The sequence below is a fragment of the Brachyistius frenatus genome, unplaced genomic scaffold, assembly GCF_029030835.1.
Source record: "Brachyistius frenatus isolate BFR_SWC_R1_liver_20210118 unplaced genomic scaffold, ASM2903083v1 Contig_5, whole genome shotgun sequence".
NCBI classification, from domain to species: Eukaryota; Metazoa; Chordata; class Actinopteri; family Embiotocidae; genus Brachyistius; species Brachyistius frenatus.
Window position 1 is genome coordinate 3935754 of NW_027210604.1, and position 144179 is coordinate 4079932.

Here is a 144179-nt window from a genome sequence, read left to right on the forward strand (position 1 = left end):
TCACCTTAATAACAGTTAACCATTATTTATATATTAATGCTGATTTCAAAACTACTTAACTACTTAGTGCTCACTTAATACTGAGTCTGAAAGAAAGAACGATAGTAGTAATTTGCAAGTTTTTAATTTGTAGAATGTAAACACACTACTTAAAACTTCCAGAAAATTCCCAGACAGTACTGTAAACAGTAAAAAACAGTAAAACAGTAAAACTGTCACAAGTTTTGTTTTCTTTCTTCTTGTTAAATGTTTTTTTTTTTGCCATCAAATGAAAATGTCACCAAAAGCAAACATCTTAAATTGTCAATATCAGTAAATCTTAGGCAGTCAAAAATATTGTTCGTTTTCCAAAAGAAACCAACAACAAACAACTGGAGTAAATTTAAAGCTACAATTTAAAAGGCTTTTTGAGGATTTATAATGACTCCAAATTACTATTGTTCTTGATTATTGAAACATTTTAAGGGTGCTTCAATGGTAGTATTGAAATGCTGCTGTGGTTAAACACCTGCGCAAACTATCTGCAGCTGTTGCTGCCATTAATAACACGATAAAGTATATATATATAAAAAAAAAAACAACAACCAGTATGATAGACAAATATGAAAACAACTTTATTATGAATTATGTTGTGGTTCTAAAAAACATGGACAGTTGCAGGACATGATACACATCATTAAATGACAGGTGCCTTAAATTAGATGTTAGGGAAGTTGTCATTTGATTTTTTTTTAATTTTTTTTAAGTAACATAAAAACGACTATTTATGGCAGTCTAAGCTCCGGCTATGATGTTTGCACATGCATGATCATTAGGAAACGAAAAGGGTACTCAACAAATTAATCATTAACTAATCAAACTGAGGTAAGGTTGATGCTAAGCTACTGTAACATTGGATACGACAGCTTTGTTCAGTTTACGATGTCTTGTGATTTTCCTTCGAGTATAAAGTCCTATAAAAAATATCTAGTCAACAACAGTCAAGTAAACACAAATAGAAAGAAATTCTGTATTAATTCTTAAACAATAAAAATAAATCTCATGAAGATATATATCTATAGACTGTATGTTTGGCAAACTCGATTGTACAAACTGGAAAAAACAAGAAGCAGTGAAACGGTGTATCAGCACAGAATGCAGACTTCATTTTTAGCGTATGTCGATATATATTGGCAGAATATCTGTATACTTCCCGACTGTCTTTACACACAGACGACCATTACACTCCGTTCTTCTTTCTTCTTCTGCAGACAAAGAGATAAAGGACCACCAGGACTGATTTCAATCCTTTGTAGATTGGTATCCTTAAAAAAAGAAAGAAAGAGGAAAAACAGGTTAAGACCGAACATATTCCTGACTCATCATATATCAATAGCAAAGTCCCAAATTTGTTGAACACACTTCCACTTTCATTGAAACCAAATAAACAAAAAAAAGCTTTCAAATATTTTTGTGTTAGATCTGAGGAAGTGCACTGTCTGTAAATCTGACAAAGACAAAAGTCTGGGGAAAGTTGCAGGGAAGTAAAAACCTTTTTTTTTTTTTTTGCAAAACCAACAAGGAAAGGAAAAGGAGAAAATTTGACCCGTGCTTATTCAAAATGAAATTGAAGTAGAAGAAATATTGTTGCATTTAGTTTTTGAATAAAGTAATAAGTGAAGCACGTGAGGAATTAACTAAATCAAAATAATTTTATTTAACAGCGATTCATTTTGTTTAAACCTGCAGTACAGAACTTTTGTCTCCTAATTCTGCCAGTGGGCGTGACTCCAAAAACACTACACATAATACGTTTCGCAGTAGCTTTTTCTGTTGCGGCTCTCAGAACTTGATCCATTCGATCTGATAACATTTGGAAAGTTTAGAAAAGCGTCACGACTGAATTATTTTATCCCCACTCCAGTTAGCATTGGGCAAAAGCGGAAGTTAGCTACCAAAAATCTGTAGTGCTCATGTTCTGCTTATAAGGCGAGGCCTGTATGCATTAATCCGGCCAGTGAGGTGAAGTCTCACCAGACACCAGATTTAAAATCTCTGCATACTGCAAGTACAGAGAGACTTGTCTGGTGATAGTTTTGGTGACAGGTTAAATTAGCATTGTGTTCTCATTTGACAAGGGCTTGAATGTAATGGACGTTCATTCATATTTAAATGTTCAACTTGATAGTTTGAACAGAGATGACAAAATTTGTCAATTCTAACAGATCAGGCTGGCAGATGGAGCAGGTTCCAGACTAGCAAAAAGGTCAATAGCTTTTGTGTGTGTACAGAGCATGTGTTTGTGCTAAGTGTTTTAAGTCTATTGTGTTTCATGAGGTATGAGATTTTTGAACCGCAGTTCCCTTAAAATTGCTTGAATTAGTTAAAACTGTACTATTACATCCTCTGGAAGTGAAAAAAAAAAATAATACGTTGTAGTAAGACAACTTTTCTCAGTAGAATTGTTGTTGTAAAATCATTGGATGTGTTGTTAGCAAGAAAAATACAGTTGCAGCCCGCCTTATTCTTCAAATTGGTCTATTCAAATTTTGTTTTAATATGACGGTTCGCACGGCAGGAGTTCACCCTCAGGAAAAAGGGTGTGGTACTCGGCCAGTCCACAACTTGCCATCCCTGCACAAAGAAATGGCAGAAAGAAACACCAGATATGTAAAACCCACAAGAGAGGATGGCGGAGTAAGAGAGCATGGGAGGGGGTGGGGTGGGGTGGGAACTGTATGAGGATGTGTTGGTGATAGGTAAAACAAGGGCGATATCTCAGCTACTTTCCATCTGGCAAATTTAATTATTTCAATTGGCTCCTCACACTCACAGTCACTTTATCAGTGTTTGCATGCGTGTTAGTGTCTTCACAGTGTGTTCACACAAGGGGTTTTTGATTTAATACTTAAGTTAATTTTACTTCACACTTGTTTATATTCATAATTTAGGACAGGCTTTCTCTTTGTCGTTGGGGTTGAGGTATTGTTTTAATTTTGGCCGTGAAGTGCCACAAACTGCAAAAACAGGTCCTATTAGCTCTGTAGATACTTTTGTCAAGTCTGTAAAAACGACTGTCGCCATCCAAGTCTGTTGTCTTCAACTACCAATCTTTTAGAGAGACTTTGAGATATAAAGTTGGGCTAAGAGGAGCTACAACCGAGTTGCTGTTAACTTATCATATAAGATGAAAAATGTAAGATCCTGCGATAGTAGAGTTTGACACAAACGATGTGAGACTAATATCGAGTATTTTATATAGTAATCTAACAGGGTGCGATGTGATCAATCCAGCCCACTGAAAAGTCTCAAAGATCATTGCTTGTCTAATTTAATCAGAAGGTCTGATACTGAATTCTCTCTCACGTTTTTCTTTTTTTTTTTTCGGCTCTCTTTCTTTGTAGCAAAAAATATCTGAAGAGAAGGAAATCGTTCATCTACATCCAAAGCCTTAACTAGATCCCACTGTTGAGCGTTTGTGTTTTGGGTGACCGTCTTCTCACAAGAATTCTTGTAAAAATTGTAAGAAAAAAAAATAAAATTCAAATACCTTTGGGGGCTAACGAGCACAATTACTTCAAGTTCATAAATGTAATATAGAATCAGACTGCGTGGGTGGGGAGGTTGGCTTTGTTATCGATAGTTATTTCTTTTCTTTACAGTCCATATACAGGATACCTGTCGGTCAGTGTCTTTCTTCGCAAACACACCTGAGCTTGTTTGTCTTGGTATGATAAAATCATATCTAGGAAACAAGACTGGCCCCGGATCAGATCATTAAAATCTATTCCATCTGATTCTATGCATACATGATATTATATGGGAAACGCAAAACATAACACAACTTGTTGAATATAACTTAGTCAAAACTGTGTTTTTTATTTACCATATTTAATATCTTTGGTTTTACAAACATTTAAAAACTACTATGCCACTGGATGTGCCAGGGACCGCTGCCGAGGCTGACTGAAACACACTGCAGCTGTGATCATGACTGAAGCCGTGGAGTTACAAACACATTACACATGAAACTTTTCTGTTTCCTGCTTTACTGTTTGCTTCGTACACAGATCGCACCTTTTTGTCTTCACTTAAAATGGAAGATTATCTCAAGCACATTTTCAAATGCAATGTTTTGTACTACAGTCTGGTTTAATGGAGGACAAAGAGCTGCCATTGAAGTTTCAAAATATACACTCTGTTTGACAGCCATGCAAATACATGGCTGGCTGTGAGACAAAGTTTGATGCAATGTTGGTAAGGTAAGCGGAACATGAAATAAATTTGAACTCAGGAACAGTTGCAGTATTTGAGCTCAGTTGTCTTGCTTGTTTTTATTGTGTCACTTATTTTCAGTGATTAACAAATGCAACCATACAAACAAAAGGTCACCAGTTTGTTGACGCTTTTGTCGTTCTATCCGCCAAGTGGGAGAAATTAAAGACATTTGCAATTCCCAATATCCAACAGTCTCAATATCCAACTCGCGGATCCAACAAGAAGAAGAAACGCCAGAACAGTTTTCTACGCTGCTTGTAACCATGATAGATGATAAGCGAGACCCCGAGGATCATCGTGGGGATTTCTTCTGGATGACTTTTGCAATAGCTGGCAATAAGTCCTGCATTTCTTCTGACCCGTAGAGAAAGACTCCCCCAGGGAGGCAGGTCAAGTCTGCACTACCGAACTAAGGAAGAGAACCAGAGAAGCGGGATCACTGGATGTGCCAGGGACCGCTGCCGAGGCTGACTGAAACACACTGCAGCTGTGATCATGACTGAAGCCGTGGAGTTACAAAGCTCTCACTGTACATCGATACATTAGCAACACAAAGTTTATGCAGTGGTTGTGTGCGTGATGACTGTGCTTGGCTGAGCCATGTATGGAAGCCACTTTTGGTCTGACCTGTGGCGCATTGGCAGGACATTTGTGACAGAAGCACTGCCGATTCAAGTAGCTACAGTACAGCTGGACATATCCACAGCACCGTAGCAGCAGGCAAATTCAAACAACAACCACATTCAGCCCCAGCTTCACCCGCAACAGTCAGACAGAGCAGCTGCAGCTGTGCTCCCAACCAGCAGCTGTCTACGGTCAAAGATATTGCTTCTTCAAACTGAATGATAAGCACTGACCGCACCATGTACAGATTCACATCATCTCTTCTTTGTGTTGTCTTGTCTGGCAGTACATCATAACAACAACTGAACCAACTGTTCATATGAATCAGTAGGAATGCAAAACTAACCGCAAAGGAATGCAAAATTAGTCCAGAATTAAATTCCCCACATTGATGTTTCAGGGGCTTCATAGAATGATATGACATAGAAACTGACTTCATTTGACTGACAGTGCAGTTTCATCTATTTTATGATGTTGCCTTTTTACTGCACAGCATTTCCCTTTCACAGTGACTCTAGTGATAAAAAAAACATCATATAAAACTGATAGATAGACAGAGAGACAGACAGAGACAAGAGCAACACCCTTAAATGACATAAAGAAAAAATATTTCCCACCATGAGACCACTCCCCACTATAAGCCTTAATTGGATATAGTACAGTATAGTACAATATAATACTGTAGCAGAGGAGTAGAGAGATGCCTAATTAAATTGTAGATGATTATATCAACATTATAACCACAGCAGGTGAAGTACTGTACGGTTCTGCAGCTTATGACGCTCTACAGTAATCAGCAGGTGAAATGTCAATTGAATTTCATAAACTCAACAAACACTAAACACACACCAGCAGTTATCAAATAGGAGTTTGCCCTCCATTTGACACATTCTGAGAGGTAATGACATAATTCAGTAATTCAAAAGAGGAAAATTAGAATTCACATAATCAGACAACCTTTGCTTCAGTTTGTGACGATCAGTTTGGTTACTATCACCATTGAGGAAGTCAAACATTAACACACTATGTATCATAGATTTCATGTTCTACAGTGCAGATGAAGGCCAGCTTTTGAAAGTTACCGCTTTGGTGCTCTCACTTAGGCACAATAAAACGATTGCTGGGAAGGGAAAGTACTCTTATTTACCGAAGAGAGTTTGATTTCATTCTTCCATTGTGAGATTTTCTTACATAAAAACAAATCCAATACTTACATTAAAAAAAGATGGCTTTCAAGTTTTACGGGTTTTACCTTTAAGGTAAAAACAGCAATTTCATCTCCATATCGGACATTATTTTCCTCATTGAAATCAAACAAGTTGTGAACGTCTGTTTTCAAAAATACAATACATGTGGATTTTATACTAATTAAGCTGTCGATAGACATTGATCACTTATCTTTTTCATAAAATTCTGCATTACTATAATCGTCACCAATTCCTCAATTACGTATTCAAAATCCCACTAAAAAGTAAAAACTGTACTACTATTGTGTCCATGCCTCAAAGACACTGGACAGCATTCCTGGTGTAATTAGGTGCTTGGTGGGAATGCTGTAGAATGAGCCACACAACAGCAGACAATTAGCCTCAGAAGGTGGATTGTTCAGGTTTGGGGAGGTCAGCTTGTGTGACTTAATGACAGCATTAAGCTCTAATGTCTGCTGATGGACGCATTCGGTACATATTGCTAACACACGCTTGGAGATGTTATGCGTAGACGGTGGCAGAAAGTTGCGAGCACAGCGTCGTGCTAGCACAAATGCAGCTCTGACTCACACTTATGCAAGTAGTAATTCTTTTCATTTACTCTCTTAACCCTTTAAGCCCTAGAGGCCCCCAATTGGGGGCCATGGAGAAGACTTAGCAAAACTATTATTAAAATATGGACATATATACTGATATTTACACATCGAACAAATCTCACAAGTGTTCCCTTTATTAGTAAAAAAAAAATTATAATTTTTTTTTGTGGTTGCAGAGATATATAGTCTTTTTATTATGGGTACGCACATTTCCAGCAGAGGCCTAAAAAATAGGTTTGTTTTTAAAGGGTTAACCAGCATCTTTACAGCCTTCTGTTTTGTTTTGACGAGAAAAAATAAAGGGAGTCAAGAGGAGGAACAGTGATGAAGGAGAAGTGTAAGGTCCCTTGAAGTCTGCAGTTTTTCTCGATGGCAAAACACCTTTAACGTGTGTAAAAAATTGCATTATCCTGCTTCCTGTTGCTTTAAATCATATTGTTCCCTTTCACTCCAAGTGTGGTTTCCACTATAAAAACGTATGTAAAACATAAAAATCTGCCAACATCAATCGGCTGCTCCTCGGTTAAGTCATTTGATTTAATATCTGGATGCTGTGTAACGAGACTGTCAGCTTTCACTGCCAGTGTTTTTCTCATTTATGACTCAACTAATTATTCTGCTACATTTAAAAAACACAGATACTTTTCAAAAGTTATGTAAGAGTTTCACAGTGACTCGTACTGACTCATTTTCCCATGAATCCCGAGATTATAAACACTCACATCTGGAGTCTGCTCCATGAATTAACTTCCTGTCAAAGTTTGTGCAAAGCGAAGTGAAAGAAAGGAATGCAGAACAGAAATAGGTTTTGGAATTAATTTATCAGAATGTGTGATTTTATCATCTATGTCATTTTAACCTGATTTGACAGCAGTATATGCTCATAATACATGGGCTGTTTGGAGGAACTTTAGCCTCATATTGGCAGTTCCTCTCGGCTCGTGTGTGGTAGAAAACAATGGCAGGAAGCAGAATACAATAATTGGCCAGTTTGAGGGCTTATCTCAGTGATCCAGTCTATGATTTCCACATCAACCACTAAAAAGAAAAGAATATGCTCTGAATTAAGCATACCTTAAAAATATTTTTACACGGTCTAACAGTCTAAGTAGAGTTATTATTTAATTAGAGAAATCACGTTATAAATAATTCATGGTAAAGGAAGTGGGGAAACTGCTCTAACAACATTTAACCAACACTCCAATATCCACCATGTTTGTATCTCTGCATTATCCTGCTTCCTGTTGCTTTAAATCATATTGTTCCCTTTCACTCCAAGTGTGGTTTCCACTATAAAAACGTATGTAAAACATACGTATCTCTCTAGAGATACAAACATGGTGGATATTGGGGTTAAACCAGCTAGCTTCAACCAGTGTGGGTGGTGACTGACTGAAATATGTTTTCTTGCACATGCTAAACCACAGTCTTTATGCCAAAGAATAACGGACCGCTAAGAAGCTTTAGGGTTCGTTAAAGAACACGTAATGCTTTTTAAACTGTTGGGCTTATTAACTTGTGAATTTTACTCTTTTTTTTAATATTTCCAATTCATTTTTTTTTTTCCCCCCGCCACTGTCATCAATTAGTTAATAGATAACAAGTTGCCAATAATTTTTCTTTAATGGCTGGAACAAAAGCCATCAACACAATCATAGCTTTATCAGTTTACTCGCTGAAGCCCTCAGCTAATGTTTTGAAAGTTTCACCATGAAAGAAATCCTCAGATTTGGTCCACAACAGCTGAAAAACTATATACTGAAGGATCAAAATGAACAATCTTAGGGATCTATGGATTTACAGACACATTTTTTTTAAACACATTAAGTCTCCTGTACAATCAAAACTGGCAATCAGAGCGTAAACAACAGCCTTATGTAACTGACCTGGTTTTTCCTAGACTCTACCAAATGATATGCAGCAGGATTGAATCACTATCACCATCATAGTTGTAATAGTACCTGGCCGCCCTGTTCAGTAAATGTGCCATTGGCAAGCTATTTTTTTTTTGCTGGTGTGTTTTTTTTTAACCAGATGGTCTGAGTTACAGTTACAGACACCTGCAGCGTGGAAGTGGAGAGGAGAATAGTTTTGCTTCCACTCAACAGAATTACATTATGAAGTGTGCTGTCAAATTATCGAAATGCATTGACATGTTTGAACCCAAACCTCGACACTTGGTGATTAAATCTCAAAGTGGAAACTTGACTCAGCGTCTCACTGAAAACACTGATACTAACAGATGTAGAATAATGGTGAGTCACTCATTTACAAATTGGACTGTTATCGCATCAATAGTCTGGTATTTGGTTGCATGTAATAACTTGAATTTTGAGCTGAGAAGAAGCAAAAGCACTTAGATTGAGACTGATTAAGTTTAAACAATTTGTCAACATGCTGGTGTCTATGTGAGCGTTTGTGTGTGTGTGTCAAACAGAAATAGGGGTGGGAGAGAGTGAAACACACTGTGGTAATAATTAATCTTCTGATTTACAGGAAACGTCAGCGATTACTTGAGTTTGCTGCACACAAAAGAAGGATGCTGTACACTTGCAGGACAGGAAGTGCTTCTCTTTTGTGCACAGTCCTAAAATGATTTTAACCGCAGTCATGATCTTGTTATAATACGTTTATTCTTCTTGTAATCTACAACTCGGGTAATAAACACTGTAATTCTGACTCATTTTTTTTTTCTGACTCTATTACATTCATTTGACACCTGTGGCTGGAAAAAAAAATTCAGAATACAATTTTACACACGAAACAAATAAAGCTTGTTAATATTAATGTTACATCTTATTAGTATGACATCTTATATATTCATTAAACGTACCTCCAACTTGACCAACCAAAGCAGTAAAATCCTATTTACACATCAATGTTTGAATAATAATTATCCAATATTATATTTAAAACTGCAACACTCCCTGGGCCAATTATTTGTAGTATAATAGTTACTGATATTTTTCAAATAATAAATACATACATTTACTGAACATTAACTTGCAATTAAGAATTTTGACATTGTTGTATTGTTATTTTTTGCCAAAGTGAAGGATCTGAATACTGAGCTGGACAAAGGCATAATTCATGCAAACGTTAATGTTTAATGTAATCAAATCATGCTTGGCTGTGACACGTCTGTAAACAGGATTTAGGCGTTTGCCAAAAAGCAAACGATGTGCGAGTGCATCCGGGAGTACACGAGGGTTGGAGAGATCAAATGATACAGGCAGGGAGAGGGAAGGGGTGGGGTGTGTGTCTGTGTGGGGGGGGGGGGGGGATAAGAGAGAGAGAGAGAGAGAAGTAGTGACAGTAAGTCAGCTGACTTTCTGAAAAGACCAAAGCCGTTCCTCTGGCTGTCTTGAGGAACAAGGTTTCATATGGGTGAAATATTCTTATTGGCTAGTGTTTCGATGTGTTTCTGGAGATGTGGAGGCCCTTATGAGTGAGTGAAAAGACGTTTTACTGGAAAGACCAGAAGCCTTTCTGTTGCTCGCTCTGTTTAAAACACACACACACACACACACACACACACACACACACACACACACACACACACACACACACACACACACACACACACACACACAGAAGGGGTGGATGCCATCCACTGGCACGGTGCCCACCGAGCAGCAAAGCAAACACAGGTCAAACCAGGCAGCAGGTGGACAGAAACCAGGCACAAACCACATTGTCAATTAGGTGAATAACAGCCTTTAGACACAACACATAAAAAAAATAATACACGTGAGAGTTGTGTTAAAAATAACAACGTGGGCTTTGGATAATGTCGTGACACAAATGGATCATCTCATTTAGACTTTTCTTCCCAGGACTTCAGATAAAACCACATAATGGCATGTGAACATCTGAATGCAAGGGTCAATACAGCGTAAGTGTATATTTCTCCGATAAGAAAATGTGCACATTGCTAAACACAGTTTCTCGCATTTGCCAAAGCAACCAATGCTCAGAACTGCATACGGTTTGCTGATGAACTTACTGCAATAAAGCCAAGTAACTGTGACAGCATATTATCATGAATGCGGTGTGCCCTCATGATGTCGTAATGTGGCTGTTCTAAAGAATGACACCAGCCCACAGCATCACTACACCTTTTGTGTTGAGTTTTTTTTTTCAGGTTTTTTAAATGCAAACATCTCTCCATCACACACACAAATAGTTTGTCTATATTTCCCTCTCCAAAACCATCACTTGACAGCTGACACCCAGGACACATCCACCCAGAATTCCCAGAGAACCTGTATGAACCCACTCGCTTTTTTATTATGACCCCTGAACAGTGTCAAAGTCTAGGAAGTTCAGCCTGCGCAGGAGTAACAACACGCAAGTCAATTAATAAAAGTGACTTATGGGCTGTGTTGAAACCCTGCGTGGGTGTAGCAGGGTGGAAACTGCATTGACTAGCAGGCATTCTCAAGTTTCTGACGTTGACACTCTGAAAGGAATTCATCACCCGCAGGATTAAAAACGTCCTCCTCTACACTCCTAGGAGATCGCCAACCGCTCCAGCTGACAGCCTTTAACAGGGGTTCCGGCCGATATATGATGTCAAGATGTAGATATGTGCGGCACAATGTATCGACGTGCAAAAGGTTATCTGACCAAGCAGGTCTGAGGCACAGCCAGCACAACTGTAAACCTAACACTCAAAGAATGAGCTACGGTCATTCCCAACAATGCGGTGTGCCCGTTATTTGGCACAGTTGACACACCGTTTGACTCATGAGACAGGAAACATTAAACACCACTCCACTGAATGCCAGAATGTCTTTCCCGCTGTTTAAAGTGTTAACGTGTTAAAGCTAATTTACAACATCTGTCTTGTGCCGTTAACAGAACTGAGTCAACACGGGCAGAGATCGAGAATACCTGAACACCCCCAGTGCGGCCTTGCTGCATTCACATTTTGCTGAACAAAGGAATTAGTAACTTTAATGCACAACATGGTTCAGGTCATCCCCGTCCCATTTTGTCCCCAACCCTTCTCTTTACCTAACCGAGCGGTTGTTGTGCCTAAATCTAACGCGGGCACTAATTTAGTAAACACTCCTGTGGCTCCTATTACGTAGGAACAAATGATCGCACGGGCTTGTGGGAGGACTTGTTCAAATGTGCTGCGCGCCACCTGCTGTAGGTGTGGCCACAGGTGAGGAGGGCTTTTGCTGTGTAGTCATAGCAACAACAACAAAGGCGGAAAACAGGACTATAACAAAGAGCAGTCGAGCTAAACACGGGCGGTTGCAAGACCTGTTGTTCAAAAACATGCCACATGTTTTTATTTGTAGAAAAAGACAACATTCATTTGGTTCTTCCTGCTTCAGGAAGTTTTTAGAGTGGCTGCTTATCAAAGCCTCAGGCTAGATGATAAAAGCACACCTGGGAAACAAATGAACCGAACCTCAATAAAAGTATCTAACTAGGGGTCATGCACGCATTATGAAATTTCAAAGCTGAGAGATAAAACCATTCACACACATCCCCCGGAAAGTTGCAAGTCTGCAGATAAGAGATATAAAACGCCACATACATCAGATGCAATAAAAAAAAAAAACAACCCAAAGCTGCTGACTCAGGAGCCTTTCAGTGTCTGTGAGATTGGCTGTGAAGTCACTGTGAGACCTGCTCTAAACTGGAGGCTCGATTTCTTATAAACCACGTGACTTGAGAGAAGCCAGAGCTGAGCAGTTCTGCCATGTGACCAGCAGGGCATGCTGCTCATGCTGGTGGACGCTGAGGCATTTCAAAGAAACCTGCCATGAGCTGGGAAATCCAGCCTTCACAGCCCCCGCCAACCTGATCCTGGCTGAGCTGCATTGGGAATGCTGTGTACAGTAGTTGCTTAAGAGGCCACAGTAACAAAACAAAAAAGATTGAGAGGAAAATGATTTAAAAGTGGAATTGTTTTTCTGAAGGTTTTTTTTTTTCTTTCTTTCTAGGTACTGAATCAGATAGTTTTTAAGGTATTGCTTGTTTTGAAAATACAAACGTGGGAAAGGAGAGGAAATGCCAGACAACATTTGCCTCCCCGCCTTATCAGATTTGGATCAAATTAAACTTGCAAACCATTCCCTGTGTTTATTTTGGACTCCTCACAGTGACAGATGGGTAGATTTCTTGGCATTAAAACGACTTTATTAGTTTAAGAAAAGTTGTCAGTCATACAAAAATTACACAAAAAGTAGGAGGAATTCAAGTTATTTCCTTATTTACCAGGATAATATACAAACAAAAAAAAAAGCGTGTGACATTCACTCGAGGGGCAGAATGATTTTTTTGAAAAGATAAAGGTTTATCTTTCAAAACAAGGAGACATGCATTAGCATGCTCACTGCTGAGACTGTCTTCTAACTGGAAAAAAAAAAAGCCACTAAAATATGTATTTTGTTTCTGCACAGGTTTGTTTAGTTACACTCTTGGCAATTGTGGTATTTAGCATTATTCGTTCCCACATTACCCAAAAATACCAGAAGACACAATCAGAAAGGATCGGTTGTGGTTAAGTCTCTTTTGTCTTGGTACTTCTAGGGGAATGCCACTCATTTACACCCTGCTGTTTGTTTCTCATGCAGTTTTACTGAACAAGTGCAGATCTACAGGTAGATTTATGACTCTATAGGATGTAAACTAACAGCAGACATGAAAGAGAACTTATCATAGTGCAAGTTCATTGTTCAAATTTAAACTTTCCTTTAACTTATTCTTTAATTAACAAAAAACGTTGTTGTTTTTTTTATGAAAAAGAAAACATTTGCTTTCAACAACTTGAAACTTAATCTGTGCAGAACTGCAATGCCTTTGGAGTTTCTGTCTGTAGTGTTTTTCGCCAGCTGTCTGTCCAATCTGTGGCAGTCATCTCTATTTGCTTTGCCTTTGTTATATCTCATCTGTTCACTGATGACAACTGATAAAAAAAAAAAAAATATTCAACTCCAAAACATTCCCTGCGAGACAAACACATACCTAAAGCTCAGGCATTTGTATGCCGTGACAGACACACACACAAACCTAAAGCTCAAGCAGGGTAGAGGTTTTCTCAGGAGAAGTTTGAGAGGGTTATCTAACGCTGATATGTGAAAGGCCGAGCAGGGTGTGCCAAAGTAGTTTAGACAATTTATTTCCTGTTTTTACAGTGGAACTCTTTTCCAACAACTCAGTGCAAAGAGGCTACAGACGCTCTAGAGTCAGTCATTAACACAGAAACTGCCCTACTTCCTTTTTTGCATTTCACTGAAAGAGACTAAAGTTCATGTTGCTCATATTAAGAGCTTTGGTGCCATCTAGTGGTTATTCACAAAGTGATTCTCTGAATCTTGACCAACGGGGACATCTGGTGCTCATTCATGAAATCGAATGTCAGTGGTGGAATAAATACTACACAACAACGTCACAGTAACCGTACATCAAGTATTAGTATCAACATATTCTAAAATGAACAAACTCATTATGCAATTTGGCTATGTCAATACAATGTATATTACTGGATTACAATTATTAATGCAATAATGCATCATGCATATCAATTTAATGTTGCATCTATTAAAGTGTTATATACAGCTGGGTAGCTTTCTTCCCAAGTGGCTCAGTAAGGTGTTGAATAACCTATAATAACAAATATTTAATAATAATGTTTACTTTTCATTAGTTTTTTTTTTTTTTTTTAAAGTTTTAGGTGGTTTATCACTATGAATCAGCAAAGTAACTACTCATTTAAATGAGCAAACACATGAAATTGAGTAAAAAGTTTCCACCACTCAAGATGACAATATGATTTTAAAGTTGTTGCTGGTTGAAATAGCACTAGGTTTGTCTACTTTATTACCGGTGGTGCAATGTTATTAAATAAAAAAAAAACATCAGACATTGTGCTCAACTGTAAATCAAAGGTACTTTGAATTCTGTTCTTTAACCGACTTTGACAAATGTATTAGAGAAAATGTACAAAGTACAGTAAAAGAAAGTCATCAAAATCAAATCAAAAACACGAACAGCTAACCTTACAGCATACCTTCTGAAACACGGACATTAATTAAGAGTATTTAGGAGACATTTCTTTAAAAAAAAAAAAATGTTACCAATGAAAAAGACGTGTTTGGCGACACCCAGTGGCTAATTTGGGGTACAGAATTCATATGCACGTTAACTAACAGTACAACTATATGCTAAATAGGGGAAAGCCCCTAAGCAGCCATCTAAACACATTACAAACTGAACTATTTCCCCATTACTCCCAAGAACTCTTCTTTTCTTTCTTTTTTTTTTAATGAATGAGATAGTAAGTAGAGGCTAATGTTGTAATTGGGATGGTTTTACTTAAAAACTACTCAAGATTACTTGTGTAATTGTATAAGGAAATCCGCCAAGTACTGTAACAGATATTTTCTGTCTCTGACTACGTTATTTATAATGTTGCGATTAAATCACATAACTCACTTCAGAGGTAAATCACTGAAAGTGTGCATAAGGCACACCTGTGTTTACTTTACAAAAAAAACAAAAACATATGGGCCTTGAAGGATCAAAACCATGTGCACAACGTGGACCAAAATATACTGTAGAAATAAAATAAAAGAGCCATTAAAGATGAAGATATAGTATGAACATAAATAGTAAGAAAATGAAACGAAGGATGAGCCAGCAGTACAATATCTGCGGATGTCGTGATATTGTCGTTTCCGTTCACTTTCAGTTTTGGATTTTGCTAGAAATAAATCTAAATAAAGACAAGCTCAACGAATGTACAGAAGGGCTTAGTTACACCAAGAATCCACATCAATTAAGTGTTCTATTTCAAATTCCATCAAGGCTATTAGTCAATAAAAAAACAAAAAAACAATCATAACCTTATGGTGGCAGAATGTGCATGTACAGATTGCAGTCTACATTAAGGAGAGGACTCACCTTAAATTATCCCTCCTTCGTTAATATTCCGTATGGAGGTTATGCTGTGGACGAAAATACATCCATAAACGCGATAAACGTTGGGTAAACCGGACAAAGGAGCAAACTGTCGTCTACTGCGCGAGCATTTACTTTCGCTTTTATTTGAGTCAACCCTCCAGGCGATACGAGCAGCAATGCCAGTAACTCCTTGTCACAGCTGCTGCGCCGAGATCAGTTTACCAGCAGCTCCCTCTATTCACAAATTTACAAATTAATTTACAGACCAACGCACCATCTGCGACTGAATAACATAAACATCACACAAAAACACACACACACTGGACAAAAGAAATCCCCATATTTAGGATATACATTTAAGGCTTCCTGTCGGATCTGAATTGAAAGTAAGATGATGGACTTTCCTCGGAAACCAATGACGCATTTTAAAAAGTGCATTTCCGCAATATTCAAAAATAACTCCGGATATTATGATGAATCTGCTTAACTCCCGGTGGCGTTCATAAAATGATGAAATTCACATCAGTTTGAAGATAAATGCAGAATTAAAAGATGAAAAAATAAGAGTATCTTGCAGCTGCTTTACTATTAACGTCATTTGAAAACACCCAGCTCAAACACATGTGGCTGTGTTTTTGCTTTTTTTTTTGGATCAGAATTATTATTTGTTCACAGAACACTTATGAAAGCATTTTTTTTTTTCCTGGCTATTTTTATGTGCAGTTCCAAACTTTTGGGGGAATAAATATGGTTACAAAAAAAGTTTTTTGGGGTTATTTTGCATATTGGCATATTAGCTGTTTATTTTCCCAATAATTAAAAAACAAAAAACAAAAAAACTGCAGTGAAAGCAAAATTGACTTGCCTACAGTTTTACGCTGCATGCTTTAAATAACCTGGATGGATTAAACAACTCTATACTGTTGAGAAAAAGAATCAGTTTAATGTTGCCGTAAAGCAGCAGGTTTATGTCTGTTACAGACCAACAACAATAATACAACACCAGAGCCTTATTTGAGCAATTATAAAAAAAGAAACATTATTTTTCTGAAGCATTTTCTTTTGTCATAATATTAAAAAAATTATCTTGAAGATTGGCATTTAACAAATAACAGTACGACATAAAAACGACAACAAAGTATTAGCTCCTGAATCAAAGACCATACAGCTACTTTATCTGGACATGACATGATTTCTTCTGCATTTCAATAAACACATTCTGTACTACGTGTCAAAGTTTAAATTTTTAGCACTGTTTTGTTTTGACACTATAAAAGAACAAAACAAAAGTTCAAACACAGGAACAAAACTAATTAACTATAACTTGGATTCTTTACTCTGGAACTCAGATGTGTTCTCTCCAATTTCGACTTCCTTTTCCTTTCTTCCTCTCCTCCTGTTTGAACATGAAGAAAACATTTAGCAACACAATGACAGTAGACAGCAGCATCACAGCTCATCCATCAACTGTACGGTTCTTGAAAACAGTATGAAACAATTTATGAGCAACAAAATAAATGATTCGCTGTTGATGTAGGACCTCTTTCAAACAGTCTACAAACTATTGAGATTTTTATCCTACAGTAATGGAAGGAGACTTGTCACTAAAGCACGTAAAATTGTGATGTTGGACACATCAGCGCAGACAGCGAAACACCGTGGCCAGTAAGCATAACAAAGTCCAAACTTACCTGCATATCGGCTGCATTTGTGATATGGTTTCCGGTAAAGCTTTGCCATAAGTTTCTGGCAGAATGAAACACAAGATGGAACCGGATATGGCTAGAACTCCCATCACTATGTATGGGAGTGCCTTGTAGTATTGTCCTGCAAAGAAGAATCTGGAGATTATTTCCTTCATTCATATTGGCAATGTAAAAATAACTATGAAGTGAAATCCTTGTGACATTTACAATTTCTCAGACGGCACAGATTTATGTCTCCAATTGACTTTTTATGAGCCTAAAAACAGTTTGAAACCATGAAATATTAAATGCACAGTCATAGATGCCAGAGGAGAGGAATGAGTGTCTGTCTAACTAAAATGATTAACCGACTATCAAATATTGCCCCGACTAATTGCTTTAAATGGAAATTCGAATGTACTCACCCAGATAAATGATAAATGGGGAGACGATGGTGCCGACGCGCGCAGCCATGGAGCAACATCCCATCGCCGTATTTCTGATAACGGTTGGGAAGACCTCCGATGTGACGGCATACACCACGCAGAAGGCTGATGTGATGCCAAACTTTCCTACCATCTCAAGAAACACAGCCACACCTGGTAAACCTGAGGGGAAAAAAAAGGGGGGTTGAACATTACAGCACGCAAATAAGTTAGTCATATGAGTTGGATATAAAATATCTGAGGTTTATTTTAAGCTTCCCTCATGTAAAAGTATGCTTTTTTTTTTTTTTTTTTTTTTTTTTACACACTAATCCAGATCAGTTATCTGGGAAAAAAAAAAAAAAAAGATTGCAGATTTACCAGGTGTAAATGGGTTCATTTTTGGGGACAAAATCGGACATTTTGTGTGCATACTCATCTTGATCTTAACTCATTTGTAACGTTTCATTCATTAAGGAGCTGCTTTCGAAGCTTTGGGCGTTACCTATTGGAATGAGGTGAACACAGAGGATCATAACGCCTCCGAGAGCGAGCGTGCAGGACTGGCAGATGTGCCTGGAGCAGTACTGCAGCAGTAACAGTGCAATAATGTAAGCAGGAACCTCTGTCACCGCAGACAAGAAGCAGTTCAAGTACGGGTCGCCGTGCAGGTTTGAAGTGTTGAGGATTAAAGCGTAGTAACTGATGGTGATGATGATCCTGCCAAAGCATTCAGAACAACAATTAATTACATATCAATTTGGAAACACAAAGTGTTGAACCAAACACCACAACAGCAATAGTTATCTTGCATGACCAATACTGCTATTTTGACTGAAACAGGGGTAAATAGTAAACATACCACAGAGATGAACACACTAATGTCAGAGAGAAAATATTGCAGTTTTTCAGGATGACCAAAAACTTGATTTTCTCGTCCTTCTTAGCCAACACATCTTCAACCTGCAAAATAGAATGAGAAGAAAAGAGTTGCTCCAATGACATTTTAAATCATGAATCTGTGAATGGAACACACACACACACACACACACACACACACACACACACACACACACACACACACACACACACACACACACACACACACACGTAGTAAACTATAACATATAATTAGACATCACGCGATATAATTAGTCACCTAACTGACACAGGCTAACTTGAAATGCAAAAGAGTCAAAAGATACCAGGGACAATGCTGTAAATGATCCAAGTTTAGTTAATTGGAAACTAAAACCATCTAGGACCTTTGAGGCAGAGATTACATTGATCATAAATAAAATCATCAACTTATTAATCATCCTACCTCTGCTTGTGTAAAAATAGCCGATGGAGCCTCCACTTTATTCTTCTTGGCAGCGTCCTCCAGTATGGCCTCAGCCTCCTTCACTCTTCCCTGAGAGATCAGCCAGCGAGGAGACTCTGGCACCAACCTGGAAAGACGAACACAGGGATACATTATCTTTGCTGATAAACACAGGTGCATGACGACACACGCACCATTTATAAGCCGTTTGTAGAATTGTAAATTGTTTAAAGCATGTTAATTTAGTCCTCTATAATAACTGAGACTGCAAACGTTCATTGCATGACGACTCTTTCGCAGCCACCTATTTTGTCAGAAAACGCCGATGAACTTTGGTGTGTTGCTTTTTTGTGTAATTAGGCATTACGTCTGTGAAGTTCCATGAAAGTTCCTTGAAAAAGAAAGATTTAACACACCGATAGATGAATGTTCTTACCACCACAGAGGAATGTAGATCAGCCCAGATGCAGCCATAGGAATCAGCAGCAATCGCCATTCACGGAGGAAGTAGGCTACTAGAGGCATTGCCATGTATCCCACGGCTGAGCTCATGAAAACTCCAAGGGAGCAGAAGGCCACTCGTGTTTTCGGGCTTAAGATTTCTGAACCTGTAGGTGTCACAAGTTAAAGGAGAAATTGTCAAAAGAAACCGGAGCCTCTGATTTCCGGTTATTTTATTACCAACATGTGTTTTTGTGGTGTGACAGGGCATCACAACATTGTACTTAAACATATCAGGTATTATCAAATATCATACTCCCTACTGGAAAAACATACCCAGCACAAATGCAATGATGTAGTTGGAGAATCCCCCAGCACCCGCCAAGAAGAAAGTGAAGGTGAAGATTTCCCAGCTCGGGGAAAATATCTGCGCTGTTATTGCCAGATTTTGAAGAACCATCATGAGAAAGAGGGCTGGCTTCCTTCCAAACCTGTGGAAGAAATGCAGTCGAGTGAGCTGCACAACTTTTCTTTATAGCGAAGGGAAAATTGGGCTTTTTGTAAATATTCAGACAATGTTGACACAGTACAGACCTGTCAGACACCTGGCCTGAGACCAGTGCTCCCACCAGCACGCCGACATAATGTATCGAGGTGGTCAGTGGCGTTTTGTATGCATTCTCACAAACCAAGTCCCACTGCAACACCAACACATATTTTCACTCATTTGGTCACACTGTCGAATTTGTAATACACAATGTACAATACATCGGAAACTCGAGCTAAAGAGTGCACATCGTAGTTTGTGCAAAATGTTTGGGGAACAGAAAGACGCTGCAGGAAGCCAGTTCCGGTGAGTCGGGATGGTGGGGAGCAACGGTTGTGTTGTAGTCTGTGCTAAATCCCTCAGACGTCTCAGAAGGTCGCATTATGCAACAAGTAGTTCCGACCCAGCGATCTGATTGGTCAACGTGCTCAAATCAGCATAACAGCACACCCTGCTCATCACTAGAACTATCACTCTGCCTTTTGATGGGAATGCATATTGAACTTCATATAATATGCGTTATAATGTTGTTTTTTACTAGTTACAGGTTGATTAAATGCGACCCATTTCGCTCCGAGCGCCCGTACTGTGACACTACAGACAGTCACGCACTTAAAATCCTCGGGCGGCTCGCTTGGGCGATTATGTTTTATCACGACACGGTGCTAAAATCGTAAAAATACATGACTCCATCGATATCTTTTATCAGCGGATATCTGAAGACTGAGCTAGCTAAGCAGTTTTCTGTTTCTATGTGCTGTACTTATTCAGTTTGAGAAATAATCTGTAGAAAGCAAAAAAAACCACAAAAAAAACCGGACTAGATCTCGTCCCTGTTGCTACGTCGTTGCTAAGGGTCGGCCTACTTCTACGAACAAAAAGTTTTGTATTTTGAGAGAGAATTGCCCCACAATGTGAATACATTTTCATTATATATTTTATTTAGCTGTATAATCGCAATATTACACGAGAGGGTGAGCTTTAAAGTGATTGCTGGCACGACGGTGACGCGGTCAGGACCGAGGCGCTCGCTTAAGTAGAGCTCGGTGTTAACAGTCTGACCCCGAGTGACAAATTCACGGTGCACCACCCTGTGAATGTCAAACTGCGCGTTCCAATACCCGGACCTGCGTGCTATTTAATACACCAGGAAAGAATTTAGAATCTTCAAATCCGCAGTATGTGAAAAGCAGCATGTCAAAAAAATACCAGGATGTCCCACGACATCCGATCGTATTTTCCGGTACGCAGGCCAGCATGCAGATCGGGAGGGTCAAAGTCTGAGATGCATTTTTACGATCACGCAGTGAGTCCCGATTGAATGCCTACTGCGTGACAACAGGACATTTTAAGGATAGCTTCAGTACAAAGCGAAGCTAAAAAGAAAAAGTAGCCTGTATTGACACTAAATTGGATGCGCCCGCTGGTCAACTCGGGTGCTCATTCTCATCAAGCAACGAAACACAGTCATGAAGGTTATGGATTCAATAGACAAGTTAATAGTGTTCACGCATTTAGAGTGAGAAAACTGTTTATGCTGATCAGGCTGATGTTGCTTGGTGTAGATGATATAATTTTCAAAATGCAGTCTAAAGTCTTCTCACTGTCCGTCATGTTTAATCAAGTGTTACGTTGGATGTTCCCACTTTTCCTCATCTCTATAAATGGGTAGTAGTACTATATTAGCAGGCTAACTTTGGCTTTGCCAGTTGGATCAGTTAGATTTGTAAGATTTGTAGCTGAAGTGCTGCAATTTGCCAGTCATTTGGTTAGTGTCATTTGGACTTTGCGTGCAAGTGAAGACTGTGTTTGTCTCTGTAAAAAAAAACCCTCTTTTCTTATATTTTTCATTACCACGTCTCCCCCTTTGGGATTATCAGTCATTTAAGTTTTATCTCCCGAAAAATAGTCTACAAAACAACATTTATTTACAAAAATGTGATTATATCATATTAAAATGAATTGATGACTTGTTACTCGCCTCTGAAACAATAGTGGACTGGTAGATATTTTTGCTGTATGTCCATCCGTCCAGACAGCTCTCCCAAGGGATTTCACTCACATTCACATCCACATTTGGGATAATTTCCCTTTGAGAATAGGTGCTGACAATTTCCAGGTTCAGCCTCGAACAAGAGCTGTGCTTTGTGATGCCATCGACTGTTTCCAGAGGTATTGTCACATTTCTCCACATCTCACTGATGCTGTAGTTTTCAGGAATAAAGCATTCATGAAGTGGGGTACCACCTACAAATACTATGTAGATACCAATAAATCCGTTTGGGATGATGCTGATGGCCAGTGAGAAAAAAATCCTTTGCTGAAAGGGTCCCCAAGACCCAAGAAAGGATGTGATTGTGTCATAGTCTCTGATTTTTGCGCTCTCCATTACGTCACCAAAAGTGAGGAAAGAAAAAGACCAGTCGTCAGTTCCGATAGGCACAAGATAGAGCGAGCTCGACTGCTCAATAACATGTGAACTCAAACGCTGAGGTCAGGTTTTATATCCCAGCTACAGCTGATCTGGGCGGGCACACGCTTCCATAGAGTGCTGGAAAAAAAAAAGGTTTAACACAACTTAAGTTGAAGCACAATTTGTTGTGCTCCACAAAGCTTTCAAACATGCATTATTTAGACTTAGATGTTTTTGACCAAACATAATTAAAGAAAAATAACAAATATTCATAACAGGTGATACAATAAAAGCTTCCTCATGGAATTCCTCAAAAGGAAGTTAATCATTTTCAAGCAGAAGTAAAACAGTAATAAAGCCTGCCATTGTCATTTGCACTAATCTCTGAGCTGTTTATTGTTATGCAACCAGACGGTATAAAAGTCAAGATGTTACGACTCTTCTGCTGTACCGGCTCGTCTGTGACCTTTCATAAACCATCAGGACTAAAGTCCTGTACAGTAACCTGTGAGGAATTTAATTCAGTACTACACAGTTTTGACAAAAATAATGAATCGGGCTTGAAATCCATCAGCATTTAGACAGATGCCTTCATAGCACGTGTGCATGTTCCAACTCCTGTCCTTATCTGGTTTGTTCATCACATTTTATATTCTAGCGAGTTCAGAGTTATATAGTATATTACTAGATACATTAATGATTTCTTAATCTGAACACATTATGGACATAATAAAAAAATTAAAAAAAATGCTGTAATGTGATCACAGTTTGTACTCTGTCCATATTACTCTAAAACGTGTCATGTTTTGTCTTTTTTTAAATCCTGGGAGTTGAGGTGACCTCAAGAGTTTTTGCTCCTGCCTTTACTTCAGAGATGCCTCACGTAACATCACGACGTCATTCATTAAACATGCTGGGATATCAAATCTGGGGTATGTGTGATAGAAACCGTGCTCTACTGGAAAGAGTCGGTGTTCTCTGTTTCCTGATCATTTTCATGAAACAAAGATTCCCATTATAACCTGTCAGCATATCCTTAATTTAAGAGAGAAAACTCAGCTTCTGCCCCTCATCTTGGCTCTGTCTTCAGGCTTTAAAAACTCCCACCCCTGACAGAGACTTTAAACAAATCATAAGTCTTTTCAGGGAAAAGGTGTTCATGTGGGCTTTTCCACGAAGTTAGACGAACGTGCACATCCCTCGATGGGGGCTCATAGGGCTCCTTTGCTTGGGGCCTCTTTGAGTCAAAGATGGCTACTGCTGTTATCATAAAGTTCAACCATTTCTTTCTGAACACTCAGGTAGAGAAAGGAAGACTGTCTTGTTCAAATGTAACCAGAGAGTTGATTTGAAACGTCTTCTACCTATATGGAGTACAGTGCGTGTTTTGCTTCTTACTGAAGTGTTTGCCAGGATGTACACCTGGCTGCTTCAATGGCCGTGATTACTAAACTGCACGTGCAGGGAGGAGCTTTGGAGGCAGAACTGAAGCACAGCAGAAAGGGAGGCGACGTTAAATGGATGTTGAACTCCTTCAAATACTGAGGCAAAGTCCATAATCTTCTCCGCGTTACAAAAGCCAGGTTTAATCCGGTCACATCCAGTAGTTCACACCAACTACAGCTTTTAAGATTTGGGATAATTCTGTCAAAGTACACAGCTGTATTTGACGTAATTATTAAACAAAGAAGACATTACAAGTTAATCGGTGACCTTAAAGTATGCTGGTGGGCAAAACTCGTCACCTTTGGACATAGTCATGTTAATGAATTTATGTGAAGCTAATTAAACGGCCTCTGGGTTTAGCCCTCTCTACAGACCTGAGTGATTTATTGTATTCCTAATAAATCTTTGACATTTCTACAAAACTTGCTGAATAAGAAAAAAGTTTTTTTCAAAAGTGATAATACAAACAGAAATTCTTCACAATGAAATTCTGCATCCCCACTCAGCCTTTGTTTTTTTAATTTTATTTTCAGATCAAATTTCTTTCTTTCTAAGGAAAGAATAAAGCAACACCTAAAGAGTAAGAGTTTGCGCATCAGATTTGGCTTCATGTTGTGTGGGTGGGTTGCCCATCGCTCCATTTTCGACCAATATCTTCTTTTTGGGTCCACCACACATCCTGCAATAGAAAAAAAAAGTTAAAAATGGCAAAAGAGCAACACAGATATACATATCTGGCACAATGACATTTATATTTTCTATTTGTCTTGTTCTCACGTATCAAATTTATTTTTTGATTTCTCTATGTTTGAAGGTAGCCAGCATTAAAGCGTGCAGTCCTTGCTTTACTAGCAGCAAAGTAGTGGCATCACTTATCAGTAGGGCAACTAAACTCAAACATTATCATTAATTGTCTTTTCAACGGCGCTAAAAACCCCTGTAACTTCTAAACTATTTCTACAATCTGTATGTGAATGAGTTGATGCATTTATCATACCTAACTCAGTGTGAATTTCACCTACCCCTGACATTCCTGCATCTGCTCCACTCTTTCAGGAAGATCTTTATGGAGGGTCTCCGGAAGGAAGAAGTTCACCACGGAGGAGGCAATTGTGAGACTTCCCATTAGAATATACGGCAGAGCCTTATTATAGGTCCCTGTAAATAACAAAGGAGCAACAGCCTATATTATAAATTGTTTTTCTCTTATAACACCAATATCATCCAATGCAGTCTTATTTATTTATTTTTGTTATTTTTATAACTGCAGTAAATATGCAGTATCCTGGTGACATACTCGACATCTATATACCTAAATAGATGACATAAGGAGCTGTGATACTTCCAATGCGGGCAGCAGAGGAGCACATTCCCATGCCAACGTTCCTGAGCACAGTTGGGTAGATCTCAGCAGTGTAGATGTACACGATGCTGAAGGCCATGGTGAAGCCAAACTTCCCAGTCATTTCCAGTGCCAGAGCAACATGCTGAAGAGCTGAGGAGAAAAGAAAGGGTACGCGGTTTGTTCTTTTATCTAGCACTCAAAATTTTATCTATTCAGTTGAACAACATTTGGAAACACTGGACAAGCCAAGCGATTGCATTTTTTCATCCCCGGTTCAATTTAGCAAAGAGTACGCTCAGGGTGTATTCATCTGGCCAGTGTGTCTCACCTGACACCACATTTTTAAAACTCTTTAAAGCTTTTAAGTAACAGAATACAAAGAATCAAAATATACTTGAAGCACTAAAAATAAAAGATCTATTCGCAGGAAGGCACATTTCAGAATATTAGAATGTATTGTATTATAATCAATGATGCATTCATGGTTTGTTTAAAGTAAAAGTGGGGATACGTCTAATTGCTTTACATCATGCTTACTACCTTGTGAATTTTTCCAGCAACGTTTCCTAAGTAACATAATCATTTGTTTTCAAATATTGCATCACCTTAATCAGTAAGGTTATTTGTGGTCATGTCATACAAGACATATGACTAGGTCCAAAAAAAAATCTACTCAACCATATTAAAATGTTATCCATCTCAACCAGCTAAAACTTTGCCAGAACATTAAAATGCAACTCAATGCATTCTTAAAAAAAAAATAATTATTCTAATGATATAACTTTATGACAGGGTGCCATTGTTATGCCTATAAATACTTCCCACTTTGAATTCTTCAGTACTGGAAATGGGTCACAGGGATGTCAAATTTATTCTTAAGCTTTACTACAGATACTGTAAGGTAAACTGTCTCTATGATTGAAATGATTTGTTGTATAAAAGTGAAAAAAAAAAAAAACTATGTGAATTGCTGTGTGCATTGGCCAGGTTTAGTGTCATGGATGAGCTGCCTTACTGTCAGGGATGAACTGGATGAGCAGTAGGACTCCTCCTCCAATGACGAGGAAGGACGACAGCAGCGCTCTTCGTGGACATTTCTTCAGCAGCCAAGTAGAAACAATGTACGCCGGGACTTCGGTTGTGGCTGATAAAAAACAGTTCATGAATGGGTTGCCACTCAAGTTGGAGGTGTTCAGGGATAAGCCAAAATAGCCAATGTTTATTGCCATCCTGAAAAAAAGAACACAAGGATTAATGGTTCATCATTATGCGTGTTATCAAATAAATGTCAAATGATGCATGTTTACATTTGACATTTTCCTTGTTTTTGCTGTAATAAATTTGGCAATGTGATTGGCAAGTGAAAGAGCCAGTTTGAATCATTTGGTTCATCACAGTTTTGAAAATGGGAATTGATCAACTTTATTTAATGTCTGAATGAGAAAAGAAACCAACAATTTACCACAAAATGAGACACATCAGTGTGATGCATCTGATGTTCTTGGATTTCAGAATATCAAGCATGGTATATGTCCTGCTGGGAGACATTGCCTGCAGCTAAAAACCAGGGCAAAGAAGAGGATTTATGTGGTTACATTTTCCATGCTTGCACATAGAATATCTCACATATATTATGATGATGGGTTTAAAGTATGGGATTACGTAACTTTATTTTTTAGAATTATAGAAAATTTATTCCAAATACGAACAAATGGTTTCAGGTTTAAAAAAAAAAAAAGAAGATATATTTCAAACAAAACATTGAAAAACAGGAATAATGTATTTGTCAATAATAGTAATCTGGAATATTGCATCCCAGTGTCATGCCAAAGCGGTGTAATGCACCAGTCAGTCCACTAGAGGATACCGTGTCGATGTCACGTTTAACCTCACCGAGTCATCAAAAGTACACTCATGTATGACCAAGGTCAAAGAAAGGTCATGTGACAAAGTGCAAACAGTGATAAACTCTAAGGACATTGTTAAGGTGAAAGTGGAAAAACCATGTCGAGTCAAATTATTTATGACAACTCACGAACCTCACCTCTTTAAAAATGACAGGTGGCGCCTCCACTTTATTTTTCCTCGAAGCTTCTCTCACAATGGCCTCCGCCTCTTCCACTCGTCCCTGAGTGATTAGCCAGCGAGGAGACTCTGGGATGAACCTGCACAATCAATACAGATTTACTATGAACGTCCGCAAAAAAAAACGGGCTGCTTTTATCTCCTGTTGAATCATGGATGTCAACAGGAGCGTTAAAGTTCCGAATGATTCAGTTTAGACATCGGTAAATATCACAGGAAACATACCACCACAGCGGGATGTACACTACAGACGTTGTTGACAGAACAGCAAGCAGAGTCCTCCATTCTCTGATGCCATATGCGATCCAGGGTAGCGTCATGTACCCAATGCAATAGAAGAGGAAGGCCCCGAGCGTTGTGAAGAGCACTCGCATATGTTTACTCAGCACCTCCGTTCCTGTCGGAAATAATAAAATCATAAATGTTTATAGTGGCGAGCGTATCATTGAAACTAACAGAAAGTAAAAAAAAAACCAAAAAAACAAGAGTAAGTCAAATAATGAAATCTTTTGACTAAGGTTAAAATATTACACACTGCTGACCCAGAACGAATGCAGAAATGTAGATGGATATCTGAGAGGCTCCAACGAAGAGGAACATGACACAGAACATCCTCCATGAGTGAGAGAAGGACTGAAGCAGGACCGCGAGACACTGGGCCGCAAGAGAGATGAACACGACCTTCTTCCTGCCAAACCTGGAAGGGAAAGAATAACACTGATTGACGGGTAAAGCGCATTGAGAAAATATGATTGAAGATATCTGCTTTCATTTGTTGTCGTTGAGGAAAAGCCTTAATTTAGAACAGTGCAGCAACCAAGGAGTTGTTATGGTCCAAAAGGACAGATCTTGACATATCGACAGGTCTTACAGACTCGCAGTTGTCTGTCCTGAGGAAACCAGAATGTGAGGTAGGGGGACTTCAACAGTAGATGGAGCTGTTGTCTTTAAGCACATGCCTCCAGTAATCTTCACTAGAACTATTACTTACTCAATCAGGACTCGGTTGTCAGTCATTAAAACGGCGAGCAGCATTTCATGCGTGATAGAATGCATCAGATAAAAGGACAGACCCGCAGCGCGTAGCATATGACACCAAATGACCTACAACAAAGTGGATCTAAGGTACATATTCAAGTATGATAATACAGAGTGCATTCAGGTTACTTTCACTGATAACGAAGGGAATGGTTATGGATGAAATACCTGTCAGAGAACTGGCCGGAGATCAGAGACCCAACAAGGTATCCCACGAAGAGAGTCGAGGATGCGAAGGGAACTTTCCACTCGTTGCCACAAACAAGGTCCCACTGTGAAAGATATGAAAGACGTGAATTACATACTTCAAACGAAACAGGGGGAAAAAAAAAAAGGCAATCGAAAGTTATTTTTTCTGATGAAAAAAAAATACAAACGTGCGTGCTCGCACTGACCTCAGTGACAATAGTGGATTGGTAGATATCTTTGCTGTAGTTCCATCCATCTAAACATCCCTCCTGTTCCAGATTAGTGAGGTTAAAGTCCCTTCCAGGAACATATCCCTCCGTAGAGAGATTCATAACCAGACCCAGCTTGTATCTGCTGCACTGGCTCTGAACCTCTTCTCCATCCACTATCGTAAAGGGGATGATGGCGTTTCTCCACTCCTCAGTCAGGTTGACATCCGGAATGAGACAGTGGTGCTTCGGAGCTGCTCCAACAAAGACGATGTAAAGTCCGTTGAATCCAGTCGACACAAAAACTGTGTTCAGGAGGAAGAATGTGGTCCAGAAGAAAGGACCGGTTTGTCCGAGGAAGGCAGTGTCTTCATCATAGTCTCCCATTCTTTGTAAAGAATACCTCCCTGCTCTTGAGGGAGAAAACGTGACCTGCGGATTTCTTCAGAGTATGAGACGTAGTATTCCCCCTTAAAGTCTTCAGCTTAGTCCCAGAGTGGTAGGGCTGAGCTCTCTGTGGGGCAGAATGAGCTGGTCCCTCGCTGAGTCACAACAGAAAAACTTCAGTTTCCAGCCCTGAAAGAATTAAAGCGCCTGTCAGGGGACAACTTTTCATCCCAAAGTGAAAAACTTTTTAAGCCTTGTTGATCCTCCTTCTAATAGAGTGAATTTATCTGAGATTAATTAGTCAGATAACGCTCAGTAATTTGATTTAAATAATCAAAACTTTCCGAGTGCCGTTCCTCCCCCCCCCTCCCCTCCTCCCCCTCCAGCCCCACTCGCTGCTGTGGTATTTTCTCTAAACACATTGCACACTTTTAAATACTCCAAAGAAGCCCACGTGCCTGTACTCTAAATGTTGCTAAGTAGCCTTAAGACTCCAGTGGACTATTTTTGGGTCACATTGTAGAGGCAGACATGCCTTTATGTTCAGTTCAGCAAAGATTTGAACAATATTGTAAATATATCGTTTACCATATAAGAACAAACAGTTGCAATTCCAGATTAATTCAAAATGTCACTTAGTTTAACTATTTAACAAATAATTATATGTACTTGTACTCACAAGTACACTTCCTGAATTTACTGTAGATTTTTCTACTGTGTGCTACTATCTTATTTTTATTTTTATTTTTATGACAAGCTCACATTTAGTCTGCACCATCAGCAGTGCAGAAGTGGACTAATCAATGTGCAGCTTTCACTGGTTCCAATATTATTTTAGTTTTTTTTTTTAAATACGTAAAATGATGCATTAAAGTAATGGTTTACTTATAATGCTAATGTAAAATTCCAAAATTGCAGGTGGAAGCACATTTTAAAGGTCCAATACACTTATTACACTTATTTTTTTTTTTTTTTTTTGCAGTCTTGATATCAGCAACAAGTTATTTTTGTAGTTTTGGTACCAAAAATGATCTCATCTCTAAGCCTCTCTCCGGAGCTCTACTGCGGTTGGGCTGTTTTGTGTCCGTGTCTTTAACCCCCCTGTTGTCCTCGGGTCAAAATGACCCGCAGCTGTGCTCAACCCAGTTCTATTTTATTTTCATATTTTTGGGGGATCATTGGTGACGAGGAGGCTGTGAGGGTTTCTTTAAAGAACGATGACCGATGATCCCCCCCCAAAAAAAATATTAAAAAAAAATATAGAAATAAAATAGAACTTGGTTGAACACAGCTGCGGGTCATTTTGACCCGAGGACGACAGGAGGGTTGAGGCGACCCTCTCTTCTGATTGGCCGACTCTTTTCTGGGTAAAACATGCCCAGGCCGACCTCTGGTTTTCTTCGGTCTTGCAACTTACTGGCTGTGCAATGGAATGACCAGTCTTCTTGTGGTTTTTTTCCCCCCCCCAGATAAAAGATTAGACAGGGGGTCACGCTGGGGGCGGACATATGTCGTAAGCGCGAGTTTGTCACATCACAAACTTACGGAAGTCCAAACAGCACAGTTGCTAAATTTTGTCTGTGTGCAATAATAGTCTGTGGAATGAGTGGTTTGACACTCTCACAGTATTTATACGGCACATAGACCTCCTTTATAATCAAAAACGCAATGGATATCTGAATTTATAAAGAACTGCACCTTTAAATATTAGGCTATTTTTTTTAGGGCCCTTCTATTGAGGCCCGGGGTACTTACATCCACTATTCCCCTCACTAAACACCAGGAGTGACTGAGATAATCACATTGACCAGTGCACGCATAATCTTTAAGGAAGAAGATAAGGAATGTTTCAACTGATCTAAAGAATTTCAATGTTTATTCTCCACTTGTAGGCTGTGATATTTTGTTTCCCACACAATGGTGATTCAGGACTTCAATGTGTGATGCGATCAAGATCACGATCAGGTCCGGGTACTCTGTGCTCTTTTATCTTTTAGAAACAACTAATTAAAAATGTAGAGATGAAATATTCTACAAAATCCAAAGCATGAAACGATCTGGATGTCAGATTTTGGTTTTACAGCAAAAAAAAAAGCCAGACTGAAGATGCTCAAAAGTTAGTTACTTTATGTTGTTCATGTTTTTCATTAGTGGATAATGAGCTCAAATGATTGGTTCTGACAGAGTTATGGTAATCATGTGACTGTCCAAAGACAGTTGGAAAAAAAAAGAAGAAAGAAAGTGTATTGCTCAACAGCGCTGTCAACAAGGGGGCCGACTCATTCGTCTGATATTGAAGCCGAGTTTTGTTCATGTTGACATAGAATGATAGACTATGCAATATCACTGGTTTTTATATGCACTTTAGAAAGAACACATTCGGGTTGTTTTTTTTCCTCGTCATGTGGAATAAAAACAAGGAAAAAAACAAAACCTCATGGCATAATTAGATACTTCTAAATGAGATGTATATTAAAGGTTACTGGCGTTAACAAGTAAAAGGATAATGCGTATACTATCTGTATGTCTGAAGTGGTTTAAAATCATTATAAATTAATATTACTGAAGTTGCGTATGACGAAAAACATCTGGCCCCAATATCTGCCTGCCTAATTCCCTTTGCAATCCGTGCGTGAAACAGCACATCTCCCAGTTTCACAACAAAGCTGAAAAGCAGTCTGTGTAATCATTAACCTGGGTTTTAATGCCAGATTTTTTTTTAGTCATGTGAGGCTTATAAGATCATCGTTTACACAGTCAAAGTCTTTAATAACAGTGATTTACTGGAGAACAGTTCATAATTTTGTGAGATTTGCTGATTCTTTCTAGTGCAAATCTAGATATATATAAAAAAAAAAATAATAATTAATCCCACTCTCATTTTTGTCCATTAAGTATGCGGCTACCCTGTCGGACAGTTTCCACTCCAGCCCCTGTGAAGCTCACTAATTAACAGATTACAGTTTACTTATCAGACTTTTTCTTGGTTGCGATTAGTAACTTTCTGCTGGTTTATTGGCAATTTGACAGATTAAACCGAATGAGATATATTGTTTGAGTACCCAGTGACCTTTAGAGATGTGTTGTAGGGGTTTTGTTGCTGGGTAGTGTTTTTTTTTCTTCCCTTGTGTCCACTCTTTGTGCCAAAGCTTAATTACCACCGGCTCCACATTTACTGGACAGGGTGGTATGTACCTCGTTGTTCCATAACTCTCTGGCACAAAGTGTTTGTGGCAATAAGTACAAATCGAATCGGCTGTTGGGGGGAAAGGATGACAGCGGTAACGGTTATGGCTCTTCATTATCACTTCTGCGTGAGGTTGGACCAGAGATCATTTTCCACGCTTCTCTCCGCAGTGATAATAAGAGTCCAGAGTGCATCGAAGTTTTGCGTGGCGAGTACAAAGTAAGAATTTTGGAAAAGCAACTCGCTGCACTGTATTTCTCTTTGTCCTCAACAATAGAGTTCTGCATCACACTCATTCGCGTTTTTATTCTTGCTTGCTCGTTGACAAGGCTGTTCTGGGAAAGAAAGACATTTTCTGCCACGCTTGCTGCCACTTCAAAACATACCTGCATGGAAATGCCACACAAAATACACAAAAATATTTTTAACTTAATGTCAGTTGTAGTTTTTTTTTTTCTTCTTCTAATTATTCACAAATACTGGGGTAAAGAAACCTGTTTTAAAAAAAATAATAATTATTTTTATCATTGCAACAAAGGAGGACGACGTTTGGTTCACGGACTGCGCCTTTACAGATGGGTTAATTTAGGAATCCACTGACAAGAAACGATGGCAGCGGGTGGGTGGGGGTGGCGGGAGGACGGGTGGGATGGTTTTTTTGTCGCTGAAACAAAACCTGCGCTTCAGAAATGCCCACTCCGAAGTCAACCACTCGCGTTTCTTAACTACTGCCCCACTCGGTGCGCCCCCGGCAGACTTCAGCGATCCGACCGCAACATGACCGACTACGAAGCCGCGACCGCCTTCCTCGGGGAATGGGGACGCTTCCAGCAGCAGGTGTTTTTCTTCGCCTGCATGACCGTCATCCCGAACGGCTTCGTCGGTCTGTCTGTCGTGTTTGTCGCCGACACGCCGCCGCACCGCTGCCTCGTTCCCGCGCAGATCAACCTCACCGCCGCGTGGAGGAACAGCAGCATCCCGCCGGAGGGAGAGGGGCGCGAGGCCAGCAGCTGCTCCCGATACAAGCTGGACGATCTGCTGAGTTTCTCGGAGAGGGGCTTGCTGCCCGGCGTCGACGTGAATATGTCTAATGTGCCGAAAGAGGGCTGCTTGGACGGGTGGGAGTACGACCGGAGCGTCTACATCTCTACCATCGTCACTGAGGTCGGTGGACACTTTTAAAAATTTTTTTTTTTTTTTTTTTTTTTTCCTCCAAAATGAGGAGGCTGCTGCTTCCGTGCTGAGGGAGAATTAAGGGACTGTATAAAGTCTTCTGTATACAGGAAGTAAGATGAATCTTACAGGCTATTGGATTTCATGATGATCTTAAAATAGATAAGGGCATTTTTTTTTTTTTTTAAATACCCAATTTACGGTTGTAGGTCATTAGGCTATATAGGTAGTATAAAAACATAAATTCTGATTAGATTTTGTATTTGTAATTTATGATAAGTATTTCTACTTTTTTTTTTTTTTTAATCCATTTTTTTTTTGTTGCTTTCATTGATGTTTCATATTTGGTAGACTATTTGTGTCCTTTGGCTTTCCTTGCTGAGAATTATGAATTCATCACATTAATTGCACCTTAATCGGATCTATACTGCATGAATATGACTGTGTGGTTTTGCAGTGGGACCTGGTGTGTGATCAGAGCTGGAGGCAGCCACTGACTTCTTCTGTCTTCTTCTGTGGAGTTTTCACCGGCTCCTTCATCTCTGGACAGCTGTCTGACAGGTTAAGGACCAAAAAAAAAAAAAAAAAAGATGTGGTTTACGGACAACAGGAGGGTTAACCCTCAATCACCATATCTTCTGTCCAAGCTTAAGATGATAAATCGGTCACACTGTCAATCAATCACTAGAGCATTCATTTACTTTTTCGTGTGGACTTTATAACTTTATAAAAAAAAAAAAAAAACTCCGGTTGTTTCCATGCAACACATGAATCTGGAAGGAAAATACACCATCGTCGTGAAAAAAAGGCTTCGCAACAAGATTTTTTTTTTTTTTTTGTGTAAAAGCAGTAGTTCGCGCAATAAGGGAATAATAGCCAGACAATTCCATAAATGAAAAAAAAGATGAATTATGTGATGATTTCCACTCATAAACCAAGCCAGGGTAAAAGGGGAACTCCACCGGTTTTAGTCTTTTTACAGGTCTTGAGGAGTCAAACATTGCTGGTTAATGATCTTTTAGAGATGGTTAACTCTGTGACTTGGATGTATACTAATAACTTAAATCCACAACATGGGACTTAAGGACACAGAGCAACGCCGTCACACAAGTGGAATAATGATTTTGGCCACGTGATAAATTAAAACCTTATATTCACACTACTTTTAGCTCCTAGGTATGTCTCAAACAAACTCGAGAGGAAATGACCTGGCTCAGCGGCTGCTACATGTTCGACTTGCATCACAGCCTAGTTTCCATTTGCACTGGACAGGATCTCATGAGAGTGGTTATAGAAACTATAAAATACACTAGCCTGTAAAACAAAAATACTTGGTTCAAATAAGAGGATACAAATTGCAGCAGAAGCAGAGAAATGATTGACATTTTTTTCGTGTGGATTTATGAGCGAAGGCAACCTCTTTCTACAAATAATGCACTCCCATGTATCAAATGCAAACAACATACATGGGACACTCATGCTGGCATTCATCTAAATCACTCTGCCAATAACACAACATGCTGACTTGGTCATTTGCCTGTGCTTTATATACATTTCAGGTACGGGAGGAAAATAGTGTTGTTTGTTACCATGGCAGTCCAGACAGTATTCACCTTAATCCAGGTGTTCTCGCCATCCTGGGCCGTGTTCTGCGCTTTGTACTTTGTAGTCGGGATGGGACAGATTTCCAATTTTGTGGCTGCCTTTGTGTTAGGTAAATATCAATTCGTCAGCTATACTGCTTGTTTTAATATAAAAGACAAATTTAACATGTGTTTTGATTCCCCCCCCCCCATGTACAAAGGAACTGAGATCTTGGGCCCGCGTGTGCGGATCATTTTCTCCACTGCGGGAGTGAGTCTGTTCTTCGCCGCGGGCTACATGTTTCTGCCCCTGTGCGCCTTCTTCATCAGAGACTGGAGGATGCTCCTCCTCGGCCTCAACCTGCCGGGCTTCCTATACGTACCTTTTTGGTGGTAGGTAGGTGTGTGTTTTCGTGCGTCTGCGGCCGTTTTGGTTTTCTTTACTTAGGATTTTTCACATTTGGACTTCTGTGCTGTCAGCTGCGTCAGCGGTTGCAGTGCAGGGAGTGTATCAGCGCGTCGGTCAGCCCCGTCTGCGGGTGCATGTAATATCAAGTTGATTTTAACGAATAGAAATGAGCCTTCTTATATGGCGTCGTTCCTGGAAACTAACTATATTTAAGGATTGCTTCGCTTACATTTTGATGAATTAATAAAAGAAACGGGTCGCAATTTGATCAATAATAAGCCATTTAATTCAAATAAAAATGCCAAAAATCAAATGGTTGTGTCCTTTAAATGTCATCGGTTTTCTTTGACAGCGAGCTGAATGTTTTGGGCCGTTGGTCAGACAAAAGCGGCAAAATTGGACGATGTTCCCCCCCCCGGACTCGGTTTGACGTTACAAATTAAACAATTTATTACTTTGACTTTACTAAGAAAATAACAGATCTGTGCGGACGTATACAACTTGCATTTCTGCAGTGCCGTGTTCGCAGCAGTTTCAGGCATTTGAACAGGTCACCGCTCCCCCCCATTTCCGCTAAGTAGCCAAGATGGCAGCCGAGGAGGGGAGGAAGCGTCCAGAGCCTTTCTGGAATGTAATGAGTACAACATCCGGGTACTTAAGAGGCTGTAGCTCAGTCGGTAAACTGGGTTTCACACTAATCGCAAGGTCGGTGGTTCGGTACGCCTAAGCGTCCTTGAGCAAGACACTGAACCCTAAAAGAAAAAAAAAAAGAATTTCTCCCGATAGTGTACCATCGGTATGTTGTAAGTCGCTTTGGATAAAAGCGTCAGCTAAATGAAATGTAATGCAACGTACTTACGGCGCACTACGCGTTGCCGTACTTCTCAGTGTAGACGCATTTACGCACTCAAACTGGCAAGTGTAAGTGCAGAGGCAAACTGAGACACAGGTCTAGCCTTAGCCGGGTTTTTTACAGTTACGAAGGCATGCAATCTCGCATTGTACCATGCTAAAAAAAAAAAATTCAAATGAAGAAAGGCCTCAATAGTTATTTTCCTGTACACTGAGGATCCAACCTCTCTCTCTCTCTCTCTCTCTCTCTGTGTGTTAACTAAAGGTTCATCCCAGAGTCTCCTCGGTGGCTGCTCTCTCAAGGAAGAGTAGAGGAGGCCGAGGCCATAATCAGAGACGCTGCCAAGAAGAACAAGACGGAGCCTCCGACGGTCATCTTTAGTCCGCTGCAGGTGAGGCTTCCCCGGCTGCTGGCGGTAGACAGATTTGAGTTCATCACGATAACAATTGAAATGCTCTACAAAAAGAACAAACACGACAATGTAGTTCTTTTAACATATTTTGGGAAGGAAAATGTTCCTATGGTCTGTCATGTAGCTGCGTTTCTTGCTTTAAGGTTTACTGTTCCCGCTCTTTACTGGTTTCGGTGACATCCGCTTGAAGACGGTTCAGATGTTACGGTTTTCCTGCCAGACAGAAATCATCACAGGTTCACTGGCAAAGCTCAACAGCCCCGCTTCAGTTAAAAGGCTCTGACAATAATGAGAGCAAAATCTAAAACAAAAATATGCCAAGAGGAAGTATTCATTATTATTTATTTGATTTATCACCCAAGTCTGTTAAATTACCCTTAACTGGAAATGTGACATTTGTTTTGCACCAATTCTTGGTCATCATCCATGTCGTGGAAGAGTTGAACCAAAGTCAGTAAGTAGTGACAGTTAGGAGACACATCTATAACTCTATAAACCGTATACCCTAAACCATTAATACCGGTTTCCCTGCTCACACTTTTTCTGTAAAGCCACTATCCGTTCCGGATTGGGAGGGCGAAGGGGGGGTGGGGGTGAACCATTTTCGGGGTCACTGCTCAGCTTGATGTAATCATTCACGGTTTTACGCACGAGTGACCACTGATCTGGATGCCTGCGGATACACATTGCCCAGATTCATGCAACACATTCCCTTCTGTTACTGGAGAAGTTTGCCAATTTTTTTTTTTTTATTTCACGAGTCAAGGAAATCGCCATCAATCAAAAAAATATATGACCTTAATCCACAGCGGTTAGATGCAGCAGTTACATAGCAGTGCAGCGCAGCTGCCTAGGTATGTTTACTTACATGAATGTACAGTATACAACAAAAACTGAGTATCCCCCGGGGAATATCACTACAAAAAAAAACAAAAAAAAACAATTGAAACCAACCCGATTGAAAGCACAAGCTGCAAATTACAGCCTCAGTGCAGCAGAAGTGCACACACCTATAACAACTGCAACAGCAGCGATAACACACAAGTTCCAATTGAGACCAATTGCGTGAACAAGGTTATAAAAGAATCCTTGAAAACACGCGGCTTCATGAAGTTGAGAGGGGATACGAGAGTGTCAGCAGGCGTCCGGGCATTAGCGGAAACAGAAGCGCAGCGTTGGTCGGAAGGTAAAGCCACAGAGGAGGTGCCGTGTCGGTCCCTGAAAAAAAAAAACAACAACAACAGCAACTTGCTTCTTCCAAAGCCTTATAGAGACCAACAGACGACTCAGCGCTCCTGACTTGGACTATCAGCGGGAACCGATATTTCAGCGACTCAAAGCAAACTGCTCAAGCATGACCGGCTCTAACGTGCTCTTTAACCTCAGAACTCACAACACTGTTCACTGCGTTGATAGCGCTCTTCGCTCACGATGAAGATCCGGTGTTGTTATTTCAGCGAATTTAGGTGTTAGTTCAAAAACACTGTCTGTGAAGCAGCTTCGTTTAAGAGAGCGAGTTATTTGTATAAGAACTACAAAAAAAAAAAAAAAAAAAACGCACATATTTCTCCGCTTCATCCAGCTGTCCTAACATCGTGTGACTTATAAGCTGTGAACTTTGACCTAGAAACCACACCGACACGTTCGCGGCCTCTGCTCCGTGCGGCACCACGTTGGCCTGCACCTCCCTCCAGGAGAAACAGACGACGGACCCTCGGCACACGTCAGAAAGTCTCGGCCTTTCGATCGACGCAACCAGAATAACACGAGCATCGAACGTTGCAGCTCCCTGTGCATAACGCCCGTCCCAAACGCCGCTTTATGGCGACGTAGCAACATCTTTACATTCTCGCGACTGAGGGGCCAACGCAAACGCGCTCATTTATACGGCTGCTCTTGTTTGCTGCTGGAAAAAGCAGCAGATTGCGGCGGTTTGTGCGGGACCGGTACATTTCATCTTTCTCGGCAGCAACACACGTCAAAGTCTCGGTTGTAAACTGTGGAAAAAAAAAAATCCACCGATTTCAAACATTGCTCGAACTTTGACCTCCTTTTACGCGGGTCCACGTGCTTGGGTACTGAAGCGGGGGCACGTGTTCGCTCAGCGGGCGGCCGTGCATTCACATGCTCCCCTCCCTAATCGCATTACTTCCGGACTGGCGGTTCCGCTTGTTAAGTGCCCGTTTGTTCCATATGCTCTGCTGCCCCGCAGAAAGACGCTCCATCCGAGAAGAAGAAGGCCCACAACATCTGTGACCTGATTCGCTCTCGCAACATCCGCCGGATCTCTGTCACGCTGTGGCTGGTCTGGTGAGTCCCCGCTGTCTCAGCTGACCTCCGCATTCAGTACAGCGACCCTGCATACTCAGCTACACACACCTCGCATGTAGACACGTATACACACACACACACACACACACGCACACACACACACACACACGCAAATGCAGTTTAAGCCTGTCCGTGGCTCATCTGGACCCGCACGTCGGCCCGTTTCACTAACAACAAATAATGACCTGTCGGGTGCCGGAAAGCAACGGAGATCAGGTTTTATGTAACTGCACAGCATGCCCGTCTTCTTTCTGAACATGCTTCCTCGCCGAGTCTGAAAACAGATGCAGCTTGACTTTTGTTTGATGTCGAAACAGTTTGATTTGGTGTTACGAAGCTCGTCACCGCAGGCGGACAAGTACAGAAGAGGTTTGCTGCCGCGGCGGAAAAAGAAAAGTGGATTAAGTTTGTTAGAAAAAAAAAAAAAAAAAGAAGATGTTTTTAACGTTACTATAACATACAAATGTATAACTTTATTACAACTAACTTATTTGGTTACATCTTGAAACGATTTATGTTCCAGTGTGGGGCGGGGGGTGATGTGCCCTGACGCTGATCAATTACAAGTGACACTACCTCCAAAGTGTTATTACATCATGGCTTTCACGTTATAACAATATTAGTTGCATCATAACGTGAAACTTTTAGTAACGATATAAATGATCAACTTATGTTAAGAAATTGTGTTATGACGGGGACCGTTTAACGTTATAACATGACGAATAGAAAAGTGTCCTGTTAGAATGTGATTTTGTGAGTTTGTTCGTCATAATAATGTGAAAATCTCTTGTTTTCACAATAAACTTCTCACATTTTAACGTGACACTGATCCGTTTTTCTGGCGTGACAACAAAACCCCTTCCCTTCCAAATTGCGTTTTTATAGTCGACCTTGCAAACTTTACACTTTACACTACTCCAAAAAAATACGGATATTAGGATATTCTTCAGATTTAGTGCTTTTCATGACGTAACGAAGGTCAAATTAACGGCCTTCTACATCCCCTCATGTGGTGATATTTCTGCTTCTGCTAATAACTTTTTTTTTTTTTAGGATTTATGAAAGACAAAAATCAGTTTTTGGGAAGAGTTTGAGCTTCCCGTGATTTATTAACCACGTTTCATCATGTTTCTGCAACCTCACTTATTTGTGCTTAAAAATGATCCCCACAGGAACACAGTGTCTATTGCCTACTTTGCTCTCTCTCTGAACACGGCGAACCTCCACGGGGACGCTTACTTCAACTGCTTCCTGTCAGCTGCGGTAGAGATCCCAGCCTACACTTTGACATGGGTTATTTTTCAATGGTGCTCCAGACGACCGAGTCTCTTCTCATCTCTCTTCACGGGAGGACTGTTTCTACTCCTCATACGGTTCATACCAGCACGTATGATACTGCAGCCGGCAATGTTTTAAGACTGGTTTAATGTAGCTTTCATTTCTGACTTCAATCAATGCTCAGATATTCACTTCTGTCACTCGCATACAAATCCGTCAGGTAGAATCTGTTTGCATATGTTCGGCTTGTTGAGCCAAAACGTACAAGTTTGAACAACATCACGTGTCATTCCCTGCAGACCTGAGTTCTCTTGCCATAGCGCTCGAGATGACGGGGAAGTTTGCCGTGACGGCGGCATTTGCGATCGTGTACGCCTACACAGCAGAACTCTACCCGACTGTCCTGAGGACTACAGCTGTTGGCACCTGCTCCATGGCCTCTAGAATAGGCAGCATCACCGCCCCGTTCTTCATTTACTTAAGTAAGGAATGCTCTCCCCTCTCCTTACCTCCCTGTACAGCAACTTCATGTCCCGCTCTTGTATATTGCTACAACATTTGTCGTGGTTTACCGGGACACTAGATTAAACTGAGGCATCATTAATGCCACCTGCGCATTCCCTGCTGGGACAAGTCAAAAATGTCTGTAGTTGAAAAGATCTTTCTAAAGCATTTATCCGCTCTTTCACCGGGTCTTACACACTTGGACATTCACGGTCACACTTATAGGCAATTTGGAGTTTCCAGTCGATCTAACCTGCCCGTCTTTGTGCTCTTAGAGGAAATTGGAGCACACAGTCACAAGCGGAACATGAAAACTTTGAAAAGGCCCGAGTACAAACAAACAGCAAGAACAACCACTCGCTCAAACGCATAAAAGCCGGCTCGATTAGCAATCAGAACAGACACAGCCGTTTTCTGAAAGTCCAGAGGCCTTCAGTTTAAATGTATACCTCTCCAAAGATTTAGTGGTCCGAATTTAACCAACTGTAACTCGCAGGACTTTTCTTCACGGAAAGACTTTCTACCTTTTGTCTTTTTGTTTTGAACTGCTCCATGGTACCATTGTAGACACGGCTGTTTTTCACCGTCTTCCTCCCCCCGCACTCTGATGTGTCGCCACAGGAAGCTATTCTGTTTCTCTGCCTTACATCCTCATGGGAAGCCTCACAGTCCTGACGGGGTTGCTGAGTCTCCTGCTGCCCGAGAGCTATGGAATGCCCCTGCCGGACACCATCACTCACATGCAGCGCTTTCCTGGGTAAAACGACACACTTCCCTGTCATGAATTTTCCGAGAGACAAGCGTTATTATACAGTAGATTGTTACTTTTCATCGGTTTATATTCTTATACAGCTAAATGTGTAAAGATGAGAAGTTTCTTACCTGCTCGATGTTTAACTTCTGTTTCCCTTTATTCCGAATGCGTGCAACCCGTTTTCTGACAATTGCAATCATCTGACCAGCCTCACATCCGCATTCAGCCATTCACTGGGATTTTAAAATATATACACGACGCAGCCACAATTATGTGTAATCACAAAGGCAAACAACGCATTGTAACAAACCCAACTGAACAACAAGGATTAGTTTGATATTTTTGGAAATATGCCTCTTTGCTTTTTTTTGTTTTCAGTTTGATATTGATATTACACTGCATACTTCATGGCGAATTCCTTTTTTTACGTGGCAGTTTTTGTACAGATTAAACAAACAAGATACACCACGGTAATTAGTGAGCTTAAGAGGTCGTAGTTGGCAGATCGTAGTTGGCAGTTGCTTCATCCTTTTCCAGTCTTTGTGCTGAGCTCAGCTAACTGGCTGCTGGTTTTACTTTCATATTTACATCTGCAGGAAAGTAAGCAGGCGCATTTCCCAAAATGTCAACGTATTTCTTTCAATTGATTAAGAAATTAAAAGAGCTTTCAATTCTTAGTCACTCTACTTGGCTCATGTATAAATATTTAGCTCATCATATGAAGTACATTGCAATATTTACAACATTTTTTTTTACTCAGTTGAGACTAACTATTTTTACTCCAGTTTAAACCTGATGCCATGTTATCGTTTCGAAATTCGTATGCGTGTTGCGAAGGATTGGTTTATTTATTATATAATGGAAGGTGTGCAAGGCCCAAATTTAATAGATATTTGACAGTAGACGGGTTATCTGAAATATTTTAGAAGCCCGCTGTCCCTCCTCCTGTGGTTCAGGCTACTTCACATACAGTAAGTTAAAATCAGACAGGGCAGCACTGTACCGATTGTGCTCTGTGAATCATTACTGTTACCGTATCCCTGTGTTTTGTGGTTGTTGTTTTTTTTTCCCCCTCTAGATGTTGTCAAAAGACCCCTTATACACTCACACACACTGAAGAAGGAGAGAATACTGCTGAAAGAAAGACTTAAGACACACGAGGAGCAGCGCTGCTCAAATCTGACCCGAGGAGAATAACTGGACAAACAAGAGTCTACGGACATTTTTGCGAAGTATACACTTTACAGAAATAATCAAAATGATTATATTGTCGCAGGTGTATGTGAAATCACGAGACTTCAAACAGGACTAAGGAGCTATTCCAATGTAATACTGTTAAAAAAAAAAAAATGATACTGTAAATTATGTTAAAACAGTACCAATACGTAGAAGAAAATTTCCAATATTCTAATCAAAACCAATAGTCTTGTTTATGGTTATATGATGAAAATGCCTCTTTTGTTTCAAAACTACCATGTGCATATCTTATAGTTGAGTTCCTGATGAATATTTTTTTATACTGTGATTCAAAAGACTACGCGGAGTGACCCGAAAAGTAGAAAGTCCTCTAATAAATACTGGATTTGTCAAACTTGAGTAGAATATTTAATTAAGAAATGTTTTTAATCATAATAAATATATCATATTATGGTTTTGTTGGATCAATATATTTTAAGTGATCAGAATTTGTATTTTGCTTCTACAGCGTACAGCTCTTGTAATGCCAGTGTCACTGCTTTGAAAGTGCAACCAGGCTTAAGTACGATTTTTAGTTTAAACCTTTTCAAATTGAACAAATCATTAACAGTATGTGAAGAAATAATGAAGCTCTGAAGTTTGCATGCTGACCAGCTAGTCTGGTTATACTGCCCCACACCCCCAGAGGGCTGCGGTGAGTCACCGTAGCATCCCGTCTGCTCTCGTTGAACAGTAAACGCAACTGAAAATCTGAAAATCAAGAGTTAACGTTAGCATTTCTGAACTCGCAACATTCCTTAAACTGCTGCTAATGCCAACGTTGGCCATGTAGCAATAGCTTTTAAAAGTAGTTACCTTTACTGGAGTGTTAATATGGTAAGTTACCGGTTTGTTAAAATAGCTGTATGTGACTTTTTATTATTATTATTATTATTATATATTATATTATAATATATATATATATATGTTATATATATATTATTAGCTCATCATTTAACTTTCTATCAAAACTGAGGCAATTTTATGTGAACAAACTAGGCTTTGTTTAGAAACTGTAATGAAAAGCACTCCAACTGGTGAGACATAAATCTTACATATGAAACAGACAAGTTACTTTACTCAAAAAAAAAAAAAAAAAAAAGATTCAAATACATATGAAAAATTCAAGCTTTAAATTTTTCCATTGTGCGCCTTAGAAAATATTCCTGTAAAGCCATTGAATTCACTTCTACCGCTGAGAATATTCTGCTAAAAATGTTGTAACAAAAGAACAGTAAAGAGTAGCTATCATACAGAGTAAGAGTATTTATTCATGACTTGTTCATGTAAGTGCGGTTTTAAAGAATCATAGTTTATTTTCAAAAAGCACCACAGGTTTTGAACGTTTTTTTTTCTGGTGATGAATGGGCACGTCATACTGTTGGGACAAAACACAAATAAAGCAAAATATTATTTGGTTTAGTGTTATGCAGAGAAGAAAACTACAAAAAGCTGCGAGGCCTAAATATTTCTTTTCTGCTCCCAATAAATATTTGTTTTTGCTCGCTGCTAAGATGTGTTGCAGTAATGAGGACGGTAGCGGTTATTCGATGGTTATTTATTAAGCTGTCATTTTTTGTTTTGCTGCTGAAAATTCACAACTGACGTGGAACCAAAAGAGATCACTGAAACAAATGGGTGATCGTGTGAAACACACACACTGTTCATACTAAAACTAAATTTCCAGTCTAGGCTGTGACAACTGACCAGTTATAAACTTTTCAGCAGTTGATAAGAGCTTTAAAACTCTTTATTTAAGAGTGAAAAATAGAAATGATCGCTGTCCTTCTTCGTGACTATATTTAGCAGTTTGAAGTCAGACAGTTTAATATCCAGAAATGAGGGCTTAAAAAAAAAAAAAAAATCCAAAATAAATGCAAGTCATTTGCATATTATTACAATATTTACATGGAAGCATTGAAGAATAAGATATCTCACCTTTCCCTCTTATGCATCTGTTCAATAGTTTGAGGCAGAGGCCGTCCAAAACTCTCTGGTAGGAAGAGAGTAGCAAAGGCAGACACGCCAGACAGAGTCCCCAGAATAATGTAAGGCAGGTACCTAAAATGAATCCCTGCACGGGTCGAATCGGACGCTTATTCACAAACTTTTTTTTTGTATGTGTTAAGAGTAAATCCACATTTGAAAAACTATTAAAAACCCACCGAACTGGAACAAAAAAGGTGCAGTACAGCTTCCCACTCTGGACACCGTGGTGCATGTCCCCGTTGCCGTGTTTCTGAGCACCGTGGGGTAAATCTCTGCTGTGTAGGCAAACATCAGGGCTGCGCCTGTGGTAATACCACATTTGCCCAGCGTCTCCAGAGCAACAGACAGACCTGATAAACCTGAAGGAAAACAAATGGTGTCTCTCCGAGCAGAATAGAAAACAAAGTACGTTTTTGTGTGATTCTCTCTAAAGCAGATTAAGTACATGTAATTGAGGGTTTGGGAGTTTTTTTTTTTTTTTTTTACCTCTGCCTTGACTTCATGCAAACATTTCTTTAACTTTCTTCTTAAATTTCTTCCTCGCACACTATTTTTCTCCCTATTCTCAACAATTAATCAGTTTAAGAACTGGAATATTTCTGGTATGAAATATTTAGCAGAGGTGCACTTTACCAGCCTGGAGCTAGAGTTTTGGGATCAGCATGTGCTGATTGGCGCTATTGAATTGGAAGCATACGAGATTATACTGGCAGCAAAGGTGGAAATGTCCACAGAGACTCGCGCTCATAATTTTGAGTATTTTTTTTTTTTTTTGCTCACCTTGAGGCACCGCTTGAATGAGACGCAGTGACACTCCTCCGAGGAGCAAGATACAGATGACAGACACTCGTCGTGGAAGGCTCCGCAGAGCCAGCCAGCTGGAAATGTATGCCGGCACCTCCACGGCTGCCGAGATGAAACAGCTGAGATAGGGGTCAGCACGGAGTCGAGACGTGTTCGGGGACAGGCCAAAGCAGCCAGTACTCAGAGTGAACCTGGAAACAGGAAACTTGTAAAACAACAAGAGGTACAAGAGGCCCCTGCATTCAGCACTCCATATTGCAGACCTACAATACATGCCATTCTCTTTCTTAATAACGCAAACGTTTTGGGAAGACTCCCGAGAATATTCGGAGTAACCAAGTGCACCTGTGTATTACGCGGTCAAGCAGTTCAAATTGTTACCCGGTGCACTGCTCATTACCAAAACACAGAAGTTTGTTGCTGACCAGCGCTTCCCAAATGCTTCTTTTCACCGCACTCCCAACTCTTACCGATTGATCCCAAAGCTCCCAGCAAAGCTCCTTACTGGGAAGTGAAAAGAAGCCCTCACTGGCTTCCAACCCATCAACGCTGCCAATTTTGTTCACTGAACGCACACATAGTAGTCAAACTCACAGTTTCAGCAGGAATGTCCCACATAACCATGCAACCAGCTCTCTGGTGAGCGTCAGGCTGTGGTGCGTTGTGTTGTTACAATGATTTGAATTATAATGAGGTATCAAAAAGCATACCGATAAAAAGTATGAATAAAACTGTGCAGGGCAAGCCACTGGTCCTCTTCACGAAGTGGTTATTTACCGTCATCAGATCAGTGGTCCGTGCTGCTGCCAACACGGCCTAAAATCTAACGGATGCAACTGCTGTGACTGGACACTCGCCAGACCGGGCTCAGAATGACGGTTGTGTTTCTGATGTTTGAAGTCCTCAGCAGGCTGAACAAAAATCGCAACGCTCTTTGGCTTGTGTCCGATCAGCCTGCAACACACAAACCTCAGACTCAGCAGCTGTTTTGTGGTGTTTTAGCAATGAAAACAATGTTGCTCAAGGGAGCCGGTTGCTCCACACAGGATGAATCCCAAGAATTATGGTGATGGCGAAATGTTTTGATTACTTTTAGCATATATTCCCGCGCAATGCGCAAGGGACATTCATTTTTCCTCACACGTCACGGCTCCCGTTTCTGGTGCTGCATGATTTAAGCCAAATCCAACATGCACGTACATTGTAACCCTCAAAGATGACTTCTGGAGCTTCAACTTTGTTCTTCTTAAGCAGCATCTCTGACGATGGCGTCAGCCTCGTCCACTCTGCCTCGAGAGAGAGAGAGAGCAGCCACCGAGGAGACTCTGGAATCAGCCTACCTCATTATTCCAACACCGAGAGACAAAAAGCGTCAGCCCGGATCAGGGTAATTTAAAACAACGGGAGGCCAAACAGAACTAATAGAAGTTTTCTGAAAAACAGAAAAAAAAAAAAAAAAGAGAAAAATAATTGTTTTTCTACACACTTGGAAAATGGTTATGGTGCATATTAAGGTCAACTCGTGTACAATATTTGGTCATGAGTACATCCGACCACCAGAGGGGTAGGTAGAGCAGACCAGGAAGAGACAGACCCAACAGGAGAGACTTCCAGTCCCTTAAAAAGTAAGCAAAGAGAGGCAGCATCATGTAGCCAAAGGCAAAGCCCAGACATACACCCATAGATGAGAACAGCACCCGCACATTGCCAGTTAGGATTTCAGTGCCTGCGCAAAAAGAAGAAAGAAAAAAAAAATAGAGTGAAGAGGTGTGGAGGTAATAAATGAGAAGCAATGTCATAGATTTCTTTAAAATCACTGACTCATGTATAAACATATTGTTGCAGTAACTAAAGTATTAAAATTCTCGTATTTACCCAGCACAAAACCAGATACAGAGTTGGAGATTTGTCCCAAACCACTGAAGAAAAGGAGGATGGAGAACACTGTCCAAGAAGGCGAGAAGATTTCAACAAAAGTAAAAACGGTTTGAATTGCCATGGTAGCAAAGAGGACAGGCTTTCTCCCAAATCTAGAGCGAGAAGTCAATAATGAAATAAGAGTGAATACAAACAAGACAAAGTACGGGGTATAAGTCCAAAGAACATATTATTACAGCTTTTAGGAAAATAAATTGTACAGTATAGCAATTCAAAATGAAAATTTAAATCAATTCAAAGTGTAAATAATAATATAATAATGTAAATATTATTTTTCAAATCTGAAACTATTTGAGGCAACAGTAAAAGTAAGGACACGATTTTATGTTGTTCAACCAAAGGACAGTAAATAAGGACTTACACAAATAATTGAAAGTATAAATGTTTTCAACCTCACCTGTCCGAGAGCTGTCCTGAAAGGAAGGATCCAAGGAAAACTCCCAGGAAGTAAACCGTGGAGGTGAACGGCTGCTTCCACTGCTCACTGCATACCAAGTCAAACTGGGACATTCACGCATGAACCATCAGACAAATAAGTACACCAAACCAGAAAGATGAGACATTGTTGAAAATGATTTGAAACATTCACTGATTGAAAGCAATTCTTGGCTCGTATTGCCGATGTTACTTCTATACTCCACCTTAAAAGATCATCAACACACGCTCACCTCAAGAGACTATAGTCGACTGGTAGATGTCTTCGCTGTAGCTCCACCCGTCCACGCAGCCCTCCTGCTCCAGGTCAGTGAGGTTAACGTCCCTGCCAGGAACGTATCCCTGAGCAGAGAGATTTCTGACCACATCCAGCTTGTACCTGCTGCATCTGCTCAGCTCCCGTTTCCCGTTCACCACCTCGCAGTCACAACGATGCAAACTTTATTCGTATATTTGGCGACATTTATTTTTCAGCGAACTTTGTGTTTGACGGAACACCAAGAGGGGAAATATTTGCATCATGACTTTTAACGTCACGAGGCACTGCGTCTTTACAATACCTGTATGCGCAAAAGACAAACTACGCCAGCTACAAATTTGATCATTAAGACGGGGAATCATTTTACAGTTGAGCTGTTTGATTACGACTCGGCTTTAACATATAACCATTTGAACAATATTCAAATTACACTGCCACTTATATGCTTGAAGACAGCGCGTCATTGCGGGATGTTTGAGTTAGAAGTAAAACAGTTTAATGGCCTGCAGTTGTGTGCAAAATGTTTGGGCATCCCTGGATTAATTACAGATTGTTGAAGTGAAAAATGAACTTTATATTTCATTAACTTCAGCCATCCGAAGCCTCAACTTCTGAGATATTTTAGGTTGTGTTGCACAACCACAAAACAAGTGATTTTCAATGAAGTTTTCAGAACCTCCGAGTGGGATGCAGTTCATACGATTTCCACCGGATGTCACTGTACATTGTGTTCATTGTCACAAAAAAAAAAAAAAAAAAAGCCAAAAGTTTGCACTTGAGAAAAAGCTGTTAAACTATTTTCTCCTTTTAGATCATGAAAAAAAAAGTACCATTGATTAACATTTGAAGAAGGTGTGTTTTGATGTGTGTTTGCTGCAGGGGTTGTATTTACTTATTTTTACTTAAAAAAAACAACAACAAAAGTAAATCAACAAAACCTGTCATGTTTAGGGGGTGTCCAAGATTTGATTCGCATTTGTTTTGTCTGTTCAGGATGACATGTTTTAACAAAAAATGCCTCACTGGAATAATTATAGCCTGCATGTACCGTAGCAAATAAAAGTGACCCTGTCAATATTGCAGGAATATTTCACTTGACCAAAGACAACACACAGAACACCTGTACTATCGGTGATTGCGTCTCTTTAGGAAATCACAAACTTAATTACTTCTATCGGGATGACAGCTTTGTGCCAATCTTCTGTCAAGTTAACCTCGGGAATCAGGCAGCGATGACTTGGAACGTCAGTCAGGAAGAGAGAAAAAGCCCCAAATCCATTTGGAAAGACGCTGGCGCAGAGAAGGAAGAAGACATTCGACTGGAATTGTCCCCACTGACCCAGGAAGGCTGTGGTGTCCTCGTAATCCCGCATAGTCTCGGAAACCTGCTTGTGATGTCCAGTTTTCACCTTGAAGATGAATATATCGAAAAAAAAAACAAACAACAACAACAAAACAACAACATATGGTCTGGCTTTAGAGCAGTGTTTTTAAAACATTTCTCTGGCAACTCCCTGAAGGCGACTGAGGGTTCCACAAACTCAGCTGGGCTTTTTGTGCCACGTACAGTTTTAATTATGTCAAGGTTTATGCAACTTTTTTTATTGTCATTGTTGGGTTAAAGATTAACAAGGTGATATGCTGGCATCTCACCTGGATGGAACCGGTGACTCTGTGAGAATCACTTTCTTTGATTTCTCCAGTGCAGTCAACACCATCCAACCACTGCTACTGAGTGAGAAGCTGCGGGTGGTGGGGGTGGACGCGTCCACCGTCTCCTGGATCAATGACTACCTGACAGGCAGAACACAGTTTGTCCGTCTGGGCAGTGTGCTGTCTGATACGGTGGTCAGTGGTATTGGAGCTCCTCAGGGAACTGTTCTGTCCCCCTTCCTGTTCACCTTATACACAACTGACTTCCAGTACAATTCAGATTCCTGCCATCTGCAGAAGTTCTCTGATGACTCTGCAGTGGTAGGATGTATAAGGGACGGACGGGAGGATGAGTACAGGGCAGTAGTGGAGGACTTTGTGGAGTGGGCGGGAAGGAATCACCTGCTCCTGAACGTGGCCAAGACCAGAGAGATGGTGGTCGACTTCAGGAGGAAGACGACGGCTCCACAACCGCTGAGCGTTCTGGGAGAGGAGGTGGACATGGTTGAGGAGTACAAGTACCTGGGTGTGTCCATCGACAACAGACTGAACTGGAAGACCAACATCAACGCGGTCTACAAGAAGGGGATGAGTTGACTCTTTTTCTCGAAGAAACTTCGATCCTTCAATGTGTGCAGCAAGATGTTGGAGATGTTCTACCAGTCTGTTGTGGCCAGTGCTTTGTACTTCGCTGTGGTCTGCTGGGGGAGCAGCATTGGAGCCGGTGACACCAACAGACTTAACAAACTGGTTAAGAAGGCCGGCTCCATCATTGGCTACAAACTAGATAGTCTGGAAAAGGTGGTGGAGAGGAGGACGCTGAACAAACTATTGTCCATATTGGATAATCCTGTCCACCCTCTCCACCACCTGCTGCAGGGACAGCGGAGCACTTTCTCCAAAAGACTCCTCCAGCTCCGCTGTCACAAGGACAGATACAGGAGATCATTCCTGCCCACTGCAATAAGACTGTACAATAACTCACCTCTGGCAAAATCCATCACACAACAATAACACTGTTGATTGTGTTTCTTGGTTGTTTGTATATAATATATATATAGATATATACTGTACTGTATATACTGCACATTTTATATTATATTTATATTTTTTTTTTTTACTGCTATTTTATTGCTTTTCTATTGTTCTATTATCTTATTGCTTCTGTATGCTGCTGTAGCGAAAAAAATTTCCCCTCGGGGATTAGTAAAGTAACTACCTAACCTAATCTTTGACTGTCTACTTGTTTTAGGCTTCAAGTAATACACATACTGTATATATACATATGTACATTTACATGCATATAATGTTTCACTGACTATTCAACATTTATTACAGCCATATGATATTTTTGTATAGCATGTGAAAAGCGCAAGTAAGATTATGATATACATATATACACATATATATACACACACATATATATATATATATATACACACACACACACATGTATATATACACGTGTATATATATATATATGGCCTTCTTAACCAGTTTGTTTTATATATATATATATGGATATTTTTTATGTACTTATAGGAGGGTATTAAAGTGAGATTTGGCTGAGATACATTTTTATTAAATCATTATTAACAGATTTTAATTGAATATTTTACTTTAATCTTTGCAATTTAAGATAACACAAATGTACAGTATCTACAAATATCTCAAAGGCAAAAATGGATTTTTAAAATTAATAAAAAAGAAATGTACAGGTTCATCTATTATGAATACTTGAAACAAAAACAAAAACATACTAAAATCCCTTTTTTTGTGTGTTTGCAGAGACATACTCTTTTTATTATGAGTATGACATTTTCAAGCAGAGGCCTTAAAATTGGTTTGTTTTTAAAGGGTTAAGAGCTGTAAACAGAAGAAATGGCACTCAATAGCTAAATCACCATCTCACTTACGTCAGAAAGGCTAATAATCATAGTGGACTGTCCTGCTGCATCATGGGCACTGGTGTATTATTTCTAGCGCTACATGGACACTTTATCCTGTTACAAAGACAAAAGACAAACACGTAAACAAAACATGACTGGTTGTAATGTTCTGTGCAGAATGTGGGTCAAATTATATATATATATATATATATATATATTTATTTAAATATATATCAGTATACAAACCAATTGTAAAAATGAACTAAGGAAGCTAAAACCAATTGAGAAACATTCAGCAGAATATGATTGAGGTGAAATTAAGACGGCTTTAACATCATAGTGGTGACTAATACAGAGTCTTGGAAAAAGAGATGCTTTCGAGTATTTCTTAAAAAGCTTACCTTTCTCTTTGACGCATTTGTTGAAGAGTTTCAGGTAGAGGTTGTTTAAATGTCTCTGGAAGGAAAACAGCAGCAAAGGCAGCCACAATAGCCAGAGTCGCCAGCACAACATATGGCAGATGCTTAAAGTATGTCCCTAAAAAAAATGACAAGGGGGAAGTTTAGATGCGAGTCCCTCATGAGTGTGCATTTACAGTACGTGTGAATGTAAGTACATGCTAGGTGTTTAAATAAGCCTTAACTCGGGTATCACGCCCAGTCTGAAATTGTAGGTGCAGCTAATAAACCACCAAAATCACAAAGAAAAGTTTCTTAAATTATTATCTAAAGCCAGTTCACTCACTCAGACTTAACAAAAAAGGGGTAATGCAACTTCCAATTCTGGCAACAGTAGAGCAGGTTGCCGTGGCGGCGTTCCTGAGCACTGTCGGGTAAAGCTCTGCGGCGTAGGCAAACATCAGGGAGGCACCAGTGGTGAAAGCATATTTACCCATCAGCTCCAGCGTAAGAGACACAGTTGATAGTTCTAAAGGATGATTAAAATGTTTAGTTTTTCACTCAATACAACAGAGCAGAAACAATACAGACACAGATCAAGTCTGAAAAGTCCATGCAAGTTAATATCATTGCTGCATTTGTATCATGCAGCCACTTTTCACTCCAGTAACTTTATAATAAGGTCAGTAAATACATGCTTCAGCAAGGATTAGAAAACTCCCGACAGACGATGATTCAATGATTCATAAATTGATGCAGGTTGTATTGTGAGGTCTTCATGAATTATGCGTCCTATCTAATTGTAACAGTTGTACAAAATACCAGTATATTATATATTGCTTCATTGTTACAAAGACTTCATTTAAATTTAGAAAATTTAACAACTTTAGTCTCTTTAAACTTCACAACAGGGCTGTACCAAAATACAGTCTGGAGGGAAACGAAAGCAGAGATACAAAGATTGATTATATCTTTTGTCTGCTAACCTTCTGGCAACAGTAGAACAAAGCACAGTGAAACTGTTCCGAGCATCAAGGTGCAGATGACAGACAGCCTTCGTGTAACGTATCGCAGCGCCAGCCAGCTAGAAAGGTAAGCTGGAATCTCCACAACCGCTGAGAGGAAACAGCTGATGTAGGGGTCAGCATGGAGTTGGGTTGTATTGTAGCTCAGACTGTAGTAGGCAATAGTCAAAGTGAACCTGGGCAAATCAAAAAGATAAATAGCAGAGATGCCTGAATTGAATTTTGAAAATGATTCTGCATAAAAATAGCATTTAATGACACATTAAATTTCAAATCATGACCATCGGATCTAGGCCTGCACTCATATAATAAAAAAAAGCCCTGTTCCAGTAGTTCATTTACAATGTAGTATAATTTTATTACAAACTAGCAAGGAAGTATTTGTGCTAAGCTTGAGATCGACTTGATGGTCTTTACAGTAAACAATTCAAATGTCAAAAATGATTCACGCACTGACACCTCAGGCTGATAAGAGCCAGACAAGCATTGATAGAGGTATTTTTTGCATTAGTTAACATTAAATAATTCTCTTATCATTATTCTGTGGACATAAAAAAAAACAGCATCACTTGTATTCATTTGGGATTTAAAATTCAAAGAAAGGACACACTCATGATATGTTGTTTATACAAACGCTAAACAGTAAAGGGGCCGATACAGAACCTTGAGCAACTCCAGCGTTAGATATGAAAACAAGTGTTTCATTTGAGACGCAAGAATCAATCAAGCCAACTTGCAGCTCACCTCTGTGTGTAACGTACAATGTGTGTTGTTAAATTGGTAAAAGCATTTCTTAATCTTGTGTTTTCTTGAGCTGCAGTGTTTTGAGCGCTCTCAGTTACCATGGCAACTGGTCATAATGCAGTATGTCTCAGTGGGAGTTCATGGGGATTAGGTGTTTCCTCACCAAACCAAGCAGAGGATGAGTGTTGTGGTTCTGCTGCTGCTGTGCCTCAGCAGTTCAAAGACATTGTGGCGTTCCTTCAAGTGTGTCTTTGTTTCGTCGATCTGCAAGACACCAAAACCTCTGTCTCACCCCGTTTGTCTTTTGTCAGCAGCCTAATAGAGCGGGCGTGTTAAAATTAAGCATTTCTCAGAGGTGAATGAAGATTTGTATGTGTTTCTTTGAAGAGCTTTATCTCCTCTGGTTAGCCCCTTTGTGCTCAAAAACACAACAACTTGCATTGTAATCTTCAAAGACGACCTTCGGAGCTTGAACTTTGTTCCACTTTGCAGCTTTTCTCATTATGGCCTCGGCTTCATCAACTCTGCCCTGAGAAAGCAACCACCGAGGAGACTCTGGGATGAACCTGGCTCGTTATTTAAAAGAAACAGAAAGGTTCAAGCTGGATCAAACAACTTAAGACAATGACACAAAGACAGTGAACAAAGCTTACAGTACTTCTCTTCAGAAACATTTTAGTTATTTATTTATTTTTTTATTAATGGTGATTTATTTTTTATTTTTTATGTCTTATATTTGGTTGCAGACTGAAGATTAAAGGGCAACCGATTAAGTTTGATTTTAATGACAGGAGATCCTGCTGCAAAGTGCCGTCCACTGTTGTGTTTTCAACCGGTATGTAAACTTGAAATTTAACTTTTAAAATGACATAAAGAGCATAATGTTGGTAATGAGTGTTTCTCCTTTCGACAAATACACCAAGTGTCCAGATAAGTGTCACCTTAATGGTGAGGTAAATGCAATATCCGCTTCCTTGTATTGGGTGCAACCTACCACCAGAAGGGAATGTAGACCAGGCAGGGCACAGACGTAGCCAACAGGAGAGATTTCCAGTCCCTCAAAAGGTAAGCAGAGAGAGGCAGGATAAAGTAACCCACTGCAAAGCCTGAACATGCGCCCAATGATGAATAAAGGACACGGACATTGCCGGTCAAAACCTCAGCACCTGCAAACAAGGAGAAAGGAATACAAAGAGAGGGACTTGGTGAGCAAACACAGTTGACGTGCACAGTATTTCTATCAGACTGGGTCATCTGCATTTATTAAAAACAAGCCGACATACGTGTAAAACTATTGTGGTGTTGTGTACGGGATGAAATGTTCGTATGTACCCAGCACTAAAGCGGCGACAAAGTTGGACATCTGTCCCAGACCATTGATGAAGAGGAGGACAATGAACATAGTCCACGAAGCAGAGAAGACTTGAGCAAAGGTAAAAACTGTCTGCACTGCCATGGTTGCAAAAAGAACAGGTTTCCTTCCATATCTGTGGAGGAAATGAAGCATGAAAGCAAGTAACATGAAGAAAAATAACACCGAAGTTATACAGAAGCTTAAATTGACGTACATCCTACCATTGCGTATTGTATAGTGACAAAAATGCTAAACACTACCACTTCACATAATATTAACATTACGTAATCACCACATTATGTAATTACCACATTATGTAGCACCTGTGATGGAAATCATGGATATTTACCGATATACTGAACCGAGGACAGTAAGAATACACAATTTTACACAATCAGAGACGGGCACAGCACACAACAGAATTGGTGGTCTCAACTGTGTAATACAAAAGTAATATACCAACAAAAGAATAACCCACATCTTTTTCAATCGTGACTGTTGTAAACAAATGTGTATGTATAGCTCACCATTTCCTTCAAAAAGGTTTTTTAAAATTTTTTTTTTTTTTAATGTATATAATCATGCACTAAGTACCAAATTAACACATCTTTTACAAAGTGTAGGTACAAATGAGGGATTTTAAGTGTACATCAAACATGAAGTTGGCGTTTTCATTACCTGTCTGACAGCTGCCCTGAGAAGAACGATCCAAAAAAAATTCCCACAAATAAAACCGTGGCGGTGAACGGCTGCTTCCATTGTTCACTGCACACCAAGTCAAACTGGAAAAAAAAAATCCATACATTAACAGTTGGATGATGAAATACGTGCACAAGGAAACATTTATGTTGACGTTACAGATTTATTGCATTTGATACTTTATGTTCTCTCCTTTGCTAGTTTTATTAAAATGTCCTTTCTCTTCAGGCATACCTGATCCAAATATGTTTTTTCAGAAGGGGGCTGATGTTATTCTGTTTTCCAATCCCACAAGAGTACCAAAACCAACATTATCTTACATGCATCTGGCACGTGAAAGCAGTATTTTGCCAACAATCATGATATTAGCATCATCTTGCAGATGCGAGACAACAGATTTCTTTTTGTGTTATCTCGTATGTCTTGCATGCTTTAAATATTCACCCTACAAGCGCAATGAAACAGGCAAACGGCAGTGGCCTGTGTCTGACTGTGGATCCGGACTTGACACAGTAACACCCGAGATTACATTTGGGGGCTTTTATTTCTTAAGCCCTTGTAAACACTAATTACATGATGAAAACAGCAGGAAAGGAGGAAACACAAATTCCTGACTCCCCAGGCTGGAGAAGCAGGATGGATTAAAAAGGGTGTGCCTGTCCTGTTGTGCAGAAAGTGAATCCCGGTTAAGCGCATTGAACTGAAAAGGACTGTCGAGTTAATGACCAATTACAATGACAAGCATGAACCCACAATTAGAGAAGATGATAAAGTGACATAACATTACTTAAAAAACATTCAACACCTCCCTTGATTCAGGTGGCCCTATAGGTAAGAAGGTAAAGGTATAAAGAGGCAAAGGCAGGAAAGTGCTTTCATTTTTGTTGTTGTTGAAGAAAACCTTTCAAGAGTTATGATAATGAGCGACTGTTAAGGTGTGACTGACTGCAGCTGTGTTCACAGTCTGGTTCACCGAGCACACATGATGTTATCAGACAGATCCACGTGCACCAGGGAAGAGCCCTTCCCTAAATAATGCAGAATAAAAGTGGAGTACAGGGATATCCTGTGGGCGGCGACAAGCTGGCACAACTGTAACGTCAACATGTAAAAACAAAGGCTGTGAGACAAACAGGGATATGGTGAATAAGGATTTACGCTCACCTCAGAGACTATAGTCGACTGGTAGATGTCTTTGCTGTAGCTCCACCCGTCCACGCAGCCCTCCTGCTCCAGGTCAGTGAGGTTAACGTCCCTGCCAGGAATGTATCCCTGAGCAGAGAGATTTCTGACCACATCCAGTTTGTATCTGCTGCATCTGCTCAGCTCCCGTTTCCCGTTCACCACCTCACAGTCACAACGACATATACCCCTGTGATTTTGGGAAAACTGTGATGCAACTAGGAACTGACAAAAGGTGATTATCAAAATGATTCCATTGCAAAACTGCAGGTAATTTCCCCAAAACACCCCTTTTGAAACTTTGGAATATCTGCGATTTTGGTTTGTTGCACCTCGAGCTTTAACGTAACCCTCTTAAAAATGCTTTGAACAAATTTGACTGGCAACAATTCTTTTGACAGGGACCTGATCCGTGTGGTGTTTGTGACGTCACAGTCTACAGACCTACAACAGGTAAGAAATATGAGCTTTTGTGGCTTAAAAGTTCTCACATTTGGGCAGATTATTGTGATAAAGAACTATATGCAATTTTCCCAGTACATACAAATACGGTAAGTTATATTATTGGAATACAATATTTCAGGTTTGTAAGGGAGTCCATAAAATTAAGACAGAAATACTGTATTGATTTTGGGATATATTTTTCAGATCAGTTCTGTATACGTGTAACCTTGTTAGAAGGCGAGTTAATTCCCTGCAATTTTTCTTTTTTTTTAATCTTTTGAATATCATAACGATTATCTTTTGAAAAGAGCTGTGCCAGTGACTCACTTGTACCGGGATGATACTTTTACGCCAGTCTTCGGTGATGTTGATGTCAGATACCAGACAGTGATGACTTGGTATGTCGGCCAGGAAAACGAGGGAGAAAGTTCCAAAGCCATTGGGCATGATGCTGGCACAGAGCAGGAAGAAGACCATCTGCTGGAAACAGCCCCACTGACCCAGAAAAGCAATGGTGTTGTCATAGTCCTTCATTGCCAAATAATCCTCTTCTTTCCGGGTAAGCAGTTCTATCCACCGTCTTCCTGCAACTGTATTGTGCGCAAGCATAAAAGCCACGTTGGTGATTCATGGATGTTTTCGCAGCGTTTGAATAAGTAAATGTCACAATGTCCGCCCCAAAAAACAACACTGTTCCTGCTTCCTCCTTAAAACCTGTCAACCTTGATAAACCAGTCAAAGCACAAAGCAATAATTTAAACTAGGTCAGACACATGGGTTGTGTTGCTCACATTTAACTGAGATGTGGCTGTAAGAGCAAAACATAATTGCAGTGTTCATGAATGCTGGAGAACGGATAAAAGTCAATACAGTTTACGGAGGACAATTTTCCCCCAAAATAAAACTTAGAAGTGACGTGGAATACACGATTATAATATTTTAGTTCTTACAACAATTAGACCCGGCTTAAATGTTAAAAATAAATACAAAAATAAAAACTGAAAAAGTTAATAAAATGTTAGATGATAAACTAATATTGTATCTGAAAAAAAACAAACAAAAAAAAAACAACTAAATTTACAGGGGATGTTCAAAATATAAGTGTAGATCAAAATGGAAATTGCAAATTTATCTTTTTAATTACAGGGAAAATCCCCCTCCACGTTAAAGGACGTACTAAAATCTTCAGGCTTTAAATGGTTCGTGGTAGTCACTTACTCATCGGAAGCCCAAGAGAGAAGTGTTGCAATGTTATCAAACGGATTTAGTAGAAAAATGTAGGCCAATTTCTGAAGAAACAATTAACAATAATTCTTAAATACAGATTTAATAATGTACCAAAGAATCAGAATTGAGTTTCAAAACGATCCGCAGGCTTTGGTGTTTCCTTTTGAGTGATGCAGGGACACTTCATCCTCTTCAAGAGGAAAAAACAAATAATTGTTTGGTTTGGTGTTCTTCATCGACTGTAGGGACATTATTGCTTTCACAGCTATCCACTTTATCATCACCATCACAAGCTGCTGTGTTTCCAGCAAAGACTAATGTCACAATTATCACTTCAATTTGTATTGAAGAATGGGATTAATATAAGAGCTATTTAACAGCCTAAATTACATAAATTCTTGTTTTTCATGTCGTTTTTTTTTTTTTTTTTTTTTTTTAAGTCTCCGGTAGGAACTGAGTGGCGAATGCAGCAGACACAACAGCCAGAGTCCCCAGAGGCACATAAGGCAGATACTTAAAGTACATACCTATGGGAGTGGTATGGAAAAATGTAGGGTGAGAAGTCTCGGTCCTGTTTGGATTGACATACTATACCGAATGTGACACTGTAGACTGTGCTGATACGAAGAGCTTCCTTCCTTGCAGGTTAAATCAAAGATGACTAAAATACTACTTCACTCACTCAGTTGCAGCAAAAACGGTGCGGTGCAGCTGCCCGATCTGGAAAAATGTTGAGCATGTCCCTGCTGCCGTGCTCCTGAGCGCTGTTGGATAAAGCTCTGCTATGTAGGTAAACATCATGGAAATACTGGTGGAAAAGCCATATTTCCCCAAGCATCTCCAAGGCGACAGACACCTCCGGTAAAGCTGTAGGAGACAGAAAACTGGTCGTCCCAAAAAATGGAATGGAAGCATTCATGCACTTGAGCCCTGAAAAAAAAACTCTCATTTCGTAACGTATTTCTACGTGGGCGTCTCATTGTCACCACTTACTTGGAGGCACCAGCTGAATGACGGACAGGGACAACCCACCCAGGAGCATTGTGCAACTGGCTAACAGCCGTCTGGGAAAATACTGCCGTGCCAGCCAGGTGGAAATGTATGCTGGCACCTCCACCGCGGCTGAGATGAAACAGCCGATATAAGGGTAACTTGGGATGTGTTCAGGGACCGTGCATAATAGCCAGTAGTGAGAGTATACCTGTAGTCAAGGAGAAGATATAGATAGCGTAGATGTTGAGGAGAGAAGGTAATTCAGATACGTGTCAGTATTGAATAACCAGGTTATAGTGAGAGACAGTCTAGAATCTAGATTGCTGTGGATGAACTGGAATGACGAATGCAAACAAGACCTTATCATTCAAAAACAGTAGACCTGACCTTGTGGCTGAGTAAGAGGAACAAAACTGTTGTCAAACGCCTTCCCACCAGAGAACAGATAAATGTTCACTTTTATGGATTAAAAACTGTACTGAGTGTCCACATGCTTTGTTTGGATGTCCACATAACGATAACCATACGGTGTATTTAATTTTCTTTAATATATGATATAGTACATGTAAAGTGTGTAATAATGTGTAGGACTTGCCCCACTAGACAAAGAATGAGGAATTTACTCTGTGTAATTTTTCTCATGTTTTCGTGTAGCTGAAATTGTACTGCGAGTATTGGGAATAAACCCTGATTTAATGTATTGTACTGAGTGCTACCCGCCACCAGAGAGGGATGTAGAGCAGGCCAGGCAGCGAGACAGCCACCAGGAGGGATATCCAGTCCCGCAAAAAGTAACCAAAGAGAGGCAGCAATCATATAGCCGGTGACAAAACCAAAACACACACCGAGTGACGAGAACAGGAGTCGCACTCTGCCAGTTAAGATCTCGGTTCCTGCAAAGACAGAAACGTGGACAAATTAATAGTTTAATAAATCAAATATTGACCAGAAACTGTGATAACAGATACAGTAGAAGTTTTTTTCTTTCTAATACCAAGAATGAAAGCAGCCATGTAGTTGCCGATCTGCCCCGAACCACTTAAAAAAAAAAGTAAGATTGAGAATATTGTCCATGAAGGAGAGAAGACTTGAGCAAAAGTAAAAATCGTCTGAACTGCCGTTGTTGTGAAAAATACAGGCAACACGGTTGTATGCCTCCGTTAACCGGGGTCAAGATTCAGACACCAAGTTAAGTCTGATTCTGTTAGAACACAGTTGAACCGTAAATAAACGTCCCGTTATGAATATTGCTGGAAACAAGCTACGAGTTCTAAAACATGGATGTTTCACACACAACTTCAACCTAACAGAAGAGATGAACCCAATGATGAGGTTTTTGCAGAACATGATGTCACCGTGAAGTTGACCTTTTTGGATATAAAATGTCATTCGATTTTTGTGGGAACTTCATTACCGCGGAAATCCTTGAGTTATGGCCACAAATGTATTTTCTGAGTTCGCGTTGAAAATGGACGTTTGTGCCAAATTTGAATAAATTGCCACAAGGAATTGCTGAAACATATATCATGAGAATTGGACGGACGCACAGACGACCTTTAAATCCAACTTTACAGACAAAATATTATTTGAAAGTTTATTTCATGTTTTCTTGATGTGTAAAATATATATACATAGAAGTACAGCCAGTTTTTCAGCAGTTATGTCTTGATTGTTCTTTCAAAGCTGCAAATGAATTTAGCAATATGACCAGGCAGCATAATGTAGGTGGACACGTCACTTTTTGTGCACGGCTTGACTATGCAGCAAGCGTAAGAGGGAATACATAAGCTAAATTTGATCAAAAGCACATCAAATTTATACTTGGGAGCCGAGATAGCATAAGTAACGATGAACTTGCCGGATAGCATACGTTTTTTGATATTACAGTTAAAAAGCCTTTAAATTAACCCTAAATTGATGTAGAAATCAAGTCAGGACGTCTCGGAAAAGATGATGCCACGCCTTTTATATTAAAATTCAACTTCAGAAGGTATCTTGGCAAAATAATAGATCATGACACTGCGCCATTCAGGAAATGTAAGCATGATTGTGTCAGAAAAACACCAGCTTTTTACTGACGCCGACAATTTTCCTTTATCTGGATGATAACATTCAGCCAGTCTCGGGTCAGATTGACCTCAGGAGTCACGCAGTAGTGACTGGGAACGTCGGCCACAAAGACGATAGATAATTCTCCATATCCATTTGTGATAATGCTGGCACAGAGAAGGAAGAAGACAATCTGCTGGGAACGTCCCCAATGACCCAGAAAGGTCGTGGTTTCATCGTAATCCTTCATAATCGCAGAATTCCCTTGATTCTAAAACTACCACCACTACCTGATTTAATGACTTCACCTGAATGTGTCTTATCTACAATCTGGCAACGTGCAGTCAAATATGCCGTTAGCACTGTACCAGTAATTTCAGTCAATCTTTTTATGGCTCTAAACCCAAAGAATTGCAGCCTGGTTTGCAAAGTTACTGTGCCAAATGAAAAGAAATGAACACGCCGGTGGTGGCTTCAACACTCAAGAGGGTCATCACCCGAGTTCTGCCATAGCGATACCACAACACAACACAACACCCATAGTTTTAAAAAAATAAAATAAAAAAAAGAAGAAAAAAATCTGGAAAGAATAATTCAACAGGTGGTTTTAGTTCCAAATTGGCTCCACCACAAGCGTTGTTCTCTGTTCAGGCTTGTCTTGCTTGTGTGCCAGAAGCCAGTTATGGCAGTTTTTTTTTTTTTTTTTTAAATCAACGTCTCAATCTGGTTCAGATAAAGATTAAAAGCTCAAACAGTACAAGATCTAAATGTGCCCTGTTAATAACTCGTAAAGGTGTCACCTCAGTTGAACTCATTCAATACGGGCACGTCAGGAAAGGCAGATCTTATCTTAAAGAGATTTCTAAAAGTTAATAGTGCCACTAAACATGATCCTTAAAGAAGACAAAGACAGAAAGGGGAGAGAGCCTTATGTAACTTGTAATAATACAAGAATTAGCTTGAAGTGATGTTTTACTTTGGGATGCAGCATGAAAAAGAGGTGGTGATATATTTTGCAACCACAAATACAATCAGCTATCTATCACCGCATAGGTAGGTTAGGTAGGTTAGGTAGTTACTTTATTAATCCCCGAGGGGAAATTTTTTCGCTATAGCAGCATACAGAAGCAATAGATAATAATAGAATAATAGAAAAACAATAAAATAGCAGTAAAATAGCAGTAAAAAATATAAAATGCACAGTATATACAGTATATGCAGTAAATACAGCATGTTGCTGTTGAACGTGTCTGTCGTGCAGCTGACTTTACTTTAATAATACATCCGTACGGCTCGGCTGATTTCAGATCAGTTTGCCTTTTGACATACTTGTATTTTAGCTACACGACATCATTGCAATTTCATACAATGCAAGCTCAAATAGAAACTGTAAGTCGTTCTCCATGGTTTTTACATACGTCTCAGTAGTGTCCTAAAAGTAACACGGGCAATATTAAACTAAAACAATGACATGAAAGGACACAGACAGTTAACAGACAGAAATATGAAGAAAGAAAGGATGAGGAAGTGAGTCTTAGCTGTACATTACACCACGCTTTACTAAAAGTTAATCTTCACTACTTAGTAGCCAATCCCTTCCTTTCTCTGCCATTTTCTTCCTTTTTACTTCCTGTTTCTTCCACCCGCTGACTTTATAAGACTAGTGTGAGGTTTATTTCTAGTCTTTTCAGGACATATTTTTTTTGTACTTTTCTTTCTTTTCTTATTAAAAGCATTACATTTCTGAAGCAGAGGCAAACTTCTCACCAAAACCAAAGGTATGTAAAAAAAAAAAAAAAAAGAATTTCTACAAAGTACCGTGTTTGCCTGTAAGTTTGGGTCAGAGTTTTGTTAATAGTCAATGAAAGACATTTTTTTTCCTCTTTATGACGCTGATGTACCACACGTGTCCACCTTTCACTAGTTTATTAAAAATTGTTGTAAATGATTGTGTTTATTTAAGTGCCGTAAGTACAGGCTAACCAGTATTCATTCTGCTTCCACTACCCATAATTGATGCCCTCCAAGATCTGACCATGGAAACTCTGTCCAGACCACAGCGCGTGAAATTGGTTGTATCTACTCTCTGCAAAATCCCTCTCCTCTTTCTGCTATTGTACCTCTTTGTGTGCTCCCTGGACATTTTAAGCTCTGCCTTCCAACTAGCTGGAGGTAAGCTCACACAGGTGATTGTCAGTTACTCTGTAGACAGCATTAGCTCAGCTTGATTTGGATCTGGAATTTCAAGGCCGCTTCTCTCGTGGTTTTTTTTTAATTTATTTTTTTGTCTGCGTCTCCTTCCAGGCAGGGTAGCAGGGGACATCTTCCAGGAAAATGCTATCCTGTCTAACCCAGTGGCCGGGCTGGTGGTGGGGATACTGGTGACGGTGTTAGTCCAGAGCTCCTCCACCTCTACCTCCATTATAGTCAGCCTCGTTTCTTCTGGTTGTGAGTTAAAGTATTAACACAACAATATTAGTTGGTTTTTTTTCCGACAACTCACTTAAATGTTATCACTTGAAAAGACCTGGCCAGCAGACCACCACCTAGGTCCTGATTACCTCATTTATCTTCAATTTATATATATATATATATATATATATAATTAACCCTTTCTATATAGTGCTCGATGTGCGGTCAGCCATTCCCATCATCATGGGCTCCAACATCGGAACATCAGTCACTAACACCATTGTTGCTCTGATGCAGGCGGGGGAGAGAGAGGAGTTTGAAAGGTACAGCTGTGTGTATATATACTCCGTATGGGTTTCAAGGTATGCTTATCTTCAAAGTTTTTTATTCATGTTTTTGTAAATGCATTGATATATGTTCCAGGGCATTTGCTGGCGCTACTGTCCATGACTGTTTTAACTGGCTGTCGGTCTTGGTGCTTCTCCCTCTGGAAGCTGTGAGCGGGCTGCTGAGACGACTGTCACAGGCTGTGGTCGACACACTACAGTTCAGGAGTGGGGAGGAAGCTCCTGAACTTCTAAAAGTCATCACCGAGCCATTGACTAAAATGATAATCCAGGTACTGGGCCTGCTACATCCATTAGCAGAGGAACTATTCTGTTTTACTATTCAAGACAGATACAGAATCAAATTGAGTAGGGGCAGAGAAACAGAAAGCACAAATAGCGTACCACCCTGTGCTGATTGACTTTAGAAATGGTAAAAGCTTCAATTAAAATTGAAAAAAAAAAAAAAAATGGCATAAAAAGGAACGTGCACCTTCCAACCAGGTTAAAGAAAGAGACAAAAGTTTTCCATTAAAACATTACCTATTAAATAAACGTTGCATAATTATTCAACATCAAAAGGTTACCTATTTAACTGATTTTGCATTATTATCCCACTGCAGTTTAGTTGCAAACAGCAGCAGATGAAGTTGCTCAGGCTAATAACACTTAAAACAAAGTGACAAAGAAGCACCAAGGTTCAAGCTGAAAAAAAATCCAAGCGCCCCTTTAAATAAACCTTTCAGTTTGTGGTGAGAACTGACTGTCTTAGCTAAAAGTAAAACTGCCGCCTTGCTCACAAAACCTCAGACAATTGATGGCGGTAATAAGCGTTGCGCGGTGGAATAATAATGTCATAACATGATTGTCTCCGTGTAGCTGGATCGCTCAGTCATTACAGCCATCGCCACGGGAGACCAGAGCATGAGAAACAGGAGTTTGGTGAAGCAGTGGTGTCGCGCCACAACCGTGAAGGTACTGTTACAATGTTCTGAATGGTGACGGCCCATTTCTTTGCGCGCGTATTCACCCTTTGGATGTACTAAAAGACATCAGTCATCTGAAAGTATGTCTAAGGCCAGGTCGGTTATGCAGATCACGCAATGTTCCACTATCACCCATTGCAGTTTGCGCCCAAATGTGCACCCATGGGCGTGTTGGTGGTATAATGACGTGTGAGGAGAAGCATTGTCGGTGCATTGCCATCTTAAAGTCACCAGAAAGCAAATTGACCCACTTGACCAATTGCCTCAGTCTGCCTGTTTATGATTATTGCCGACAGGTCAATGAAACATCCTGGGGAGCACACAACCTTTCAGAACAAACACAGAGATGTATGGCCTTTTGTCAGGTTTTCAACATTTATGTGATTTTTGTTGTTGTTGTTGTTGTTGTTTTTTTTTTTTAATGCTATCCTCTCCACTCCTACATTTTTCCTTCCATTTGTGTTTTAATCACAACATTGCACTTGTGCGTCAATAATCAAGCATCAGCATTCACTCCCAATGAAACATCGATGAGTAAGTTTCAAGTTTTGACAGCTGATCTTAGCGCGCAGTATAAATTCTTTGCTTTCCTTGCATCTTTGTAGTTCCATTTGGTTTCTTACTCCGACAATCTTGTCCTCTCCAACATTGTCCTCACGACATATCTCTGTCTCTGTGCTCAGGCAGGCATCCATTTGTGGACTCCTCTTTGTCAGACGTGGCCATCGGTCTGATCCTCCTGGCTTGCTCCCTGCTGGTCCTGTGCAGCTGCCTGATACTGCTGGTTAAACTGCTGAACTCCTTGCTGAAGGGTCAGGTGGCCAGTGCTATTAACAATGTCGTAAACACAGGTAATGCAGGAATAGGAAAATACTAATTGTACAAGCAAAATTTGTCATTACCCTATTGATCATTACCATATTACCAATTACCATATATGTGCAAATTAGACTAATGATCTCCAAAACCCTCTTTGTATAACGTATATAAACTGTTTTTCTTTGCCTATGCAGTCGTGACCTTGCAGCGGCAAGTTTTATTGTTGTCGCACAATTGTGCCAGTACTGTCTGTCCTTGTGTTGTCAGTACTCTCAGTTCCTCTTATCAAGATGAGCAGAAGCCAAAAAAAAAAACTCCCGAGGAGAAATCACTAAATATGACGAGAGAACAGCTGTTGATCCCGTGCTGAGATAAATTGCATCTGTGATACCCGTTACTCTTTGCTTGATAAATTACACAAAGGCAACTCTGTTGTTAAATCAACTAATTTATTCAGACTTCCACGACATTAAGTCTAGATAAATCACAGCTGAACCCACAGCTTAAATGGTCCCAATTTAAACATGATCTCAGATTTAGACCCATTTCTTTTAGAAGCTCTTAAAGTCCAATTAGCAAGAGCGTAATAAAATATACAGTTTTAACCACGTATGATTTAAGCTGTGTTAAAGTCTCTCTCCCTTACTGTCCTGTAGACTTTCCCTACCCGTTTACCTGGCTGGCAGGTTATCTGGCTCTACTAGTGGGAGCAGGCATGACCTTTTTGGTTCAAAGCAGTTCTGTCTTCACATCTGCCATCACTCCGCTCATAGGTAATACACACAAAACTACACAAATGATTTAGAATTTGGATTTTCTAAATGTCTGAACTCAATGCTAACTCATACATTGTACCTCTATGATAATCTCTTTTGCTGTCCGCTTCAACAGTTATACATTACCAGCTCGCTGTTTTTACAGCGACATGCAGCACATTAGCTTGCTCTAGTACAGCATTAACAGGACTGCCAGATCTCACTTTAGACCATTTGTAAAAAAAAAAAAAAAAAAAAAAAAAACCCATCTTTTACGTATCTAGAATGTATGTGTATATAGAGTCACAAAAAAAATATATATCTACGTTTCTTTTATGATCTGAGCATTTTACAATTTAAGATGAGTTCACAAGAACGAGCAGATTGTGATTGTTCATGATACTGTGACCTCTCAGGGATTGGTGTGATCAGTATTGAGCGAGCCTATCCTTTGACCCTGGGGTCCAACCTCGGAACTACGACTACAGCTACACTGGCAGCACTGGCCAGTCCGGGAGATAAGCTCGCTGCTGCCACACAGGTACACACATGCACTTCTATGTGTACCTCTTATCTTTGTGAGGACAAAACAGGTTCCCCAGCAACTTGTTTAAAGTTTAATTATCAGAACTAAATGCCCCCTTCCTATCTTAATTCTGACCTGAACACTAAAACCAAGTCCTAGCCATCAAACAAGCCTTTTGGAGATCTGTCCCGAAAGCAAGGAGGCTTCTCCGTTCCCATTTTCCTCCTTTCATACAGAATGAGTTGTCATTTTTCTCAGCTTGTTAAAAGTGTTCTCCCCGTTTGACTCAGTCTCCTCTACTTTTCTCTTCGTCTTGCTCTTCTGTCCGCATCTTTTATCTCCACCTCCTCATGCGTTTCAGGTTGCTTTTTGTCATTTGTTCTTTAACCTCCTTGGGATCCTGCTGTGGTATCCGATACCAGCCACCCGCTTCCCCATTCGCATGGCCTGTGCCCTCGGCAGCCGCACTGCCAGGTATGGTAGGCAATAGTTACGGTTTTAAATTACTTGCAATGGTGACTGATTTTAATAGAAGTAAAAAAATAAAAAATAAATAAAGTAATTTCACCCTGGATGAAAGAAATGATGAATATAACACTCACGTGTCCAGGTACCGCTGGTTCGCCATCTTGTACCTCCTCCTCTGCTTTCTGCTACTTCCATCCCTCGTGTTTGCTCTCTCCATGGCTGGCTGGAAGGCGATGACAGGGATCGGTGTACCAATCATTACGGTGCTTATATCTGTTGCCACAATAAACATCCTCCAGGTGCGCAGACCTGGTTGTTTGCCAGTTCGATTTCAGACCTGGGATTTTCTTCCTGTTTGGATGACCTCACTGCAGCCCCTGGATGACCTCATCACCAGGGTGACCCTGTGGTGCAGGCACGGGAGAGGTAAACATCGCTGCTATTTTTCTAATAAGAAACCATCTTACTCTCTGTTGCAGACAGTGTGACACTGATTTACCATTTTCTTGTATCCTTCTCTGAACATCGGCTCCTCTCCGTGTTGTATTTTTGCTTCTAGGCTGGAGTTTTAAGAAAAGAGATGGTCCGGTAACACCTCTGGAGGGCCCGACTGTCAACTCTGAGAGAAGAGAGGGGGAGAAAAGGAAGGAGAAACGGCAAGACCAAGAGACTGATGAGAGCTGGACACAACACAGACGATTAGACAGTTGTGAATGTGCTGATTTACAACATATTGAGGGAAATACGGCAGCCGACAAAACAAGCAACATGACTTCAGAGAACAGCAGGCATCGCTCGGCAGCAATGTGGTCCACGAAAAACAGCCCACACTCAAATGACGTTAACACTCAACTGCACAGCACTCACTTGTAAAGCAATTACCTTGTGTCAGACATCGACACAACGTGTCAAATTGCTTGAATATATTTATTTTTAGTGACTGATGTATTTTTTTTGTGTGTTTTTTTTTTTTATCTCATGAGTAAATAAAACCCTAAACCAAAACTAAATCAAGTGTCAGTGTCTGTTCAAGTCTGCTTTGCTGCAAAGTTAAATGCAAACCAACTAAATATAGTCTTCAAAGTTCTGTCTAGGTCTCTTTGAGCGTGTCAAATAAGGCTCTATGGCTGAAGCAGTGACAGGAAGAAAAATTTAAAAAAAAACCAACTGCGGTTTGTAACTGCCGGTCTCACAGTTTAATTATGTCGTACCTTTCATGCCTGTGAGAAAAGTTATGTGCTCCAGATGTTTGTCAGTAGCATGTGGTATCTACAAATGCAGGTCTTTATTCCTTCACATGTCCATCACAGAAATACATGAAGTTACAGAAACGATCCACTTTCTGCACCAAAGACTTGAACAGGACCAGCAGGATGTTTATAAATGCAAAAGTAGTGAATCTTTGCACTTTGTACAACTGTATAGTTGCGGGTGACAAAACCACTTCCTTGATTCTTCAAAGAAAATTCACCAGAACATAAACCCCGCCATCTGTCAGTGGAAATTTTACAGCTCAAAAGACATCGAACTATTGTAAATGTGGTGAGTACCAGCTTTAAACTGGAATCCATGCATGCAGAGATTAAAGGACAGCTGATATTTCACATGCCAAATAAATCCAACGTGATTAATTTGATAAAGGATGGCAATTACAGGATTTTCAGAAGAAACTAACGTCACACTGAGGCTACATAAAAAAATACATAAATAAGTCGAAAGGTATCAACAATGCAACATAAAAACTCTGTGCAGGTTTGATTTTTTTTTCAATAGAAAGCTCGGCTACACAATACAATAAAAAATAAATAAATAAATAAATCAGTAAATGTTGATTTCATCCTGCCCGTCCTCTTACGCAAAACATTTCTAATCAGTATGTCGTCCTTTAGATACCATTTCCCAAACTATCTGTTCCGTATGCACGACAGCAACCAAATGTTGACCCCTTAAAATGAATACAGAGTAATGTCAAAATATGAACAATACTACAGTGCCTGTTCATAACCTGTAAGAAGCAAAAGTCACACCTTGTTTTTTATGTGTGTGCAGGTGGCTGCAACACTCACGTCTGCATCTGAAATTGAAACTCACCTCTCAAAGTGAAAACGTTTATTGCCTGTATACATTCAGGAACCAAGTTTCTCACCCATAAGAGAAGCAGCTGGTGTAAAAGATGGAACATAACGACATTTCAACACGTCCTTAGAAGGCACGCATACTTCTGCAGGGGCTACATAATAAAATGAACAAAAACTAAAATGAAGAAACAGCTCGCTCAAAACTCAAGACGAGTTAACTACCAAGATAAATAAGAGAAAAAAAAAAAAAAAAACTAAAGCGGCTGCACAAAACGCAGTATTAAATTTAAAAAAAATGAAAACATAGAAATAAAAAGAAGAAAATAGCATGCAAGTAAGATTGAATAATTTGAAAGGGTTCGATTATTAAGTCTTCTCTTGAATGTATTTATACGAGTACGTCCACATGCAAGATGCATTCTAAGATTTTTGTATTTTTCCCATAGAAAAGTAGTAAATCTAGTACTTTGTTCACTTGCAGGTTGTGGGTGACAGCAACGGTGACTGTTTTCTTGCATCTTTTCACATGTGTCAACACCAAGAGTAAGAGCATAAAGCAGCCTTCTCTCTGGGGAACATTCACACACCAGTCTTGAAGGGCAAAGGAGACATCACAGCACTTTGAACGCAGTAAGACACTATTTTAGATCTACGCTGATAGCATTATGGTTATGATTATGGTTTCATCACTTGTAGAAAGTCTGACAGCCTACTTTTTACTGCTTTTCTAAAACGGTTTGATTCTGCTATTTATATTCAACAAATCTAATTAAATATTAAAGTTACTTTTTAACTTCAATCTAAAAACCGTCTGAGTCCTCGCCTGCACTTCAACCTCGTCTGAATCCATTTTCTGCTTGAACATGAAGAGCGATTGTATTAAAATGTTAACATCTCTGTGTTACAGAAAGACAATGATTTCCATCTACATCATCATTTCAGTTCTGGGAACAACAGCCCTGACGAAAGGTACTCTTCAGTCTAAGTGTGGTGTACAGAGGATTCATCATAAACGTGCAGTCTTTATTTACAATATAAGTAGAGACTGTCGGGTTTTGATTTTGCTTTTCCAACTAAAATGAAGCGCACCACGTTGATTTAAAACATTTTGTTAATTTTAAAATTGTATGAATATTTTTCAACCTGGACTTCACATTAAGCGTTCCATCGTTTTGTTTCTTTTAGGTTCTATTGAATGCAATTTCACGGAATCTACCGAACCTCGGGAGTGTTTCGGAGCAGCAGGAGATTCGCTGATTTTTCATCTGCCAAAGAGAGACACTGTGTTGGTATTGAAGAAGGATGACAAATACAGGGTTTTACATAGAGATCAACATGGGATTTTGACGCTGTATGATGAAAATGGGAATAAGTCAGAACATACCAACAATGTAACATTGAACCTCGGTAACGCCAATAAAAGACACTCTGGAGAGTACGTGTTGGAAGAACACCAACTTGATGGCCAGTTTCTGAGAAAAGTCAACGTGCATCTGGAAATACAAGGTATGTTTATTTTTTTTAAAGGAACGAAGCACACACTGATAAACTTGGCCAATTTAAATATACGTTTAATATCTACTGAAACTGCACTGTTAATGGTAGAAATTGTATGTTTTGGGGTTTGAGAGCGTAATTATACTGAATATCCAAAATGGGCAAACACAAGTTTGGGAGTAAAGATTTGTCATAAATCTATACGTTCAGTTAAAAAAAACAAAAAACATGTTCCTACAGCAACTGGGTATATTCAGCAAAATGTACTCAAACAGAAGTAAATGGCATATGTGCCGATGACTGTATTTTTTCAGTTTTGCAGATTTGGGGAGTTTTTGGGGAGCACTCAAAAGTCGGAGGGCTCAGAGGAAAAAGACATTCAGGACTTTGGCTATATGGAAAATATTTAGTATCAAGACTTAAAACATTGATGGTTTTGCCCTTTAATAGGATTTAATAACAGGGAAAATATAGAACATCTCCAAACCAATTTTTTTTTAAACACGTTGCAAAACATCCAATAAGATGGAGTTGGTTTGTTGTTCAAGTTCCAGGATACGGCTGTCAAACCAATTGTGAACTATCAAAAAAATTTACATTTTTAATGGTTGCTCTGAAATCTGCTCCAGCTCTAAAATATTATTTCATAATTGTTAAATTTGTGTTGTATGAAGTTCATATATGACTACATTTCTTTCAGCTCCAGTTTCAAAGCCAGCTGTGTGGCAGACGTGTTTGACATCAAAACAGATGAAGGTCGTTTGCTCCACTGAGGGAGACGATGTCAAGTTCATTTTTATAATGGATGGTCAGTTACTGATACAAACCGGAGAACATAACCAGTCACTGAGCAAATGGACAGCTGGAGACACCAGTGTTTCAAATGTCCGCATCAACTTACATGGGCAGCTGACTGGAAACCTGATGTGTCGAGTTTGGAACAATGTCAGCAGAGATGAAGCAGTTATTCAGCTGGCAGCCTGCGAAGGTAAAAATAAAACTTTGCTTTCTATATTGGTAATAATACACTTCATTATATATTTACCTGAAAGGAACTTAAATATTTTAAATCATTACAATAAATTAAAATATAAAAACAGCTCATATTTTTCATCCTCTGATACGATATATCTCTCAGGTCTTATGAGGGACAATTGTCCATCAGACACTTCAAATTGTATTATGTCTTATTTTCATTTTTTAAAGCAATTGCACATCGACTGGGACTGTTATTTTATGTTGAACACCTGATGGAAGATAAAATAACTGAACTAGAAATGTCTGAGGGGCATGTTACTATGTTTAACATTGTCTTTATGATATTAAATCTTGTTTGATATTTGTTCGTGTTTTGTTTCAGCCGTCCCTGTTGTGATCGTGCCTGCAGTAGCCAGTGTTGCCGCTCTCTTTCTTCTTGTGGCTTTGAGTTTTGTTATATTAAATACTCATAAAAAAACAGGACCAGTTGCTGTAAATGAAGGTGAGTCAAATATCTCAAATATTGCTTGAAACATTATATATATATATATATAAAGAGATGTCTTCTGTGAGAGAACTCAAACACATTTAAAATCAGTTTTTAATTTTTCCAGAAAGCTCTGAAGTCATCTACGCAGATGTTAGAGTGATGAAGAACAGCAGAACATCCAGACCCAGCTCTCATCAGCAGTGAACATAATTCAATGGTAACTTCATTTGTTATCTGGGATCAGTCTTCCTGACAAAAAGTGAACATGATTACCAGATGCAAAAAAAGTTTTGTTGTATGATAAGGACACTTGTTGCAGACTACTTCCACTGTAAATAGTTTTATTTTCATTTGTTGAAAATTGCCATTTTAAAATGTGCTTCTCAAAAATAGCTATGATTTATTTTATGCCATTTCTCTTGCAATGTGAAACATTGTCGCACATTTTTAAGACAATTTTTTAAAACCGGTGTTTTGTCCCATTTCTTTTTTCAAATAAACATATTGATGATAATAATGAACATTTTCTCTTTTTTTATTTCTAACAAATTATGATCCCAAGATCAAATGGGATGAAAGGATGACTATTTTGTATTGTTTCCATGATGAGAAAAACAAGCAGAGGATTTTGATTTACATTCAAATTTGCACTCGGTGAATATTAAAAAATGTCAACAATACAGAGAGTAACGTTTAACATCTGGACGGTGCACAAAGAGGAGAGGAGCTGCACGCGTGCGATGATTTTAGACACAAGATGGAGCCAAAACTCTTCACGTGACAACCATCTTTTCCATTTTAGTACGACTGTAAACACTGGCTTGGCAGCACCTCAAATGTCATGACAAAGTCACGCCATTCATAAATGCGTCCCCTTCATCAATTTCAATGAGCTCTTTGCAGCAGCAGCAGCAGAGGTGCCAACAAAAGTGTCTCAAAAACACAAGGTCGTGGTGCAAAACCTGAAACCTGCTTACAGTGAAAGCTGACTGCCAACAGTTTGATCATATTCAGGAAGGAGAAATTCAGGAGATTCAGTTATGCTGAGAAAAGTTCATGAAGCCTGATAGCCTCCGGCGCAATTGAGGAATGTCTATATACAGTATATATAGTTTGAGCGATGTGTGTGCACAAATGCAGTGAGTGAGTGTGAGCTAGTTTGCAGGTTTTTCACGACGGCCTTGTGTTATTCAGCCTTCAACGTTGGCACCCCTGCTGCTGCAAAACATATCGTATTGAATTAAATGGAGAAGATGCATTCGTGACTCGAGAAACTTAAGACATGACGGTTCTGGTGCTGTGCATCAATCCAGTATTTACAGGAAAACGGCAGTTTTTCTACATAATACTGAATCACCATATCTCTCTTTTATTCCATCCTCTACATCGGTGACTTTTTATTCAGAAAGGACAGAACATCCATCCATAACGCTTCGTCAGTTATTAAAGCTAGCGTCCACTAGATATAACCACTTTTGTTAAATCTTTCCTTGAGTCACTGCGGACAAATAGCCACCTCCTTGATTCTTATTACACAATAAGACAATAAACAAGCCCGTTGCTGACAAATGTACAGGTTAGTCTTCCAACAGCCAGAAAGAAGAAAATCCCATTTTGAATGCGGCGCGAGGTAATCAAACCCACAAGACGCTCGGAGTCTTTTGTTTTCACATGTATATTGGTTGGTGATTTAACAATGCAAGTGCATGGCTGACATCTACACAATCTGAAATCTCTGCTACTAAACAACAAAAAAAAACAGTCAGTACCACAGAGCATGAAATATGTGCCACAAGCAATGCAGCGATCGCCACTGACCACACGATGGGGCCAAAGCACATCGCAGTTTACCAGGTAACCGTCAAGAAAAGAAGTCACTATAATCAGTATATCTAGTGCCTTTTTCTTCATCGTGTTAATTGCTGTTGATTTAAACCCGCAATGTGATACGGAGCATTGTTTTCACCCAAACTGTTAAATCCTGGTCGAGCGCCTAAAGCACACATCTACCCGTCTGAGTGGAACAAAACTGCGCTTTGTGTCAACAACAAATTGTACATTCACACTCAAATTCAATCCTTAGCTTTGATTTCATGAGATTTAACTTATTCGTTGCATCAATGTCTGGCAATGGCAGCTTCAGCGCATCGTTTTCTTTGGTTAATTTCCTTTGTCATATCAGGCAAGAACGGGTCGTCACACATCAGTTGTATATCACCAGAACAAGCAACTCACCACGTTATGCCATGACAAGGAATCCCATTCTGGTTGAGCTTTATTGAAGAGCATGTCTGTCAGTCTTTTGGGCTCAAGGTGCAACTGAGGAAGAATAAACGAGAGGATGAGAAGGAGAGGAAAGGGGATGTTTCACGGGTTAGAAATGTTAACCCTGCAACATCTACTCACTCTCGCGTCGTTAATTACTCTGTACAATACTGCAGCACAAACCCCATCGTTCTACTTATCTTGTGCTGCCGCAGTTTGACACTCCGAGTTGTCGTGTCTCTCCAAATGTGCTTTTTTTTTTTTACAGGTCTTTCTCTGTGTTTAGCTGAAAGCGCGTCACATCGTCCATTGTTTCTTTTACAAAGATTTACCGTATTTGTGTCCTTTATTAAAATAATATTTTTTTTCCTAATGTTTTCTAATCCTTGTCAATGTAAAATAAATATACAAAACACCACATGAAAAAAAGACTTGGGCACTTTTCTTTCATTCACGCCGCCCTTGCAATCTTATATTTGTGGTTGTGTGTTTCCAAAGGGGAATTTTCCATGAATAACACGATCTTCAGTTTACCATCTTTCCATAAGCACTATTCCGCAATTTATCCCAACATTCACTCACGGCCACAATATTTGAAATTGACTTTAAACTTGGGCCATGTGGAATAGCACTTAGGGCTCCCCAGCTTTCTCTCTGCGCTGCTCTCGTTCACTCGCCCCTCTGTGTTTTTTATGGGGTGACTGGAAAGGAAAAAGAAGGAGGGCTTCCCCCTCTGCCTTGACGCCCCTGCTTTGAAAACATGTGGCCTGGGAGTAATTGGGTTACAACTGCAGCCGTCCAATGAGTTGGCCTTGATTTTGGAGAATGACTCCATTTACTTTTGTCTGACTGCCTGCTGCTTCCACAGCTGCAGCTTTTATCCTCCATTCAAGGCTCAGGGTTTTTTTTTTTTTTTTTTTTTACTGTATGGGCCTGGCACACGGCCAGATGAGCGAGTGGAACACAATACAAGCCTTAATACACTAACACACATTCAGCCGATTGGGTGACAGAATAGCATGGACCTCTTTTTTAATTTTTTTTTATTTTGCACTCAATTTAAGAAATTATGTCAAGGTATAAACTCGAATTTTTTTAAAAATTTTTTTCCAGTTTTGTTTGAAAAACGACAGCAATGAAATTGAATTCGATTCACTGTGAACACCATCTACTGTCCTGTGTCTCAGTTCCACGACGTAAACAATACAGTGTGCGCACGTACGGCACTTATTTGGCAGGTAAAGCAAAATTGATATGCGGTAACGAACGCACTTGCAATAAATACAAATTATATGCGAGACCAACTATAAAAAAATATATATATATATTAAAAAAAATAGTTTTTAATCCGATGTCCATCGATCACGCGAAACTACGAAACGCTAAAGGCCGATATGAAACTTTACACAAATGTCCTAAAAGTTGTACTTAGCTTCATTTTCTGAAGTACTCCTCCGCTCTTGTTTATTCGTCCTTAGCAGCTCGACTCTCGTTGTACATTTTGTTCATGCAATTTGATTTAATGCCTCTTTAAAATAATGTTTTTACGCACAGGTGCGTTGTCCAACGATTGGTCAGTAATTCAAAGGCTTACCTTGACCGGAACTAATGCGAATTAAGTTCACCTGCGCTTTCCTTGTTGCGTCAAAACTCTCCATCGACACTCCATTTAGAACCGAGTGATATTAGCATTCATGTTAGGCACATTTTTGTTGTTGTTTTGTTGTTTTGTTTTGTTTGACCGTCACACTCAAACAGGATTAGTAGTGAGAAATGGCTTCTTCTCTAAACTATAGCTTAATGTTTGCCTTAAACTGCGTAAATTTGACCTACATCTAATTACCGCTTTAACCTGCATTGCGCCTGCGTCATGCTCTCGGCTAAGGAGGGGGAGGGGAGGCGAGGAGGAGGGGGGCGTGTCAGTCATAACATCAACAGGAAGTGGCTTGAGCTTTAGGAAATACTGTATTTTGTACATAGGCATAAAACACACTGAAATAAAATACTTCTTAATTATTTTTTCAGATGCCCGGGACTGTCAGAACACTTCTGCAGTGATGGTCCTGGAAAGATCAGACCAAATACTGAACTCATTAATGTGTCGTTATGACGGAGGGAGAAATGTTCACCAATAATGTTTCCTGGCTGCCATTAAAAACAACAGCTGACGCGCCAGTTAACCTTCCTTCCGGCCAAAGCGAAAGATGGTTCTTCTCGCGGTCATCAGCGATGTTGTGTTTGCATGGCAACCTCTCAACAATGCTGCTGATTGGACCAGCTGACATTTATGAAATCAGAGGTCAACGTGCAGCAACGTCTTGCCAGATACCACTGCACTGATTGCGCACGTCTCTTACAACAATGTGTACTTCATGAGCCAAGGTTGTGGCAAAAAGCTTCCTTATACCATTTATCTTCCTTATCAGAAACTGTTCCTCCAATCAAAACAGGCCAAAACTCTCTCAACGCTTCCACTTGGGGAACACAGCTACGTTAGTTTCTTCTCAACTGGAAATGAGACAAAGGGGGTCAAAGTCTGTAAATACCGTTATTAATGTGACCTTATTCACTTTTGGAAGACGCCGTAGCCAGCGTGGTCTCAGTCAAATTCTCAGGGTCACTCAGACAATGAAGGCTCTTATCTCCTAACAATGGCACACCCAGCTAAGAGCCACTTCATGTAGGGAAGTGTGCAGAAAGTACTTTATTTAATGACATGACTGATAAAAAAAAAAAAACAGCCTTGGACATGGCCGTGAAGGAAATAAAAGGAAGTTAATCCTGAACTAAAGTTGTTTGAAATACTGCTTCGTAATCTAATTTCCTTTTTAAAAAGTTTTTTTTTTTTTTTTTTACAACCAGCCTCAAAGCTTTGCCGCCCATTATATCTTTTCACGGTCACTACCCAAACTCAATAGCAAATGAATAAATTAGTCAAGTAAGCATTGGTGCCGCTGTGGAACACAATAAATCCAGTGTAGTCTCTGTCCAAAAAGGGAACCACTTTGGCGCACAAACAGAACCTTCCGGAAAGTATTGTGACATTTGGGATTTCAGAGTAACAAGCGAGTGAATAAATACATGTCCCGAATGGTCTGAAAGGTGGCGAGCGACGAGACGTTCAAAAAAAATGTCCCCTCGGGGATTAATAAAGTAAATACCTACCTACCTACCTACGTTATGTAGCTCGGTGGGCCAAATGCAACAATCATTCGGACACACAAATACAAACATGCAGGCACAAAACAACATGTGAATGCAAAAATATACGCGTGACATTTTCTTGCGAGTAAATACATTCAAGCGCAAGTCCAAAAACATGCTCTCTTACGTGCTCATTCTCATCCACACACGCACATACACAACCATGTAACACACGCCTCTTTTTTTTTTTTTTTTATTGCCTCTGCCCATGGAAACCATGGTAATGCCAAGCAAACAAGCGCTCTCATTTGGCCCGCTGGCTTCTGTCAGTGGGAACTACGGCACCAAGCCGCGGTGTCAGACGTATGATGGGACACCAGGCGAGCCTGACTCAACCATTAGACAACAGTGAGGGCGGTGAGGTAACTGCCATGAGCGCACTCGCCCTAGATTTACTTTAATTTGCATGCGTATTTGAAAAGTATAGAAGATCAGTGACACCCAGATTTAAACACAAGTCAAACAAAGTTTTAACAGCGGTGCACTTGTGTTTTTGAGTGAGCTGCGGTAGTGAGCTGTTTTATATTTTGGGTAGGATAAGTGGAAAACTGAAGTCGAGAATCCAATTGAAGGATTTTGGGGATCTGACAGTAATTTTCCTTGAATCCCTTATAATGCTTGCTTGTGGGGTTACGTATACACGCCTGTGCCCAGAATTAACTAAATATCTGTGTTGGATGGAGTTGATCGCTCAGATTTATGCACCACTGTGTTGCTTCCAACAGCTGCAAGCTTTAACAGAGCTATTTGTATGCTGTGTTGTCTAATTTTAGTGTTCTCACTTATATAATAGTGCAGACCAAGGTCCCTGGTTTTTGCAACAGAATAATAATGTTCATTTTTGGGGTATTTAAAGCGTTTTTCTGTTCTTTATGGGTCTTAGGTTGTTGTTCTGATTGTTTGGTTTTGGCTGCGGAAAATGACTTATTTTCTCATAGTTGAGGCAAAGTTTGACTTGATGATTATCGATGAAAGATGTGATGGTTTAACAATTAAACTGCAATTCTGAGTAATGGGACCGATGTCAGTGGGTTTTAGTAAACAGTCATGGTTTCTCGGACAGTCTGAACATATTGCTTTTTGTACTTGTCTTGTGTGAATGCTACAAATAGAAACATCTAAAAGACTTCACCTGAAGCCCATATTGATAAAAAAAATAAATAAATAAAAAATAAAAAAAAAGTTTGTCAGTGAAAGAGGTTTAAAAGTTGTTTTTTTTTGTTGATCAGATTTCATTCTTATCCAATTGTATGTGTGAAATCTTGTATTACGTACCACTCATCTGCTCGCTTTGACGGACAACACCGTATTCAATAACTTAAATTCATTCAAGAAACACCATGTGTGTCATCTTCCCTTTGGTAATGGAAAGTGTTCTCTGTATAAATCATCTTTTGAAGTGGATACGACGTGAGAAGAAAGGACAGAAGCACACTGAGACTCGCTGTTCTTCTTCAGGGCATCGATCAGCAGCAGAGTGAGTCGGTGCATCTGGACCACAGATCCTGCTCCCACTCACCGACATACACAGACAGGGATTGGACAAGGTTTTCTTAAAGCGACAGCTCGCTCCACTGTGATGGCCGTACTGTAGTCTGTACGGATGTAAACACTGTCACGTGAACAGTGTAGTACGTTTAATTTACTGCACCCGTAGCCGTTGCAGAATTTCACGCAGTCTTTGTCATTTCTTTTCGTTTTTTTTTGTTTTTTTTTGACAACAAACATCTTTTAAAGACTCATTCGCTGTGTGAGGCTTGCTAAGAGTATTCATTCAATTCAAGGTATTTGACATAGACAAAGAGAATAAAGTTAAATAGTGTACTGACCCCATTATTTGTGAGCTCATGTCCCTGTGCTTCAGTTAATGCCGAAACCTGTTGCACTCTTAGCCCATAATCGAGCCAGGGTTTGAAAAGATTCCCACAGTTGGACGTCACGAATTCCCCTTTCGGTCTGATTGCAACATTGAATCCATTGGTACCTTTGAGCAATTTCACCAGAGAACGTTCAAATGAAATTTCTGGTACTTTGTTTCCTTCTAGATATTTTTCTTGTTCTTGTGGAATGGCATCTAAAATAACATTTGGATGAGGTAACATTAAACTTCTGCCCTGAAACTAATCAATATTAATGAAATTCCTGTGGTTGGGTGGCTTCCAGCTCCTCAGGGCAGGGCCCGCAATGGCATCGCAACGATAGCAGGATAACCTGGGAAGCCTCACGGTTTCACACAGAGAACCTGTAACTTCTTATCCAATGCTTTTTTTTTTAATTTTTACATGGTTATGTCATGAGGAAGCACTTTAAAGTTGATTTGTTCCACTTCTTCATGTTTGACAACGTATGTGATACATTCCGGGCCCTTACGGTGCAGTGAGCCTTCAATACTTTCTACTCCAAGTACGTTAATAGAGTTTCCCAGCTGCAAATCTCAACTGAATTTGAAGTCCAACATGAAATCTTCACTCTTGAATGCACATGAATCAAATTTTAAGCTGGATGTTTGAGTCATGAGCCTGAATGGGAAGATGAGCTCATGTCTGCTGGTGACATGGTGCAAGCTCCGTGGTTTCGTCCAGGCAGTGTGTAGAAAACCACACATCTGTGGATGTATCAAACATTATGTCATATCAACACAACTATAATTACAAAAGCCCTGTCATTTAGATGGGGGTGGATGACCGTAACCTCAGTGTGTGAGCGGACAATTTTGGAGTTCTCAGTGTTTTTTTTTTTAAATGTTTTAATTTAATGAACTGTTCACATTGTGGTTTGTAACTTAGAAATTATGTTTTGAGGTTTCTCTTTTTAAAATCAGGTTTTATGGACATCTTTTCCTCAGCCTCCTGCTGCTCAGAATCCTGCAGAGATAAAGAAGACCAAAACAAAACACACTTTATGACTCTTCATCAGTGAACACATATCTTGTTGAGACCTCATCTTGTAAAGAACTTAAAACATGTAAAGAATGATAACATGCACGGGTGCATTTCTTTCACGTGTTTTTTTTAGAACGCTTGACTTAACGTGTGCAGAAGTTACGACTTGTATTGATCCGACAGCATTGCTATTAGTAAGTCCTCATCAAATCATGCTATTTTTGTGCATGTTTATCTGACAGAGGAATTTTAGGGTGGGACCAAAAAAAATAGATCAAATTTAACTGCTTTTGAAGCCCCAACAAAAACTGTAAAATGTTTTTTTGTTTTTTTTTAAATTTGCACATTGAATCACCAGATGGACTAGTAACCTTTTTCTGGACATGAGTACTAATGTTTATTAGAAAATGTCTACAGTTTTTGATTTGGTCAAAACATTTGTTTTTGTTTAGTCAGCACGTTTGGTTGAGAGAGAGCAGTCTGTAACCCTTCTAGGCTTCTGGCTGCACTTACCCGATGTTTGACCTCTTCTGTCAATGTCTCTGTGGAGACAAGAAGAAAGAAAAACAAAAAAAAATTGCTGGCAAGATAAAAATGGAATTGCTCAAAAATATTAACCAAATAGTTTCCAAAACATTTCAGCAGCTAGGCAGGATTTTACTGTTTATTGCTACTTTTAACAATTGTAGTTGAGAGATGGATACCATCCTGTCTGTGTTTGCGTGATTCATACTGCCTGGGTAAAGCCAGCAGTACAAATAAATCCAGTAGACAGGCCGGGCCCACCTCTCTCTGTCTCCGATAGAATTATGACTCTCTTTGCTTTATACTTAGCCTTTAGACGATTGTACCTCCACCCCGTCTGATTCAGGAGGTCCAGACTATGCTGTTTGGGGGGGAAATAAAGGCCCTTTTCACTCAGTTAAGGATGTCTGGGAAGGATGAAAGACACAAGGGAAAAGAACAAAAATAAATTTAAAAAAAAAAGAGTGAGAGAAAGCTGGCACTTGCACCTTGCAGGATGTGTTATGTAGTGCCAAGTGCTGTGAAACCTTTCATATAGTCACTATGGAATCGGCTGAAACGCGTCCGCTGCTTCTTGTTAGGGGTATTGTTGGAACAGGGAGAGGGTATGGAAAGAAAAGTGTGAGGGAATGTGTGCCATTAAAAAGACACGAAGAGAAGCAAAGGAAGTACAAAGGAGAATGGACAGCAGAGAAAAGACAGGCAGGCAGGGACATAGAGGAAAAGACACGACAGGAGATTTCTTTAAAGTCGATGACATCTGTTTACAATCTGCCGCTTTCCTTGGCTTGTTGTGATTGGTTCAGCTTGATTGGGGTTTCCTGTTTCCTGTCCTTATCTAACGTCTAACGTTGCCTGAATGTCCCGAGTTAACAGCCCTGACCAGGATTGGGTTTCTCGCTGAATCCCTGGGGGGGGGGGGCTGCAGAAGTTAATGTCGTCTATAATCTAATCTGTGATACTGTCGAAAGGATAAATTCTTAAAATATCTGGAGCCCAGTAGTTGACAACCTTAAGTATTTGTTGCAAAGTATATAATATATATAATATTGTTATGGAAAAGCTACTATCCATCACCGTCCTTCCAGCAGTGACTTTTCTGAGAGTCCCTGATATAATGTTTTATCGAGCCCATGTGCCATCATTTTCTTTAAATTTTTGTTACAGTAGTTTTTCTTCTGTATTAAAGAAACATTTTTTTTTTTTACCTTTTTCATGTGTTTTATGTAAAATTTTCAATTCAAATTTTGATTTCAGAATTTTTTTTTAAATGTATTAAATTATATGAACAAAGATAAAAAAAACAACAACATGTTTTTGATACATTCCGATTCTTAAGGAAACACTGACCGACAGACAGACAGATAGATGGATAGATAGCATGGAAAGATACACGGTAAAAGCAATAAAAAAAAAAAATGACGGAATAAAAATAGAGGTAGTAAAAATATCTACATTTTTTAGAAAAAAATGCTTAAATATTTAAATAAAATAGAATTAAATTAGATTCAACAACGAATTAAACAACATGATGAAGTCAAATAAGCTTCGTCTCGCTTAATGAAGAAATACTCCTGTTATTTAGTTCTGTATCAGAAACCAGGCCGTTGCCTCGATCTGTCATCACTTTCAGTTCAACTACATCCTCAGCCAGGTTTTTGAGAGAAGACATGCCCCTAAAACACGAGCCGTCTGTTTGGTTTTTATATCCACTTTTATTTAAACAGACTGGAAAAGGCGAAGACATGTTGCATATGTCTGAAAACCAACAGATACTGTAGCGAGTTCCCCATGGCAACTGGACGGAGGCCACGCTGGCCATTTGTACTTTTTAGAGTAAACAAAAGACCTCAGAGGATATTCCTTCCATATAGTACATGTGATGTGGATCTTTAACCGTTCCAACGTTCATAAATATTGACTGTAAAATAGAATTAGTCCTGTAACAGAATGATTTTGCAACGCTCTACACGTGTCTGCTGATGTCATTCGTTTGAGCATCTTCAGCTTCGTGGACTCTGTTATGATTTGCTGAAACCGGTTCAAACCTTGTAACACAAAGTGACATGTTGCCCACACTATCCGCAAGCCCATTTCTTCATGGCGCGAAGAATGTCATTTTGTTTTCATTTGAAACCGCGTAAAGTTCAATTAAGAGCAGTTTAAGTTCAGCGTGGGGGTCATTTGAGTTGATGAGCTCACGGCGAAACGCATTCATATTTCGATGCGTTTAATTTGTATCATAAAAAAATGATCGCCGTCTAGAAGTCACGTTGCGCAAAAAATGTTTCGCGTTGTAGTAAGTTCGTGAGAAAATAATGTTCCGATGCGAATCACTTCAAATTCTGACACGTCTAATTGAAATCTGTCACCATAATATTAAAAATGCCGCGTCTGACAAAAACAAACAGGCCTGGAAGTAACCTCCCTGTGAACACAGCTGAGGTCTGGTTCAGGTTGTCGCGGTAAAACATTCTCACGCCGGTGAGACGTCTGCTCGGGTCACAGCAGATGACAACAGATATATCCTGTGGCTGCATCCAACTTCTTCCAAGATATTCGTTTTGGGAAGATTTCTCAAACGTTGCCGATTTTTTTTTTTTTCTCTCTTCTTCTTCTTTTCACCGGGACCACCTTCCGATTTTCCTCGCGAGGGTTTATTGCTCGTCTGAGAGCTGAGCAACCGTGAGGTTCGTCCTGTTGGTGTCTCAAGATCAATGACCGTCTCTTCCTAAATCCCCTTTTAATGAGACTCCGGGGGAAGCTCAATTCGAGCTCCATCCTATCACGAGGCCCAACCAAAGACAACAACAGGATCGAGTGGCTCTTCGCAAACGGACTCTGGGGAGACGCATAGCCGCGTGCCTTTTGGTCCTCGCGGGTAGATTTGGTCCCCGTGGATAAAATGGAAAAATAAAACACGTGTGCATCCTCAAATTAAAAAAAAAGAAAAGAAACCACGGCCTCTTTCAGACCGAGGTCCCGAAGGCTCGGGCAGTATCAAACGTAGCTTTTTCCACAACGTTTTCTTCACGGTTCAAGTGCGGATAAAAAAAAAAATAAAGACACATTTAGCAATGTTATAAAGATACTTTTAGAGATTATGCATATTGTGTGCAAACATCATGAAAGTTAAGAGTTGTGTGTTTTATATTCTGCTAAAAAAAATATCATTTCAAAACAGCAAATTTATTCTAAAGAAACAAACAGAATATGTGTACCTACGGTAGAATACCGCCTCAGCTTCATCCCTCCGTTTGTGCCGGCGAGGAATCAGGTGGCGGATTCAAAAAGGACGAGTCAGAGACACCAGCGACCGTTTCACACGTCCAGAAAACCAGGCAGGCAAAAAAAAAAAAAAAAAAAAATCAGGCGACAGCCCAGGAGGGCAAGATAAAGAACTCGGTGCAGGAAAGCAATCAGGTCAGTAAATGAAAAACAACAACAACAACAACAACAACAACTCGCAGATCACTTGGGAGACACAGGAAGTAAGGAGCACCCAGACTTTACACAGGGAGGGTCTCCAACCAAGTAGATGGCGATCTACCCGGTAGATCAAAGGAACTCTCAAAGAGGAAAAAAAAGGTTGGCGATCTCCCCGCTTCATACACGAGGGAGGGGAGGGGTAATTCAACGCGGGCGGAAACGATGGTGGCTGGGAAGACGATCAGAACAGCAGGAAGGCGGGAGGACAGGAAGTGAAGTCACCTGAAACTACACACGGAGAGAGAGCAAAGATAAAACGGGAAATGAATACGGAATAAAGGAAAAAAACAACAACAACACATAAACCGGGGGGGACGAGGAGGAGGAGGAGGAGGAGGAGGAGGAGGAGGAGGAGGAGGAGGAGGAGGAGTGACGACGGTGCCGAGCTCGGAGAGATTCCCTCCGCGGGTTCTCGAGACGTCGCGTCCGCGGCAATGGGACGGACGAAGAAAAAAAAAAAAAAACCTGAAATCAAAATGCGTAAACACGTCTGCAAAGCTCTCGTCCCGTTTGAAGGGGGACCACGTTGAAACCGACGAGTCTTTGACAACAGATAAGCCAACAGCGTGTCACACGTTCCGGCCTACGCGAGAGGAGGCCGACTCTCCGTTGGGAGGGGGGGGGTTTACAGCAGATAGTTTCACTCTCTCCGCATGCACAGGACTTTTTGTAAAATGTGAAGTCATGGAAACAAAATTGCTTACTTTTACTGCTTTTTAGTACGTGCTTTACGGCACACGTCTTCAATTTATGTCCGAGAAGGAACGGCCGAGAACGCTCGCTGCGGCGCCGCACGCGCGAGGCCCCGGGTACCCCCCGGGTACGGCCCGGGTGGAGGCGAACGTCCAGAGGAGCCTCCACAAATCACGGCCGTCTCAGGCAGCAGATTGATACCGTATGGAGCCACAAAACCTGGAATGAATACTACGCTCCATAAAGAAGGAATGAGGTGCACGGATATAAAAAAAAAAAAAAAAAAGAGAAAATAGAAAGATCAGGTATTTTTGTTGTTAAACACAAAAGGAGGCAACGCATTTTTTTGTGTTTTTTTTAAATTTGAAACCAAGAAACAGACTGGTGATGAAGTGATACGAATTCATTGTTAATATTCAAACGTGATGATTAGTCTACAAGCTTCTTTTTTTTTTTTTAGGAGATGTGGAAATAAACCAGTGAAAAAGTAAATGGTACACTCAACCTATTCATTTCTCCACAGAGGTCAACGGGAAGAATTTGACCCTGGTTGAAGGAAACTGCCGAGTCAGTCAGTCCCCCCCCTCCCCCCTCCCCCCGCCCGTGCGACGGGACACTGCTCCGACTGTGGCGAGGCTGCAGGTCTGCAGGTCAGCAAGAGCAAAGCGAGCTCCGTTTCTGAGCAACTTCCAAAGCGTTTATCTTTAAAGTGCGCTAAACGTTTATAGACGCGAGAGAAGCGGAAATCTTTCCGCGCGGCAAAGTCTCAGTTTCTCTCCCCGCCCGGTTTAAGTTTTGCGCGCGACGTCACCCCGCGTCAAATTTGAGGCCATTTGTATTGTTTGTTTGTTTTGAAACGTACAAACCCTCGGTGTTGATGAATGTTATGCTCATCGAGCGCTGACACGAACACTAACAATAAGAATACAAGTTAGGGGTTCAAGGTTTGGTGAATTCATTTTTTTTTCTCTTTCTCTTTCTCTTGATTTCTCATACGGTAGAGCACTTAAATTCTGCATGCAGTCAATACGGTTGATTAATGACTCTGAATGTGGTATTTAAATGGAATACCAGACTTTCCAGTTCAAAGTTTGAGAAAGCCACTTTTAAAACGAAGGATTAACTACTCGAAAATCCAAAGCTCGCTCTTGCTCGGTTTTAAATTCAGATTTAAGGCCTGCGTGTCTGAGCAATTTCATTTACAAGACAAGACACACACACACACACACACACACACACACACACACACACACACACACACACACACACACACACACACACTGCAGTCCTGGCGGCATGGACGGACTGCAGTGTCAGAACGAAGGTGTAAAACTAAAACAAACGGAGTCCCTCCTGTTTTTGGAAATGTTTGTGGGAAATCCAGCAGCGGCGAGTGAAAAAAACCCGATCATGTCATGGTAATGCGATTCTCATTTTATTTAGAATCTAGAAAAAAAACCAAAAAGAGATCCAGAACAAACAAAAAAAACAACCCCACATGTTGGTAGAACAATAAGTTAAATACAAGGAAGAGGATTCGTGTCAAAGTAATCAGTTAAAGACACAAGTATGGAAAGGCACGCGAGTGACATGTTTATATATTGTAGGGTTAAAGCAATCACAATGAAACAAATATGTACAATACCAAAGAGACAATGTGGTAGCAATAAAAATTTCACATAATTTACAAGATGGATGGCATACCAGCAGCTACACAAAAAGGATGATGTCTTGGTGAGAAAAAAAAAAAAAAAAAAAAAAGATGGATATCGGGCACTGCAAAAAAAAAAAAAAAATGACAAAAGTAGGTTTGTTAGAAATATTTCCAAAATTAAGAATAACATCCACCCAGTTCACTCCGCTACCCGCAATAAACTAAGACTGATGGCTACGTACAGTTATGACATACTTTTTCTTTGTGCAGAAATATTTTCTGTCGAGGAAAGAAAGAAAATATATGCCGACCCCTCATTACCCCCCCCCCCCCCCCATTCTCTCAGAGGAAATGTAGAAGTGTATTTCATTTGTTATCGGGCTCGGCTGTGACCAGAAATTCAAATTCATCGCAGGGAGGGGACGCAACTATGCGTACTTCTGACTTCTTGTCTTTTACCTCTCCACCAAATAGGGTCCCAAATGGATCCGAAAAAAAAACAACAACAACAAAAAAAACAACCAACAAAGCGAGTATGCGGAGTTGGCAACTTTAAAGAGTTTTCTACGGTTATGTCTCCTGTATCAGATCCACACAGCCATTTATTAAAAAAAAAAAGCCGTCAGGAGCAGCGGAGAGCGTGTCGGAGTTTTTGAGCAACACCGCCCCGTGAACTCGGTGCTCTTGTTTTTTTTATGACGAGGAATGCTTTCGGCGCGAGAGCTGAAATTATTGTCTCGGGTCAGGTGCGCGAACCAGAACCACCCACAGCTCCAATCCTCCGCGAATGCGCATCCCCCCCCCACCCCACGCCGCGTGCGCTGCCTTGTGTGGAAGAATTACTTTTATCGTTGAATTCTCATTTCTCGTCATTTGTTCGCCGACGAATTGATGCGGCCTGCGATCACATCTGGGAGAAATTCTTGGTGGGGATTCTCGACAAGTTCTCCAGTTTCTCGCGGAGCTTTGGGATTTGTCTCCTGCAGGGATTTGCTCACATTTCAGAAGGTGGTGCTTGCGTAGTTGCATAAGGAAGCATTTACCACGGGTTATATAGTTCAGTAAACCGAGTCTCCGAAGCGAGCGGACGCGCATTCCGGACGCTCGCGACTACACCTGTTAGAAATCTGCTTATGATGAATAATTGCTTATTGTTTCACGTGAGTGAAAAGTGATCAGAAAAAGGTTTGCAACAAAAAGTCTTTGAAAGTAAACTGCATACATGTAAGTTAGAAATGCGGCACAGTTAAAAAAAAAAAAGACAGAGAAACTTTTCAACCCTTAACCAAGACTTAAACAACACATTACTTTACATGACTTTTGCAAAAATGCTGACTAACATTTTGTAGTGTGCTTCGTGGGAAACTAAAACCAAAATAAAATCCCAATTCATCACGGCAAACACACCAATCAAGTCCAAAATCTCTCGTCATAAATTATTGTGAGGCTTTGAGTTTGGATTATGTTTGTAACAAAGTTATATTTAGAAAGGTAGTTCATCTCTTTCTGATTTCTTCTAACGTTTGCCTTCCTCCCCCCCCCCCACTCACATGAAATACTCTGTTTCTGTGCCGTGTTTGTGACGCTAATGTGCATATGAACCGGTTCTTTTTTTTTTTTTTTTTCTTTTCCTGAATATGGCCCTAATTGGTTCAATATTTCCTCTGGATGTAGAATTGATTGAAAACACACCGGTTGAGAAATGAGGACCATCAGATTGGGAGTTTTGGGATCCTCAACAGACGTGAGCCTTAATCTGTCACTATATGTCAACATGCTCAACACACACACACACACAGGGTTTTATCAAGCCTGTCAGCGTGGACGTACTGATCTGGGATCACAGAAACACACATTTAAAAAAAAAAAAGGACTTAAAAGACAAAAAACTGAACCGAGATCAGCAGTCCCGCTCGACAGAGCCTGATCAGCGTGTGGTCGGATACTCAGTAGCCCCTTTCTACCTCGGTTTGGTTTCCCGGTTACGTTACAGTATGGCCGGCCTCTCGATCTCAGACGAGCTCCACCTTGGAGTTGGGGTACACGGCCACGACGTCGTAGCCCTCTGGGGGCTGGACGCGAGCCTTGGCGTGGGTCTCACAGTACAGATTGTCCTCGATAAAGAAGTAGCCCTTCTGCTTGAGGTTGAGTCCGCAGTCGTCGCACACGAAGCACTCGGGGTGGTACAGCTTGTCCCTGGCCTTCACGATGGTGCCGCTGGAGGGGAAAGACGGTAGGAGACAGAGAGGGTCGGACTTAAGGTTTAGAGTCACGGTACGTAAACGCGACACGCGCAGGAACTCTTGGAGTGGGTGACTGCGAAATACAACGGCATGAGAGATTAATCAAAACGGACACATCGCGGCTGTTGTGTTCGCAGACCTTTCCCCTTTTAACCTCGACGCTGCAAGCGAAGCCAGTTCTGTTTCGCGTTATTCCTAAAATTCGGCCCCATTATCTATCTCTATTAAACAGCAAGTGCACCTCTTGATTTCAAACTCGTTGCGCCTCAAACATTCCTTCCCGCTAACCGAACGCAAAAACAGAAAACTCTTCCATGTGCTGTGCGAGCCTCTTTATCTTTGACTTCCCATAAAATTAGACACAACTGTTAACTTTGTGTGCACTTATGTTGCTATAAAAGTGTCGTTCAAGGTACGCGGGCTAGTTGAGGACCACAGTTAAGTAACGCGCTGGCATTTTTGAGCGGGAGCGACCCCGTTGAACCCGATTGTGTGGACTACCAGCTCTGTCCTTCCAACGCTTCCTTAAAAATGTCCAAGCTTGAGCGTTCAGTGTTTAATGACTCCTTTTTCCTCCCGTCGTACTTTCTTTTATGAGGCAAGTGTTCTCCTGTAGCCTGGCTCTGAATCCGAATTGTCTTGTTTGCGAGAAGAAAAACATCCTTACACGAGCCCCGGGGAGATAGTAGTACGAGCTTTGCTTACCGAGAAGGATGAAAACGCATGACTGGAAAACAATGCAACGTGTGAAGGCATTGTTTTTGTTTTGTTTTGTTTTTCCTCCCTCTGGTTCTATAAGTAGCACAAGGCAGTTTTACCACATTCCAAGTAATCTTTACGAGCAGTAATTCACTGTCTGCGTCAGGGATCGCTGCCTGATAAGGGACGAGCTGACCCAAATCCTCACCGGCAGTTGCCACAAACAACCCGGGGTCGTAGAGATATGATGGACCGAGCCTGCGGTCGGGACGTCTGCACAATACTTGACACTGTGCTGTGACCTCGGGGAAGCGACCTTGGGAAAGCGTTGCATGAAATACACAACGTGACTGAGGTGCGTGTGACGCAGGGCTCCGTGCTGAAAGTGTCGTTGCCGACTGACGCAGACGTCGTTTGCCCGTTCGGCACCTTCTTGAAAAAGTTCTTAAGTCGATTGCGTCGTATGTCGATGTTACTTTAAGGGTGTATCGTTAACCCGTTGTAGAGCAAAACGCGGGAACCTTTTAGAAGATAAACAAACGGTGATGAAGAGCTTATGACCGACTCACGGTTTTTTTTTTTTGTTGAATTTGATATTACCTATGCAAATCAGATAATATGATTATAGCCGATGCGGCCAGGCAAGTATTTGACTATATCTCATCATGGGTCACGATTCAGGGAGGTTAGAGGCGTTCATCGAGTCACACCTGGGAGCTGAATAGTACTTATTCAGTATTTTTTTAGTGCAGCGCTTTCCTCAGTTGCACAATGACAGCAGTTGTTCAGGGCGTTCACTGTTCATTCACTGTTCCCAATAACCTTTTCCCTTTCTGGAGTGAGGATTCGGGCCAGCAACCGTTCAGTCGTAAGCCCGCTTCTTTATTTAACCGCTCTCCTAAATGTGACCACCAACTCGCAGGGTAAACTCTTGACACAGTGCTCCATACATGTTTTAAAAAGCTGTAAAATGCTCCCGAGGTCATAATAGGTCTTGTTATGCCCCGCAAGCTCCCACAATGCTCTCCTGTTTACGAGTAAAGTCAGCTGGTGACATCACTGCTCACCTGCAGCTGCTTTTATAGAGGGGGGGGGATTACCGGTGCATGTGGTTACTTTGGCAAAAGGTGTGTGTGTGTGTGCGTGTATTTGCTTAATGTTTAGTGCAACTTTATACAGCGATGTGTGTGCAGCGTGTGTGCATGGGAACGGGTGTTAGCGATGGCTTTGTTTAATTATTAAAGTGATAAATGGGATAGGATTTTTCCGAGGACTCGTGAAAGGCCTGTCGGTGCAGGTCGCGCTGCAGAACTTCACCTCTTTGTCTCCGAGTCAGGAAGAACCTCGACTCGCCTCGCGGAGTTCAACTCTTACACTTTATGACCACTGGCGGGATGATAAAATAGGTGGGAGATGTACAATTTCCAGATGCAGTTCAAAAGCGTTTTAACAGCGAAACAGTCGTACCTCCTGCATCATATTTAGTGTGTAATTGTAGACCACGGTAACCATCATTTTTGATATATATATTTTTTTTATCAGGTTTTATACATTATGTTTTTCTTTTTGTGCGAAAAAGATCAAATTCTATTTTTCGTTTAACTGGAATTTCTTTTTTCAATATTTTATGCATGTATTTAAAAATGAATCACAAAGTTCTTACAGGAGTCTCTGGCCAATATGACACCATTACTTACTTGTGTTATTTACGACTCGGTATATAATTAAAACATAAAACTAAAAATTGGCATCTGTACAATACTTACACAATGCCATTACAGCAGCGTGTGCACAGGGGTAGCTTCTGAAGACCGGGCATGGGGCTGGGGATGGGGCTGCCCAGCTTGGGGACTGGAGACCTGACTGGAGACTTCAAGTTTCTCATCCTCTCTGTCGGGGACACGCCTGTAAATAACAAAACCGCCACAGTATAAAATGCAGGAACTTTGGAAACAACACAAAAACAACCAATCAGAGAGCAAACATAAAAAAATAAAAAAAAAAAAAAAAAAATTGCCACACAAGCAATAAATGTGCTCCTGTAATTCTAGGCACTGACCTAACATGAACACTTCCTCAGACGGTTTCTGGTAAACCTGTGTTGCATATAGATGTGTGTGTGTGTGTGTGTGTGTGTGTGTGTGTGTGTGTGTGTGTGTGTGTGTGTGTGTGTGTGTGTGTGTGTGTGTGTGTGTTTTCTGGGACCAATAAATTCCAGTAAGTGCTGATCTGGAAATTTAACGGGTAAAGCCAAACAGGTTCACGAGAGCGTGCATTTGGAGCTGTTTGCGTTTGCACTCTGCAGGAAATTCCCTTCGAGTTCCAGGTAGCGAAACTCGAACAAGGTGACTGTCAGGTGTGTAGGCAGGTAAGTGATCCGAAGATGGATTAATATCTCCCACCTTCCTCTGAAAGGAGGCACCACAGGTCAGTTTCTGCTCCCCGCTGACCTATTTCTCACTCCGTCTGACCCTCCCCACGGATGCATGTTAACTTGTTGGCGTTTGTATTTTTGTTGTTGGTTTTCCTTTATTTGTAGTATTTTGCCAGTTTAAGACTATTTTTGGCAATTCATTTTTATAGGCGTAGTCTTGACAAGATGTGTGATAAACGTACTGTGTTATACTGAGAGGTGGTGTTTTTTTCTTTTTTGTTTTTGTTGCTATGATCGTCCCGTATTATGTTACGGCGCCAAACGGCTTTTTCAATAATTCTGTAGAGCACCTGCTTACGAGCGACCACCTTAAAAACACCCAATAATGTTCTAATGCAACGTGGAAATTCCCTAACGACCATAACAGGCAGGAGTAGCAACAACCAACACTCTGCCAAACATCCAGATCAGCGGTCGCTACTGAGCAAAAACCTCAAACACGGCACCAAAAGAGGCAATCTCTCATTTTTTGTAATATTTTTTTTTTTTTGCATTTGGACAAATTCAGTGATCCGTCACGGTCGAGACACTTGTCTTTAACCTCGTTGCTTGCTTTTACAAACAGGATGTTCACCACCATTATTTTAAAAGGAGGTTTTTGCTTTCAGGTATCATGAAACATTGCCCAGTGGCACCCAATATAAAATCCCCTGCAGAGGGCAAAATGGGACATTTGAGTTTTCTTTGTTTTGATAACGTGGTAATGGACTCCTTGGTGTGAGCGTTCTAAACAAGGTATCTCCAAGTGTTATTTTCTCCACAGAAAAAGGAAAGTACTCCCCCCCCGTCCTTAACTTCCTTCTTCTCCCGACAACACATTCACCGAATTTCTCTTTCTCTAATCACACGTCTTCCCCCTCTGTCTGACTCTTCTGGCACTTCCCGTGTGCTCCGTTTAAAGTGTCACATTCTGTAGTGGCATTTCCTGGGAGGAATTCATCAGTCAACCTTTCCAGACACCAGGCAGGAAAAACAAAACAAAAAAAAAAAAACCCCAAGCATTAAACCAACATGCTACAAATCACATGATACGTGCGAACAACACAAGTCGAGCTGTGACGACATCCATCGTACCTGCCAGAACAGATAGAGGCATCGGGAAGTGTTTTTTTTTTTTAATTAAATGGAAATGTGTGATGAAATGCAATTGAAAATGGGAAATTTAAAAATGACTGAAAAGACACGAGTAACACAGGCTGCGGTGGACACGGGAGGCTGCCTTCCCACGGACGGTGTTTTTGTTTTTAAACATTTTTTTTTATTAAGAGCGATCAGCTCAGACCATCAAGCGATTAGTTACGCCTGACTGGAATGCATGAAAGGGGGCATACTTATACCGGGTATGTGGAGACACTCCAGCGCTTCTAAGTGCAGCAGGGTGGATCAGCGGAGCCCAGCCACGAACTGCGCTGTGCGATTTCCCTTCACTGATACCGCGCCAGCAGAGGCTATTCATTGCCAACAGGCCACCTATCACTGCCTCTAACCACAGCATAATTACCTCGCATCTGGCACCTGCCTCAAAGCGCTCCGTGCCTCGGCTCCAGTTAGCGTCGGACCGCTCCGTGGAGTGTTTAAGAGCTGACATTAGCTGGGTATGTTATTTCTGGGATTGATGTCTCTATTACCTCACGATGCACTCGAGAGGAAAACCTTTTATGCGCGCCACTCTTCTGACTTTCTGACAAAGGGGGAAGGTCAACAGCGAAATGTTTCCGAAAGAAGTGTGGAAAGCCGACTTGAATGGGGGCCTGTTCAGTCTTGCTCCAACCGTCGATTTCTGAACAGCCGTGCAGGTCATTTATGTTTCGCTGCCAAACACGGACACAGTGTGGTATTTGACAGACAGCGAGAAGTCGGTCGTTTCCGAGACATTTCTCCCCCGGCATAACGTTCGAGACGTAGTGTGCGCGCCCTGCCCGGTTCCCATCATCGCCCGGGCAAACTGGAAAATAGACACGTACACTTGTTGGCCCTCATCCTAACTCTCAGCTGTCAAGAGAAGAGTTGTAGCCTCGCTGAATTGAAGGCAAAGGTAATAACGATCTCATTTTTAGACAACTTTTCAAAGAGATCGCAAGAGGCATCAATAACCGGACAGGGGTTTTACTTTGAAAGTGCAGCATGGCGCCGCTGATGGATGTCTTTGTTGACGGAGTTCTTTTCTGAGAAAGGACGCAGCTCGAAACTGGGTTTTCTAATCTATAGTTAAATATACGGTACAACATATGACGTGCTTTAGACTTCTTTTTTTTGTTTGTTAAACAAACAATATTAGTGAATGGATGTTTTTGTTTTTACAGGGGTCACTAAAAATGGCGTTTATTTCTTTTTCCAACTGTTAAAGAAACATACTCCCCCCTCATGTCACCTCTCGTCTGTTTTTCCGCAAAATTGCCCTCAATTTTACAGTTAAAAAGTCTTAAAATTCAATAGTAAACAATTGTATTTTTTCCCTTTTTTTTTAAAAACAGCATTTCACTAATGCTTTAACATGAATGGGAAAAAAACAACAACTCTCATTTCTGTATAATAGTTACAACTTCTCTGCCTAACATTTACACAAAAAAAGCAAAATCTAACATTAAACTTAGACCGTCCTTCCCTTATTTCCAAAAATTTCACAACAGTGTGAAGTTTTCATTGATCATCTATACAATGTGTTCTTGGTTCCTCGCTTTGCATTTAATTTTCCTTGTCTTTAATTCTTCGTGTTGCTACTTTACAGGTTTTCACCTAGCTTGTTTCATGTTTTTGACTTTTTATGCTGTCTTGGCTTAAAAAAAAAATCTCCTACAATGGGGAAGAACAAAAAAAAAGAAGACCTATACTGAAATGTAATATTGCTGTAATATGGCCTCACATAGCCCAACTTAACACCGGTATTTAACAGACCCTCCCTCTTCCATTCACATTGCTATTCTATCGTGGTAGAGCCTTTGGAATTCTGGGTAAACTGACACTCTTGTTTGCTTTAACTTTAAAAGCCCCTGAAAGTCAACATGGCCTCTACAGGGGCTTTCACCTTCAAAAGGGGACCAACTACGGTGATTTAAAAGCCTGACAGAGAAGCATGCATTTACAAGCAGAGATGATGTGACTTTAACGCAAATGTTAAATGTTTTCGGTTGTTAGTTTGCCTTGTTTTCTTCTTTATAGAACCCCCCAAAAAATGTCCCTTTGTGGGATTAATAAAGTATCTATCTATTAAAAAAAAAAAAACGATAAAGGTGAAGACATGAGGAACATCTGCGGCAGGATTTCCAACTTCCTCACGGATTAAATGACACTTCCAAACATCACAGAGATGGGTAGCTTTTGAAAGGATCCCCAGAGTGACCTTGAGGTGCCTCCGTTTATCGAGGGCTCAGCCTGTCAATCAACCAGCCAGTCTCTCAAGCTGAAAGACAACTGACAGCAGACAAGAGGAGGTCCTTTGAAATCTCTTTAATCCATCAGCAGTGTTACATTCCCTCTCCCTCTGACCTCCTCCATCTGTCATTGGCATCTGGCTCTTTCTTTCTTATCGCTTTGAGTGTTATAAGGAGAGATACATTGTGGAAGCAGTCTGGTTTGGATCAGCTCCATGCCTCACTGCAGGAGCAGTTTGCATTGTTTCCCCGTATTGCGAATTATCCCGTCAGCTCTTACATGAAAGGTAAACTCTGATTAAAAAGCAAGATAATAGTATTAAACGGGGGGGGGGGGAAACGACGACACACTAGTGCCTGCTTTATTCTAAAATATAAGAAACTGAGCCTTTTCCATTTGGCTTCATTATTCAGCACATTTTGACCATTTTCGATGATTTACCCCACTTTAGGGGTAAACATGGAACCTGAAGAGAAGGTTTTAGTTCCAGGGATTAGCCTTCATCCGCTGCTGTCAGCATCACATGACTTCTCCTCAAATGCTGGAATGCCGAGCGGTCAGAAGGCACACAGAAAAACCATATTTCTCACTTTATTGTCCTTTGTGAAGTTGTTTTTGCAGTAAATTGCCTTACCAAAACTTCCCTCCCCTGTTCATCTGTACGCGAGCTATTTTAAAACACTTCATCTTCCTTCTGTTTCCTTTGTCTCTGTTTTTCTCTCTCTCTCTCTCTCTCTCTTCCTATCTGTCCCCTAACCTTGCTCTCTGCGTTTTTCTATAAAAGGAAAACTATGCCACTTAGACAGAGGAGCTCCTCACAGTTGGAGAGGGGTGGTCTGACTAAGATGTTCCTTTGGCATGAATCAGAAGCCTCATCTGCATAGAAGTAAAGTCTTACTCAGAAATTTCCACTGTTTATATCCACAGTGAACTTCATGGTACATGATGGTCCCTGGATGCACAAGGTCATAACTAGGTGCTTACTTCACACTTACGGTGACTAAGTTGGTATGTTGAGCCAGTATAATTAATTACTTGAGAAAAAAAAATTGCTTAACAGCTATTTGGGTTTGACAAAGAAGCCATTTGAATTAGCTAATCTTTGCTTTGAGGAGTTGTATCAGCCATTTTTCACAATTATCGGACATGTTATAGGTAAAACTAACCTGGTATTATCAGACCAAAATTCACTTCATGAATAAATTCGGTCTGGCTACGCTCAACTAAGGATTGTTTCCAGTTATTGAATCATAATGGGCATAGACCTCGGGTTAATTTAACCTTTAACCAATCAGCATTGACCACCATATGACATCACAGCAGCAAAATGGGTCATCTCTCTAAATGCAGTCCACACACACACACACACACACACACACACACACACACACACACACACACACACACACACACACACACACACACACACACACACACACACACACACACACACACCAGTGAGTACACACGAGCACTAAAACGTTTGGTTGCACAATATGCATTAAGTGCAAGTTGCAGCAGGACTACATGAGCGTATTGGTCCATTATCACACACAAGTTAAGCATAAACACAAACACAAACACATGACTCTCTACCTCCATCCTCAGCCTCCAAGATTCCCTGGAGATATTTGAAGGAGCCGGACTGTTTGGGTTCAGAGACGGGCTCCTCGTAGTCCTGCAGCATCTTGTAGACGTCTGACTGCGTGTCGAAACCGTTACGGCCCACGGGGGACTGCACGGGAGGCTCCGGGCTGAAACATACAAGTGAAGAAAGAGTCAGTGTAACCTTACTGAAAAGCAATTTGACCCATGATGACTAAAAGACAGGTGACAAAAAAAAACACACAAAAAAACATAAATTTCCAATCAGTGAAGAAAACAAAAAGTAACCCCGAAAACACCCGAAGGTTCTGACTTAGTTTTTTTTCTTTCATCAGGTGGTGTCATGTTGTGTTTTGTGTCCGAGGAAGGAAGGAAAGAAACTGAAGTATCGTAAACAGGACGGTAAACGAAACAGAAGACTGCAGCCAGACGACCAAAGGCAGAAAAGTTTGGAAGAAGCGCTGCATTTTTCTTTCTTTAAACACGCCGTGTAGAGCACATCTCTCGCAGACAGCAGTGGATGCACCGAGGGGGAAACACAGGCGTATACCTTACGCTCCACATGTGACTCCGCGGCCATGAAGTCTTAATCACAACAGCTTTGCGCAATGTTTCTGCATGTTCACCCATCCATCAAGTTCTTCCCCAGCCGTCCCGGATTGGATCCCCCTCATTTGATACATTTAGACAGTCAAACTTCTGGGAGATGAGCAGGGATGCTGACAGACGTGTGCAAATCCCAACACACTTCACTGCATGTTTGTCTTCCACGCCGCCCTCCAGGAGCCAGAGTGTGTGTGTGTGTGTGTGTGTGTGTGTGTGTGTGTGTGTGTGTGTGTGTGTGTGTGTGTGTGTGTGTGTGTGTGTGTGTGTGTGTGTGTGTGTGTGTGTGTGTGTGTGTGTGCGCAGAGTCTTGTCCCGGGGAACTTTGGGAGACTAAACACACGCATTTATTGCCCACTCGGGGGGATGAACAACAACAAATGGCTTTTCCAGTCCACAAGGCTATCTGTGCAGGTGTGTCGAGAGCCCTCCAAAGTGTTTTTGTGTGCATCTGTTAGAGTGTCATCAAAGGAGTCAGCGCGTGCATCCGAGAAGCATAATACACTACTAGTCTATCACATGTGAAGATATGCCTGGTGAGGCTTTAACAACCCAAAGGTTGATGGGTTTTAGAGGCAGTCAACGGAGATGCGCTTCTTTTTCCTTGAGTGATTTTGAATGTGCATTGAAGCAGGTCTGGGAACACTCATGGAGCGATATTTTGGATGCCGATATGCCTCAAAAGCTTCCAAAGCAAACAGCTACCGCATGGATGAGGCTTTTGTTTTCACATCTCTATTTCTGAAGTTGTGTTTTATTCGAGATGATCGCCAAAGTAGACGAGAGACTCTCATGATGTTGACAGCTCTGTAAGTAAATACTTGTCAAAGTAAAACAAAAAGATTGAAAAATAAGCAGCAAATCCTATTTTGTAAATCTTTTTCCACTTTACTTTGGAAGCATATATTTCTTGATTCAATACAATTTGTTCCATTTTTATTTGTTTGCAATAAGCAGTGCAAACACATTATTTCCAGATTGTCTTCCAGAGCAGAGAGAAAATCTGAAAACAATAAACCCCTCTGTCAGTATCAGCTAATCCACTCATCCTGTCAAAACTGTAAATTGTGGTTGGATTCAGGTCCCATTTGTTTGCGTTCTCTCCCACTCTGACGGCCTCACCTGTGTGTGGCACTGAGGCTGAGACCTCCCATCTTGCTCGGCAGACATCTTTCTCCGTTGCTGCCGTTGTGAGCGTAAAGTCCCGCTGGGTTGTTGTACGGAGCGGGCCCGGTGCCGGTGCCGGTGCCGTTGCCGTGTCCGTAGCTGTGGCCGTTGTTGGGTCGGGAGTGTCCGTTGATCAGGTGAGTGGGCTGGGGAGCCGCGGGCGGCGGGGGTTCAGGGGTGTATGAAGGTTTACGGCTGTAACCACCGTATCCGCTGGTGATGGGTCGAAAGTTCTGAAAAAGTAAAAAAAGAAAACGGGGACACATTTTTATTTTATTTTATTTTTTTTTTTTTTTTTTTTTAAACAGGAAGAAGTAAAGAAAATATCACATTCTTGCGGTTTAAAAATATACGTAATTACAGAGAAAATGGGATTGAGTGGTAAAAGTTACAGAGTTTGTTACATTGGATGATGAGTTACTGATGGAAGATGGAAGATGGAAGAAAAAAAAAGAAGGAAAAAAAAAGGATAATGGACCCATTACAGGATAGACAATTATGTTTTGGTTCAGGAAATGAGAGTGAAAAGGGGAACAGTGACAGGAAAACAAGCCTGGTGGTGCCCTAACTGGAAAACCGCAATTCTTCAGGGGCAAGAACAGCGGTTGTTCCTGACTGAGGCTGTGCAGCAGTGAGGTTTATAAAAAAATAATAAATAAAAGGGCTTTTTCCACCTCATTTCGGCTTTTCCCCCCGTCTAGTACTAAGGCTTATTAAGAAGGAGCTTGCGTTAGATTTCCTGCAGATGTTTCTGTCAAAACAAATAAACTTGTGTGGTGTAAATATTGAACTTTGTCTACTGGCTACTCCTTCTACAAACTGAAGAGCTAATGGAGGCTGACAGAGCAGAGATAATGCAAAAGATTAAATGATTGTCTTTTCGACGTGCTGGAGCAGACGCTCTAAATTCCTGCCGCATAACTGCACCGCCGAACTAATGCAGGACAGATGCACAGACACCTACAATTACCCCGCCGTACACTCGGCCAGTGTGTTCACGCTGGGGTCAACGACCTCTCCACGCACAAGCACAAACGATGCAATGACATCATCGAAGCGCTCCGTGTTAACCGCAGCTATCAGCACACTTCAGTGATAGCGCTCCTCGCTGCCAGCTGCGCTCGTCCGTCTCGGAGGACGAACTTTGCAGATAAAGTTTTATTGCAACGCTTGCGATGATGTCACCGCCTCCGATAGCGTTTTAGTGCTTTGAATTCTGGAGATAACCAGCCGCTCTGAAGGACTAAGCAGGGCTGCGCATTATCATAACTTCTGAATATAAACATTTCGGCTCAACCGAAGTTACTTGTTTACGAGTGAAGCAATGCAAGCAAGATGAGAGACAGTCGGACTGTTGCAAGTATGAACCACTGGAGTGAACGCGTGTGTGTGTGTGTGTGAGTGTGTGTGTGTGTGTGTGTGTGTGTGTGTGTGTGTGTGTGTGTGTGTGTGTGTGTGTGTGTGTGTGTCTTTGTGTTTCTGGCCAGTTTAAAGGGCTTTAGCCGCAGGTGGTGGAGGTTCACCGCCTCTGCAGACAGGACCCCTGTCATTTCAACAGATGGGTCTGCTGGACGTCATCCTGTCCTCGGCCCACACACACACACACACACACACACACACACACACACACACACACACACACACACACACACACACACACACACACACACACACACACACACACACACACACACACACACACACACAGAACCACCTCTCCTCTACAGCAACAAGCCCACATCTTGAACTTGGAAAGGCACTCTGTCATTGCCCTGCCTACTGCAGTTAAGACAGATGACTTTCAAGAAATTTAAAACCGCCTCTTCCCTCTCTCCCCAAAAACCTCAGGACAATAAAGACGGCTGAATCGAGAAAAGTCTCTAAACAAACCGCTGGCAGATAGGCATTCAGGGTTAAAGTTCAGGGAAGGAGGCAGGGGGGAGTCAGCACTCAAACGCAGCCTCACCCAGAGAGCCAAACCCTGTTTGGGCAAGATGTCAGAAACACCCTCCTCCTTCCTCAAGTAAACCAGACACACTGAAGCCTGGTTCGAACCACCAAGCCCAGTGCGCCAAACCAGATTCTACTCGTTATCTTTAGCTCTATTTGCACAGATGGTGGACATCATGGGAATTTAATCAAAGTTTCACTCAACCAACACGTTTTTTTTTTTTTTTAAATGTCCTAAATTTGCCCCCCCAAAAAGAAAAGGTTTCATGTTAAAAATGAAGACTGTGAAGATCCTCAGGAGATTCAAATTAAATTTAAAATGGTACTATTGATGTTTTTTTTTATATATTGGTGATCAACTGTTACTGTTTACCATTTATGTCACCTCTTAATTCATCCTTGATCTCTCAATTCCCGGAGAATCTAGAAGGGTGGCGTTCTTCAGAACAGATCACTGTCCCAACATGTCTTTTTAGACTTCATCATTCATTTCTCATATTTAGAGAAGGATGACATCTGCAGATAACAGTCAGAACAATAACTGTATTACAGCCAGGCAAGCGTATTCATGCCTATGCTCAAGAGAATAAAGGAAGTAAGTGGAGGAAAATCCCTGAGAGTGTACTTTGTTGCGCACTCCTACAGTAGATGTTTCAACGATGACGCTAATCTGTACAAACACGACATGCAAAGGACAGGAAATCACATGTTAGCATTCAGTATATGGTGATATTCATCATTTGAAAGCTGGGTAAAGTTAGAAAAGGAGGTTTTGTTAAATTGACTGGAAAGGAAGTCATCCTTGTGGTGGAAGAAGCAGTCTGATGTTCTAGTTAAGTTTAATACTGCGGTGCAGAAATACTCTGTTGCAAATGTTTTTTAAGGGGAACTCTGCAAATGTTTCACATCAAAGTTTGTTAACAAGTCTTGGGGAGTGGTGCCGCATATGTGACAAAAGTTACAAAAAGCATTTTGTGGATGAAGAAGAGCCTGTGCGAAATCTAATAAACTGAACTGGTTTTCAAAATGAAAAAACAACAACAACAAAAAAAAGTCTGTGGCTGTGGAGTTAAAAAGAAGCTAAATTAACTTGCCACAATAATATCAGAACAAAAATTTCCAACCGAACTGTTAGCACTTGAGTTGCATTGTGGGCGCTGTTGGCGCCAGGTTTTGCATCAAAATATACCTATTGCTATACTGTAAAGCAGAAGTTGTTCTGCATAAATAGAAACAATTATTGATATATTAAAGTGTAATTATCACCTTAACGGTGCAGATAACAGCAGAGGGAAAAATACTTTGACTGCTGGGTAGCTGAAAAGCATTAATAATCTGAGTCTACAAGAAAAAAAAGAATGTAGGTGATTATATTGCGCAATATTTGCGTCAATGAATCTACCGCAAATGCTTATATACACTTGCGTAATTGCACTTAGTAACTTCATGTCGCTAATAACTGGCCAAATTTAACCATGCATTATTGAAAGAAAGAAATGCATGTAGTACAAATAAATGCTGTTGAATATTTCGTTATTCTATCAGCCCCAGTTCAGTCCAACATTCCACAAAGACCTGATTCCCTCCTGTTTCAGTAGATTTCCCTGCTGTCAAAGTACACATTCACCCACTTTCATCCTCACACTCCTGTCTGAGATGGTGTGACTCCCTCCGTTTCTAGTGAACTGAACCCTGTGCCCCGCCTCAACCACTCCTTTTGTCTTTCCTGTCTGGCCGTGAACGTCTGTTCCCCAGATATTTGCTCGGGCTGGATGGTAGATTAATGGGGAAGCACATCTGGTGCTTGCCTTATAAAAATGCCACTTTGGCAACATTCAGGACATGCAAGCACTTTCAAGTCGCTCTGATGGGCTAGTGGCTCCGTTTCTTTTTATTACACAAATCAGCTGTAAGCCAACCGTCTCATTACAAAGATTTATTCTTCCATTTCAAGACTCGTCTGCATACAAGTTTGATGGAGATTTTGCTTAAAAGGTGACAGCCAAGTTGATCTGGTCAAGGCCTTATCACCCCAATTCCCTTGGTACCCTTATCTTGTTTTCCCAATACAGTCCAAACAGTTTAAAATGAGTATGAGCAGCTTCAGCCGATCTCCAACAGAAACTCAACAAAACATGATTTCAGAAAAACACCATCTGTGAGATCATCTATTTCTTTCTTTCCCTCTCATGAGATGGGCTACTCTTTCATTTTCTCCCAAACATTGACTGCTTTTCTCCTGGCTCAGAGGAAGAGAAATTAAAAGAGAAAAGGCAATGGAGGAAAAGAACCAATAGCAGTAACAATTTATGAGAACCAGCATTGTCTACCGCTGCATGCTCATAAATTCAGGCAGCCGTCTGATTTCACTGGCCTGTTTTTCAGTGGTAACCAAGCATGGGTAATGGTTCAGGAAGAGTGGCCATGTATGAGTGTCAAATAAAGAAGGAAAACCACAAAGAGAGACAGAAAAAAGGAAGAAAAGAAAGGAAGGAGAGTTTGTTTTGCATGGACTATATTTAACCGAGGTGCTTTCAGTCAAGAGGCGCCAAGTTAATTCATTCATTAACCTGACTCTGATCAACAGAGCTTCAAGAGAAGACTGCAGTACCTCATTCCACATCTACAGTTTGGTCGGAGCCGGGTAGACAGCCGAGGGGAGGAGGGGTAGAGGAGGGCGGAAAAAGGTGGAGGGCCTTAATTGAAATCACATGTCTGTCTTTAACCGAGGACCGAGACCTCAGCCTGCTGCCCTCACCAGACACACGTACACAAATTTATGATAATACACACACATGCAGACCACTTCCTCCTCCGCTGCCTCCTGCATGGTTTAATCCCCCTGGACATTCAAAATTAAGCTTCTCACATGGCGCTCTGCACCACTAACCAAACACAAACCAGCCCTTTACGGCTCCCTGGGCCCGGCCCTGGGTGCCTCGCTCAGAGGACAGACCGCAGAGGAGGTAACAGGGGGCAGAAGTGGAGTGGGGGTGCTGTGGTTAACAAAACAGAGGAATGTAGGCTTCTAATGCATGAAAGTGAGAAAATCTAACTTCCGCATTTATTTTTTTCCCCCACTACCCTCAGGGTTGAAATGATTTTTTTTTTTTTATTGTGATGTAACCTTGTAATGCAGCCTGGAAGTAACCTAACTACCTACAGAAATGTTCCGGCCAGCTGAGCTGTGGAGGTTGGTAGCTGGCAATGACCAAAAATGAAAAGGGTCATTTTGAAAAAAAAAAAAAAAACCAAATAGGTGAAATGTTTGGGTTTGTTAACCGTCAGCTGTCCAGCAGTTAGCTTGGTTGCTAACACGCTGATAATTAAAAGTCTCTGCTTCCTCCCTTTTGGACTTTTCCCCCCCTCCATTCCCCCAGAATTCAGTACTGTCGGGATAGTTAGCCGTTAGGTCAGCGGTGCAAAGATGCACATCAAAGTTCACCAAGAATCAATCTGAACGCTAGTAGATTGATGATGATCTACAGGAAAAACTCCACAGAAATTCCATTGAAATTAACTTGGCCTTTTTATTGGTAGTGAGTAAGAGCTGAATAAGGAAATATTTCTATAAAATATAACAGTCATCACTGAATTTCCACCTCCAGATAAATCATTTACGCAACCGCAGTCCTCTACAAAATCATGACCGTTTGCTGTCCTGGCTCCTAAATGGTGGAATGAGCTCCCCAATGACATCAGGACAGCAGAAAGTCTGTACATCTTCCACCGCAAACTAAAAACACACCTCTTCCGACTTTACCTTGAATAGCAGAACTTTAGTAGCGCATAAAATGGCACTTACTGATAGCACTTTGTAGTTTGGCTTTCTTGAAGAAATTGTATTTTCTTGATTCTTGTAGTTCTGGGTTTTGTACCCTCATGGTTGAAATGCACTTATTGTAAGTCGCTTTGGATACAAGCGTCAGCTAAATGTAATGTAATGTAATGTAAGGTCCTGTGCTTTCTGTTGTTCCTTTTATAAAACAACTTCTCAATCAAATCAATTCTCAGTTTAGCTTTATGAAAAATAAATTACCAAAACTATAAAAACCACAAGCCAGTCTATAGAGAGGTGTGGGTTGCTTCAGGGGTTAAGGATCAGTGTCACCGAGCCGGCTATCATTAGGACCCAGAAAATCAGCCAGAAAATGGACCGAAAAGAAAACAGAAACCTTTAATCCTTGACGAACCACAGAAAGACGGTTACTCGAAATCTTTAAAGTCTGAATGAGCCTGGACAGGTGCGGTCTCTCTGGATCTTAGCTACTCCACGCACTCCTCAGCTTGCTGATAGGCGAGCGGAGCAGGGAAGGCTTCATTAGGAAAACCCAGAGACAGATTTGGACATTTCAGGGGATTACTGGCTGATTAGTGAACACAAACAACCAAATATGTGGGGTCACAGGTCTGTAATCTGAAAGGCCTGCTTTGTGGATGAGTGCGGAGCTGCTAAAAAGACCTTACACCAGCAATGCTTCACTGGTTTGAGAATTCCTGACAGGGGATAAAGTAGAAATGGACCCAGTAAACAAGCTTCGGCAACCCCTGAGAATACTTGAAACCATTTACTGACCCCATACTGTTAAAACACATTCTGCGACTATTCCCGTAAATGCACAAATATGCATCTTTTACAACTTTTGAACTCTATCTCGTGCCGTTAAAAGCCAGCTGGTTCTTAATGATAGTCGTTGGAAAGCAACTGCCTCGTTCCATTCATAAAACAAACTTGTATCACGCACACACTTTTGCTTTAAAAGTAAAATCCAAGTCCAGGCACAGAAGGAAATACGGTCAGTAAGTCATGCAAGGGCTCTATCTGTCAGTTCCTGTTAATGTTAGCCTGGAGAATTGAGTTTCAGCTGCCAGCTCCCGGGCCGAGACAGGAGGCCTCTCGAGTGACGTGTGATCCAGACCTCTCAGCTTCCGCATTGTGAAGCCTCATTCTTTCCACGGAGCTGTATAGTGCTCGACCACAATGGTCATCACTGTAATAATAGGCTAGCTGCCATCAGTGGCATTCTGATACTGCTTGCCAAAAAAATACTCTTAGACTTTAACATTGAGTGTCGAGGCCATTCCCACCTACTTGAAGCTGCCACTGTGTAATTTCAGAAAAGGAATTTTGAAAACCTGAAATGTCAGTAACTGATGGTGCTACTTTAACTGGTGCATGAAACCAAATGTTAAAACGCAGATGTCAGATCAGATTACCATTTAAAAGACAGAGAAGCATGTTTTCTTTAAAACTGCCTTTCTCATTGGTAAAAGGCGATTTGGATTTTTACATGCCACTGCATTCCTGACTGTCACCGCATGTACTCATGTCAAATACATTTCCATAAATATGGAACTATGGTTTGATACACAAGTGGTCCCAATCCTGTCTGGATTAAAACGGGCCAGATGTAGATGCCCTGGAAAAACAGAATGATGGAATCTGATTTGCAAAGAGATAATTCGCAAAGAAAAGTGCTCTCATGCTGTCAAGGTAATACAAATTTTGGACAGCAATCAATGTTAAGTGCAAGATGGGCTTCTGATGAGAATAAAATGTGACTTTGATTGAACAAAAATGCCACAAAAGGCCTCCTATTTCAATGAGGTTGAACTTTTGTAACTCATTTCTTAAATATTGTAAAGCTAGTGATTTGGTCAGCTGTACATATATTACAGTGGACTTTCAAAGATGTTGGTATTGCTTCAAAATCCTTTCCCTCAAGTGCACCTCATCGTTTTGCATGAAATTTGGCAGCTGTGCAGAACATCTGATCACAACTCATTTCTCTTCCCAGAACTTTGTACACAAGTTTCTACACATACTTTTTATGTTGTTTTCCTTCTGACACCTTAACATTACCTCATCCCAACTGTCCCTCTTTATCACAATTATTTATATTCCAGGAAGTTGTGTATGACATCCGGTAGTCTGTGGACAGTCTTGCCAAGATATGAGCACAGTTCCTTGGAAACACACCGTACAATCCCACTGAATTCCCCAAACCAGTCACATAAACACGTCCGGAGGTCTCCGCAAAAACAGTCATGTCAACAGTGTCCAGTCAAATGTTTACTTCTTGTATATCCAAAAATACATTTCCTCATCAGCTTTTATGAGAATCTCCCGTGTTCCCGAGGTGAAAGGAAACACCTCATGTGTCACTTTCCTGCTCGGTAGCAAATTCCCACAAGTGAGACTGGAATTTCCAAAGTCGCCAGTTGGTGAAGGGGTCCATGAATACAAAAGGAAAATGTTAAATACAGAACGTACTGAAGGACTCCATCAGTAGACTCAAAGCTGCTGTATTCCTAGGCTGGAGAAGTGTGTGGTCATTTTCCAGAGGAGTTGTTTTGTTTAAACATCAGTGTCCAGGTGGGCCTCTTTGGTTTCAGTTCTCCCTCTGCCAGTCAAAGCATACAGCTTCAGCGTGAATCTTAATGTTAGGGGTGAAGTCACGTGACGGAAGGCACGTTTTGAATGACAGACAGGCCGTGTTTGATTCAGTTCATTTTTGCTCAGGCGGAACCAAACTGTCTCTTCGTTGGAGTTAACGTGGGCCAAATGTGTCACATCACAGCGTTTGGTTCTGTCGAAATGAGGGAGGTCACAGCACATCTATTGTTTCCAGAGTGTCTCAGGAACAATCAGTACTGTTACGTGTTCAAGCTGGATCGGAACACAGCGAAGAAAGAGGGAGCGTTGGTCTTTTATGTGACCCCAGAGAGCGGATGTTTCCTTTTTTTTCCCATGCTAAAAAGAAGCCACCTGAGCGTGACGCTAAAGTGGCCCTGACTTGGCAGTTACCAGCTGTCCTGGTTCACTTCATTAAACGAGACGCCAGAGAGCCTTTTTAGACTTCAGCGAGAGAGAACGGAAGGACTGGATAAGATGTTACAGCGATACAGCGGGAGGGGAGAACGCAGGAGAGGAGAGACGGACTTGTTACTCTCGTATTACCCACATGCAAAACCCTCCTGTCATGCACGTCTGTATTTGTATAAACTGTTGTAGCTGATGGTTCCTCTCACCCAGATTTGGCATTTCCTTGTGTTAATCAAAGCAAGACCCGAGTTGGTGCTTGCTTGCTTGCTTACAGACTCTTAACACAACTGCTATACCTCACTTCACACTCTTATTTACCTTCAATCTTTATTGGCTCCAAACATTTCCATCCATGAGCTATTGCACTTTGGGGTTTTGATCGAGTGTTTTTCCCTTGGAAATGCATTTTTTTTTAGGCAGCTTACACACTATTGTATTTTTAGGGGTTTTACCTGCCTACAGTACTGCGTGATGCCATTTTTAATGTAATTTACTGTAAATCTTGGCCTGCAGTGAAGAAGCATGAAAGTTGATCTGTCCATGACTGTTATGCCCGTGTACATTGAGTAGTAATATAGGTCAAGGGACCCTGATATGCAAAATAATGGATGAGGTGGACACATAGACACATATTTTATAGCATAAAATGGAATTTCTTCTTCTTTGGCTAATTTGTTTATTGTAAAACCCCTCAAAGTGTATCATCCTGTTTACTGCCACCCGGTATCACACCTACCCGGTATCACACCAACCCGGTATCACACCAACGCGTCAATGACACCTGTCAGTCCACCACAGGATGCCGTGTTAGTGTCACATTCTGCCTCGTCTAGGTGTGAAAAGTAGGATGCCTTAAGCAAAAACCACGTCAGGTGAAGGAAACGCTAATGGTTTTGGTTGAATATGATACGGTCCACATTTGGTGAAGTCTAGGCACAAATATTACTCAGCTGGGGTTGAGAAAATATCATGGTTTGAGATAAAATAAGTCGTTTTATGCAAGTAATGTTACATAACATACGTTACACAAATACGATACATTATGCAAGTAAGTTACTTGCAGAAATAAAAATCTTTCTCACTGACTTGCACACAATTCTCACAGGTGTTTGGTCTATCCATCAAGCCTTCTCTTTGTACTTCGTCACACCGAGTTCAAAACATCACCCAACTATATTTGAAGCTAGTTACAGTATGCTCCGTTTCAGTGAGTTATTTTCTTTGTATCGCAGCATCATGAAGAAATAATGAATGTGTATCTAAATACCCCCTAAACCACTAAATACCCCAAAAATGTTTGTAGCAACAGACCACATCAATTTATCGATTGGTCATTTCAGAGTAAAAGTCCCGTGGGAGTCCCCTGGGAGGCTGCCAACATCCCAGTCGAGAAATCATCTGGTAAGAACCACTGACGAATTACACACTGTATGCTAAGCGCTTCCTTCACTGCCACTCAGAACAGTACGTTCATGTGAGATGTCAGACTCTTAGTGATGAGTGGACAGATAGATTTCACTTCAGGTCTTTGTGTGCCCATTCCACCCTTTTAGACATGGACACGCTGAGAGACACGCAGATCCGTCCCGACTCCTCGACCACCCCAACACAATACTTGACAAATGGACATCTCTCGCATGTCCGAGACACAATATGCTCATTGTCCGTCTGTTTCGGTCACACAGTCTCCACACTCACAGCATATGTGCGCGCACACACCTCCTATTCTCTCTCCATGCTCAGAAACCTGCGAGCCTGCCAGCACTGGAAAACTTGGAAAAAGATCATCTGCTCGAGTTCATCATGCCTCAAATATCCTTCTGGCAGCTGGTACGCTTGGAGAACAATCAAGATACTATTTCCAAAACCATTCCAGTGAACAGCGAGATGAATTATCTCATTTATAATCAGGAGAATGATGGTGTACATGCTGTTTACAGATCCAGTGTTGTGCCTGTTTCCATAGATTCTGTTTATCATATAAACAGACTGAGAAGACTTGGGTCTCACACCCAGGAAACTCTACTTTAAAAGTTATGACCCTAGTTATGATTTAGTTCCTTTTGTGGCTCATGTGGTGGGTTAGAAAAGACCCAGAAAAATGTGAAGCTTACTCACCATCAGCCAACTTCTGGTTTTAAGGTAACTGGTAGAGTTGCTTTTCTACAGCATTTAATCTGAATAGCTACATCTGACATGTATTTGTCAGTGGTGTGTTGGGATGGTGGCATTTGATTGGTGGATATCTCAGACTTTATGGGGCATAAAACCAGAAAACTACTAGGCTATAAAATAGCACTGGGGGGCAAAGAAAGGAGGGAAAAAAAAAACTGAACAAAAATTACACAGCAAAGATTAATTTTGAACATTTTAACTTCTATGTAGTTGCTTCTCTTATTCATGGACTGTTGTCGAGTTACTCAACCAATGCCTGATCGAATGCTAAACCGTGAAACTGTGTGTTGGCAGCATGAGAAAGTGAGGCAGATGAGTTCTAACAGCAACATACTCGACGTAAATTCAAATCTAAAAGATACACCTGGGGCTGGTGGGTTGAGTAAACAATGGTTACCTGTGAGTCAGGCTCCATGTAAGGACTTGTCTTGCCGTCTTCACTGGGAGTTGGCGACCACACTCTGTCTCCCGATCCTGATCTGAAAGACGACACCCATGAGAGAAAGAGAGAGTCAGATAAATCTTGTGCCATTTAACACCCGTGCACTGAAGCAAGTCATCATTTTTGTGCTGAGAAGTATGGCTTTTTCTTGGCTGACAGGTTTTTCCACAGAGGGTATAGAGCATAATCATTTCTGAGTGTGAATGTCTGAAAAGAACCCCCCCCCCAAAAAAAAAAATGAAAGTAGACACCGTCTGCTTTATTCCTTTTAGAGTTACTGTGAACTGGGAGAGATGAGGATTCCAGCTTCACATAATATCCCATAACTGTTGTCTAATATGAGCTGTGCAGGTCCCGTCTATGCGCCAAAACACTCACAACGCTGCAGTTTACAAATCATATACTGTCTTGGTACCTTTGTATGAGTGAGAGTGGGCTTATGTGGATTTCTACATTTGGCAGGTTTCACATTTGGAATGGGGATTAAGCTACTTTCTGTACTCCTTCCACTGATACAGAGATAAAGTCACCGTCACATCATAACTCCACTGAATTAACTATCGCTGGAAGAGCACTCGGCCTTCTGGAGCCATGGATTCTTCAAAAGTAGTGATAACTGAATTACTGGTATCTGAGCCCCCCACCCCCACCCACTAAGATTACCAGCAACTGAAGAAAAAGTACATGACTTACAGTGATGATAAAATATAATATTTACAGCACTGCTGAATGGGCCGACTGCGTACACACAGGCAGGGGGCCACGTAATGTCTTTCTCCCTTTAAAAAGGCATAAAATAAAAGGTGTTAGTGAAACCGACGTTGGCCAACTTATTTCTCAGGCCGATAAAATATTGTGGTTGATTCCCATTTGCATTGCCAACAGCTCCTTTGCAACGGTATTTCACTTTACATGTTGAAGCAGTGGCAGTTTTCATGTCATAAAGGGTTGAAGGGGAATTGTTTGGTTCATCTGGATTTTGTTGCCATAGCGTTGGCTGTTAAGTAGGAAAGCATCCCACTTCCAAAATGGTAACACCAGGACATCACACAGAGGAACTAAAGGACTTGTGTGTGTGTGTGTGTGTGTGTGTGTGTGTGTGTGTGTGTGTGTGTGTGTGTGTGTGTGTGTGTGTGTGTGTGTGTGTGTGTGTGTGTGTGTGTGTGTGTGTGTGTGTGTGTGTGTGTGTGCATGCATTCGTTGACCCCACAGGGCGGGGAGTTGACGTCTAAAGCGATGAGGTCATCGGGGCAGCAGCTGGCACAGCTGAGGCAATGCTTCAGATATGAACCACGGAGGTGTTGCTATCAAGGAAGCTCTTATGAGGCGCCGAGTGTCTGGCAGAGGAGCAGCAGCTACTGCGTAGGATGCAACCTCTCCTTCCTCGAGTTTCCTCCACAATCCATGGACAGAAAGCCTTCATGTTTTCAGATTGTTTGGTTGCGACAGTTACCGCACAAACAGCCCTTTGAAAGGAGTGAAAGATTAGTGTGAAGTGGCCTTTTTCAGTTGACATTTTGGACATGCAAAAGAGAACCATGGAATTTATCGCTCAGCCATAATAACTGGAGTTTTGAATGCAGAGGCGTGACTGGAAACTGTGAGGGACAGTTTGGGATTTAAGCATTACACTGTTGTTGTCATTTTACTGTCGGTATGTCTGAAGAGGGAAGGCACTTTTTTATTTTTTTTATTTAACAAAAAAAATATTCCACTGGAAACAACTTCTCCACAGCTGGACGTTAATCAAGCTTCATATTTCAAATATTGAGTAAAAGAGATAATCCGGAAGCCGATTTGAAGTTTGTCTAAATGTAACATAAACAGTCACAACAGACGGAGACAATCTGCTGCAAACAGTCTGATTTGGGACAGTGGACGATGTTGTTATTTTTGGTTTCACTTGCAGTATTGAATCAGTTTGTGAGGGATTTTCCCAGAAACGTATGGAACGGATAACAATCCTGCATCAGACCAGCAGCGGGTACGCGTTCAATAACCTGTTGATAATCTCAGTAACTCTGTTTCACTTCCCTTTACCTTTCCACTTCTTTGTCTGATACAATCAAAAATCTCCCGAGTAGTAAGACGTGTCTGGAAATTCCCTTTCAAATTTGCTGATGCATGAATGAGATCGCCATGATCTGTAAGGTCAAAGAACGTTTTCTTTCAAAATCAAGTTTCAGACTGAGTGGCTTTATTTCATTTTCACTTCTACCAACTCGAACTAATGTGAAAGTACTCTGAGAGGACTGATTGTCACGGCAGGTCAGTGCACCAAGTCTGTTAATACCGAGTCACAATGATAAAAAGGACAGAGGTGAATAGTCCCAAACGAATTCTTAAAGCGTCATCTTTGATTTGTACCCTCCAGCACCCCTTCTGTTCTGAGCTGTACACACCAATGTTGAGCAAGGTTTGAATACAGACAAATGAAAGGGACAGAAAAAGACTCTATAAACAGCATTTTCATTTTGGTGACCAGAAAGAAAATTCATAGTAGGGAAGCGTAAAACGCAAAATGTCCCACAAAATTTGGACATGGGTTTATGACAGAAAAGAGATAAAAGTGAAAAAGAAAAAGGAACCACAGAAGGCAGAAGAGAAAATAAAGAACGTCTCAGATCATCATGAAGATTTTCCTCTTCTTTCCTTTGGTCATATTTTCCCTTGCCTGACCTCCCCCTGCCAGGTTTAATTTCCTGATTGGGGAGATCTGGTTTTCAGAGCGGTGGATGAGTTTACTTTGGCTGCCCAGGATCGCCATGTTCGAAGGAGGAGCGTGAGACAGACGGCTGAAAACCAAGCACCCTCAAATTAAGTAGCGGCCGATCGCTGATCATTTCACGGTTCACTTAGAGTGTAGCCTCACTACCACTCTCTCAAACCCAAAAGGGTGGTTTTCAGCCCTATCGTACATCAGCCTCCCATATGTCATTTTGTAATGTGAGTGCTTCCATGTTTTCTCCTTAGGGAGTAAGAGGAGGCAATCACCTTTTAAAGAGCAGTTATGGAGTCCATCAGTAGATCCAAAGGGGTCGCATGAAAAAAAAAATGTTGCAGCTGGGTGATGACGAGACCAATTTCCACCCCCCAACGCTTCCCTCCGCAACAAAGCCTCTCTCTCTCTCTCTCTCTCTCTCTCTCTCTCTCTCTCTCTCTCTTTCTCTCTATGTTGCATTCACAACCACAAAAAAAGAGACCTCGGGAGAGCGTGGGGGGAATGATGAGGTGAAGGGAGGAGGAGGAGGTGCTGGTAGTGGAGGGGCGTGGGCAAGTTGGTTCCTTTGGAGGTTCCTTTTTTGTTTTTGTCCCAGCTGGAGTCCTGTGCTCCTTTGGTCCCACGAAGCCTCGTGGATAATTCCTCAGTTGTGAGTCACAGGTCGGTGAGCCACAGCGAGAGAGCGGGGGGTGGTGGTGGTGGTGGGGGGGGGGGAATCCTCCACGAGAGGGATCGAACTCTGTCTTTTCTCCGATTCCCGCTTTCTTGTTTTGGTTTGACTCTCCAGATCGTGATCAGATTTATATTTTCCTCTCTGCAGGGCTCGGATATGCACTCATCACCCAAAGCCCTGAACAAAGCCTTGTCCTTCACTACTGCATGTCTAACCGTATACAAGTATAAAACGCTGTTAGTTAAAGCCACTGAAGAAGACCCAGATGTGACTGAAAGCTCTGAAAAAGCCGCCAAGAGAAACCTTGAGATTTTCTACATAAATGTCGATCCACTGACATCTTTTGCGGCCGTCGCAGTAAAATGGAGAATTGTATTTATGATTCTCTATTTCTTCAGTAAAAAGTAGATCCAATGAACACCTTTTTATAGCGAGGTCTGTGGATCATCCTGAATAACTAGGACATTGCATCTGAACGCAGCGGTCTTGTAAATGTCGATTTCTATTTTTTTTTGAGAAGGACGAATTAATTTCCCGAAGTAGAAGCCAAACCCCAGATATTACAAAACTGAAACTGTATGCGTGTTTACATAAATCTGACCTTTAGAGCTCTAAAGCATCAGCACTGTGCTCCTCATCCCAGCCTGGACCCAATCAAAACATTTCCTTCCCTGCGTTAAGTAGAATTGAAAGCAGAGCATCCATATTTCATGTGAAGATTTTTTTTTTTTTTTTTTTTTAGGGCAGGAGAACAAGACCCATTGTCAGAGTAACACACACAGCGCAGGCATCACGGCTCACATTTCAGCACATTTAACTTGCCGCCACAGCAGGACTCTTTCCGAACAGCCTGGACAGCGGTGGAAACACGTCCCAACCGCCGTCATCGGTCTCTCGGGCCACTGCAGCCACATGGCTTTCGCCAATAAGCTCTGGCAGAAGGAAGGAAAACTGCAAGGAGGTGAAGAGAAAAAGATGAAGAGAAGATATAAAAAGAAAAGTGGATTAGTGGGGTGGGATTTAGGTTTGGAGGCAACAGCGCGGTACGTGGAGGTCAGGGTTGGAGGGAGCTGAGGGACGAGGAGGTTGAAAAGAAGGGAACGAAGGAGCGAGGAGAAGCTTACCACCACAGCTGGTTCATGTGTTCACTGACACTGTTTAGGTCTGAAGATATACAGAGCGAGCGAAGCAGACATGACACGCTTCAATAACGTGTCAGCCATTTCTCTTCCTCCCAACTGAGACGGCACGGCTCCATTCGAACGCCGTTGCCAGGAAGTAACAGAAACTAGCAAGGGTGTTTCACCTCACAGCGGAGTGTTGAAAGGCCGGCATCAGTAGGGAGGTCTGACGGAAAATGGAAATCTGCGTTTAAGCGTTGACCTCAGAGCACTTTTTTGTTTCCTGGTCTCGCCATCTTTCGTCGTTAATGTTTCCCACAATGTATCTGCTTCATTCAGCCTTTAGTCTGTCCTCTCACTTAATTGCTATTTGAAGAAGAAACCATAATTACACACAAGTACACACACTTATAGGTAGTGTAATTGTATGCTCCATTTCTGGTTTAATTTTCTTGGTGCTATACAGATGGGTGGTAAATGGATGAAAACGTGTCAATAAATTATCGGATATTGTCACCGAATCACTGAAAGGTTTGACGTGTAGAAAAATGATATGTAGCAGTTACTACAGCCTCTACGGTCACCATTTCATCATCGGTTTGTCCTAAGCGGCGCTCACCACCACCGTCAAGGAAAACGCCTGAAGAGAGGGAATACTGTTTTGAAGAGTGGCATTGTTGGTTCTTTCTCCAGAGACTTGGGAAAGCTTTGGAGGCGTTATGTGGCCTAAAATTTTCCTAAGCCCCAAGACTCAAGACAGTATACCTTTGTTTGGTGCTTTAGCATGCTTACATCGCAGCGAAGGCTAAAGTCATTATTCTTGCATGAATTTGGTCATAAACATAAGTATTGGATACGTTTTAATACGATATATAATCATTTTTGATACGCTAGTTTTCATCAATTCATCCTGATGGAGACAAATATCTGCACCAAACTTTATGACGGTTCAGACAAATTTTCTAAAATCCACTGAAAGATAGTTTAAAAAAATATTTTGAAACGTGAGAGAAGATATATTTTTTAAGTATACGAAACCAGTATCTGTTGTCGAAGAAAGCAAAACAAAGCAGTTCACTGCGACTTCTGGATCAAAAACATTTGAAAAGAATTCTACACAAATGCCTGGAAGTGATTTTTCACGATGCCTCTTCATGTCTTGTTCAGCTTTCACGAGTTTCCCCGAGGCACATAACTTGAACTTCCCCAAAGCTGAGCGACCTTTAAAATGCTCCATAATAAGAAATTTAAAAAAAAAAATGCGGGTTATGAAAGTCACAAATGTGGACACATTACAAAGAAACATTCTTGTGTTACACAAGACCTCAGGCTCAGATGCTCCCAGTGTACTGTAATTTTGGTTCACAGCAGACGTGTAGACTCGTATATTTGTCCATCGGCAGCAGCACAAAATTACAGGTCTCCCGTTTCTTGTGACTGTTTGGAGTATTTTATGGCGTAGTCCTTTAATGAGGGCTGAGAACTGCTGTCCTCTAAAATATTATTTTCTAGTGAGTCAGCATGGGTTCTTCGAGTCACTCCCAATTATTTTAAATCCTGGATCAATGGTCGCAATTAAATAATCCTCGGTTATTTCTGTAGCCCACAACTAAGGAGTGTTTCCAATGAACTGAATATCCCATGTTTCACATCTCCTTCCATCAATCACACACATCCTCATCTTCTACATAGTAGCATGGCATCCCCATTGGCCCAATAAATAATAACCACGGGTTTACGCGCCAACCAGAAAACACCATGTGGCTGCTTCTCTACAGCTCATTATTTCTGGGAGAACTTTTTCAAGGTTTTAAACATTCTGAAGCTTCTCTATTATTTCCCTTTTAATTTTTATGGGTTTCTTGGTGGTAGCAGCCAAAACTATTACCTTTTTTTTTTTTTCCTATTCAGAAATTTGGGATTTTGCACTGTTGGCAGCTATATTTGTTTGTCTGGTCAGTCATAGTGACCGTTGCTGTTTATTAACACATGATTTCCTGTGTAGACCTTTTCCTGGGAAAAAGTTACAGCGCACTTGATGTTTAGGAAACTGAAAACAATGTTTAATCACATGGCAATTAGTTAAAAAAGAACTGGATTGGGTGACATACAGTAGGTATTGTATTCTATGCTGGAATTTGTGTGACTAACGTAACGTTCCCTTGTCTTTTTTTCTCCATAATATGCAGGAGGAATATTCAAAAAGGATTTCACAACTTCTGGCGTTTCATGTCCTTTATCTGATGGAGAGAAACTGAGCTGCACTGCGCTTTCCGTTTAATTTAATTTCCAGAAATGCATAAAGCAGAAAATGTTGGCTGTAAAAAAGCATTCTCGGCGGAGAGGAGCCCGTGTGGATTCCTCACTCAGTTCTCCAGTCTTTTTCCACCTAACAATCCTAAACGTTCAGGTCCATTGTTAAAATGTTCGTTTGCGTCTGCTTGAACCCCTCTTCCTCCATCTTCCCTCCACTTCACCAGCATTTCATTTCGGCTCTGTGTACTGGAGGCAAAAGGTGCATGCCTATCTCTCAGACACGCCTTTCCGGTCTCCTGTCCGGCAGCAGGGAAGCTCGCACTGTTATTATTTAACCAATTTATTGCGGAAAGGTCACATTCCAGCAGCAGGCCTGGTCCAGCTTCTTGTTATTTGACCCTGAATCCAACCGTTATCTTGTCAGTTTAAATGGAAAACTAAGGAGGGCTGATGAAAAGCATACATTGGTCTACATCGAGTACCTTCTTGGACCTTCGCAGTATAGCTATAAAAAGTTACTGAATTTGGTCATTTTAACCTCCTAAACCCAACCCATTACAGAGTCTTGCATTGCTTATACCCACATTACATCAAATGAAATTATGGTTAAGGTCCCAGCGTTTCCAAACACCAAATATGTCCTTCCAAACATACACGGGAAATGTGTGGAAAAAATATGCACAAAAAACACTTAATTTGCCCCCCCCCCAAAAAAAAAAAAAGCCCTTTAAGATTTAAACATGTCAGTCATAAATGGGACAGATCTCCAATGATGTGTTGAAACAAGCAGATAAGAAATGAGCACAAAGAGAAGCATCAGACGGAATTCATCCTATGCTGCGTATCCTTCACTCTGAAGTGCTCCTGCTTGCTTTTTATTATGCTAACTCGGTTCCTACTTTCTGTGCCGAGCAGATTTGACTACTTGAGGGGAAATTTTAGCTGAATGTGGGAATAATAGGGCACAAGTAGCTCAGTGTGGGTGTGCCCTTCCTCATGCTCCTGCAGCTGGAGAGGCGCTCCCCCGGTCTTTGCGCTGAATGCTACTTTATGTATCCTTAAATAAATTTACAATCCCTATGTGGACAAACCACTTAACGCTCAGCTGCTCGACTTGATATATGGATGGATGTTTCCTACTACAGGCTGGGGGGTGGGTGGGTGGACGGGGGGGGAGGGGGGGGGTTGGGGGGGGTGTTGCATGCTGGAGTGCATACTATAAAACTCAAATATAGAACAGAGAAAGACAAATCTCTGTACTTGGGAGTTGTGAATCCGCTTATCTGACGTGTCTGATTACTCCAGCAGGGATTCTTATTTGCATCTGGAAGCCAACTTCATTCTTGAAACCATTATGGGAGAGAAAGAGCGAGAGACTGCCGTGTCTGCTGCCCTAAAAAGGAGAGAGCTCAAGCACCAGTTGGCAGTTGTCACTTGTAACTGCGGCTGAAACCACACAGTGTTCCTCATCTGAGAGGATGGGATTCAGAGGTTGCCAGATTCCCTCCGCACTTTCCAGTGCTCCGGCAACCCAACGCAACCATCTAATAGAAATGCGGGAAGCAACTGACATTTCAGTTTTTCCTTGGTTACAAACTCTCAGCCACCCTCGACCCGCTCCCCTCCCACCCTCCTCTGTCGTTAACAGTTTAGATGGATGATTTCCATTCCGCTATGTTGACAGAAACATGTCGCTCCTGTCCTCCGCTTAAGATCAACTCATTACGGCTTCACGTACGAGTTCTAAAATGATGCGTCAGTCTGAAGAGTTGGAAGATAATTTTCCAGCTCATGAAGTGGTAAACTGCACTATGTCGACCTGTGAAGTCCATTTGGAAAAAGGTCATTGCGTGATTCGGTGCGTACAAGCCTCATTGGTTTTGACGGCACTCTATAGGAGCAGCGAGGACATCATTTCAACCGTCATAAACCCCGTCATCTGTCACCGTGACTCGACTGTGCCAGGCTGAACAGACCGACGAGAAATAGAAACAATATGTGTTCCTGGACGAGAGGCAGTAAACGATCTTAGTCAAAAAAAAAAAAGTTTTTCAACTCAATCCACTTAACGAGCCTCAGAGCAAAAACCATAAGCAGCCTCTGCTGAGGGACACAGCAGTGACAACTGATTAGAAAGTGACTAATGCTCAACATTTCCTCATACGCAATTATTGTGATGTTGCACTTCCCATGAGGTCATGCTCTATGGAAACGGTGCTGAATAGACAGTGTCACATAACCTGAAACAAGCCGTCGTAAGCAACTAAGTAGGGTGGTTGTCAGGGCTTTCCAGAATGGTTATACGATATGACCGATCCATATTATGAAAATTGACAAAGATTATTCATATAAGTTTGTTTTTTTTCCTGATTTGCCATGTATAGTTTCATTTTTGTTAATAACTCCTTGGTTACTGACTGGATATTGATCCAGCTTAATATTTCCATACCTACTGGGTCAGTAGATATAGGACAGTCTGGCCACGCTCCACTGGGGATTATTTCCAGTAGTTGCACCCTAATGGGGGTAGACCTTGGGTTAATTCTGATAATACTGGAGCAGCCTTTAACCAATAGGCATTGACCACTGGTTGCCAAAATAGGGTTTCCAGACTATAATGTTTCACAGTAAAAAAACAAAAAAAAAAAAGTTGGTAGCGGAGGGGGACGGAGCTGCCGATTCTCTCTGAACATTCGTGTTTTGCAGCACTTCATGCCACAGAGTACTACTTCTGCCTCATTACAGACGGCACAACCACGAGGGGTCGCTCGTCACGGACATGTAAGCACACCGTGGGTCAATTTAATGCCTTGCCCACATGACCGGAGCCGTCCTTTTTCAGGTGAGCACCGTCTCACGTTTACATACCTGACGATGCTGAGTGTGAGCTGCTGAGTGCAGGTTTTGATCCGGTTCTGAGCCTCCATGTGCGTCATCTGCTCCGTGCTGTCGCCGTTGATCGCCAGGATGGTGTCGCCTGGACACAGGTCACCTTGTGCCGCCTTGCTGCCAGGTGTTACCTAAAGGTAACGTTCACACCCACACACATTCAAACGCACCCAGGAGAAGGAAAGAAAAAGCTGTTATAAGTGGTGTCAAAATGTCAGTGAGGAAAAAAAAAAAAAAAGTAAAAGAACAAAAGTGAAAAAGAGACTTTAGCGTGGGAGTGTCAACATGGAGGCCAAATTCAACAAAAGCAGCTCCCTTTTGATTTATGCGATATTGCCTCGGGCAGCACCCTAGGTTTACATTTTTATAAGCCAGTAACAATGACACTGGGAAGTCAGAGGTCACTCAGCTTTGGAGGTGGTGAAATATCTGGAAAGAACAGGAACGGTTTTATATGCCTGGGCCTTTGAAATTCAGTAAAAAAAACAAAAACAAAAACCTTACCATGTGCAATTTTATGATCACTCAGCAATTGCATCAGACTAAAACCTCGATGAAGGATTTCAAGTCCAGGAGTAAATTGCTTCCAACAGAGCTTGCATATTTGAACCTTAACAACTGTATCTGTGTAATGTTAGATTCATTTGCGAGCATCTGCTCAATAAGTTCTTTTAGCGGCGGGGGTCGGGGGGGGGGGGGGTCGGGAGGATTTGTCACTTGGTCTTTTTTTGATCTTGTGAAACATACATCCACATCGCTTGAATTAGGAAGATTTTTTTTTTTTTTTTTCTTCTTCTTTCAGCGGTTGGACAGAGCAGGTTCCTCCCTGTGATCTTTCATTCCTGAACCAGGCTGGTCTGCAGACATTTGAGCCCCACACGGGGGCCGAGGGGGTGAGGGGCAAGGAGGGGTGGGCGGTTGTCACAGCGTGTATGTTTCACCTTCACAGACATACCAAGTAGCATATGATATCAATTTTCCATGATTACACACAGACACACAAATGTCCCTCCTTTTTCCAGGCCAGCTGCCTCTGGCTGATCTTATGGTTTTGGCTGACATATATATATATATAAGAAGAAACTGCCAATTATTTCTTGCACACTAAAACAGTCACTGTCATATAGCAAGCTGCAGAGAATTTTTTTTTTGTTTAATAGATAGGAAACAAAAAAAATGCAATTAAACCGACAACAACTGTCATCATGTCTCCGGTCTTCTTTGAGAGCCCCATGTGCTGTCAAGAAAGACAAGTATGACTAGTAGTTTGTCTGTATTTTTCCACCCATTAAACTTGAAAAGATTCTTTGCAGCTGGAGGCAGTTTAGTGTAGTCACACTGGGTTTTTTGGGGGGAGAGAATGATCTTTGACCTTTTCATATCAACTAAAGAGCTGGATTTACTTCTGTCAGTAGCAGATTAGAGGTAATATTTATTTCCTGTCCACTCTAAAGAAAAATGTAAAAATAAAAGTCCAATCCCCAAAACCATTCAATCACTTTAAAAAAAAAAAGTAACAAAAGCGTCAAATCATCACATTTTCGAGGGTTGAAACAAGAACATGTTTGGTATTTTTGTTGTTTTTGTTTGGTATAAAAATATTAGAATAACAAAATTATCATAATTGCAGTTGAATTTTCTGTTAATACACTTGTTTTTAAACAAATATGATCCAGTTATGTCCGGATTCCAGCACTTTGTCACATGTCTGAGAGCTAAAAGGCTAAAATGGCCCGACTCCACACCGTCTTGTAATGACTACCGCACCATGACAACTTATAACACGTATTGTGTTCGGAGCGCTCGTGTTGAAATACATCACAAACGGATATTGGGAATCTGATCTGATCTAAATTTATGTACTATTGGTTAAAAGTCTGCAATAATAAACAGAACCTAAAGAGAGAGAAAGGAGCTGCTGGTGGAAGAGAAGCAGGCTCGCTAACTGGGAAGAGCGTTTTAAGAGCAAAGGAACACAAGTTCACGCTCCATGAAGCACTAATGGCTGAGTCGTGTGGTTCAGATGTGGAATTCCTAATTTACAGCCTCTGACCGCCCCAATGTCCCCGACTCAGTTCCGGTAAACTGAGAGGTCACTGTGGGGAGTATGCAGAAGTGTGTGTGTGTGTGTGTGTGTGTGTGTGTGTGTGTGTGTGTGTGTGTGTGTGTGTGCGTGCGTGCGTGCGTGCGTGCGTGTGCGTGTGTGCGCGCGTGCGCGCGTGCACGTGTCTGGGAAAAGCAATCCCACCTAAAGTCACTTCATTCATCACCTGCACTTTGGAACCGCCGGAATAAACAACTGAATAAATATAATCCAAGTTATGTAAATGAAAAGACAGCCTACAGCTTTTTTTTTTTTTTGGTGAGTGGGAAACAGATTGTTGTTTGTGACTGCGTCTGTTGACAGACACTAACTGGAGGTTATAGTTTAGCCCCGTCATTTAGCGAAACCTCCCCAGTGAAAATGCATTCTCAATGTTTGTGCACGTCCTTGGCTTTGTGCCTGGCTTGTTTCATAGTGGAACAAAGTCCATGCACCCCCAACGGGTGAGTAATATCACCTCAGGGTCAGGCCATGAAGGGTCGTGCATGACACACACACACGCACACACACACGCACACGCACACACACACACACACGCACACACACACACACACAATGGCATTACTGAGGTCATCACTCTGAGGACAAACATGCCCGTCTGTTGGGAAATGTAAGGATGACGTAGAGTTATGCGGTTACGACATAATCATCAATGTGCTATATTCACACTGTGCATCCAGTGTGATGTCATGATTAAAATCCATATCTTCAAAAGAGGAATGTCATTTTTCTAATTAGGTTTTAACTTGTGGCCAAAAGCTTTTTGTCTTTTTACTCCCACGAAATTGCTTGTAGTGACATAAGTTAAGCAAACTCTTTCCACTTGCTCATTTTGTTAGCTGAAAGAATAGAAGTAAACCAAAAACTGAAAAGTGGCAATCATCTGGAAACAGGGTATGTTGGCTGCAGATAAGAAAGGGTTGCAATGGAACTCAAATTGTCGTGAATGATGAAAAGTGGTTTCCAAACCTCTGTGGAAAGAAATAAAAGACAATGAATCCAATAAAATGAGCCGACATTAGTGACTTGGTATCATATGGTATGAATTCAAGCCTTATTCTCACCCAGTAAAGCTACTTTGAATTGCAAGGAGTTTGTGACAAACAAAAGGGAGTTTCGTTTTTGGTCACTTACAAGAGTTCAATTTGGATTAATCAGGTCAGATGTGTATATTTAAAGATGTCCCTTTGGAGGGATTAATAAAGTATCTACCTATCTATTGACTATCGTGCAATGATGATACCTCATTAGTAGTGATAACTGCTGACACATCCACTTTCTTTAATTCATTCCACACAAACTGCTCATAGCGCTGACAGAACCGTGAACCACATCTCTTCCTCGAAAGTATGACCACAAAATATGTAGGTACGTGGTCACTTCAGGTGTGCCGCGAGGCAGACACGACGGATCAGAGGAAACACCGGCGGTTGCGGAAAATAACTCCGGCAACTGGTCAGTTAGGAAAACTGAACGGTTCATTTCCAGAAGGAGCCGCTCTGCAAACAGTGACACAGTTAAATGCTAACAGATCGAGCGGTTAGCAAATGACAGCCTCATGTCACACAGAGTCATGGTGTGGCACGCTGAGGCCTGGTGAATATGTGCCGGAGTGTGGTTTCACGGTAGCCATGTGTGCCCGAGAGTGAATCGGAGGAGCCGAGAGGAACGTGCGTCAGCGTGTGTGTGAGTGTGTGTGTGTGTGTGAGTGTGTGTGTGTGTGTGTGTGTGCGCGCGTGTGTGTACGCACCGTTTACTGCATGTGATAAAGCTGCATTAACACTTTCACTCTGGCGTGACTTCAGCCTCGAGGCAAAGTACTCCGACGCGCCATTACTGTTTTCATCTGCGAGTTTATATATATATATATATATATATACAAATTTGAACAATAAAAATACGTTTTAGTTTCTGAGCAGCTGACATTTTGTGGACTTTTATTCCACAGTGTTATTTTAAGCAGATTTACACACATATTTCTCTAAGGACACTTGGAATGTTAATAGTAGATTAGTAAATGATTGTAGTAATGAGTCAGTATTATGTAATTCAAGGGAATTTAAATTGCCGTTCTCCCTCATTCACCTGAATGCACCCCCGCCTGCACGCGCACACACACACACACACACACACACACACACACAACAGACTAGGTTTTTAACTCATTGGCAAGACAGCAGGTTCAACTGTGAGCACCAACAAGTCCACTTTAGGTTATCATAACATTCCATCGTTTCAACACATTTCAGATGACCTTTATCTAGACATCTACAAAAGCAACTTTCAACCCGAGCCGTTTTTCCGAAATGTCTCCTGCAAATCACCAAATCAACACTTTCTGGTCATTTCTGAAGAACCCATCACTGTCAAATGCCGCTCTGCATGCGTGAATTCCACAGACACGCTATTTTGCTGGGCGGGAGCGCCGGGCAGTCGCACGTCTCGGCAGCAGACGGAATGATTCCTGGCAGCGCGTCAAGACGCCTTTGTTTTCTTGTTGGACCTGCGATAGGAACCATGGTTATGACCTTGGTGACGCTTTGGGAAAGCCATTACACAGCTCGGGGTGCGAGGTTCCGACTGGTGCGCGCTGATCACACTCAAACAAAGAGGCCGAAGCTGCCAAGACCAGCACGCAACACCGCAGCTGAAGATTAAACGTGCAAGATTAGACGTTAAATGAGAACACAAGGAAGCTGAATGTAATTGCGGTATGTAATGCATTCATGTACATCTAGCATGGGCATGATATTAGTTATCAGTAAGTGTGCAGCAGTCCCCATTATCTGATTGGTAAAAAAAATTCGGGCTGGTTTTTTTTTTTTGCACATGGGGTATGCCGTCTGTACTTTTTTTTTTTTTTTTTTTTTTTTTGCACCATGTGATGTTTCAGCAACGTGATCGCAAGAGCATCGGAATAATCACATCTGCGATACTTGGCAGGCATGGGGGCAAAAACCTTGGAACAAAAAACAACAACAACAACACGCATTTGTTGTGATACAAGACAACATGAGATCTTATAAAGGAAAGCACGTCACTCAACATTCACGTTATTTTCTGGTATTTCGTTGATAATAATGCTCATCTTCACAGCGCTGCTGCCACACCTCATGAACATCAATCACACGAGTTTAAACATCAGATAACCAGATGAGCAGGAAAAGCTCAGCAACAACTCAAGGACTTGCATTGTAGTCGTCGTCTGCCCTCCCACCCACCCCCCAACCCCACCCCCAACCCCACCCGCCCCCCACCGCTTCAGGAACTCCACAGTTTCACTGACAACAGGAAATTCATTTAGAGTACCATCTGTTATCTTCTGCTCAGTTTGTTGTGGAGATGTATAATTCTAGCTTTGAGAAAGAAAAAAAAAAAAAGAGCAGCCTACAGCTGACTATTACAACCAGCGGTGTCCAAGAAACACCCCATGTGGCTTTAGGTCACATGTCCTGTCTCTGGTATGTGGCAGAGACAAGACGTAGTCCGAGAGATTAAAGGGTATCGAGGACATCGCGTTCACCGGATGAATAACTGCTAAGGCGCTAAAATGCCATTTGTTTTAATCCGAGTTTCTGAGGTTCCAGTGCCATTATAGACGCAGCGGACAACTGATTTTCTCCCTCTGAACGTCACTTCTTACATTGTCTCCCAAACACGAATCACAGAAACAGAAAAGTGACCAGCTCCAGTTTATCCAACTGCCGTGATGTAATATTCTGCCTGAGGCGAAACTTTGATCCCATTCAGATGGAGACACAAAAAAAAAAAAAACCATGACATAAATGTAAGTCGATTCCTCACTGTATATAATAAGCCGCATATGGTGTAAATAAACAAAAGAATAAGCCTTCGGGTTAGGAAGGTTTGATCATGTTTCTGTGGTAGTTGGTGACCTGTATTCACGCATATAAACATGTAGATTCAGGAATCAAGTTGTTCAGTAATCATTTGGTCCTTTTTTATTTGTATTTAAAAAAACAAAAACAATTTACAGTAAAACTACCAAACATTCACGAGTTCCAGATTTTGAATTGTAGCAACCTGCAGAATGACTTTTTGTTAACACAAATCATGTTTATGATATCAAATTTAATGATTATTTTTGGGTGCATTTTAGGCTTATATTTGATGGGGACGGTGGAATTGGACAGGAAAAGTGGGGAAAGAGAGCCGGGGAATGATGACGCGCAGCAAAGTTCTGACCAGCCGGGAATCATTTGAGGACTCGCTGCTCAGGACATTTGTGTCCACGTTGTCGGCGCCTCAACCCTTCAAGTTCACATTCTTCTTGATCTAATTTCTTACATTTCATAGATCCAATTATTAAATCAATCAAATGAGACTATTGTAGTTGCAGCCCTACAAATATTTTTTTTTATTTTCGGTTCCACATTGAAACTAAAGAGTTTTTGGACTTGCAAACGGTACTTTAGTGTGCGTTAAAAAGTGAATCCGAGATCCCATTTTAAACTTTGTTTGAAAATACGGGCCTCATTTAATTGACTGTTTAACAGACAGAAAACTATTTTTATAATCAATTAACCATTCAACTCAAAGCAGACGTTGGCTGCGGCAGCTCAAATGTTAGGATTTGTTGTTGTTCTGCGTTTTCTTTCATTGTAAACAGAATATCTTGGGACAGCCGGTTGGGCGAAACTATTCGCAGGCATCAGCGCAGGTTTTTCTTCTGCTATTTTATAAACAAAAGAATCTTGACAAAACAAACCCCCTATTATGACCCGTCTGAAATCTGAACTGACTGCTTTCTTTCCACCTGGCAGAAATTGTGCGGCAGGATAGACATGAAGGTACTGGGAGGGCTGGACAGCAAGTCCGCGCCCCGCTCGGGTGATTGTTTACCCAACGCTCCCATGCGAATTCCTGTCCAGAAGACGGCTGTTTGCCAGTTTGGCAGAGCTGACAAGTGTCCTGCGTCACCTTCTGTCTGGAAGTGCGTTTCGACAGCGAGTTACAAAAGCGCTGACACCACAGCTGCCACATTCATCGCCTCCTCTTTAAACGCTTCTGCAGGTACAACACTGATTTTATGGTGTGTTTTTTTATTTTTTTTTTTATGTTTCTCTGACACTTCATCTCTGTCATATACACAAAGCCATTTAACAGTCTGACCCACTATACGCACGCACACACACACACACACACACACACACACACACACACACACACTATCAGGGCAAATGTTTCCAAACAGACACACTGTTAACTGGATCAAGTCCTAATGGGCTGGCAGGGGACTAATGGGCTTATCCCGGAACATTATCACCTTAAGCAAAGAACCAGCTGCTGCCATCAGAACTCGTTTTCTGGCATTCGCAACTTTCACCGTCTCAGAGAACAGGTGGTTTCATGGCGTTCACTTTTAGGAGAGACTTGGAAGAGGAAGGGAGGAGAGCTGCCACTCGTACAAAGAGGAGGTATCAGTCGAAAGGATTGTGCAACGTCTCGCAAAACTAAAAAAAAAAACAATTCAAATTTCGGTTTCATCATTCGGCGCTATCTTCTACTCTTCACCGGTGTTGTGGCTCGCTCAAGGCTTACGTGATGCTAAAATGCCACCCCAAAAGGAGGTTATTTTGGATACTGCGAGACGTAAACTACCCCTCTCCGATACACTCTCACACTCTCTCCCTCTCTCTCTCTCGTGGGATCTCTTTGTGTCACCATTCAACACATTCTCATTGCCGTCTTGGGCACGCACAGTGCAGCAAGAACGCAACCAGCACACTTGACGAATTGCGAGCTCTGGAGATACTCCGGTCTATCGGCAGCAATGAATCACGTTGCGCAACAAACTCCGAACACCACCGGCTCCCACGAGGGGAAGCGATAGGATTCTTTTCCCACGTTTCTCTTTTATGAAACAGAATATGAGATCGGACTATGAAAGAATTACCGAGTTCTGCCGGAAAACCCATTTTACGTAGTCAGCTGATGTTTCAGAGCAAGTGACGTCAATTGAACCGCTCTGTAATCGCTGGTGGAAAGCAAAAGGAGTCGTTAGGAGGGAGTGTAATGCTGGGCCATGCTGCCAAGACGCTGCATTTATGCCTCTGACATTACATATTTTGCTAAATAAGCTTGCATCTCAACAGCCGTTTCCTTGTCTAATTTTCAAGCCAAGATTTAAAAAATTAGCTAAAAACTCCCCGATTTGCTCTTGCAAGCAGCTCTTCCACATGAGCGCCGTTTTATTTTTTATTGCCATCTTTGCTATATAACTGTCTGTAAAGTGTAACCTGTGATTAATTTCATTGACACCACAATCACGAAGTTATGCAACGTTTACAGGGCAAAAGACTTCCCTGTGCATGCCATGCTTTTGGTTTTGGCAGCCACGCAACTATACGCCAATTAAAACTTGGTGAGAAATTGTGTGATCAGTTATATTGAAACCACAACGTGCCTGCTGAACAAGTTATTAGAGGAGTTAGGTATGCATCGCAAAGCCCGAGACGCACCGAGCGACATTTTGAGTTTAAAGTCCGCATGAAATACAAGACGGCTGCAAAAAGCTGCAAACTCTTGCGAAAAGAATTCTGGTCCTGGACATAATCTGCACAGAAAGACAAAGACTGAAAGAAAGTCTGTTTCCCGTCTACAGGAAAGCTGAACCCTTCCAAAAGAAGACATCACAAGGAGTCTGCTGATGTCATGTTTGATTTCTGGAATCATAAAGTTGCTGAGTTCAGCTCCCTTTCACCGAGACCTTGTAGATATGAAGGTGCCAAGTTAGCAAGTCGGTCTTGATAATGTGACAATGTTGAAACCATAAACCAACATCTGTCAAAGCTATTGACTCTCGCAGACACCATGAAACAAAAGTATGCCACATCATTGCACTATGACTTTTTTTTTTTTTTTTTTTTTTTTAGGGATATTTAAAAACACAGAGTACACTTTGGGTGACCTCGAGGAGGTTCCTCCTCTTCTCTCACAGTCGTTAATCGCCCGCTGTAAATCTAAAAATTACACCTCAAGTTTGAAGTGCTCGAACCCTGTAGTTAAAAGAGTTGGTTTGGGGGGCTGGTGATGCAGCTGAGCACAACACCTGGAATCCCTCAGCAGCACCAATGAGCGCTGATGAAAAACAAATGTCAGTGCCTTACCCCGCCGTCCCTTCAGTAAGCCCTGCGGCAAGATCGGGCTGTGTTTACCCTGGCCGGGATGAACTATTGGCTACTGCCAGATCCTCTGCCAGCACACCGACTCCTGGCCCGTATTGTGAGGGTCAGGAAAGTTCATGAAGCTTTATAAAAGTGCTACTACCACTATTTCTGCTCCCTGCATCATCACCAAAGATAAATGAACTTATAAAGACAATAACGGCATCTGTTTAAAAAGCCAACATGAGGCACACCTGAGGTTCCTTGCTGTCAAAATGTGAAGAAAAAAAATAAAAATATCAAACGGCTTTACATATTAAGAATTAATTTAATTGATTTTGTTTCAATATTAAGGGTAAACTCCTCGGGATGGACCGTTTCCTCCTCAAAGGGGGTACTGATTAAATTGCATTATAATTTAGAAATATTATTATTCAGCACTATTCCAATATATTTTATATTTAATGTTGTGTTTTTCTCGGGTTTTTTTTTTTTTTTTGGATGAAATTGAACTCCACAAACTGATGGCCATTATTCTGCAGCGACTCACCAGACCGCACCGGTCAATTTGGCTGCCAGAAATTAGACAGCACCATCTGTCTGCTTTTAAAAGTAAAGCCTTAAGTTTGTACACTTCACAATCACACCTGTTTAGGACTAACAGAGCTTCGTGACCTCTTCGTTAAGATCAGGACTACTTAAAGTCAGAAACTTCCACCTCGACTCTATTCAAAACTTCTTTTTTTTTTTTTGCTTTCATTCCTTGGCACCGGCCGATTCCTGACCGGAGTGCCAAGTGGGGGACCCTCCGCGCTTTGCGCACGGTTCAATGAATGGACACCACACGAGGCAGAGACAACGGAAGTTTCGACCTACCCTGGAGATGGTTAACGGTGTGCTGAAATCCCGTCCTCCCACCAGCCGAAAGCCCCACGGAGAGGGTCCCTTTAGCGTCACGGTCTGAGACATGTTTGACATTTGTATTGCGAGAGAGAGAGAGAGAGTGTGGGGGGTGTGTGGGGAGGGGAGGGGGGAAATGTCCGCGCGGTTCCTCGGTATACGGGTCCAAAAAAAAAATTAAGGGAACTAGCCAGAGTCCTTCTGCCCAGCTGCTAGGCAACGCTGTCCCCGGCACTGAAAACTTTGCTCCTTTCTTGATTCAAGTTTAAATAACGAAGCCGCCTCTGACGTCGGAGGACGGCCCGCCTTCACGCGCTTTGTGTGTCACGGAGCGGGAGCGGGCGGGGCTGCACGCGCGCGGAGGGGGGGGGGGGGGGGGAGAAAGGGAGACTTAAAAATTTTAAAAAAAATAAAAAAAGCTGCTTATTGTTCGAGGCTGCAGGTGTAAAATGTGGGGAAAGTGGGCTCTCAGCATGTGGATCCATCAGCTGAATGGACGGGTGGTGAAAGTTCCCCTGTTCGTTTTGCATTTGGTTTGTCATTCGTTTATTTCTTCATCAGCGCCTCAAACGCTTTACCTCTTGCTCCACCATCACTGAACACACGGGTAAGGCCTATTCATCCTTTTTCTTTGTTAATCAGTTCTTCAGTAGGTCAGTTGTCTTGGATTTTTTTTATTTTTTTTTATTAAATCTCTCTTTCAATTTCTGTAAAGCTTATATGCACAGTATATGTATTTATATAAACCAAAATGATTGAAAATTAACCAAAAAAAAAACTTAAAATGAGCAACTTTGGTTGATCGTGGTCCTCAACTGATCATTATTAAGAAATATAATGTAATTAAAGGTAGCCTCATAAGAAATGCTGACACAACACTGAGAAACATTTAGTGTTTTTGTTTTTTTAGATTTAGACAGCGTAGGCTATTAAATAATCTATCAATAAAAGGCATATTTTTTTCTTGCTTTCGACCCTGATAAATAACTAGTCTATATACTGCGTATTGTTGTATAAATACTGAGTATTTTAAACAAAGCATTCAATAAAAAAGCGTTCATCACAACTTCCGCAATTCTCTTTATGTGACTGCCTTAAAAGTAGTTTATTTGTACATCTGATCCATCAATTTCTTTGGATGTAGCAGAGCAGAATTATGTTTCAGTCGGGTACATAGATTAAAATTTGAAAAATTGTAGAGGAGTAGAAATGCAAAACACAGCATTGGACCATTTTCCCCATCTGTCTCACTGCCATTTGTTATTTACCATTACGCACCACGAAGTGATGGATGATTTATTTTGCAAGTGTTTGGCCAAGTACTGGAGAGAGAGAAAGTTTGACTGGTTGATTCGCTACGAACAATTCTTTCTGTGGAGGTGCCATGTACCACATTTCATGGTAATCCAACCCCAAAAGGTTTTTCTTGTTTTGTATTTATTTCATTTAAATTCCAACAGAACAACAACGACAGAACCGTGCTGCTGGCTAGCGTGACTAAAAAGAAACAGGGATAGAGATGGGGAGTGGTCTTGCCTTTAGGTCCTCGGAGGATAATCTGAACATGCACTTAAAACTAAGTCCTGCCAATAACTCATAGATCAGGGTCTTAAGCAACAAATTGAAAGGCCTGAGTATCAGATAACGATGTTGTGCTGTGATTTGGACACCTCACTGGCAGAAACGACCTCTCCCATTTGTCTGTGGATATTCTTGCCTCTTCTCTGCCCCACTTCTTGGTTTTGTTTTGTTTTTTTCGTTTCCCCAGCCAATTACTGAGTGAGTCACTCAGCTAGAGTACTATGATTTTTCTAGTGCAGAAGGAATGATCTCATACATATGCCTGGGAATGTGTCTCTTAGACAACTGCAGACATGTGGAGCTCTGTCTGAAAATCTGACTCAGTTTGAATCAGACACTAACCTTCCCCCCCTTACTGCGTGAGGAGGTGGTACTGATGTCAGCCCAACTGGATCTCAACATGGGCTATATCCTAATTGCGTGAGTGACAGTGTTTCGAAGGCTTGTACAAACTTCGCACAACGAGCCGGTGTGACGCAAAAGAGCACGTCGGGAAAGTAAGAATTGATGTGATGAGTCAAGGTGTGTCAATAGCAGAATTAAACACATAGGAGAAAACATGAGTCAGATTGCTTCAGGGTCACTGAGGTGAAGACAGATCAATTCAGTGTACACAACCCAAAAACCTCCACTCAGAACTCAGAGAAGCACAAATTCACTGATAACTAACCAAACATGTGATGAGGCGGAATTTTCGCTCAATAGGAGGAATCAGACTTGAAGGCCAAACGGGGGAAAAAAAAAACTCCAAATACTTCGGCTATGTCTTGTTATGTACGTTTTTCAATTGTTCGACTGTTACAAGAACGCCCACACTTTCTTTTGTCATCATTATCTCAACATTGCTTACGTCTGAGCTCAAAATACATTTCAGAGAGATGAAAACAGCATGTCCATACAGACCGTTGCATGGGCACGAAAACAAAGCCGATATTCATGTTTCCAAAGGTGTCACCAAACTGTTTTTACAGACCGCTCTTTTACCTGCTACCCAGGCCACATCAAAGGATGACTAACCAAAGAACAAGGACGATTAAGAGGGCTGTGGTCTGCGTTGAAGATTTATTGGGCAGATCACCAGGTTGACATCTTCTTCAAAGCCCGTTCGCAATAAACCCGAGTCAAACTACAGAGGGCTCCCATGTCTCTGTTCTTTTCCCCCAGACGGTCATCTTTCCAAATACCCTCGACAGAGCCTAAGAAGTCCTTTTTAAATCACTGCAAATCTATTTACTCTCTGATTTTGTGTTACATTGCCAAGAAAAACTTTGAAGGGGAAGCAGGTAAGACATGTGATGTTGTAATCATGAGCTGTCTGCGCTGTCTGGTTTTCTCTCTGCTGTCTCTGAGAATGAAGTCATCGGCGCACACCTTGAGTACAAAGCACCCTCACAAGTTGCAGCCAGCACAGAGACTAATGATTATTAATGTTATCAGGCAATATCCAGTAATGTCCAATACATTTACTCTCTGAATGCCGTGAGATTTTGACATTTTTGTATTGGTCCAGAGGTCCTTAACATCTTCCAAACTGGTGCACACCTTTTCACACACACTCGATAAATCAAAAAACCGGAGAAGCTACATTCTACGAAGAAGCTGCAGTTAAAGCTGCAGTAATGTCAGGTGTCTCAGTGGAGTGGAGGTTTTAGCTGCTAAGGAGACAAATATGTCCCTCAGGAGCTGGGGGAGACCAAAACGGAGCAAACATGACAACAAATATTGGCTTTTGTCAGGTGAAAAACTGATTCCAAATAAACATTTAACCTAATTATATGCCAGTATTTTGTAACATGTGTTTCTTGTGTTGCTTGCAAGTGGCCAAAACTCAGTTAATGCAGGTCAAGTAAAGTTTTTAATTAAAAACGTACATGTATTATCTTAATTCCAGAATCCCATTTGATGTACCGAATTTAGAGATATCTGCTGTAGGCAGATCTAAAAGCAGATGTAGCTCCAGATTGAAAACAGTTTTGCTGCATTAACAGAGAAGAAAAATGTCTTTGGACAGTTTTCCAACACACACAACATTTGGTAGCTTTCTGTCCCCAGCACTGAAAATGGTTATTTCGTTGTAATGACACAGGCTGGAAACAATGGTTCCACAAACAGTGCTATGCCTGGAACGCCCCACGGGGAAGCAAATAGTTGTAGGGAAAGCATGAAGCTTAATTCATGTGGTTGCAATATTGCAGAGTCAGAAATGAAAAACAGATGATTTCATAACATGAGACCACCGCAGCCCCGAAGCTATCTCATAAGAATGCTGCAGAGTTACACACTCAACATCAGCAAGTTGATGCGATTGTAAGAGTGTGCGTCGCCCTTCTTTCACATTTATGACGCAACAACTAACTGCTAATCCCTGAATGTTTCAAGTCAAACTGCCAAAGGTTAATCTGGTGTGGAGCGTACAAATATGTTCAAACTGTGGCTAAAATGTTTCTGTAAACTAGGTAATGCAAGATGGACATACAGTAAAATGAAACTTTTTTTTTTATGTCATACATCAGTCATTTTCAGACCAAAGTAAATGCTGCATTAGTGTTGCGGTTTAAGTTTGCCACGCTGGCTAGAAAATTGTTAAACGAATAAAAACCCTACATTATACGGTTATCCATCATCAGATGGGCTACATGTCCAGGCCACACGCATGCACACTGACCAGATGCTAGCAATGAATATTTAATGTGGTGCTGCAGCATCACTGCTGTTGGAATAACAAACAGATGTGAATGGATCTTTAAGTATGGTCCATTAATATGAGAATCAAGAATGATATATTCACTTACTGTTAAGGCAGCATAGTGAAATGAAAGCCAAAGTTAGACAAACCACCCTTAAGTTAAACAATAAAATACTATAATTTGATCATGTTTTACAAAATATTACATTTGCAGTGTTTGATTCTTTAATATAAAGTGATTTATATTCTGTCGTGTTTAATTTTTGTACCCAGCAACTGACGTCTGACTGAAAAACTGTAGATAATTGCTTTGCATTATTATAGTATTAACTGGGCACATTGGGCACAAGTCACAAAAGGTTACACATTACCTGAAACTGTAAAACAACCATAGGCGTATGGAACAGCAAGAACTGGATCTGCTCATTAAGCTCGGTTAAAAGATTTTTCCTACAACATGGCTAAAGAATAACATTTTCCAGACACAGGCTTGTCATAAAAGCATGAGAGCGTGAATATGGACAATATGTGGAAACACGTGTTCTCTAGCTTTTGCTATGTATCACATCCCATCAGGGGCTCAAAATTCCTGTTCAGAGATGTGCCAGACCGGTTTGAAGACATTAGACTGATTCGCCATGAGTACAACATGCTTACATTTTTCATAAAAGAAATTGAACGGGAGTTTAGAAAACAGAGAAGAGTCGGAGGTCAGATGTGGTTGCCCAAACTACGATGCCGGACTATGACCTGGAGGTATTTGCAGTTTAATGACCAGTGCTGTGTTTGAAAGACATGATGCTGCCTCCCACCTGATTATGTCCACGGTTTCTTCGAATAAGAACTTCACAAGGCAGCGCCAGTAAAATCATGTAGTGCAACAACCTTGTCTGTTGACTGCAAAGGAGCAAGTGGTGGGACGTTTTTATGGCGATACAACGGCAAACCACTGTGCTTTCCTTTTTCTGTTTCAACTCTACCAACCGGTGTTGTTCCCCTGCTTTACGCAATTGGATGTTACTGTAACCATGACAACAACGGTCCCCGAGCCTTAACAAAGAAGTAACCCATGAGCTTTCCCTTACCTTAACCAAGTAGTGTTTGTGCCTGAACCCAACCATAAATCAAGGTAAAAAAATAAATGTTGGAACTCATTTATATTTCATGATTCGTAAGAACTTTGGAAGGCACAGACAAAGGGAAATTCAAATGAGGAAAAAACTTTCTATTCCTCATTCTTAAGACTTTAAAATAAACAAGAAGACAGATTATTATACTTTAGGGAAACTTTTAACTTCTTCTGTGTTATTTTCCCTGGTTTTCCTGCTTCTTTATAGGACTCACTCTCTCCCACATCAAGCGTATCTAATTAAGCTCTCCATAATGAACCATCAAACTTTTCCAACTGAGCCATCCACTGAAAAACCTAAACGAGCTATAGATGACTTCCTCCAGTGTCACGAACAAAAACCCTAAATGACACTGAGCCCCACAGCCAATCTGATGCTGTGAATAGGGTTTGAAAGCAGTTCTCAGGCAGTGCTATAACCATTTGTAAACAATCAATGTCCTATAACGAGAGTAATCTGTGGACTGGCCCACAGCAAGAGGGCTGGCAATTGGAATTTAAGTGGGCAGTATGTAAAGTAAACGAATTGTCAAGAGGCTGATTGAATAGTGTATTTAGACTGATGAATGTCAATTTTCACTTTTAATGTGTGAGACATCTGCTTGGAACAAATCTCCAATTACAATAAATGCTAATATAGGCTTCCAGTTTGCCTGGGACCAGAATGGATATATTATATATGTAAGATTTAGAATGATGAGATAAAAACAAATCAAACAGAGACATGACATGAGATACGCTGCACATTATTGTTGTATTTACTGTGCCAAAAGTCTTTGTTTGATTTGTTTTTATTTAGGCAATTTAAAACAACAGATCTCTTAACCAGCTGCCAAAGATTCCGGAGCGATATCAGCTCTCACACAGAAAACAAGTATCTGTAATTGAGTTTTTACACTGATGGTTTGACTCGAGTTATCTTAGCTCACCTTATCTTCTGGAGGGACTTGGTCTGGGCTGACTGTAGCCGACCTTTTCTCCTAAATTTGGTTTGTATTTGCAGGCAACATTTTTCTTTAATTTTTCGAGTGAATATTGTGCTTTTATGGTCAGGTTGGATGGTGGGTACAAAGAGTCCCGGATTCACATCTGTGTTCAGCTCTAGACAACAAGAGTGCTTTTATTAAGGTCAGAAAAAAAGATTGTGGGTTTGGTTAAATCTTAACTACCATAATAATTCCCATTTTTCTTGAGTCCCTGCAGACTTTGTCTGTAATAAATTAGACCATGATCTTTTCCTATCCTTAACCAAGTGATACCAGTACCTAAACATAAACAATTAAAAGGAGCTGGATGGTACACAGTTAAGAATATAATGATCATCCTCAAATGGCATTAAGGTATGAGAGTACCCACACAGCTGATGTCACTTTTGTATCTTGATGTCATATTTTATCTGCTACAACAAATGACTGAATTTAGTTGAGGTTCTGTGTGGAAGATTCATGCCTCAGGAAATAAAAATCTGAAAGTAAATCAAATTAATACAAGGAACTGAACCCCTGTTGGTGGAGATAAAGAGAAATGAAGAGAAATTATGTTTCAGGCCTGGCGTTTGGTTTTAGAATCATCTGATCTCAATTCAGATTTAATTAATTACCACATGCCCCTCCACCAGATCAACACTGTAACAATGCACCCTTTGTCCTGTGCTGGATTTTTCTGACCTGGGAAAGACACAAATGTTTCCCACGTGTACACATACCCGGCTGTTGACAACTGAGCTCAGCACATTCACTTCTTTGTTTGTGTTTACGGTTGTCCAATAGGACAGGCGGAGCTGACAGCCACCAGCACTGATGCCAGCTGGCACGCCTGCCACTGTAACTGCCTCCCTCCACATTTGGCATACTGTCTAATATTGATACCTGGAGTATACAAACACATATAATGTAAATATAACACACATACAACGTGATTTTGATTTATTACACAGTCTAAAGCTAAAACACGAATACATGTAATCAAAATAATTATCAAATGGTCTAATAAACAAACATATATCATTGCAACATTACAATGTTTTGTTGCATTAATCGTAATAGAAAGTTTGCATTTCAATAAATACAAGAACAACTTCTTTTGTCTGGTCGGTCCAAACCGGTCTTAGATGTACTGTATTTAGTGGAAGTACATGTTTCAGAAATTGATGTGATATTTATGAAACAAATCATGAGGTGGTTAACACATACCAGCATGTGGAAAGCATCACAGAACATTTGTGGAACTTGATGATTTTACTCTTAATATATTTCAAAAGGAAATATGGGCCACTGCTTTGTTTAACTTTGAACACTGTAGTAATATTGGTTGAAACAAATATAATACAGATGCATGTTACATATGAAGGATTAGGTCTGCTAATACTTGTAGGGCTTGTTTATATCCAAAAACCACAATAAAAAGTATTTTCCGACTTACTTGTCATATAATGAAGCCATACAGATGTTTTATTTGTTTAATTTTGGTGAGTAAAACTATGAATGAAGGATTTTTACTTAAATTTTTATTGCTGTTTTCACATTTCTTCCAGAAATCATTGCGTAAGGAACTTAACAGTAGCTGTGTTCCTGCAGTCCGCAGTAATAAATGGGTCTTAAGGGATTTTATAAGCTCAAAGCTCTGTGATCTCTCTCTCTGTTAATTGTGGGAAGTAATTGGAAACTTCTTTGTTGATTATGGGAATGTTACAAAGCTCTTTTTTAAGCTTTGTACTGTAAACCAGGGATCCTTGTTTGCCTGTAAAACTGTAGACTTTTAACATGGAGAGTGAATTCCAAATAATATTACAGTGTTTTTTGCAATGTTTACTTATTCAAAAATCATGTGAAAACCTGCTCCCAAACATATCATTGTTTCACTTTGCCTTGCTCAAAAGTACGAGCAGAAACACAATCTCCAAGGCCTCACGGGTGGAACAGGTGTTGTGAAGCACTGCTAAAAGATTGCACGTATCATAAACCAGAGGGGAAGGCTCTAAAGTGTGATTGTGTCCGAGTTCATTTCAAACCGTTCGATGTGAATGCACTGCTGTGTGCTGAGACTGTGTCACCTCTGCTCTGGCCAAATATGGGCTACTTTTAGGATATTTATTTGTCTCGGATTTGGCACGAATGTTTTGAGAAATGAAGCGTTACCATTTAGCATTTGGGAAACAGTAACTTTGAACCAGTGTCTCAGAAATCAAACATATCCGTCATTAACAGTGTGACATGAGTCTGACTCCCTGTGACCTAAACGGACCCTGAATTTTTGAAAATCTGAGCCAAACTCCCTTATTAAGTCTCCTTTTATGACCATATAAGTTCATGTTTTTTATCTAGCAAACTGAGCACTTTCTCTTAACTTAACTACGGGAGAGTCTGATTTTAACACAACAACGGTACTTTTCAACTACCTGTAGCCACATGACCACCAACACATAAGGAAAATGCACACACATACACATGCCTGCACTTCAGATATACACAAAATACAATGTGAGACGTCGGCATTGAGGGTTTTGTTGGACAAGTCTGGTCCTGAATTTGAGACAAGCAATTATCTCAGAGACTTAACAATGAGACCTGTAGGGAGGAGTGAGCTTCACGCGGACGAGACTTTTGTCCACACACACACATGCTTTGTGTTTTTCCTGAGGCACTTCCATAACAACAATGATCACTTACCTAAAGTACTTCCTCATTTAAGACAGTGATGATTTAGTTGTGGAGATTTTCATTAATTAAAACTACACTGTCTTTTCCTTTAAATTTGAATTTCTAAATTGAAAGAGAATTATCTTCAGACTCGGTTTATGTATGCTGTGTTTCACAATACAATGTAAGTTACTTCAAATTTGTGCTACAGCCACACAGAAAACAGCATAAATTTCAAAATGGTTATTGCTAGTTATGAGTATCTATCTGTGTGAGTTACAGTCTATCACTGAACTCCAGTTTAACCTTTTTTGGTCCTGCTGGCTGAAACATTTCCCACAAGACTCCTAAATAACTTTGATTTCAACATATACACAGTCCTCAGTTTAACAGGGGCAGCATCCAAATCATAAGGTCACAGTGTTGCTTTTCTGAGCACTGGTGGAATATGGGATGAATTACAGCTACTGGTCAGCAGCTGCTTTTAAACACCCACCTTCACCACACACACACACACACACACACACACACACACACACACACACACACACACACACACACACACACACACACACACACACACACACACACACACACACACACACACACACACACACACAAACAAACAGCCCAGTTAAAAACACAGAGGGAGTTCCTGTTTAGATGAGAAGTTTTGGCTTCTTATTCAAAACACATCCAGACCAAACACACGTTAAAAAGAAACAAGAAAGCACTTGTGAGGTTTTGGGAGACAAAAATGAAAAAAACTAAAACGTTTTTATGAATATGATGCCATAAACAATCTCTTATCCTTCCTGTTGTCCTCATCAGTTTCTCCATTTATCCCTTTAAATACTTTAGTCTAGCCCTGTACAGGAATGTCAAACTGCTGTTGTGACGCGCGCGCACACACACACACACACACACACACACACACACACACACACACACACACACACACACACACACACACACACACACACACACACACATTCACATGATCCCCCACCCACTCACACAAACATCTACAGCCACCCACTTACACACTCTCAGGAAATTACCCAGTGTCTGGCTTTTGTTTAATTTCTTTTTTTTTCTTGAAAGGTTGTTTACCTGCCTTCTTCTCTTTGCACCTAAAGCATTAGCTGAACTACACCAGGCCACAGTTTGGACACTTAACTACTGCTGGTGTTTTCTTTCACCAAGACAGCGAAAGATGTCAAACACACATTAAAATGAATCGTTGGCTTGACTGGTTGTTGTGAAGACTGATGAAATGATTTCCACCAGGCACAGTCTTCATTTTGACTCCACATTTATGAGCGATGGAAACCTTTGATTCATTAATGTCCCGGGATTTTAAATAATTGATTCTGAATCCATATTTAATCTATTTTTTTTAAATTAAGATGGCAGCTATAAACTAGCAGATTACAGTTAGGCTGTGAGCTAACCAGTTAGATTGTTAGCATCGAAATAACGTCAACTAGAGAGCTGGTAGTTTGTTTAAACAGTGGCCACAAGTCGTCTGTAACAGTAAATAAATCCTGACCAGAAACGGTTCAACTTTTTGCTAAGTGCTAACAGCAAATTGATGTAATTCGGCCATTTGTTGACTGGAAGTAGCGACTTGCATTGCTTTAAGGGAGAGCCAGGGGGTTTGTAGCAATGATGAGTCATAATATAGTCTCTAGAAGTGTATGATTCATCTTTTCCCCTAGGTCTAGTGTTAAAAAAGTGAAACTAATAAATTGTAATATCAATTTGCAAAAGTTGTGGAATGGCCGATGTTTAAAAATTGCAATATATCTATTGAATTGGCACCCAACTATTGTGATAGAATCGGATCAAGAGATGAACATATCGTTTCAGCCCAGAAATCTGAAATTCCGTGTGATTTTAAAATAGATAAATTAATATTATGTGCAGTAAAAATTCTCCAACTTCTCTATCAGTAGTGTTTTCCATAAAGTGGGTTGGAATATTCCATATTGGAACATTGACCATCTTAAACCTTCCTGTCATCATGCAAGAAAATGTGTTTTTAGGCCGCAAGTATTGTGTGAACAATACAACTAAAACCATTCAGGTTTTTAAACATAACAGCATCCAATGAAAAACAGACGGGCTCCATTGCCTTATCTTTTCACTTCTACCAGTTGTGTGCTCACATGACACTTCAATGATGCACTTTGAGAAAGTGTGTGTGTGTGTGTGTGTGTGTGTGTGTGTGTGCGCGCTTTACATGTCTGCAGGATGTGTGTTTGTGTGTGTATTGTTGAGGGTAACTGAATATTTCTGAGACAGCCCTGAAGAATGCTCTTAGAACCTGTTTACAACCTTCTGGGGGCTTCAGGGACTTCAGTGGCTGTCGGGAGGCTAAAAGAAGGGAGAGTTAAACCTCCTTTGCATAATGACTTCCAGACTATCGCGTGTTGCTTCCCTTTTATGCTGCATACCCCTGTCATGGACCATCATCAAGTTTATCCCTCTGTGAGACAAACTTTTTATGGCATGGATTTAGGGTTCGATTGATTTACATCTCAAACAAAAGTGCCTGGCGGAGTGGGAAAGCGAGGCCATACAGAGACATTCACACAACTTTTATTAATGATATTTTCATGGTGGAACAACAGAACAGACAATCGGTGCTGGATTTAAAAGATGTCAATAAAAATCTAACTTCATTAATGCTGTAAGGATTTATATGTCCCTTTTTGTAACATGTAATCACTACAGCATACTCAAAGATGGGAATAAAATCAAGCTGAATAAATCTAATATTTTCCATGACCAGGAAGTTATCAGGTTGTGCAATTTAAAAAAAACTTTTTATCTGAATTTGTGACCTAATCCCACACCAAGCCCCATCTGGATGTCACAAAACTTAAATTTAAGACCACAGATGGATTGTTTTTAGGTTAAAAATATTTCAATGTGATCAGTTCATTGTGATGGTATTTGCACTTCAATATTGTATAAATAGACTACAGGATTCAGCAGTGGTTAAATTTCACTTTTGATCAAATAGGTTAGCATTTTGCTAGTCATAGTCAGCTGAGATTGCTTTTCGTGGTTAATCCACACCTGCTAAGAGTAGCAACTTGTTTTTGTTGCAACAGTCCCCAGTAAAGATTAAACTTCTTAAACTGAAATCAAGTCCAAATTATTTCCCAAGGATGTTTTCCAGAATACGTTAATCGCAAAAGTGCTTCATACTTAATAACAATTACGGCCCACACAGGCTGAGTATATTTAGGAAACCGGTCAGGAGCTGAACTTCAACAACTGGGGCACTGTGGGCCCATTACAGGCCTCTGGTGAAACGTAATCACATAATTGAATCTCCACTCCCTCTACCTTGAAACCCTAATTCAGTTACAGGTGCACAAATGTGGGTTTATTTTGTTAGCTACCTCAGATGGTTCTGCGGATGTCTGGGACATCGTGTCTGTTCTGAATATGTTTTTAATCCTTGCCAGGAAAAAAAAAAAAAAAACAGGACTTCAGAAACACATCATATTTTTAGCTTTGTTTTGAAGAATTTAGATCTACAGAATTAGATAAGTAGAACGTACAGAGAATACAACTGATTGAATACACAGAGAGATATCTGATTGGCAGAAAGGATTTTTCTGTTTTTACTGTCAATCTCCAGAAACCTGCCTGACTTCCTTGAACCGGCTGTGGTTTTAAGATGCATGTGGTTTTTGGGACTGAAGTGATCGAATTCTGTATGACATGCAAAGAAGACCTGCATGCTTGCTCTCTGTCTAAGGTCCTCTTTGAAGGGTTGCCATCCTCCTTCTGCTCCTTGATTGCTTCAGCACATGTCTAAGGGAGT

General features: G+C 40.8%; 6 protein-coding genes, 2 long non-coding RNA genes and 2 pseudogenes across 10 annotated transcripts; 3 read left to right on the top strand and 7 right to left on the bottom strand.

Moving 5' to 3' along the window:
• Window positions 1-590: 590 nt before the first annotated feature.
• On the bottom strand, window positions 591-15736 carry LOC138631927 (uncharacterized). The gene is made up of 2 exons (XR_011311765.1): window positions 15611-15736; window positions 591-1304 (listed from the first exon to the last, which is right to left on the bottom strand). It is a non-coding gene; the product is annotated as an uncharacterized lncRNA (long non-coding RNA).
• A 1191-nt stretch (window positions 15737-16927) lies between these two features.
• Window positions 16928-22421, bottom strand: slc22a4 (solute carrier family 22 member 4). Its single transcript, XM_069722350.1, has 10 exons — window positions 22014-22421; window positions 20080-20183; window positions 19822-19976; window positions 19481-19652; window positions 19045-19171; window positions 18583-18683; window positions 18226-18440; window positions 17721-17903; window positions 17302-17437; window positions 16928-17006 (listed from the first exon to the last, which is right to left on the bottom strand). The coding sequence occupies exons 1-10, from the start codon at window positions 22419-22421 to the stop codon at window positions 16928-16930; spliced, it is 1680 nt and encodes a 559-aa protein (XP_069578451.1).
• Window positions 22422-24093: 1672 nt separating this feature from the next.
• Window positions 24094-29500, bottom strand: slc22a5 (solute carrier family 22 member 5). Of its 2 annotated transcripts, XM_069717146.1 has the most exons (10): window positions 28755-29500; window positions 28528-28631; window positions 27864-28018; window positions 27547-27718; window positions 27281-27401; window positions 26699-26793; window positions 26252-26466; window positions 25204-25386; window positions 24914-25049; window positions 24094-24570 (listed from the first exon to the last, which is right to left on the bottom strand). In XM_069717146.1, the coding sequence occupies exons 1-10, from the start codon at window positions 29142-29144 to the stop codon at window positions 24465-24467; spliced, it is 1677 nt and encodes a 558-aa protein (XP_069573247.1). In that variant the 5' UTR covers window positions 29145-29500; the 3' UTR covers window positions 24094-24464. The 2 variants fall into 2 exon arrangements, with proteins under 2 accessions (XP_069573247.1, XP_069573238.1); XM_069717137.1 differs by having other exon boundaries at window positions 28528-29500.
• A 3491-nt stretch (window positions 29501-32991) lies between these two features.
• LOC138632137 (organic cation/carnitine transporter 2-like) lies at window positions 32992-43193 on the top strand. The gene is made up of 10 exons (XM_069717470.1): window positions 32992-33495; window positions 33962-34065; window positions 35064-35218; window positions 35309-35480; window positions 36614-36740; window positions 38974-39071; window positions 40265-40479; window positions 40670-40852; window positions 41496-41631; window positions 42707-43193. The coding sequence occupies exons 1-10, from the start codon at window positions 33109-33111 to the stop codon at window positions 42777-42779; spliced, it is 1650 nt and encodes a 549-aa protein (XP_069573571.1). The 5' UTR covers window positions 32992-33108; the 3' UTR covers window positions 42780-43193.
• Window positions 43194-44170: 977 nt separating this feature from the next.
• On the bottom strand, window positions 44171-50207 carry LOC138632288 (organic cation/carnitine transporter 2-like; annotated as a pseudogene).
• Window positions 50208-51511: 1304 nt separating this feature from the next.
• LOC138632056 (organic cation/carnitine transporter 2-like) lies at window positions 51512-59972 on the bottom strand. 2 transcript variants are annotated; one of them, XM_069717340.1, is made up of 12 exons: window positions 59432-59972; window positions 58005-58267; window positions 57216-57398; window positions 56031-56134; window positions 55331-55485; window positions 54993-55164; window positions 54438-54564; window positions 54162-54262; window positions 53216-53430; window positions 52576-52758; window positions 52233-52368; window positions 51512-51945 (listed from the first exon to the last, which is right to left on the bottom strand). In XM_069717340.1, the coding sequence occupies exons 2-12, from the start codon at window positions 58209-58211 to the stop codon at window positions 51876-51878; spliced, it is 1653 nt and encodes a 550-aa protein (XP_069573441.1). In that variant the 5' UTR covers window positions 58212-58267; window positions 59432-59972; the 3' UTR covers window positions 51512-51875. The 2 variants fall into 2 exon arrangements, with proteins under 2 accessions (XP_069573441.1, XP_069573433.1); XM_069717332.1 differs by lacking the exon at window positions 59432-59972 and having other exon boundaries at window positions 58005-58587.
• On the bottom strand, window positions 59116-60158 carry LOC138632287 (organic cation/carnitine transporter 2-like; annotated as a pseudogene).
• Window positions 60159-63478: 3320 nt separating this feature from the next.
• LOC138632290 (sodium-dependent phosphate transport protein 2A-like) lies at window positions 63479-69225 on the top strand. The gene is made up of 12 exons (XM_069717769.1): window positions 63479-64118; window positions 64251-64394; window positions 64570-64681; window positions 64782-64977; window positions 65564-65659; window positions 65967-66018; window positions 66354-66521; window positions 67146-67262; window positions 67661-67785; window positions 68132-68244; window positions 68381-68664; window positions 68798-69225. Exons 1-12 carry the CDS (start codon window positions 63983-63985, stop codon window positions 69109-69111), a joined length of 1857 nt encoding a protein of 618 aa, XP_069573870.1. The 5' UTR covers window positions 63479-63982; the 3' UTR covers window positions 69112-69225.
• A 1577-nt stretch (window positions 69226-70802) lies between these two features.
• LOC138632301 (uncharacterized) lies at window positions 70803-73740 on the top strand. Its single transcript, XR_011311805.1, has 6 exons — window positions 70803-70946; window positions 71224-71285; window positions 71502-71822; window positions 72514-72801; window positions 73174-73293; window positions 73406-73740. It is a non-coding gene; the product is annotated as an uncharacterized lncRNA (long non-coding RNA).
• Window positions 73741-89101: 15361 nt separating this feature from the next.
• Window positions 89102-131524, bottom strand: pdlim4 (PDZ and LIM domain 4). Its single transcript, XM_069717483.1, has 7 exons — window positions 131278-131524; window positions 121150-121301; window positions 111465-111546; window positions 100072-100349; window positions 98338-98495; window positions 92702-92840; window positions 89102-90210 (listed from the first exon to the last, which is right to left on the bottom strand). The coding sequence occupies exons 1-7, from the start codon at window positions 131377-131379 to the stop codon at window positions 90006-90008; spliced, it is 1116 nt and encodes a 371-aa protein (XP_069573584.1). The 5' UTR covers window positions 131380-131524; the 3' UTR covers window positions 89102-90005.
• Window positions 131525-144179: the final 12655 nt, after the last annotated feature.

Bases quoted from the DNA above. Each gene is read 5' to 3' on its own strand.
- slc22a4 (XM_069722350.1), bottom strand. From the start codon at position 22,421: ATGGAGAGCGCAAAAATCAGAGACTATGACACAATCACATCCTTTCTT. The intron at 18,441-18,582 runs GTATGTTTACTA...ATGCTTTGGCAG, and splicing joins TTAGTGTGTTCATCTCTGTG to GATCATCATCACCATCAGTT. The intron at 17,007-17,301 runs GTAAGTTTGGAC...ATGTTCAAACAG, and splicing joins CAAATGCAGCCGATATGCAG to GAGGAGAGGAAGAAAGGAAA.
- slc22a5 (XM_069717137.1), bottom strand. From the start codon at position 29,144: ATGGGAGACTATGATGAAGACACTGCCTTCCTCGGACAAACCGGTCCT. The intron at 28,019-28,527 runs GTATTTCATCCA...TTTCCCTTCCAG, and splicing joins TCCGGCCAGTTCTCTGACAG to GTTTGGCAGGAAGAAGGTCG. The intron at 27,719-27,863 runs GTCAGCAGTGTG...TATTTCCGACAG, and splicing joins CATTTCTGCATTCGTTCTGG to GAACGGAGGTGCTGAGTAAA.
- LOC138632137 (XM_069717470.1), top strand. From the start codon at position 33,109: ATGACCGACTACGAAGCCGCGACCGCCTTCCTCGGGGAATGGGGACGC. The intron at 33,496-33,961 runs GTCGGTGGACAC...GTGGTTTTGCAG, and splicing joins TCTCTACCATCGTCACTGAG to TGGGACCTGGTGTGTGATCA. The intron at 40,480-40,669 runs GTATGATACTGC...CATTCCCTGCAG, and splicing joins CATACGGTTCATACCAGCAC to ACCTGAGTTCTCTTGCCATA.
- LOC138632056 (XM_069717332.1), bottom strand. From the start codon at position 58,286: ATGCTTGCGCACAATACAGTTGCAGGAAGACGGTGGATAGAACTGCTT. The intron at 57,399-58,004 runs GTGAGTCACTGG...TGTGACTGTGAG, and splicing joins AAAGTATCATCCCGGTACAA to GTGGTGAACGGGAAACGGGA. The intron at 51,946-52,232 runs GTAAGCTTTTTA...TCTTTGTAACAG, and splicing joins CAAATGCGTCAAAGAGAAAG to GATAAAGTGTCCATGTAGCG.
- LOC138632290 (XM_069717769.1), top strand. From the start codon at position 63,983: ATGGAAACTCTGTCCAGACCACAGCGCGTGAAATTGGTTGTATCTACT. The intron at 64,395-64,569 runs GTGAGTTAAAGT...CTTTCTATATAG, and splicing joins CAGCCTCGTTTCTTCTGGTT to TGCTCGATGTGCGGTCAGCC. The intron at 66,019-66,353 runs GTATGGCCTTTT...CTCTGTGCTCAG, and splicing joins TTCAGAACAAACACAGAGAT to GCAGGCATCCATTTGTGGAC.
- pdlim4 (XM_069717483.1), bottom strand. From the start codon at position 131,379: ATGTCAAACATGTCTCAGACCGTGACGCTAAAGGGACCCTCTCCGTGG. The intron at 98,496-100,071 runs GTGAGGCCGTCA...TGTATGTTTCAG, and splicing joins AGCCTCAGTGCCACACACAG to CCCGGAGCCTCCCGTGCAGT. The intron at 90,211-92,701 runs GTAAGTATTGTA...TTTCCCCTCCAG, and splicing joins CGCTGCTGTAATGGCATTGT to CGGCACCATCGTGAAGGCCA.